This window comes from Lutjanus erythropterus, chromosome 1, assembly GCF_056507025.1.
Source record: "Lutjanus erythropterus isolate fLutEry1 chromosome 1, fLutEry1.hap2, whole genome shotgun sequence".
In the NCBI taxonomy this organism is placed as follows: domain Eukaryota; kingdom Metazoa; phylum Chordata; class Actinopteri; order Lutjaniformes; family Lutjanidae; genus Lutjanus; species Lutjanus erythropterus.
Window position 1 is genome coordinate 16,926,183 of NC_139317.1, and position 144,179 is coordinate 17,070,361.

Consider the following 144,179-nt stretch of genomic DNA (forward strand, 5'->3'; position numbering starts at 1 on the left):
CACAGTGTTTAAATCTTGTGTCTCCAAAATTTGAACACTTCACGGGCAATGAACAACACTTTTGTTTTCAGCTTTGCGACAATAAATTTCTTATCTAATTCTAGGGTTTTTTTTTTAAATTGTTTATTTAGCATACGAACCAGGAGAATAAAAGAAACAGTAATGCCTTTGCTCTTCTGAAAAATTCTCAAAATTGAAATACATTTTCTTTGGATACTGTTTTTTTCACAGTAGCAAATACTGGCACTCCGCATTATAATCAGCACTCCGAGCTGACCGGATGGACAATGTTTCCCAAATGTTTAACTTTTTATGTGAGGATGTCGACCATATTATCATCATTGTCTTGATGCTACTGCTTAAAAATGCACTACAGAATAATTCTCTGAGTGCATTAAGTATTTATGTACATATGCATTAATTTTGTTTTATATTTTTTACTGTGGACCACTGTGAATCTAATTAATTATCTGTACATCTGTTGTATTTTGTGTGTATTGTGAAGGAACTACAATTTCTACTGCTTATTTCATTGCACAACCCAGTGTTGTGTAATAATAATGCATTTCCTTGCATCTGTGGTAGGAGCTGCATTCAAACTCACATAATCTGCACCACACACCCAAAATGTATATCATTCAACATATTTTTGTGTAAATAAACAGTAGTGTGTATGTTTTTGGAAGCACTGATCAGCATGTATCACGTTACTTCCTGAGAGCCTCTTTGCTGGTTGGAGACGAGTAACCATGGTACCCGACCCAACACTCAACTAATTTAAAAAAGGAAAATTAGCAAAGTGAAACCTGATTTTTAAAATGAAGCATTACTGATATTGCGTCAGAGCTGCTTGCTGTCCACCTTTGCCTGTTGTGTTGTTGCTGTCATTACTACTACATTGCATTGTGGGATACTTGTGCCAGCATAGTATCCAAATAACTGCCTCAAAAACTTTTTAAGGAAGTTTTCTTTTTGCCTTTTTGTGTCTTTCAGAAAAGCCCTATACTAAAATGGCATCAGAAAGCTTACTTCATGTGTCTCTGGGCCTCCACACCAACTTGGATGATTAAATGATCTTACTGCACATCTGCAGAAATGATTATAGCTACGTCGTGTAAACAAATGGCTCGGCCTGGTGCTCTGACTGTTGAAAAACGAAGCAAAGCAATAATGAAAAAAGGAGGAAGCAGGGGGATACTAAGAGACAATATCCACCCCAGTCACAGCTGGTTCAGCCTGCTGTCATCTGGCAAGAGATACAGAGGTATCTGCTGCCATACCTGTAGACTACAGAATAGAACAGAACCTTTCCTAAGGTTGTGACTCCTTAATTCATCCTCTGCACTCCACCATAAATGGAGGTTTATTTTTATGACTTAATCATACAAGGATTAAGAGTGAAAAACTAGGGCCTCACGCCTGTGTTTGCCTGAGGCCTCAAAATTACTAAACCTGCCGCTGACACCTCGCGTACTATTGGCTTCATAGTTTTTTGACATGCTAAAAAAAAATTTTGCATACCATTTTAGCTGGTTAAATGGCATGTTAGTATGGAGTTACAGACACAGCACGAATCTATGGATCTCTGTTTGATGTTGTGATACAGGTAAATGTATCTCTACCACTCTGGTGTTGATGAGAAATACCAATCAGACAGAACTCCTGGCGCTGAATCGCATGATTTCTTGTAAATGCCATTTATGTTCTTACTTTAAGAAAGAAAATCAGTATGGCAGAGAAGAGCGCAAGCTATTAAGGTAATTATAATTTAATTATCTGCCCCACTAATTTATTTTTTCCTAACATGAGATTTATCATGCAGCAAAAGTAATTGGTGGTGGGGGTGTATGTCTGTGCTTGTGTGTGGATGTGTTCACATTTCTGTATATGAGTGAAATTTAAAACAACACTGTACATATTATTTATTCATTTACCTCAGTCAGTGGAGCGGATTTGAGAAATTACGTCATGTTAACTTTTCTACCTTTGCTTCAGCTCTAGCAAACATCTTTTCCTCAAACTCTCGTTTTCAAAGAATGTTTACAGGTAGAATAAACGAAATGAATATATCATAAAGAACATTGTCAAAATGACATTGTGGTAAAGCCCACTTAATGATGGCATAGCTAATTGATATTAGAGCAAAGGATCAATGCTGCAGCTCTGCCAAAGGAGAACGCCTTCAATAGTAAGACGTTTGTCCCCAAGGTCATATTCTGTTACCGTAATATTGACCTTCCTGTTCCTTCCTGACATTCTGTCCAAATCACATCCTGTTGTTATTGTACAGCCATTTAGGTATCTATCTTCTCTTTCATCCAATACATCCTCCCTGTGATGGCCTCTGTGGCAAGTTATCAAAGTCTAACAATAAAATCTCTTGAGTATTGACGATTAAAATAACTGATCCAAATATATTATACTTGGGAGTGGAAAAACTCATTATGTGAACAGATTTACAAATTATAAGCAATAATTTACTGCTGGTGTTCAGCAGGGTCTTTGGTGTTTTGCTTTAATGTTTAATCTTTTTCTTTAATTTACACATTTCACAACCAACAATAATATGACCCTGTTACAGGGTAATTGAACTTTGCATTAAAGCCATTTTGTTTTTACACATTTTACAACTAGAGGCAAAACATTTCAGCCTCTTAATTTTTGTTTTATAAAACCTTATTTAACATTACATCTATCAGTGTTATGTTTCCAGCTTTGTTGATATGGCTCGCAGGGTCAATGATTAATTTAAAGAGCGAGTTTGCAAGGAGGAGAATTATGACTGTGGTGAAAGTAACGTTAAACATCTGATTATTATGACAGTTTGTCATACCTGAAAGTGGTGCAAGTGTAGTTAATCTGGGAAACTTTTTTCTTTCTTTTTAAGAAACTGAACGTGGTTGGAATGCAAAACAAACAATACTCACCTGTTTTGAGCAGCCAAAAAGGAAGCCACCATCCAAGAAAATCCATTGAAAGAAAGAAAGACCCTCTTGTTTTAGGAGAAGTGTTGCTCTTTAAGAGACAAGGCAGTCAGTGTATGTGTATGTGTGAGTGCATGTATGGAGTAAATAAACGAGCTAGAGAGAGCAAGCAGGGATTGTGAGTGACAGTGAATGCAACAGAGCAGAGAAACAGGTCTGCAGCAAACGGAAAGTGTGCAGTTTTAGCAGTAAATGTGCAGTGTAGGTTACAGTTGCAGTTACAGTTAAAGCCTGCAGCCTCTGAAGACCAAGTGGAGCTCTTGTGTGTTGCTTTCTCATTGCTGGTAAAAGTGAAGGGGGTTAACCCTGAAGTGAGCATCAGCTTTGGCCCTGGAGGTACAGAACCCGTGCTTTCTGACTACAGTCAGGTAGCTGAAGCAGGAATGGTTAACGCTCGGTGGTAGTTTTAGCAGCACCTTTTCCAGCACTACGCAGATTATGATACAGCACCACGTTGCCACCACGTCAGCGCAATGCCACAGTCACTGTTTGAAATGACAGAAATCCACCGAGAGCAACGCATGCTAGTGTTCTCTGTGAAGACACACGTCTCGAAAGCTGGAGGCGGTACAAAATTTGACGGAGGTGGACGCCTCATTATTCTCTATACAGGAAACACTGTGGTCTCAGTTTTTGTTAAAAATGCATAGAATAGTGTAAGGGCATTCCAGAGTATCCTAGATTCACCTAACTTTTAACTTAATAAGGAGAAATAAAAAGTACCAGTGGCGTAATGAGTCAACGCAGAGCCTCAATGCAAGATTATCAAGTTATATCACACCTTCACGTATAAAAACTATCTGACATAGATGGCAGGTGACAGCACACCTGCACGTAGATGAAAACACAGTAGGTCATAATTTGCTTGTTTGCTGTCTTGTCACTTCACCTGCTAACTTTTGTGTTTATTTTCCTCTGCAGTACCATTGCACATGTCCGTAATTGCAATTTCCCAGAATTCCACGCAGGCACACTCTGTACATTTTTTAACATCAAATCATCCATTAAAAAAACAGTGTGAAAAGATATATGTGTACATAAAACTTATTTTGTGTAATTGTAACGTTATTTATTTTGTGAATGACATCAAGTGTGTGACACCATGAAAGTGCCTTGACTGATAAAGCAGTATAAATATCTGATCGGTCAGTATTTTTTGTGCAGTGGTATAACCTGCTTATGTGATAATTATGCTGCTGACAATCAATTAAATACATTTTCAAGATTTTTTCAAAAATTGTAAATCACCTCCCTTGAGCATCCATGCACCAAAATATTATGTTAATGAGTCCAGCAGTGGGCAAGATTAGCTGTAGACACAGTAGCTTCAGCCCTGTTGGTCACTCACACATGCACACAACTTATTGCATGATCTCTCCCGGGCTTATGCCCGCTGGAGATAATGAACCAGCTATGCCTATATAAATATAATAAAAAATCATGACTCTAATAGCCTGAAACATGTAAGGATGTAACCTCACTGAAGCGCTACAATGGTAAAAGAAAATCTCAGAATCATCCAGTTTGACTAGAAACACCAAAGTGAAAAATTTAAAGGCAACAGGAGACAAAATAGGTGAATAGAATTGGTTTAATAGTCCAGGTGGCATTTAGTGAAAGCTCCTCTTAGCTCTGGAGTGTCACACACTAGACACTGGGAATTTCTGAATTGATTCGGCAGTGTCAGTCAGTCCTGCACTTTGCCAGGGGCACTAATCCATGTGATGGAATTCATATGTCTACTTCATATTAAGTTCCCCGTGTTGCTTATTGACCTTTTCATCTAGCATTTTCCCCCACTGATGTGAGCTGGCCCCTTCACAAAAGCTGTCTAGGGCCATTATTTCGCCGCTTTCTATTCTGCTTCCGGTGAGAAACACTTGAACGCTTAACACACTGCTTCTCTCCGAGGTGACTGGGGACGAAGGCTTGAATGGGAAAGAGAACTGGCAGTCTGAGGTGTTTGGGTGCAAGAAATTTAATTGAATGGCTGAATGTTAAAAAAAAAAAAAAAAAAAAAAGAACAACAACAACTAAAAAAAAAGCACATTAATTGCTGTTTGTGGTTTTGTCTTAATTTTGTATTCAGGCATCTATTTTTGTACCCTTTACTTTACACAAATAAGAGGTAAAAAGTTGTATGTATGAAATTAGATAAAAGCCAGGAAAAATATGTTCTTTATTAGACAGTATTAGACCCTTTATTAGACGCTTATTACACTTTCTTAAAGGGTAATTAGGGACACATTACAATTGAAATGCACTGTAAACTAAAGTGTGTTATTTATCACCGTTAGACCTTCATTAGACTTTATGAGAGGATATTTAGTGAGACATTACAACAGAACTGTATTGTAAACTAAAGCGCATTATTTCCCAGTGTTAGACCCTTTATTATACTTAATTAGAAGGTAATTTGGGACATGATGACAGAACTGTACTGTAAACTGAGGTAAAATGCTTCTCTAATTACCCTCTAAAAAGTTTTAAGAATGGTCTAATACTGTCTAATAAGGAACATATTATTTCTAGTTCTTATTTGATAAAAAGTACAGGTTGTTGCGTCTTATTACTGTATGGTGTATGAAATCTAATTAGGTTGTAGCTCTGTTTATTGATAAAGAACATTTTGTCTAATTCCATGCAACGTACAGCTTGTTACATCTTATTCATGTACAGTAAAATAAAGTGTGACCATTATGTCTTCATCTGTATTCAGGCATCAATTTTTATAAAGAAAAAAAAAATGCTGTTAGATTGGTATGCTTTTGAGAACATACAAGCAGTTTCCGGCTAATACAGGCTGAATGACGGCTCTCTTTCAGACAAGGAGGAATTTCAATAGAGTCTGGATGCACATTTACATATTGTCACGAAAACTCTTATCACCATGGCACATTCATAGTGCCACGCATTGTTATTTAGGCATCTGACGTTGTTTGCCATGATTGCGTGTGCCATCATTTCTTCTTCTGTTTGATGAAAAGTGATTCTCTTAAACACCCACTCAGGCACTGTGGCCATAGATACCTATTGTGTTTCTGTGTTTTTTGTCAGCGGCATCAAATCAAAGTCGACATGCATGACTGTTCCTGTTGTGAGACGTACATTGCAAACCTCTCTTTTTACGCAACCACACACACACACACACACACTCTCTCTCTCTCTCTCTCTCTCTCTCCCCCTTTCACACAGCTTTACACGCACACAGACACATTTTTCAATTTGCCTACTTTAGCGAACACTACCACAAATGAAAGGAGAACCCTTGTCCTTTAACTCGAATATGATGAATGCCTTCTCTTCTTCACTTTGAAAAGATCTTCTCTCCATTTGCCCTTTTAGCCAGCTCAATACAGAACAGTACTTGATTAAATCCCATTAGCACAGTTATTTGGATCAAGGACCTTGATTAAAATGCAAAAATATAATTTTCCTGTAGCAATAGCCACCAGAAATGTATGCTATTGTCTTGCTCTATGCTTTAATCTACTATACATATATGAACTTGCCATGATAATTATGACATTTGCCTCTATTTAATGCTGTTGCTGAAACAAATCTTTATTACGATCAGGTTGTGTTTTAGGTCAGAATTTGTCACATTATCAACTTGCTGCTCTTTAACAGCCACATGCTTTGCCACCTATAAGATTTCACACTGCGTCACAGTTATGTGAACTGAAATGCTCTGAGAAACTATGATTGAAGGTGAGTGGCATGTACAAGTTATGTTTTGAATGTATGCCGTAGGTTTAAAGAAAACTCTCACCACTGGGGCCAAATGAGGCGGTGCTGCATGCAGCCGCTGCAGTCCTAGAAATGGTGTTTTTAAGAGAGTACCTCTGCTATCTTTTTAATTAATATCTGCCTTGAGGCGACTAGTTAGATACAAACAGAAAAAAAGCCTTGGTGCATACCAATGGTCTGCAAAAAAATCCAGTATTGGGTAAAACATTCCCTCTGTGGTCAAAATGAAAATTAATTTGATCAAGTCCTCGTCAAATGATAAATAATTCCACGAATAATTTATCTTGATATATTTGAATGAGTTCGTTTTTTGCACTTACACACACAAAGAACTAATTTCACCATTCCAGTTCATTTAAAAAATCCAACCGTATGAAGATTTATCTGGAGACAACTACAAACACTCAGTCATGATTATTTTAGTTTTATATTTGAATTTTTTAAAAAGTTTCCTAATATTTAATCTCTTCTGCACCATGAAAATATCCACTGGCACGTTTTGGGGAAGTTTTTGTGCAATTAGGATGTGATCGTCCTGAACGAGCGTTTAGAAAAAGAGCAGTCTGGGAAACTTTAATCCTTAGACAGCAGTCTGCCAATCGATGTGCAGAGTCACAAAAGCATAAAACCATATGTACTTCTGCAATTAAACAGTAATGATGAAATAGTTTCCTCAGATAAATGTAATGGTCTATCATTAGCTTGCATGCTCTGTCATTTTGTATTGAAAACACTGAAAAGGACATTAAAAAGCCATTCCAAAGCACTAATACTTTAAGCACCAGTCAGCTCTAAAAAAAAAAGTTTGTTTACTATTCTTCTTGGGGAACTAAACAACATGAGGGAGGTCACATCTGCCACTGCCAGTGCATGTCCCACTCTGAGCATCAAACACCTAATAGACATTAATTACAAATTAGGGAAACCAGATTTGACTGAGCAAATGGGAAGCATGTGAATATACATCTCTAACACAGGCTAGCATTGAAGAGACTTCAAATTGGCCTCTGAATTCAAAACTAGCTGAAGGGCAGAGTCCGACATCTTATCTGAGGAGCATTGGTACACATGATTTCAAGCATCTGGGCAATTAAAGAAAAAGAAAAGAAAAAAAATAGGAACACATTACAGCTGAAATGTACCATAAAGTGTATTATTTCCCATTGTGAAACCCTTACTAGACTTTTTTAAAGGGTAATTAGAGGCACATTACAACAGAACTGTTCTGTAAACTAGTGTATTGTTTCCCACTGTTACTGGTTGATTCCACAAGGCATGGCGTGTCTGCACCACAGCTTTGATCCGTCCTCCACCTGCAGCCTCCATCAGTAGCGTTTCAAAAGCGTTTCAGCGGTGGAGCATTTTGCCTGCCTGATTATGTTTACTTGCACAGATTTTGTTGATTTGATCCTCTTTCCTTGCTCTTTGTGCTTCTACCATGGATAAGTACACTACATTGTTAAACAGTTTCTTTTCTGTCCGTCTTTATGATTGTGAGTCTGCATGGGGTCTTTTATTTTGAAAATTGACTGGATTCTCTCTGCTTTCTTTTTGTCTGATTTCTTGGCCACTTGAACAGCTCTGTGCTTATTAACGTGCCATCCGTCAAAAATAAGACTCATGTAAATTAGGGACACATTACAACAGAAATGAACTGTAAACTAAATTGAAATGTGTCCCTAAATATTCACAAAAGGACACAACCACATGTACTGCAGTTAAACAGTGATGATGAAATAGTTTCCTCAGATAAATGTAATGATCTATCATTAAACTGCATGCTATTATTTTGTAATCAGAGTCACTGAAACCCATCTGAAGCACTAATACTTTAAGCACCAGTCAGCTTTAAAAAACAAAACAAAAACGTTTGTTTAGTATTCTTCTTGGGGGAACTAAACACCACGAGGGAGGTCACATCTGCCACTGCCAGCGCACGTCCCACTCTGAGCATCAAACGCCTAATAGACATTAATTACAAATTAGGAAAAGTAGATTTGACTGGGCAAATCGGAAGCATGTGAGTATATTTCTCTAACCACAGGCCAGCGTTGAAGAGACTTCAAATTGGCCTCTGAATTTGATTCTAGCTGAAGGGTGGAGTGCTACATCTTATCTGAGGAGCATTAGTACACATAATTTCAAGCACCAATTTATTTGCCTCTGAGCAATTAGAAAAAAAAAACAGAGCATGAGCAGTAATCTTTTGTGTGGCGAAAATGTGAACTAATGTAATGAATGAAGAATTATTTGCCCTAAGAAAAATTTTAACTCGGCGTGGGTGTGTGTGTGTGGGTGGGAGGTGGGGGTGGGGGTGGCGGGGGTTCGAGGTACATGCATATGTGCATTCGAAACCAGACAACACAATTGAAAGAGAAATCTAAAAAAAAAAAAAATCTTTCCAAAGTGAGCTGGCTCTGTGAGAGTAAACAGTGCAATCCTATTTGACAAGGCAAAATTGGCTGCGTGGATGCTTGAAGGAACAAAAAATATCATCTGCGTGAGGTTATCTCTTGAGAGAGAAAAAAATTAAATCAAAGCCATGACTATCCATTCCTCAACCAACTCATACAAGGACAAGAGCAAACATTTATTAGTAATTACTTTTTTATTTGATCTTTTCATCTTTTTTTTCAGATAGATCACAATGAACACAGCCTTTAGACAATAGCAGTTGAAATAATCCATACAAATGAATGTCTCTGGTCTTTTTCACCAGTTGGCCATTGTAGCGTGGAGCCCTATGCTATCAGTGTGGGCTTGGGGGGGTGAGGGGACGACACTGACAAACATCGGGTGCTTGTTTTAACTAACCAAAATGGCATGTTGTCTCTATGTGTGTGTTCGCGTGTGTGAAGCAGTGGCTGTCTTGAGTCTGTGTGCACCTGCAGCAGTCAGTGAGTCAGAGACCAGAGGCGGTTAGCCACATTCACCGAGGCCCTGTCCTAATCACTTGGTAAAACCAACAGTCTCAAGTGGGCAAAAAATAGCCCACAGATTTGAGTAATGCACTGCCAACAGTGTGTGATGCCAACAGTGTGTAATTAGACAATGAGAGGCCTTACATTAGGCTCAATCTCCAACATTGTGTTGACCTCAAGCAGCAGCCTCTGCTCTATTAGACAGCAAATAGCCTGAGAGGAGGGGGGGGGCATGGCTTTAAAGAGTTCCTTCATTCCACTGGACCCAGCTCATCTCCTGCCCACAGCGTGTGAGTGTACAGACGTGGGGGCCCGGCCAGGGGAACACCATTAGAGGGGACAGCACTTTAAAGGGATGGTTTGGATTATTTAATGTCGGGTTGTATGAGGTGCTAAGGCTAAGCAATGAACTGCTGTGGACAGGGTCAGCGACAAGAGGTATTTTAGGCACTTAAAAAAAAAGTACCACAGAAAAAACAATATTTAGAATATTATCATCAATTTACTTTGCTATCAAGCAGCCTTTTCTAATGGGAAACCACTGTTAGATAAACCAAACATCGCTCTCTCTGACTCACCCAAACTCCAAAGGCAAAGTCAGTAATTTTACCTCGCAGGACATGGGAGATGCTGGTCTTCCACTACCTCAATCTGTTGTTTGTGTTGTTGTGTGACTTCAGTGAATCTGAACTATTTGTTTAAAACACAAAAGTCACTCAACAACACAAACAAACTAACGGATCGAGGCAGACCAGTAATTCCTGTGTTCTGTGAGGTAAAATGACTGATTTTGCCTGTGGAGTTTGGTTGGTTTCAACAGGCTCATATATGGCAGTTTCCCATCAGAATAGGCTAAACGACAGCAAAGCGGTGAAAATATTGTGAATATAGCCTATGCCTAAATTGTTATTGATTTTTTTGTTTAGGTAGCCCTTTTTTAAGTAACCAAAACACATTTTTGTTGACCTGTCCACAGCAGGACATTGCTCAGCTTCCATGTTGGCAGTCCCCTCTGCTTCTCCGAACTGCAGGCGTGTTGAAAGCCACCTACTGTAGCTAATACACAGCTGATAAGTACCTCAAACAACCCCACTTCAAACAATCCAAACTATCCTTTTAAATGTGCCTGAAGTGTGACAGTGACTCTTTGTGGCAGCCAAACTGAGTAAAAAACAGAATCCTGGGGTGACCTCTGCGCTCCATTTTAATTAATGCCCAAATAAAACAGAGACCACAGCTGTAGAGGTTTAATGTGAGTTGGAATTAAATCTATAGTACACAGGTAACACAAATTAAATACGAAGAAAGGAATTGTTTTGTCAGACAATGAGGGCATGAAAGCGAATCAAGCACACACACAGTGTAGAGAATGCTTGATCCGGCATGTAGACTGAGCACAATGAGATAAAACGAAAATAAACCATGAAGACAAGTGTGGAAGTGTCACATTTGTCGGGTAGTGTTTTGCCCTCTCTTTCAGCCCTCACTTTACCTTTAAGGGGCTATGCATTTAAACGAAAGGCAGTGTGCTGCTGAAGTGCCTGTGTGTTTGTGTGTGCGTGTGTGTGCGTGCGTGCAAAACAGCATTTTTGCTTGGATCACAGTTGCAGAGTGCACTTTGAACAGCACATTTTAACCGTTTGTGCCGTTTGTACGATGTGAATGTCAGGCTTGCTTGATTTATCCAGATATTTGAGAGATAAGAAAAAAAAAACCTCATTTTAAAAATAACCATAAATATTTTTCCTCTGCCGTCAAATCTTCCAAGCTCTCGCTAAAAACAGCCTCTGCCATCTCCCAGGAAAAGAGCAAGGGTAAACCGAAACCAAATACTTTACAGACGAAAGAGAGGAGAAAAGCTAACAGTTGCTTTGCTCCTCAGAGGCGAGAAAGCAAACAGCTGAAGAGGAGAAAAAGTAAGCAAATGAATAGTGAAATAAAAAAAAGAAGATGGCAAGCAGGCAATGGCAGAATGACAGGAGAATGTCCAAACATGTACCTCGATTAAGAAAAAGACGCAAGAACAGAAATAGCAAAATACTTAGATGTGACACGTCTGAAGGGTAGAAAATTATATTTGCTGTCACGATTCCAACTCAGCTCAGATACACTTAAACACACCGGGAGCCATATGAATGTAAGTCACTGTTCCCTCTCATGGCTGCATCTTACATAGATTTGGTGATTGTGGACATTATTTTCCAGAACACATCTAATCAAATAGCCTACTGTTCTGCTTATTTTACTGTCAGTTATTAGAAAAAGCACCTCCCTTTCTTATTTCAGAGAGAGTGGCCGAAATGTGCCAAAATTTTCAAAAATAAATGTCTGTATCATTATTATTTTTTTTTTTTAAGAAAGCCTGAATGTGAAGACACTTGGTTGTATAAACCGTGTACCTAAACAGCTAAGACATCAAATCCAAAAGTAACTTCAGATAGAATTTCAGATGTCAAGTTTCTCTGCAAAGTATGAGAATTCGAACATGTATAGAGAAGGAGTACATACATAAACAACACAGACTGCTGAAAAAGAACCTCTTTTGGTCCTTTATAGAAAATGCACATTCTGGTGGACCAGGGCTTTTATAAGCAGTCACAAGCTCCACAGATACAACAAGCTCTCCGCAGAGACAGTAAGGCAGTTTTATGATCACCAAGGAAACCACTCCACTTTCCATATGGCAGGTTTCTTTTTTGGAAAGAAAAGTAAAAACATAATGAAACACAAGATTTACGCATACTAGTTATTGTTAAAGAAAATAGCTGCCCTGTAAAAATCTGCTCAGTAAAAATATTCAAACTGTTATCTTGTGGTTGTTGCTTTTTGTTGTTGGTTTTTTGAATTGTATTCTCGATCAGCTGGCTCATTTAGCTTTCAACAGTTATTGTATTTGATCCAGCTGGATCTCAGGGTAAAAAGAGGCGACATCTCAAAAGCACTGAAGCCAGCCTGCAAAGATGCAGAATAGAGAGGAAAAAAACACCAACAAAAACCCAAACTAAAGCAAACTCACAGAGTTCGACAGCTACTAAGGCAACTTTTGCCAAATACAATATAAGCCCATGTATATTGCAACACAACTATATATTAATTTAATAAAATACACAATATAGCTTTTGTACACATAACAATTTGGCTCAAATGCACAGAAATTGCAGTAAAATCAATAAAAATATGTCAATTTTTTGATGTAAACACATCTAAATTGGATACATTTACACATATAATGATATTATGTATAGTGATAATGTGAAGGGACATTTTCTTGTTTGTTTATATTTTTGGGATAATCATCTTCGAAACAATGGCAGTGTCCTTTGCAGTTCTTTGAGTTAACACCCCCGCTCTTGACCTTTAACTCGAGGACACTTTTTTGCTGAGATTCCTCATTTCTTTTTTTTTTCTTATAAAATGTATAAATATTTTGTTAATATTTGGACACTATACATGGATTCATACATATAATCATCTATATCGTCATATAGATATTATCTTTTCACATTTGAGGAAAAATGTCCCTTTTTATACAACTTGTGATTGCCTTAAGGCGTCGTCACACACATGATAATTCACTGTACACAAGGGACTGAAAGCTGATGATGTTCATGTAGAAGACAATTACACAGATGGCCAGTTGTGTGTAAGCTTTAGTGTGTATGTATGTGTGTGTGTGTGTGTGTGTGTGTGTGTAGGGGCATCAGTGCATGTGAGTGCATAAGCATGTGTTTGCGCAGAGTGTAGTGCACATGTGTAAAATTGGTGCGTGCAGCTACACCGGCCAGCAACATGAATGTTTAAATAGAGGCGTGAGACAGACACAACTTACACATGTGGCTACAAATGACAGGTGAAACATGGTTACACTGTTAATAATTCTCCTTCAGCCTGGCATTTAAGCCCCTCCGAACACGAGTCCATAGCCAACCCCTGCGATTACACCCCTGATTAACCAATCTCTTCATGTTCAGATACAGAATCCGTCACACCTTTATTAAAATCAGAAAAGATAAGGTGTATCGTGATCTTTCACTGTCCCAAACAGATCAGAATCTGCTTCTCTGCTTCCTTGTCGATTGTCGTGTCTGACCACATGTAGTCCTTTTTCGTTCAGTTTCTATGGTCATCACACATAACAGAAATCCACCTACACAAATTTAGATATGTAGGATTTCACGAGAGACCATGAACAACACACTTATGAGCTGGTGGGCACTTAGATAATAGCTTGCGAGGTGCCAGAGGCATAAGCCTCTGCAATTTGCTTAAGAATCCAAAACAAAGAGTTTATAAATTCAGCAGAATTCAGATGTTTGTTACCCAGTTTCTTTTTGTTAGGAGGGATCTTAGCACCGAAACTGGTGCTAAATAATAAATGTTCCCATTGTCCGTCCAGTGTCGGTACTTTTCAACAACAAATACAGTGAAAAGAACTCCTATCATAAGAGCCATTTTTGATTTGGTGACAGTGACAGTTTTGGCATGAGAGTTTTTGGAATAGCCTCATATTCCTCTCTCTACCTCCCCACTTCTCCTCGTTGCAGTCCTCTGTGTCACTTCCTGAGTGTGCCGGTGGCCTCACTTCCTCTGCAGTCCTGCAATAATTTGTCGATGTCTCTCACCACCTGGTCAGCGTCCATTCTGTCACGGTTGGTGTCAGGCTCCACCTGCTCCAGGACACACTCCATTTCACCTGTTGCCTCCTGGCTGATCCTGGAGCGGGCCTCCGCGAGCACCTTGGCCACTGGATCTGAGGGAGGCAAAGGCGGGTAGCCCCCCTGGTCTCTGCTTTGTTTAGTTGGCGACAGGTACTGACCGTCAGGAGGCCCGTAGTGGCCGGAGCAGGTGGCGGGAGGAGGTTTGCCTTCAGCCCCATCGGCCGGGCTTTTGACTGAGGAGCAGGGAGACATGGTGGAGCAGCCCTTGGTGGGACTGCTGGATGCTGAGGGGACCTCTTGGAGCAGTGGACTAAGGGCTCGTTTCGCCTTCAAGTAGGGCTTAACATTGGCGACCAGGATGGTGTGGTCACGCCGCTCTTTTCCGAAAGTACAGAATGTCTTCTTGCCATTGGGGTTGACAGTCTCGTAGGTCTCTGTCTCGGGCACGGTCTCCATCCCCGCCGGCACAAACATATTGTTGCGGTAGTCGACGCCCTCCGCCTGGTTTCCTCCAGCAGGGAACTGGGGCATCCAGCAGCGGTCAGAATGACCCAGCACTCGGCACTCCTCTGTACAATTCACACAATCCTCATCTGCAGAGAGAGACAAAGGAATGGGGAGGATGGAGGGAGAAGAAAGTGATATTTATGTCAGTAGTGTGCATAGAATGGAGTGAAACCACACAGGAAGAAGGTAATAGAATCACAGTGCTGTTATGAAATTGAACTGTACAAAGAGTTTGAGCCCAAAGTTAGAGAAGTAGAGCCAAGCCTAATGAAATTATGTAAAAAAGAGGAAGAGCCAGCTAAGGATGTCCCATTCCAAGTAGTGTAGATGCATGCATGCATGCATGCACACACACACACACACACACCTTTCCAAGGGACTGGGGGACACCTGCTAGCATTTTCCAAAGCTCTGATCAAGGGGATGGCAGAGCATACAGAAGGGATGGGGAGGGAGCGGGAGAAAAACAACAACAGTTGAGGTTTGGCAAAGGCATAGTGCCGTTATCATAAATTCATGTCAGTGGGCTTTGAAGCCCTCCCTAGACAGAGACACTGTGCCAAATGGCTTGTGCTTCTTCCCTGTGTGTTTGTGCCTGTTTATTTGTGTGCCCCTTGTTGTTGTTGTTGTGTGTGCGTGCATGTGTGTATAAGTGCGAGTGTTTGTTCCCCTCTTTCATCTCTATTCAGAAGGATGCACACTCTGGCTGATTATGGGAGTGTTCATGCCTGTGTCAAACAGATCCAGAACTTGGTTAAAAAAATATTAATAAAATAAAAAAAGAGGAGCACATTTTTTTTTCTCCTCTTGGGCGTGAAAGCGAAAAATAGAGAAAAAAAACAAACCGAGCATCTGTTGTCCCATAAATGGAATTTTTCCATTGGCCGGGTGGGATGAAACCAACAGAAGACACAGGCAGAATCCTAACAGTAGAGACTATACAAATGAAATTGGTACAACTAATCCCTCGTTTCTCATCCTCATCCACACGCTGTAATATACCGTAAGTTGAAACATCTCTGTTTGCTGCCTTGACAGGCCTCCACCACTCATTTCATTAGTTGAACAGGTGTAAATTTTTACATGACATTTTTTACATGAAGCTGAAACTGAACATCAGCCTGGAAAGCTTGTGCAGTTTGTGTAATGTAAGTGTAATTTAAGTGTTCACATGCAACTGACAGGCTGAGAGATGGACCTCATTTGTGTGATTTGCCATTATATGTTCCAAAATGCCAATGTTACTGTTTGTTAGTGTTTGTTCTGGTGGTTTATGGTTGATTATGTTGTTTGCTTTGCATAGGATTTACAAATAGAAAATAGGTAGTAGACATGCGGCATTGTGGAATTTATAATGGAATGCAGATCAGTTTTGCAAATCCAATACCTGAAGAAAGCTTTATTTCAATACTGAACCCCAATAACAATATTGGATTGGTCCCATCTCTAGCTGCTACAAATAACCATTTTCATTGTTAATTAATCTGTTATATTACTTTCTCAATTTCTAAATTTGTTGTTTGGTCTATGAAATGTCCAAAAATGGTGAAAAATGTTGTTCAAAGCCCAGGATGACATCCTCAAATATCTTGTTTTGTCCCAAACCCAAAGATATTCACTTTACTGTCGTAAAGGAGTAAAGAAACAAGAAAACATTAACATCTAAGAAACTGGAATCGGAGAATTCTGTCTTATTTTCATAGAAAATTAATCAAATTGATTTAATATGTAATAGCTGACAACTAATTATAATTAATAGATGAATTGTTGCTGCTCTAAACAACACAACAGCATTTAGCACAGCTCTCCAGTACAATCTAAAAGGTTGTCTGTACAGGGTTCTAAACAAATGCAGCTCAGGGCAATTTGCATATTGGTTTAGAGATATGCAATGCATCTCTGGCTGTTTGTGGAGCCAAACACTGCAGACAAACACCACACTTCTATTTTTTTACAGCAGTGCAACATTTGCTTGTTTGCTAAAATGCACTTTTTGGAACAAAAACAACAAGCTGCAACAGAACTGAGGCGGCTCGCTTTGTCAAGAGGAATTAGGCAAATCTATTCATAGGAGCTTAATTTTTGTATTGTTTATATTTGTATAGCCAAGTGAAAGTGTCAGAAGCACAAGTGGCAGACAGCAATATTTGAACTAAAACACAGTCATAGACTTGGCAAATTCATGCTTTTAGAATTAACAGAAAACAGCTCCTTGTCTTATTTCTCTTCGTCTGCTCAATGAAAATATTTAAACCTTGATTCCTTGTGATGAATCTTTGTCCTCGTGTCTTGAATGTGGGACCAAAACGACAATTTAAATCAGTGAAATTTGTCTTCTTTTAATAAACCTTGTGGCTTAAAGTCTGAAAGCTAAATCAGTAGGTGAAATTTGAGAGATATGTTAAAGAGATACTTTGGATATGTGAAGTTGGGTTGAATTAGGTAGATAGATGACAGATGCCGGTCGGCACAGCCCCAGTCAGGAGATGCAGAGAGGGGCACCAGCATGGAAGCGTCTCTGCTATATTTAGAGTATTTTCACTGTTTTACTTTGCTGTGAAACAGCTTCGTCTGATGGGAAATCACTGTTATACCATAGTTACTCCATAGTTGAAATCAGTAATTTTACTTCTCAGAATGTGGTAATTTTTGGTCTACCAATGCCTCGATCTTTTAGCAAGTTTGTGTGTTACTGTGTGGCTTTTATGTTTTAAAAAGACAATTAGGATTCACTCTATTTGTTTATCCTCCGTGCTGGTGCCCCTCTCTGCTTCTCCAAACTAGGGGCGTACTGACTAACATCTACTGCAGATAATAAAGTGACAATCACTAAGTACCTGATACAGTTCTTTAAATTTAATACCATCCTTTTAGCACATGGATTAAAAAATGTTCTTTCAAGCTGTGTTTTAAAGGTAACATTTAAAGGGGTCAGAATGAGGCTGTACAGCATTTCCACTGTTATCCTCAAGTAAATGTGAGAAGACAACATTACTGCTAGAAGCTGTAAAGCCACCCCGTCAATTCCATTACGTGATGCATGGACCTTTACAGCATGGTGAGAGTGCATGCTTAAAAGACCACAAACTTAGGACTAATACAATCTTTTCGTGGATGCAAATGAGCGGGCAGAGTGGATGTGCTTGAGTGCACTTGGCTGGGGCTGTCTTTGCCATGTTGCGGGTCAGCAGCCTTGATTCCTGAGAGACTGCCCTCCTAAGCTGTAGAGATGAGCTTAACACTTCACAAATGTTTGAAGAAGCCAAACAGCGCTGGCAAAGAGAGCCTGACATTTCCCATGTTGAGGCAGTCATCTGAAGAGGAAATAAGGTGAGCTGGAAAGCGTGGGCCAGACCAGTTTGAGATGGACTACATTTAAATGGTGTAGGGGTGAGCGAATGCATCTGCACGCACCAGAAGAGAAGCATTTGTGTGTGTGTGTGCGTGCGCGCATGTGTTTGTGCAAGAGTGACTTGAGATTTGAGCAAGAAAATATAAACAACGTGTCAAAAGCACAAAGATCGATGATATGGTCGAAAGCTTGTACATATATAATACAAACCTGAATACACTTTCCAACCAGAACACGCTATTACTGTAATCCATCATCGAGCCACAGAATACAGAGCCTACGTGTAGCCAAGCTTAACAGCTGGACAACCACTGCCAGTCACACACCAGGCTCGCATGCATTCCAGACACACACAATTAACTTAGCCCCTACGACGTCTTCATGCTCTCAGAGGTGATTGTCCATTCACCGTGTGCATATTAAAGCATAAATAATCCATGCAGACATATTTCCCTCTATTTAGTTGGAGGAAACCTCTGATAGATTATTCATGTCTCAGCTGCACGTTCAACCTTGAGGCGTTCTCCTCATATCTATGGCTAACAATATGACATATGAGAGCAGGGGTGACATTCATCTCCCTCCCTCCCCCCCTCTCCCTCTTCACCATGGCTGTACCAGCTCTCTGCGATGGGCAACAGAAGCCTCCACCAAGGACACATTTGCCTGTGATGATTTGGCTACCAGGGGCGTGCTCAATCGCTGCCTCTCCAGTTTCCCTCTCAGCGCTGCGTACGGTCCAAGATAAATTACACTGATAGATACGGTGAATCATGCAATCATTTGTCACAATTTGATTCACCTCTCAGTCACTGATTTGATACGGTGCAATGATGAAACACACTAATCTGCTTTACTCATTATTTTTGAACATACAGTAAATCTTGAAGAAGAAGACTCATATTATGACATTATTATTAGAGGTGTCACAATTTCAATATTAAATTGAAAATCGATCAAAATGAGCTTTCAGTTTCTATAATCGAAATCAAAGGCAGAATCGGCTACTCTCCCAAAGATGACACAGTGTATCTTAACAGCCATTAAATTTACATCACACTTGATACTTTCTAGATTATCTTTTTAAAAAATTTGAAAATGTAATTGACAGTTGAAGTAAAAAAAAATCAAACACTTCATCTATGCACACAAACGATGTAATTCTTTCAAATCTGTGATAGTGAGTGCTTGTCTTTACCCTGTAAAACAAGAAAGTTGATAAAACTCAAAATTTCAAGGCAACCAACTACGATCATTTACTCTTCTTCTTTGGATTATCTTGAATGTTTTCAGTTTTATTTAATTGTTGTTGACAAATCTCATTCACGGCGCACAAAATTTAAAGATTCAAGTTTATAGAAAGAAGAAATTAAGTAAGTAAAAGTAAATTACCTCATCAAAAGACTGAGTCCGATTCAAACTCAACCTTTTGCTTTCTTTTGTTTTTTTTTCGTTTTTTTACAGTGTACCAGTATTTTTCACAAGAGGGCAAAGTAATCCTTACTCCGCCTTTCACTGGCTTACCCTTAATTTCTTACCCTAACCCTGACCAATCACTCCTCATGTCTAAACCATTCAAACAATGAAGCAAAACGAGCCAATCAGATGAAGGGCCGTTAATGACTTTGCCCCAAAAAAAAATGGTACCTGTAGCCTTTTTACAAGAGAAAAGTGCACACTTTTGAGTGGCCCTGGTGGATTATCTCGGCAAAGAGGAAGTGCTCACCAACACAGATTTAACAAATTTCTGAACAAAATATGAGAGAATAAACCTTTTGTGTGCACAGAAAAAGTCTTTCACTTCAACTCATGAAAAATGGGAGCAAACACAAAAGTGTTCATATTTTTGTTGAGTGTATGTTTTGTGTGGATGTCCTCAATCCATCATAGCATTACCTTTTTCTTTTTTGCCCCGTCACTGCTTTCATTTTTCTGCTGAATTCCTAAGTATTTGTTGTAAAATCAAAACCTCAAGATAGCTCGGACCTCAAGATATCAATCTATGTTTACAACAACAAAACAGTATTCTTTATCTTTCAGTGTTCACTCTTTTATCAGGTTTGTAATCTTGGACACTGATATTGTATGGCTTAAAAAGAAAAATGCGTCCTTAAATCTCATCTTATACACAGCCTTGAGAAAGGCCGGTACATCTTGTAACCACTCTGGCCCTGAACCAAATGGGAACAAATGAAAATGACAGGGCATGCTGCACTGATATGCAGCAAGAATTTTAGATTACTCAGTATAAAGCACGGCCAAAACAACTTAGACATCAGAAAGAAGAGATTAGGTAAAATTCAGCATAATTTACAAGGAAAGTGTCAGTGACACTCTGATTGAAGGCACGGTTGATGTTTGTATCTTTGCAGCCCTATTGTAGACACTTGACCCGATTCTCTGATTGAAATCAGATATTTATTACACCTCTAGTGCCAACAAAAAGTTTAATTAACTCTGCACACTCTTTTGTACTTGTGGATGCTTTTTTTTTTAACAGCGAGCAGCCGGAGCTATCTTACTACCTCTGGCAGGGTTAATTGCCTTGCTTTAGGGCAGAATAGCAAGACTGGGTAACAATGAGTTAGATAGGACAGCTATGTAGCTGCCAGTTATCTTTACCGCTAAGAGCACATGAAACAGATATAAAAGTAGCAAAGCTGCTCTGAGGAATCTTTGAGCAAAAGCGAAAGGACACACAGTGTCAGAGAAACCGTTAACCAATTCAGGAGTCCCTTAATTTCAGCAACACTGCAGAGAAAACGGGGGGGGGGGGGGGGGGAGTAAATGATCCCGGTTCACTGTGTTATTTGTCAACATCAGATATCGCCGTGCCTCCGAACAGCATCTGGGGTGAGATAGGCCAGTGGAACTGAAGGATAGATGAATGACGGATTTGTTAATTACTTTCAGAGCCAGTGAGGTGCCTTATCTAAAATGTAAAAATCAGTCCCTACATGTATCTCTTTAAAGTGACTGGGACATTTTTACAGGCAGTTCTTGCTGAATAAATTATGAATAATTTGAATGAATAATTTCAATAACGAATTCCATTTAAAAAGAGGGTAGAGCATCTAAAACGTGTGTAATGACTGCTCGATGTATTCAGACGAAGGCATGGAGGGAACAACAGAGAACTACATCTATTGTTTATTGAAGCTGCATGTGTATGTCTGTACGCATGAAAGTGAATGTGCATACATGAATAAATGTATACATAAAGGCGATAGTTCTTTAATGTGCGGTTGTTTGAGGTACTTATTGAGTGTCAGTTTATTACCTACTTTAGATGGTGTCAGCATGACCCCTGTTTGGAGAAGCAGAGAGGAGCACCAGCAAGGAAGCTAAGCAATGTACTGGTGTGGATAAGGTCAGCAACAAAAGGTATTTTAGCAACGAAAGGTCAACATTTAGAATATTTTCACTGCTTTATTTGCAATCCAAACAGTCTTTTCTGAGGGGAAACCACTGTTACATAAACCAAATATCGCTCCCTCCATAGCAACCAAACTCCATGGACGAAATGAGTAATTTTGCCTTGCGGACCAAGAGAGTTGCTGGTCTATCGCTGCCTCAATCTCTTAGCTGGTTTGTGTTACTGTGTGACTTTGGTGAATCCAAAATATCCTTTTAGAGCACAAAATTCACAACAACACAAACTAACTACCAGGTCGAGGCAGCGGTATACAAAAAACTCCCCTGTTCTGCGAGGTATAAAATTGTTGTTTCTGCCAGTGGAGTTCTGTAGCGGTGAGCGAGTGGTAAAATGAGGGATATAAATTGAGTTTCCCATTAGAAAAGGCTGCCTGCTGGGAAGGTAAGCGGTAAGACACTGTTTGTCGATAAGTATCTCTCACAACCCCATAAATAATCTAAAGTATGCTTTTCTAACAGAGACCAGACCAAAAGAAAAAATTGCCTTCAATTCATCTGTGACAAAAGAATGCAATAAATAGAGAAAAAATGAACAATTTGCTATTGTTCTTCATAATTTTAAGAGTAATGTTTTTTTTCTTTTGTTAAAAAAGTCTTATTTTGAATGTTGTCCTTCTCTGCTTTGTGTTAGTTGTGTGCCCTGATCTTTCTAGAGCAATGAGCCTCTACTGTGCAGTTATAGTGGATTTACAAGAACAGGAAACTATTATTGGTATCTCATTTTTCAGCCTACCCTTTTCTAATACTCCTTGAGGAGCACCACACAAGTACAGAGGCAACAGAAAGTACACAACAAAGAATTAAAGGATGGTGAGGCACACCCATACAAACATAAACACCCACCCACACCCACACAATATCCACGATCACAGCTCCACTTGATATGATTCACAACACTATGTTCACTGTAAAATGTCAAGATGGAATGAGGTCGATATTAAAAAACCTCAATAACCCAAAAGGGGTCAGAAATAAATGGTGAAGAAAAAAAAAACTTAATACAGTGTTAAACCCAGAGGACTCCTAAATTGTGTGTTCTGCAGTCATTTAGCTGGTAGTCATATATAAACAGGCACATTTTATCACCATTTCATATCATAAGAGTTATCAGTATCATGAACGCCTCCCGCAGCCGTTTCAGCATCACAGCAACAGTGAAGGTGCTTCATCTACTGAGCCATAAAACGCCTCTCATCTCTTTCCAAATGATAAAAAAGCCCCTCTATTTTCCTCCCAGAAAAAAAGTCTTTTACGAAATTAACACTTAATTAACGAGGGCTACAGGCCACGCAAAATCACACACAGGTATGCAAGAACACACAGAGCTCTCCCTCAGCACAGACTAAAAGAAAGTGACTGGTCACCATCCCGACAATGTTTTTTTTTTTTTCTCCTCTCCTCCGTTTAATTTTTCAAACTTTCGGGGTGGAAGCTTTCAGTATGGTGCGTGAAGGATGTGCACCTAAACCTGTGATTGTAAAAGTGTGGCTTGTGTATCAGTGTGTGTCATAAAGCAGGGTGTGATTTCCCTAAACACCCTTTTCTCCCTCCAGACGCCTGCCCCCCTGGCCCTACATGCCCATCCCTCCTCGCTTTATTACCCAGCCCTGTGATTAATGTCCCTCTGTCACGCTGTGGTTCCCGAGGAAAGAGGGAGGGAGGAACCGAGAGAGAGCAGTACATGCAGGCTATTGCTAGCAAAACAGCAGCAAGCTGAATACAGGACAAGCTCATAGACTGGGTTGGACCAGCAAAGATTAATTTAATCTAAGTTTTGCCAAAAAAAACTAGATTTAAAATCAGTAAGAGTTCAAATCAAAGAGAGCTCTGCTGCACAATTAAAAACTAAATTCAATTTAGTTTTGGTAAATCCAAGTTTACTGATGATGCCATTAACTTTCAGCTGCTCTGTATTCATTGACAAAACATTACATTGTTTGTTAGCTATCTACATTGTTTGCTTCCTAGCTAAATGTTAGCACTACCTAGCTAAAAAAAATAGCAAAACATTGCATTGTTTGCTAGCTAGGTAAGTGGTTAAAAAAAGTTACACTGTTTGCTAGCTAGCATTTGCTAGTTAGCTAAAAACCTAACTTAGCATATATCACTAGCTAAAATGTTAGCTAGCCTACTCATGATAGCTTGGCAAAGAATCTCTCATTTATCTTCCTTTGAGAAAAACTTGTTGGCTGAATTGTCAACTGGACTGAAATAAATAAGAGACACATTATACATTTCAATTGGGTAACTTTCTTGAAGGAACTTGAATATTTTTCTCAGTCCATTTAAAAATGCAGCCATTTCAAAAGTTGAACCTCTCAAGTAAAAGTTTAACGATCACATATTAAATTTAAACTTTTAACAGAATTAAATTTACTCTATGTTTGACTGAAAACTGAACTGAACTTTAAAAGGTTTAAATTTAACTTTTCTTGATTTAAAGCTTGTTTTAAAGTTTGGTACAACACAGTTTTAAGTTAAACCATGATTTAATTAGATATAAAAAGGAATCCTTGTCAATGTAACCCACCCATAGTGTGGCAGAGTTTCCCTAAGTTCAAAAACAGTGAAAAGTTACAAACACATAAGAAATTAGCATCCATCACAGCTGTGGTGAATCATTTTAGCGTCATGCACACCTGGGTAGTCATTAGACAACTCTATGAGCTTCCAAAGCAGCCTGTGAGGATGGAGAATGATCCGAGATAATGCGCGTGTGTGTATTTGTTTGTTGAGGTTGTGTTGTGGTGAATATCCCCCAACCCACCCAAGGTGGACAGGAGGAATGGCAGCTGACGAATTGCGCGGAGCATCTGTGACAGACCATGACTGCACCTGTTCACCTGAGGGAGCTCACAGTGTGTGTTTACGTGTGCATGTGTGTGTGTGTTATTGTGTTTTTAATCTCCTCGCCGACTGCTATCTGGCCCAGCTGATCCATGCAAACCCCCCCCACCCTTTCCCGCATTCTCAGCCAATCAGGGTGACTAAATATTTGAACTGCACAGATGAGAGAGTCTCCACTCTGACTGAGTCTAATGTTTAGTAAATATCTTATGACTTCTCAGGTCGCCTGTCTACCAAACAACAGCAGGTAAAAAAAAGAGGATTTCAAACCTTCGGTCTGGGTGAACAGAATGTGCTTTTGTTTTCTAAGAAATTAGAAAGAAGGCCAACTGCAGGAGCGGTTTTTCCTAGGGCTGTATACAAAAAACTCCCAAGGAATATGGTATTCACTGTTAAATCGTTGTTGAAGTTTTGAAAATGACTCACTATATAAAAGGACTGCTGTTTCCTTATGAAACGGCCATTGTCAATTTTTCTGCTGTGAATTTGCTTTTATCATGACCCAGACTCACAAAAATCAAAACGGTCTCTTTCTCATCATTTCAGATGTACAGTAGAACAAGCTGGTTTATATTCCTTTCTCCTTACACAGTATTGTTTTGGTGGAAACGAGAACATTACTCAGGTGGATTACTGCATCTGATGTTGTTATGATTCTAAAGCAGAGCTGTGCTGGGAGAACAGGTTGCTCTCACTACAGTTGGCCAGTTTGTTTTGTCAACATTACTTTAAGAGGCTGCAATGCAATAGTATTTCCATCAAACTGCTGTTTGGGTGTATTCAATATTTTTTGCTGTGGGACCTGCATTTCACACTAGCCGACTGCTCTGCTTCAAAAGACATCAACAACAGTAATGTTGATTGTTGATTTAAAATGGTAATTTGGAATAAACTGCTGTTTTAAATACACTTATCCCCCTTTTTTTTCTAGTGAGCCTCTCCATCCATGGTATCAGAGTTTATGATGAATGTAATGTACAGTATTTATAGGAATAGTCTGGATTATGTGATGTGTAGTTGAAATAGGTGCCACAGAAGATTCCAGTTGGCATTTCCCATAGAGAACACATGCAGCAATAAAAGATATTTTAGCCCCTTAAAAAGGGCCACTGAATAACTTAAAATATAAGCTATATTTAGAATATTTTCACTGCTTTTTTCCTTGCTGTCAGACAGCCTTTTCTGACAGGAAACAGCAGTTATATGAGCCAAATATCACTCTCTCCAAATCAACCAAACTCCATAGACAAAATTAATAAATTAATCATGCAGAATAAGGGATGTGCTGGTCCACTGCTGCCTCGATCTGTTAGGTAGTTTGTGTTGTTGTATGACTTTGATAATTCCAAACTAACCTTTTATAGCACAGACGTCACACTAAAACACAAACTAACTAACCGATCGAGTTTTAGGTAGACCAGCAAATCCCACTTTCTGCCAGGTAAAATGACTGATTTCACCTGTGGAGTTTGGTTGGTTTGGAGAGAGCAATATAACGGTGGTTTCCCATCAGAAAAGTCTGTCTGATCGCACAGTAAATTGGTGAAAATATTTTAAATATTGTGTAGACTTAAACCGATATTGCTGTTGTTTTTTTCATGGACCCTTTTCAAGTGGCTGGAATGCCTTTTATTGGTGACTCTGTCCACAGCAGTTTATTGTTTAGCCTCTGTGCTGGTGGCCCCTCTCAGCGTCTCCTAACTCCGAGGACATGCCAGTTGGGATCTCTTGTAATTAATACACTATGGATAAATATGTTATCCCACTTGAAATAACCCAAACCATCCCTTAAGTAATGTAGCTCTATATCTAAATTAAAACAATTTTGTGATATTACATGATAAATTGCTAGCATCCTTTTAATTTAAAGTTCTGCTGAGGGAGGGTTATGTGTTGAGGGAATAGGTCCAGATTGTTTTGTGGCAGTGGGTGGCTTAGCACAATGAGAAGGATACTTCTCTCCAGTGTAATAGCTTTTATCACAGTGGGAGGTGAGAGAATACTGATGCATAGCAGGAAATGCTTGGCAGCAGCGGTGGGGGTGCCCGGTGGCTTGCGATGCCGAGACTGAATCAAGGACATATATCTCAGGATCAAACACGTCCTCTCTTCAGGCATTCCCTCACAAACTGCAGGCCCCTCCGTCAGCTAATGCCTGGCTAAGTTGTTCAAAGAACACCCCGAGGAGAGAGTATTTATGCATAGGAGAGAGAGGGATAAAAAAACCCGAGAAGAGGAGGAGGAGGAAGAGGAGCATAAGCTCATATTCAAACAAAAACAAACACACAAAGCCTAATCAATGATGAGCAAGCAGGGCTGTGTGCTGTGGGTGGCGAGAAAGGTCTGTGGGTTGTCAAGATGAGGGGCATGTGGACAGCCTGATTGATGTTCTCAAACAGTGCTTTCCCTTTAACACAAAGCAGCAATGAGGGCCCTAAAATGCATGATGTGGTCCTTATAAACACAAATTCGTTTGCAAGTGACCTACCTAGTTATGTAAAAGCTGCCTGTTGTGTGTGCATGTGTGTGTGTTTGCCTATTTGTCTGAACACACTCTTAGAAAACAAGTGTTCCAAAAGGGCTCTTCCTGAAGGTCTTCGGTTCTATCTAGAACCGTTTGCTTCTGAAGAAAGGGATTATCAAGAGTTCTTTATAAGACTAATGGTTCCATTAAGAGTCCTTTTTTGAAGAAATGGTTAGCTGAGCGTTCTTTGTAAGATGAGGGGTCTCATTAATAACATTTTTCAGCCAAAGAACCTATTTTGGATGCAGGAGGTCTTCAAGGTTTGTTGAAATCCTTGAGGAACTCTTTTGTCACGAGTTCATTGCAACATAATATAAAATGGTTCTTGGTAAAAAAAAAAAAAAAAACACTGCATGGTTTCTGTAAAATCCTTGGAATATAAAAAGGTTCTCAGTAGTGTGTTCTAGATAAAACTCTTGGGATATTAACAGATTCTTGTTAGGACCCCCTGAGTGTGTTCTTGTTACTACAGAGTGGAAAGGTTCTGGTTGGAACCTCTTATAAGGGTTTGGGATGGAGCCTTTCACAAATGGCTCTAGGTATGACACTTCATATCAGGCTCTACATAGAACTCTCACAAAGGGGTCCAAATTGGACCTGTAATGATAAAAAATGTTCAATCAGTAAACAAAACGGGTTCTCCTATGGGAATAAGCTGAAGAACCCTTAATGGTTTTATTCAGCGCCTTATTTCTAAGAGTGTAGAGCACAATGGACCGTGCACTTAGACTCTGCCAGTGTCAGTGTGTCTATAACTTGAGATCATACTGTTTTATAATGAAGCTCATTTACATATACTCCATTCAAATATGAATAGCTTTCTCACGCATTTCTGTATGTTTTTACTACATGCTTCAGACTTGTCATTCACAACTGAGCCGCATGCTATCTGCTATAATCTCAATTATCAAAGGTTTCTGCTAGCTTTAATTGGTGGTGAAGGTCGGCCTTGGGACAACTGTGTGGAAAAATAAGTGTCTCACCGTTTCTGTTATCTGCTGACAATCAGACCTCAGACTAGAGGAAAAAAAAAGCGAACAACCTCAACAAACAGGTTTTCAACAGTAATGAACGGCCATGGGAACCTTTCCAAGGCCAGAAAGCGCTGAGAAGAGGCAAACTTATCTGTAACCACATCTGTGACGTGTGGCAACGCTCTTCAGAAAATTCCCATTGCTGTGTTTGAGCAACACATTCAACCAAGTTGTTGTTCGTCATTGAGTTGCTTTCATTGATAGATACATCTTATATTGTATATATCTTGTGTACAGATACACAAAAGTGACGAACGAAACTACCACAGAGAATAAGCTATTTTTTGCATCCTTTCTTTCTTTCGCTGTGTGCGTACAGCAGCTCGGACCCTTCACTGCTCGCAGTGGTCAAAAGCATCCAATAAATATTGCACGGTCAGTCAAGGAAGATCCTTGCTTCAGCCAGTCAAAAAAAAAAGCCGAGCCTCTTTTCCAACTTGTGACTGAAGTTGTTGTATAATTCACATTTCCTCTGGCTATAGCTCACTCTTCAACTCCTCTTTCTCTCACTCCTTAAGTGTTCTAATGGTGGAGCAATTGCAGTAGAGCAGCCAAAGGGAAGCTATTAGATATAGATGTCTGAAAGGAACAACTCATCATCCTTCCTGCTGTCATCAAGCTATTTATACCTATCAAACAGTTATCATGGAAAGGCTATAAGTTGAAAAAAACAAAACAAAACATATCAATAATTTAGCAATCTGGTGATACACTGTAATCTATTTATATATGACAATCTATATATTAAGGTTAGGCATAAATTGACTATCGGAGACTGGGAGTTATTTCTGGGTTATTCTGCCATTTTATTGTTCTTATTTAACGAGTAAGAGCCGCCGCTGGGGCTGGGTGTCTTTAAAAGACTTTTGATACCGTTATCGATACAGATACCTTGTCTTCGATACGGGTTTGTGAATGATTGATTGATTGATGAAAATTACATTACATGTTACAATACAATTACTTACACTAAAGAAAGAAGCTGTTCAAAGACCTGGAGTTAAAAAAAAAAAACAAAGCAATGACCCCCGTCTGTTGGCATAACATAGTGTTTCTCCTGCATACTACAATCAGCCAATCATCAGTATTAGTAGATCTTTGTACAGGCATGGTGCAAGCTGAATGACTCACTGACATGGATGAGATTTACTCCTTAGGTATTGAAAATTTAGTGCTGAACGACAAGGCATACTCAATAGTCATGAAGGGATTCGGTCGGTGCCATACAAGTATTCAAGTTCAATACCCAGCCCTACATTCAGCGAGCTAATGCAGTAGCACAAAGTCCTGAACTTACCCCGCACATTGTGTCAGGTTCATTTCTGTCAAACTTTTGTAGAGCAGTTCAATTTGTTTTTGTGCCTTTTGCGCTGAAACAGTCATTTTAAATTAAAACTTTTCTTCTCTCTACATGATATAGAAATAGCTATTTTGCTAAAAACAAAGAAAAAAATGTATTTACCCTAAAATAGGCACATACAAATCCACAAATTCACAAAAATGTAATCACACGTATTACTAATGTGACAACTGTCCTATATGTCCAAATGTTGAAGATAAACTGGGGAGAACAGCCAACAAAACAAGTCTGCTGCACAGCCTACTTTTAAAATGGGATTAGGTGTTTTCCCCTGTTAGCTGTTGTCTGAGGCAGACGTGTTAGCGAGGAGGAACAAAGCGAGAAAAGAAAGCCACAGGTCAATAGTATCTTGCTACCTTTACCTGGAGAGAGACATGGAGGGTGGCACAAAGGGTGGCAAGGAGACAAGAAGGGGACTTATTAGAAGATGAGGCGAGAAGCGTGGTGAATCAGTAGCTAATCCTCCGTTTCCTCTAAGCCTGTGTAATTAGGACATGGGGGATTGCACCGTGACAGGGGATGCTTCTGGACCGCCTTGCTTTTTTTTCCTTCTCTTTTGTTTATTTCTTCCCTCTTTAGCTTGAGTTTATGGCAGTTTGTCATCTAAATATAGCGCGCTCGTGTGTGTCTTGTCTTTATTGTGTGTGCATTGCGGCATGTTCACTCATAAGCAACGTAAACAGACACAGCATGCCGGCTCCATGTTTTATTTCCACAATAGTCACTACTACTTACTGTTTTCAGATGTGAACAAGAGTGCACTCTTTTTTTTTTGCTGCTTTGGTCGCTGCATGACACCCTTAGATTATATTTGGGCACATTTGTGGGAATCAAATGGGCTGTTTCAATCAAACAACAATGCTTCCTCCACCACACGCACAAACACACACACACACACACTGAACAAACAAACAAACACACCATGTTCAAAGGGTGCCTGTAACTGAAGAGCCTGAGGAGAGGGCGCACAGTGTGGACCAGACACGAGACCAGAGACCAGAAAGGCTGATCAGCATCCTTCTGCCTGTTAATAGCCTTAATCTACTTCCTTCCCCCAGTAGAGGGTAAGGAAAGTTGCCTTGGCCCATTTAGAGAGATAGCGAGCGCAAGAAATAAAGAGAGGAAGAGAAAGACAGAGAAGGAGAGAAGGGGGGAGGCAGGGAATTAAAAAAAATTAAGCCGAGAGAATCTATGACTCACCAGCTCATTACAGAAATCCTGTTTCTATCCAAGGAGAAAACAGGTTTAAAACACCCTATTAAAGAAAGAATGAAGGGAAACCTTTTGTTGCTAATTCACAGAGGGTCGTCTTTTGAAGTACTTCACTCCGACAAATTTTTTATATTCTAACCAAGCTGCTATAATGATGCTATTTCCAACACTCTAGATTTGAGGGATCTTTTCTTAAACTGATTGGATTGAGTCCCTAAAAATGAGGCGCCATGCCCCTGTCCTGACAACTGGCCTGAAACAACAAGGATAAAACCCATTTAGTATTCTGGAGGCTTCATTCAGACAATCTATACAATAAGAAGATATAGCAGACATCATACAATCCTGTCACATTTGCTGGATTAAATCACTTTCTTTTATTGTCTCCGTCTCTGTCTCTGTCTCTGTCTGCTTCTCTGTTTGTCGCTCTCTTTTGAACAAAGGGATTTGAACAACTCAGGGTGTCATGGCTTTGTGCAAGTAATCATTCCCATGTGTACTGCTTTAGCAGGATTAGGGAAAGTGCTTCTGATTCTCTCTCACTCTCAGCAGAACCATCACTGTAATACAAAAACACATACAGTACAGTGTGCTGTAGCATAGAGTAGTCCTTACTGCTGCATTAGGGTCCTGTGGTATCAAATGACCTTGATCATTTCCAGCGTCAGGTTTTGAACAAAAAATGAAGAGACAAAAGTTGCGATGGTAACAAAAAAAAAAAAATCATATAAAAATAGTTAAGTTCTGTAACTCTTATGCTTATCTGACAGCTCTTGCCACTGGCATTATCTTCCTTTTATACTGTTTTTTTTTACACCAGAATTAGTGCATATATGCAGGGTTAGGCTTAGAGAGAGAAAAGTGTTTTTAAAAGTCCCTTAGTTCAGCTCTCAGTCCTTTTGTAGCTTCTAACTGAATCTCTGTGGTGTGAAGTTTAGTTTCTCTCCTGCACTGCTGTTTGTACTATTAGACATATGCCTTATTTTACCATGTCATGTTCTCTTTCAGCTGTGTACGAGTTGTGTTTAGTTGCTGCAGATGAAAACCCAACATTTTCTTTCCATTTTTATTATGTCTCCATCTGTGCTAATTGGAGCTGGAGCCCATAAACACCCGTGACTACTGCAGAGCCATTTGAGAGTGAACGCAGATTAGACCCTTTCGTATTGAAGACAAAAGCCAGATGTAAGTGCATGTTTTTTTGTTTTTTTCTTCCTGTGTAAAAGGGTCTTTAGTTACTGAAACAAACTCAACAAATACAGAGTGTTGAGAGGCTTAACACTCAAATCCTAATGCAATCCAAGAAGGCACCAAAACCTCAAAGAATGAATTGGTCTTGGCCAGTGCTGACTTGGGATTATGAAAAATGTTTCAGACATTTAAAAACGTAACAGAAAAAAATATCAGAATTCATGTTTTCAACACAATTACAAACACTACTTAATCCAAGTTTGGGAGTTCTGTGCTGCAGTAGCAAACAAAGCCTGAATGAAAAGCCAGATGTGCAGATGATCTGCAGCGTTACCTTTCAGATTCAGCTGTGCAGACTGAGATACCGCCTCTAAAAATTTCAAGTATTTCTATGGAGAACAGCTGTGACACTTGTGAAGATTTGTTGTGTACTTCTCTTACATTAATTCAGCTAAACTAACAGCATCTACAGCTGTGTAAAAATACTTTAAGCACATACCTGATCTGACACCAATCAGACAGTTTCACACAGCCAAATCTGACAGACCAAGCCTGCTTACTAGTGTGGGCAAATATTGTTTATTTTCTTCCCACTTTGACTCAGTAGAAAACATACAGTCAGGCATTTCTACTGTGCTTACTGTTTGTGTTATTACAGAGTGCACTATATCATATGTAAATATGCACTAATTCCATGCCATTTGGCAGCTATAGGGGAAAATCAATGCTGAAACAAGTTTTGGGGTGAATTAATCAAGGTTGCCCACTAATAGTCGACTAAACCATTGGACAATAAGAAGAGAAAAAAGTTTTCATTTATCCATTAGTCACAGAAAAAACAAACAAACAACAGCACAAAAAAAAAAACCCAAAAAAACAAAAATATGAGAATACCTAAAACTCCATGCGCGAGTTGCACTTTGCAGTTTGGCCCAGGACAAAAGTATCAAGATACTGTTGTAACATGGACGGTTTCTCTTGTAACAGTGCAGTCACCACTGCGCTACTGCTAACTTTGCTGTAGCTGTCATTAGCTAGTAAGCTGAGTTCGCAGTCCTATTAGACTAGCACACCGCCTCCGGGACTGACGCAGGCCAGTTTGACGACAGGGAATGCAGTACCACGGTGATCTGCAGCAACTCCGACCAGAACTCTGACTCCAGGGACTATGAAGGCCCGGCACATTCATGCAGGAACAGGAAGCGTAAAGTGGTTGAGCAGAAGGTTTGTAACGTATTATTATTTTTTATTTTTTTTGACAACCTCAGTCTACATCGCCCAGCCCTAGTATACAGTAAAGTTCAAATCACTACTTTTTCTTTGATACTGATGTGTGGAGTATCAAACCATCAAATAATAATATCATTACCAACAGTAATGAAATGGGACTGTGCTTAGTCTGACTGCCTGCTCAAACAGGGTAATACATCTGCCAAAAGAGGGAAAGAAGTGTGAAGACCTCTGAAGCTAGCTGCCATGCCGCATAGCAGCACACAACTCTGGATTCATCCTCCAGCGCATGTACTCATGAGACTAATATGTGCAATAAGAAAACTGTACACTTTAGCATGTAGGCATTTGATCAATTGTGCCAATGAACAGCAGTGTAGCTCCCCTAAGGATATTGGCGGGTGTTGAACAGAGGCTAAGTGGAAAGGTGGAGAGAGGTAGGTTGAGTCGATGGTGTTGGCTTTCTCAGCCCCGGGGCCTAACACATTTAGAGAGCTAACTGACACACTTTGGATATATTAGCCACAGTGAGCTCTGCCAACCTCTCCTCTATTTCTGCTGCACCTCCTCCTCCTCCTCCTCCTCCTCCTCCTCCTCCTATCGCCGTCTGTCTGTCACTACAATCCCCCCTCCGTGCAAGACTGAGGAACATGCCTAGTGTTTCAGCAACATTGCTTTAGCATTGATGTTCCTCTCGTGCCCCAGCCAAATTGGTGTTTGCCAGTCTAGACACTGGTTGCTTGTGTCTCTGTGTGGATAAACACACACACACACACACACACACACTAACACTCTCTCTCTCGTCTGTTTATAAGTATGATTAGATTAAAAGAAACTGACGGAAATGCAATAACGGTCTATTAGTCTCCCCGTCAGGGGGGATAATCATTTCAAATAGAAATGCGTTTTCCATCTCACTATCTAATTTATACTTTCTTTGCCTCTCCATATGTTTGACTCCTGAGACTGGTGGGTTATGAGCACAAGGCTTTAAAACAGCCTGGGTTCAAGTTCAGGCCACTGCAATAAAACACAAATAAATAGAAATATATAGCAATAAGTACCTCTCAGTCGTGGCTCGTGAGAAAGAAAACCCAAAGGCTAGAGGACGTCAGCTCTCACTGAAAAATGTATGCATGAATTTGAAGGTGAGAAAAACAACTCTCCTCAGTCTGCGCTGCCCCGTTCTGTGGCGGTTTAAGATTAGGGTCAAAGATTAGAAGGCTTACAGAAGATAAGAATGGGATTAAAAGAGCTCAGAGATGTAAAATTACAGATCAGAGAACTGGTGGAAACACACCTGAATTGTAAACAAACTCATAACACAGCAGCCACCTGTCCTGCCGGACAATCCTGGCATCGTGGGGGGGCGAAAACAAAACAATGCATTCCTGACGAGAGAATAGGAAGTGAATATTATGGAGGCAGCATCCAATATTCCAGAGAGGGATTCAGCACACATCAAAGGCTGCCTCTGCAGTAAGTCTGTTAGATTTGGGATTAATGGACTCCAGAGGGGCCTGGACACACACACGCAGGCACACACACACACACACACATACACACAAACACATACACAGACACACACAAAATCCACTGCCACAACTCCGCCTGATAAGATTCACAACCCAGGCTAGCAAAGCACTGCAGTGCAGAGTATATCTATTCTAGTAGCTCTCCACAGTAGACTCTCTCCTGCTGCATGATAGCGTGTTACAGCATGTTGGACGTCAATGAAGGCAGTTAGTGTTATTTCTTACAAGAGAAATCTGTAATATATTTATTTAATACATCTTAAAATGATGATCATTTATCACCAGAGATAAAGAAAACATGCTAAGTTGACATTCTCATTTCTCTGACAACAACGTTACAGCTGTGGTATCCTCCTTTAAATTTTTTATTCTGTCCCATTTTTGTTTGAGTAAAATTTATGCCAAATATCAGCCAAATTGGTAAGTGTTTATAAATGAATTGCAACAAACTATTAATAATATTTTAGAAGGAGCAGATGTTCAGAATGGTTAAATTGAGCAATTTGTTAATAGAGTTTGGCAGGCAGAGTGTACAACTCTTCACCCATTAACCATACATTAAATAGGATTTCAGCATGTTTAATATACTGTCTGTGGCTCCAATTCACTATTTGCACTTCATTACTAATTTATAGACAAGCAGTTGCTACATATTGTTCCTTTAACATTCTAGAAATTTTTGGAGAGCAAATGCTTCAGTCATCCAGGTGGTTTGAGTGCAAATATTTCCATGAATGCAGTGCAGCCTCTTTCCAGTCATGTCTATGGGATTGTTTGGACAAGTTCTTTATTTTGCTTGTCAAATTACAAAGCACATGCCCAGACACACACACGCATGCATGCATACGTGCACACAAACCCGTAAGTTGCCTCCAAGCTCCAATGAGTTCATGCAAATTACAAAAATGCAAATTTTGGGTGGTGAGGCTCAGCTGTCCTCTGATGCATTTTGAGGAAAACACGACAAAATGGGAGGGAAACTCGACAATGAATCTATTTCGTTTAATCTCGACAGACAGAAAGACAGCCTAATCCCAACCCTGGCTGCCTTTCCACCCCGATGCCCAGCCTCTCCCCCTGTACTGCCACCCCCCTCCTGCATCCCCTGCCCTCTGGGCTAAAACCACAGGTGCAGGCAAATGCAAACCACTGGGTGGAAAATGCTCGTTGACAGCATTCTGGTGTGTTTGCGATTGGTCAGTGAACAATGAGGGAGTTTCCTGAACCACTTGTCGTGCTGATGGAACAGCTGGACACCAACACCAGACACGGATCAGGGTGGGGAGAGACGATGCGGAACAACAGGGAACTTAAAACTAAAATGAGATTCACCAGAGCTTAAGCTCACTGTCATTTCACAAACTGTTTGTGAGTTGCAGAGAAAAGGAAAAAAATCACAAACAAACCTAAGCCAGTTATTGCCCAGAAATTCTCTGCATTTAAATGTTTTGATTATTTTTCACACTGCCATTGTGTGAGAAATAAGCACCTGTTTTCTAATTAGGCTTTCAACTTAAATTATTGTATATTAATTCATATTTTAGAAGAAGGCAAAATTTAGCAGCTCAGACCTCAAAAAGGAAGATGGTGGCAATCACCTGTTGTTCGATATGTCTTCAATTCTGATGTGGTTGCCTGGATACAGCCACAGCAAGAGTGTGTGTTTTCCATCAGTCAGTGTGTACTAATTCACTGGCTCGCTCTCCTATTGTCTGCCTCTTCTCTTTGAGCACCACCACCCAGGCACACAAGTACACGCAGGCAAGAACCCACAGCCATGTGCGCACCCAAACCCAGCGCTCTCATCCACATGATCATCCTGAGCAGCATTATCACAATCTAGGGAACTAGATTATCCCAGGCTCAAAACTTCATCCTCTTTGATCCCCACTTGGGAGGGGATGAGAGGAAGCACAGGGGACCATCACCCAGATTTTCCCCACTTCTTAATCAAGACAGATTTTGATCACCTTCAGGGACAGATGGACAACTGTTCAAAACATCACCGCACAATGGACATTGTCCTATTGAGGATACTTCCTCCAGCAGCAACACTGCACGACTGTGTCTAAGGTCCCATAATAGTCTGGATAACGCCTTTTTTCTAAAACTATTTCAAACACAGCTGCAAAAGAGGATAGTTCAGATTATTTTAAGTGGGGCTGTATGAGGTACTTACTGATAGTCAGTGTGATATCTACAGTAAATGTCTACAGTGTGTTAGCACATCCCTAGTTTGGATAAGCAAAGAAGGGCACCAGCACAGAAGCTAAGCAACATACTGCTGTGGACAGAGTCAGCAACAAAAAGGTACTTCAGCCACTTAAAAAAGTAGAAAAGTAGAAATCAGTATCAGTTTAAGTGCACGCTATATTTAGAATATTTTCACTGCTTTACAGCCTTTTTTGATGGAAAACTGTTGTTACGTAAGCCAAATATTGCTCTCTCAAAACCAACCGAACTCCACAGGTGAAATTAGTAATTTTTACCTTGCAGAGTACAGGAGTTGCTGGTTTGTGTGATTGTGTGCCTATTGAGTTTGGATGGTTTGAGACAGCAATAACTGGCTTGTACAACTGAAGTTTCCTGTCAGAGAACACTATCTGATACCAAGGTAAAGTGGTGAAAATATTCTACATATAGTATTTACTTAAACTAGCATAGATATTTTTAGGTGGACCTTTTTTTAAGTGGCAAAATGCCTTTTGTTGCTGATGATGTCCAAAGCAGCACATTGTTTAGCTTCTGTGCTAGAGGCCCTCTCTGCTTCTCCAAACAGAGAGCATGCTGATCAGCATCTACTCAAAGTACTACACTATCTATAAGTATCTCATAAAACCACACTTCAAATAATAATAATAATAATATAACTTTCTCTTTCATATAATACATTGTGTGGTGCCTCAGAAAATTGTGCTCAATTGCTGCATTTCACTTAAAACATACTTACATTCAGCTGTATAATATATTGCTACATTCTAGTGCACCTTAATGAATATTTTTAACCTGCTGCAACTAATTCCAACAATAATAACTGTAAACACTAGTGACTTTGTGGGATGTATAGGTTGGTCAGCTGAGGGTTGCTCTCTCTCAAAAACCCTACACATCTGTAACCCACCTGACCGTCTGCCTCTCCGTGGTCTGAATTTCAATTAAGTGCGTGTGGACGGAAAGAGGAGGCGCAAACACCCATAAGCACTGTATGAAGATCCATCACACTTAGTTGTTTACACTGCAAGCCTTCTAAATCTCCATAATAGATCTTTGTTGTGGTTTGAGGTGGGATGGCGAGGTCAGCTGTTAATTGGCTGCTGGTAATTACAGATGCATCTTAAGCTTGCTGACACTGTCCATGGGGCTTTGGAGACTCGCAACTAATGCACCGCAGAGATTACCGCAATGTACAGAAAATTACTTAACTCACATTCATTCATGCATACTGAAGTAGCAATTAAAACTCCTTAACTTAAGTCTAACCTGGTTCTCATCCTGTCATAGAGCCATTGATAGCACTTTATTTTACAGTACACTTATAAGTAATGTAACAAGCTGTACTCTGTATCAAATTAGACAAAAACTAGAAATAAGTATTCTTTGTTAGACATTATTAGACCTTTTATTAGAACCCTATTAGACTTTACTAGAGGGAAATTTGGGACATATTATAACAGAGCTGTACTGTAAGGTAAAGAGTATTATTTCCCAGTGTTAGACCCCTATTAGACAATTGATACAAAGCCATTCCAACCAAATTGTACTGTAGACTAAACTTCCCTAATTACCCTCTAATAAAGTTTAATAAGGGTCTAATAAAGAGTCTAATAGTAAGAACGCAATTTTTCAAACTGTTGTCTAATTTGATGAAAAATACAGCTTGTTACATCTTATTAGTATGCTGTAAAATAAACTGACCAGCCATTATTATTATATTATTATATAATAATTATATTATATTTAGGTTGTATTCTTTACAGGTTTCAGATCAAATCACCCCGTCTTTGCTCCATGCCTGTTCATTAACGTTCAGGCTCGTCATTTTCTTCAACTCTTCCATCCTTTGCCAGTAGCCATGCGGGTGTTTTTTCCCCTCTGTGGGGCTGCTTCCCCGGGAAGGGAGGTAGCGCGGGGACAATAGCAGCCACCCAATTAAAGCTGTGTTGGCCTCGCAATTCCTCAAGGTATTGCCATGTGACAGTTTAATTAACCAAGTCCCTTATCTTAATTTAGCAGGATCAAAAAGTAACAAACTGAGGTTATCGGAGAAAAACACTCCCAGTCGCCATCCTCACATACTCACCAAGACTCAGGCGTGCACACATTCTCTCCCTCAATCTCTGTCAGTTTGAGAAGTACAGTTGCTGCACGAGTATCAAGAGATATTTGATGAAATTCTGCTGTTGCTTGTATTGCCAGACAGCACAAAGCAATATATATGGTGCAAATGCTTTAATGCATATTCATTACAGCTGTAGGGGTCGGACTAATAACAGTCTTTTTATGTGTGTGGAAGTACGTCTCTGAGACTGTGCACATGTGACTGGTTCCTGGCATGTCTTAGCAGGGTATGCGTTTACGTTGACAGGTTTTTCTTCTGAATTTGAACTGGTGGCTCAGTGACAGCGGGGAGCCAGGCACCATGCTACTTAAGCCAATCTCCCATGGAGCCCGCCTGCTGTCCCGCCCCTCTTCATCCATCCGTCCATCCATCCACCCATGAGCTCTTTCTTCTCATCATTTGATGGCTTATCAACTGGCTGCCGTGTCTCTTCCTCCTGTCACGATGGCTCCTTTAATGCACCAGTTTGAGTTTGTCTTTACTCATACACTTAAAGGAGAAATATGTAATAAATGTACTGTAATAAATCATAAAATTACCATGATATTCCATCAGAGACTAAGGAAATATTGCTTCTCTGACAACAATGCTACAGCATTTGTGTTCTCCTTTGAAATTTCTATTTCTGGCTGGAATAACTGTTTTAGTTTGCCCATTTCCTGTTAATTAGAGTTCAAATTAATGCTGACAGTTTGCCAAAGAAGTTAGTGTGTTTAAAAAAAAACAAAGAAAGAAATAATCAATAACCTTTTAGAAGGAGTAGATGTTTATAATGGTTAATTTGAGCAATATGTTAATAGAGTCTGGCAGGCAGTAGGCAGGCAGACTCCAGAGTGTGTATTTTCGGAGCAGTGGGCTTTTGTTTTCAGGGTAACTTTACATTGACAGACACGTGGCACTCATAAACAGCTTACAGTGTAGGACTCATCGTGACTTGTTCCTGTCAATTTACAATGAAGTGTTCGTCTTGCGCTCCTGCAGACCGTCTCAGCTTTTATGGCTCCGACTCGTTATTTGGACCACGGTGCTCATTTTTGGATGCGCAATTGCTACATTTGCTCCGTTAAACCCTACTACTATTTCTCCACACACCCTATCATACATCCCATTTTTCTTCTTTTCTGACAGCTCTGATCATCCCATCCACTGTCATCGCATAAACCACATCCCCTCTCTTTGTTTTAGCCTCCCCTCTTCTTCAACTACTCCATTATCTATAGCACTGCAGGCAGTGGATGAAAGGACATTACTAGTTATGGTTGAACAGAGAAGAAGTCCTGATGCCTTGGACAGGCCAGGCCCATTTATCTCTCTGGTTCCTGATGCAGTGTAACATGGGGAAACAATGCCCCAGGGCACCACAAATATTCATTCACATCAGCCCAGGAAGCAGCTCGGACAAAAGAGGCCCCTTCACTCGGATCTTACTGATTCAGTGGAAGTTGTGCTGAATTCACTGTCTCAGGAAATTTTTTACCAGGCGTTTCATTTCCACAGAATAAAAGCTGAACAATTCCCCGAGTTTGTAACTGCCCACGTAGAATTGATCAAACAATCTGTCACTTGGTGTTTTTGTAATTAATTATGTTGCTGCAACCAATATAGCATTCCTGTGCACAATGTAAGTGAAACCGCTGCATTGTGTGATCCAGACCTCAGCTGATTGTGTCTGTCCCACCGAATCCATATAAAAACACATTCATATAACTGCACGCTTACAGACTTCTCTGGATAGAGACTGGCAGGTAGGCAGCTATTGAGTTAGACAAATCCTGAAAATTGTTCCAACCAGTTTTATGACTCAAAGTGTTCCAGTATTGAAAGATGACAGTAAACTGCAAAGATACTGTAACACACACATATGAGACAAGAACTCATTAAGCGAACAGTGGAACTCCAACTGAAATTCTTCTGCTTATGAGATCAGAGACAGAGTTGAGTGAGAAAAGGAACCGTGCCACTCGTGACTTCACCTACCACAGTATTGTTGCCAGCTGACAAGAGAATTAACTCCTCTAATTGTGAGAACATTCAGGCGTAAATTTGTGATAAGAAACACGTCATGTTTAAAAAGTCAAGGTCTTGTCTCTTCATCCGTCTCTCGACAACAAAGTATAATGTTGTATAATGTCAGAGTAAGGTTAGAGAAACTGGGGGTGGGCGAAGAAGAAGCAAAAATCTTCTATTACAGTATATGTAACTTTATGTCATGGTAACAGTATATAGCGCGATACAGACGTTGTTCTGAAAAGAAACTGTTTAAAATAACCATACTGTACTGTACTTCATCACATTTAGTTACTATGTTCTTCTATTTGGTACTTCCATACAAACAAATTTATTGCCTCACATGAAACAACGCGAGCTAAAAACAAATGCCTCAAAAGAAAAATTAGATATTATTCATAAGTCATATCGCCAAGCCTTATGTGGCAGATGGATGCATGAGATGGCGAGATCATGTGGGAACAGATTTCGTGGTGGAAATGGTTTTGCCATATCTCTCCTGGTGGACACATTTCTGTTGTTGCACGTTATATATTATGACATATCATCCAACCCTAAGTATAATTCAGAGAACCTTAATCTTATTTCAGCCCTAGAACATAAAACAAAACTGTTAAATGTCAGTAAATGTCTTGTAGACCTGCAACAATTAGTCGATTTATTGTTTAGCTGCCAACAATTTTGTTAATTGATTAATGATTTTGAGTCATTTTTTAAGGGAAAAGGTGTCTCAATTCTCTGATTTAGGCTTCTGAAATCTGAATATTTCCTGGTTTCTTTAGTCCTCTGTGTCAGTAAACTGAATATATTTAGGTTTGGACAAAACAAGACATTTGAGGACCTCACCTTGGGCTTTTTACCATTTCCTGACCATTTATGGACCAAACACCTAATCAATTAATTGACAAAATGATCAACAGATTAATCAGTAATATAAACAATCATTAGTTGCAGCCCAGCTGTCTAATATATAATTAATTTCATGATATGCGCTCTTGAAAGATTAATTCCTTGTGGCCTGACAGAAATCAAACTTGAGAGATAAAAACTACTGATGGCAGCACTGCTATGAAACAGAAACAGAAATATATTGACAGTGAGCTGCAACTACTAATTGGTTATCAATATTTTTTTCCTACCATTAATCAACTAACTGCCTCTAAAACATGGCAAATTATGACAAATACCAATTAACCAACTAATTTAATGTAAAGTGGTGAAGAAAAGAGTGAAGCAAGCAGCTTGTTGCGTTTTATTTCACCTTTTATATCTCATAAACAGTAACTGTTTGGTATTTATACTTGATAAATTGCTTAAACAATCATCAAATGAAGATTTTAAGGCATGTTAGTGAACGCTGAAAGAGATGAGAATGATAATGTTTCTGAGTGTAAAATGATCGGGTGGAAGTAAAAAAGGCGATCACAGCATATGTAAAAGAGTGTGGCTAATGTCTAGAATTACATCTGACACACACCCCCACACACCCACACACACACACGCACGTACACACACTTACACTTAAACACACATACAAATGCACCAGCGCCCGGCTGTGCATGGACAGAGGACAGATGGTCGCGGAGTGGCTCTGGTCCAGGAAGTGACGACGTTCTGTATCATTATAATCTGCTCCGTAGTGTCCTCCCTACTGCTGTGCTGGACAACATGTTTCACCCACAGAGAGCAGATACTGGAACAGCTCTTCTGCTGCTCTGTCACACATACTCTTAAAGAGGTGCTGTGACAACAAACTAACTTTCCTATTATTGTGAGTGCTCTTTCATTTAACCCTTAGCAAGCTGGAAAAAATGGTCATTTATAGCCCACACATCTCACAATGATTTTCTGAATGCAGCAAGGAAATGTACACAAGGACAGTGCAAATTTACAGCAACAGCATGTTCCAAAACACTCAGTCCTTTACAAATCATCTAGGACTGCTCACAGGAGTCATTTCTGTCAGTATGTGTACTTAACAGACACACAGACACAAGCACAAGGCTGCAAAGCAGTGATTCTGATTCATCGTTCAGCCTGTTTTTAGTTAAAGCTCACTTGGTAGCACCCATAAGCTCCAAAACATCTCAGAATCCACTGCTAGAGCTTCTATCTTAAAATATCTCGGCATCAAAAGTTATGATAACATCCTAATTGTGTGTGCTGTTATCACAAATTTAACTAAGCTTTTCAATTAGAGGTTAATGCCTGAAAGAAAAAAAAAAAAAAGACGTAGGCTGCACTGCCATGGGGCTCTGCCACACAATGTTAATTAATTTCATTTATAGCACAGACACTACAAGGTTGTTGTTCGTGTGATTACAAAGAGAACAACTGGGAGCAGAAACATGTCTGTCGTGATGATGGAGGAGATAAATACACTGGATTTTCCCTGTTGCTGCTGCTGCTCTCAGTGAATATATCTTGTGTGTGTGTGTGTGTGTGTGTGTGCACATGCGCGTGTGTGTGGTAGAACACGTTTGGCAAGGATGGTTTTGTTCACTCTCAGCAGTATGAAAACATACACTCCAGATGATAATGTAGGTTACTAGTGTGTTTACAGCAAGCAAGTCTGTGTGCATGTATAAACTGTCAACATGAAATATGCAAACTAATCAAACCACCTGGATGCACTTTCTGAGTTCTATTACACACAAATGAGACATTTAAACAAACAAATTCAAATTCATATTGCAGGTGAGGCTTCTGACAAGAGCAATGACAAAAACATCTCCAGCTAGACCTACAGTTCAGCATAAGCAAGCGTGTGTGTGTGTGTGTGTGTGTGTGTGTGTGTTTTCCAGAGAGCTGACTCACAAAACCCCCCAAAACAACAAGAATAACCACCTTGCAGATGTTCCAGCAAACGGTGAAGTTATTGACATGTATGATTTCAGTGAAATTTCATGTGAGAGGCATGTTGTCTTCACTAAACCTTTTTTACAGAGGAGTACAGAGGACTGATAGTTAGCATATGAAATCTTAATTTAAGGCCAAAGAAGTGTTTTTGTGAGGTCACGGTGGCATTGACCTGTGACCATCTTCACCTTGCTTACAGTATCACAATATATCAAAATATGCTGAATCGAAACCCCCGTATCATGATACATATTGTAACGCCACAGGTCTTGCCAACACACAGCCCACGTAACAGTGACCTTGACCTTCAACCACCGAACTCTAATCAATCCATCCATGCGTTCAGGTGGACATTTGAATAACTTTGAAAAAATTCCACTGAGGCATTCTTGAGATATCACGTTCACAAGAACGGGACGGACGGACAGAGTGATGGACAACCCACAACCATAATGCCTCCAGCCACAGCTGTGCCCAGCACAGAAGCATAAAACCAAACAAATAATACTATCACTGAAGTTTCACTGGACCTGACAGTGGATAAAACTTTAACAATATGGTTGAAAAGTGATTAACTTTAAATCTCCATGACTCTGGACTAATCCTCATACTCAGAGCGCCTACATTTTTTAATGGGCCTTGAATAACATTCCCACAGCATTTAATGGCTTTGTGTGTTTTTTCAGTGTCTAATATGAGTGAGCGCACACTTGGATTAATACCCTCTAATGTTCTCATTACAGAGTGGTGTGAGGAGAGAGGGCTGGGCAACCATAAGCTTTTAGGGGCAGCAGCTCTTATTGGAAGGTACAGCAGAAAAGCACTCTCAGTGGGATCTAAAGCAGACTTTTTTTAAAAGATGAGAAGTCCCATCATGCTATGATAAGAGGTTGTAATGGTACTTAGAGTGAAATAAGACATATTTTTACTCATTGCTTCCATAAACATGCCATAATTATTCACAGTGGCTTACAGGGTGAAGGGATAATGTCAGAGATTTATAGCCCGAGTGGTAAGAGTCCGAGATATTCATCAATCCTCTCCAGTGCTGTGGTGCCACAGTGCTCGAGATAGGCTTCACTGGCTGAATGAGGATCAGGGGGTGAGCCGCCATGCAGGCGGGCTGAGGTTTAGAGGTGGAAATCACACCCCACAGCCAGCCCAGCCAAATATCACACACATACACACCCGCTCAGCACAAGAAGGACACAAGAATGGACATTACCCTTCATGAACCACAATCATAACAATGGAATTTAATAAAACTTCATGTATTAAAGAAAATAGACTAATCCCTTCAAATCTTCCATAATGAGAGAGAAGAAATCCTAAGACTGTGATATTTCCCCTCCCTTCACCCCACAAGATTTTAGGCTTTCCGCAGGATTCCACTAGCTTAGCCGCAAATCGCCTCACTGCTGTGCGATACCGCCACATCCGCTAAGAATGGGGTGAGCACACGATCTGGCACATGTGTATGGGCACATAAACAGACACACGGACACGGACACACACAGACTCGCAAGTCTTATTTGACTTTGAGTGATGTCCAGATTGCTGATGGTTCTCATTTTCCGCACCGGGAAAGTAGCTGGTGATCTCGCCATGAATCAGGCTATCAGCCCAGCCAGGGACAGGCAACGGAGAGTCGAGAAGATGAGGAGAAGGAAAAGATGAAAGGCTCAGAGACAAATCCTCTCCGTCCAACGTCTCCCACAAACACTACGAAGAAACATGAGCGTCTGGCTGCTGTTTTTTCAGATGTTGCTTGTTTTTCTAATCTACTCCCCGAGGCCATGCTGCAGACTTTTAGATGGATTCTTTAAGGTCTGATACTATAACACGACAGACAGAAAGAGAGGCTAAAAAGAATCCTAATTCCTAATGATTCCGGATGAAAAGCGCTCACATGCGGTCGGTCAGATGTTAGGCAAAGAGGAGCTCTGTAACACATCAAGTCCGGCTTGTGTTGCTGTGAGAGAGTTTACTGGAATGACGCACGCACATGTCTCCCCTGGAACAACGGGTGTAAACACACTCCGATGGCCTCAATTAATCATGTTTAAACAGACAGATGTGATAGCATCACATGAAACCATGACTCCTCCATATGCTACCTGTTTAGAGCAATGTTTGTAAACTAACTAATTACAATGCTCTCAAATGAAGCTTCTCTCTCAGCAGATGTTTGTCCATTAACCTGTGGAACAATTGCTTTAACATCGTGTGAAGAATCGCGCGTTAACAATGGCCTCCCTGCACTGGAGAGCGCACCCCGAGAAAGACTTCAAGTCTGTTTATTATGCTAACTTGCTAAGAGGAGATGTTTGGATAAATTATAAAGCTTGTGCTTTTAGCTTTGAAAAAAAAGTTCTTATTGTACTGATTTATGGAAGAATAAAAATGTACATATTTTTAAACCACTCCAAGAGTAAATCAGTGAGAAATTATTGTGACAGATTTGTTGTTGTCAGTGAAAATATATGCATTTACTTAGGACTGGGAGTTATTTATGCAGAATCACAAAAGGGAATGAAAGGTATGAATATTATATATTGTAATATCACACATACTGCCTATGAATATCAGATAGGTAAGAAACAACCTGTTAATGGTGGTAAGAAATGACAACACTTTTCACCCACGCAACTGCAGTAAGTGATGAATAAATGTCTTAAAGTAAGTTTCCACAAGATATGACTAAGTCGCATTCTAGCTGTGACGTGGCTCCATCACATCTCCACTTTGGATCTGATGCCCACTGGAAACGTTTCAGAAGAAGTGTGTCTTCAAGCAGCCTGTCTTTCAGCAGCCAGATTTTGTGTTGCTTTGTTCATTTGTTTTTGGAATTCAATTGTGCTGTGTCTGAACTGCGTCTTTGTCCCAGTGTTTCTCTTTCTGTCAGTGCCTGTCTTTCTCTTGCTTCAACTGAAAACTTTACACTGAAAACAATAATTTACCCCTTAAAAGGGAAGCCACGTCAAAATGACTATTTCAACACAAATACAGATATAAACTAATCCTCGCCTGGGTCCAGACCTTTGAATACACCCACCAGAACCAAGGAGAAGTAATAACAACAATAGTGACCACCGGGGTGGGAATGTGCCCCCTCAGTTTGGCCTTACGCCTCTCAAAAATTATATGCCCTCCAGCTACAGTGGCCTCGATGCCTTACCAGCACTGCCCCAGCTGATTTCACAGATTTCTTCGACCATGAAGCATAATGTTACTTTACGCTATTGTGGTTTACACTGCAGACTGGAGTCTCTGTTAAACAATGACAAACACAATAGACCTGTGTTACATACTTATGTGTTTCAACATCTGTCTTTTCATTGCCCTACTGTCTGTGTGCTGTCTCTGTCTGGTTAACAGAAGCCCATCACTGCCAATGTGATGAAAAAAAGTTCCTGTAAGTCATTATAATGAGAGACTTTCTTATAATAAAAATGAGTAAACTAGGGAAAAGAATAAAAATAGATAAGAATCAAAATAAAATGCTTGCTGCCCTGGCATTTGGCCTTTATGCCCTAAAAAAAAATTGACAACACCAAGTCCAAGGCCAAGTTGCCTTGCCCCCAAAATAATGAAAGTTCCAGCCTGGCGATCACTATAGACAAAATAGACGCTGCTACCAAGGCTGATCTAAATCAATTAAAAGTACCAGTATCAGTATCAGTCTTGACTTAAAATGACACTTGATCCATGCAGATACATTACTGATTGGTTGGGGAAAATTGAAACCCCTTCCCCCATTGTTTGAGTGGAGGCAATGTTAGATTGAGGATGGAAACAGAGTGTAACAGGTTGACAATTTATCTGATATCAGGCAAAACTCATCCATCACAGCGATAAGCCATCACTGGCACTTTTTGTGGATGTCTTTCAACAATTTTAGAAACAGTGACCTTCATGCATTAATAACAAACTAAATTATCTTGGTCACATGGGTGCACAGCTTTGCTCATAAAGGTACAACTGATGATGATAATAAAATCACTTGATTTCATAGATTTTTATGGCAAGTATAGATAGGAATATCTCTAAATGACATATTCATGCATTAATAATTGGAACCATAATTGTAATATATATTGATTGGACTGGCCTAAGTGAACTATTTGTAAAAAGAAATGACATACACGTCAATAATAAATCCATAAGTGGCTGACTGTGTTGCATTTTTAATACAAAGTCACAAACATTGAAATTACAGATGTAATACACATCTAGCCAGCCCATGAAAAACGTGTCTGCATTTATCTGTCCATGAAATATGAATGATGTTGAATGGAATGCCCTTTTCCAACAGTCAGATAAAGGTTTATTGAAGGCCAGAGTGAGGCAGATAGAGGTTGCCATGGCTACAAGTGTGAAAAGGGCATCTGATCTGACTTCTGACCAGTCAATTAATCTTGGAATTGCATTTTTTTTTTAATCAAAGGTTCACTCATGATTCAAATTAATTGCTGCGAACAAAAACGAAAAAAAAAGGAAAGGGTGAAATTGCAGGGACTTGAAACAGTTTGGAAAAGTACAGTAATGCTAGAGTCTTAAGATTAAGACTGCCACAAGGGAAGCTGGGTGAATATTTAAGATGGATTAAAGTCTGAATATTTAGTTTGTTTGGTCTCAGTGTGAAGAGGGAGAGAAAACCTATTATTCAACAAAACAACACATGAAGACCTCATTTTCTCATGATTTTACAGATGAATAATTGTCAGCAAGAGTGACACTATTTGTTTTGTTTGGAAGTGCACAATGCCACAGTGAGGACTCAAAAACCCATTTAGCGAAATTGCATTTTAAAATATATCTTATGCTTATTGTTTTACCTCCTTTATTTAATTGAAAATGTTAATGATAAAGAGTAATAAGAGTGGCAAAATTCATCAACACAATGTGCAAAGTAATAAACTGGCACTCACTCTTGTTCCTAAAGGCATATTCACATGAAATACTTGTTATGTCAACAGGACTTTCATATTTAACATGACATGTTACTGTAGGATAATGAATGACAATACAATCTTACACCTAATGGCTACAATGTCAACTTGGGCTGCAGACCAAATGGACCAAATTAAATATGTGATATATATTTACTGTGTTAAATCATAAAATGATCTTGATATGTGATCAGAGACTAAGGAAACCTGCAAAGCTGAAAGTTTCTGGTGTGGAACAACTGTTTTGTTTGCCTGTTTCACCTTTAAAAGAAATGCTCCCCAAATGAGGAATTGTCTGTTTATGAGCTGTTAGAAATCATTAATAATCTTTTAGAAGAAGTGGATGTTTGTAACGGTTAAATTGAACAATATGTGAATGGAGTTTGGCAGGCAGTAAAACAAGTAGTCACTGAACTCATACTTCAGAGTGTGTATTTTTGGAGCAGTGGGCTTTTGTTTTTGGGATAACGGGCTTAACTTTATATGAACAGACAACTGACAGTTTCAGACAGATTCAACATAATAATATACAGTCTATGGCTCCACCTCGCTATTTGGACTGAAATACAAATTTTTTAACCCCAGGGTCTTACATATTGGGAAAAGTTATGCGGAATCAAGGTCTGTTTTCACTTTTCTTTCATTTAATCTTTTTATTCTTTCATTTAATCCTTTAATTTGAGATTGTGTAAAATATAAAGTAAAATAAAAAGGTAGAGAGCAAAAAGACAGAGATAAATAGACAACATCTCATTGAAACCACAAATGTTATATATAAACTGTACATGCATCCACATTTAGAGGACGCACTGACATCCTCAGCACCATAAATAATTTAACACCTACAGAGAAGACAAGCATCATATAAATATAAGGTTTGGTGGGTAATAATTAAATATAATGTTCTGCCAACATCATCATTTATTTGTGTTTAGTATATACGTCTGTGTGCGCTTTTACAACATTGGTTGGATGTGTGTGCGCCTCAAGATTTTGCATGTGTGAAAGCAATTGACAAAGCATGACATTTCCCTTATTTGAGCTATTCACAAGCTGAGGGATGATGTGGGGGTGGGGATTTCTATCACCTCGCCACAAATAACAAGGAAAAGTCAATTTCATCGTCTTTTACCGCGCTGTCATAGGAATGCAATCTCTTGCCGCCTCTCCTCACTGTATCCACACTGTCCTTGTAGTATCACATCCTCCCCCCTCCTCCTCCTCCTCCGTCCCACTCATGCCTCTCCTTTTAAAACAAGGCAGGAGGCAGCTTGATTATCACACTCCAATCGCAGCTAATTAGGATAGGTCAGCTGGTACAGTCAAACAGCATCCCTGTCAAACAGCGTCCCTCCACGCTCTTCCTCCGCCTCTTCCATCATCCCTCTCTCTCCATTTCCTCGGACAGCCCTATCAGTGGGTAACATCTCCCTACACCACTGCCGCCTGTCTGTTCGTGATAGCGACTATGGCAGTCATCTCCACAGAGGCGAGCGATGTGCTGCCAGCCACTCCGCCGGAGCCAGACGAGCCCGTATCAACGTCTGCTGCAGACGCATTGGAGCATCAATTAATCGCCGTTTAAAACTGGCAAAAAAAATGCATTTGATATACTTAAGCTTAATTAATACATTGCTACCAATTTTGCAGGGCTAATTAATCAATTTGAGGCTGGTCCCTGGTGCAAAGATGTCCAGATTATGTTGTCTGGAAGGAAAGCACACCGAACATCAGAGAAGAAGATGAATTACAAGCCTGGAAACAGGGAGTTGTGTGTTTGTTCTACCAATTCCTGTTGCCAGAGGAGGCAATAAATAGTGAAATTGAGGGGAAATGAAGTATGATGAGAGAGGAAAAAAAGAGCAAAAAGGATAAAACAAAAGCAGGGAGACACATGATTGTTTGTAGCCTACAACCTAGTGTCTATAAAGGCTAAGGACTGAGACAGGGCTGGGGATTGATTGGGACTTGAACTACATGCTTTGTGCGCTTGTAGTTCTGTTTATACTGAGCCAGTGAATGAGGCCGCAGTGTCCTGGCAGGCAAGCAGAGAGAGCTACAGAGAGTAATTGGGAGGGCTCTGCTCGGAGAGAAACAGAGGACTTAAGATGGGATGAAGGAGGAAAGGAGGGGGGATGGAGAGAGACCTATGAAGTAGATGCTAAGTGCTGAGATGTGAAGAAAATACGCTTGCAGGAAAACGACCCCAGGGACAGTGACCGATGACAAGCTCCCCTTCCCTTGTTTTTTTCCTTCCATCTGATTATAGACATATAGTACCTGTGTGCACCCATGTGTGTGCGCACAGGGAGCCTTATTTAAAACACAGAAAGTGACACCTGAATGCAGAGCAGCACATTACGCTGTGTTTTCCTCTAACAGCTCATGTTTCAGTTCAGTTTTTCTAAGCCCCATTAATTACCCATAAAATTACTATAATGAATTACACGTACATGAGTGGGTCTGGTTAAGAAAAAGTAGCATATGGGGCTATTCTTGAAAGGATGGTTCAGATTGCTTTAAGTGGGGTTGTATGAGGTACAGTGTATTACAATAGATGACGCTTGACATGTCCACAGTTTGCAGAAGCAGCAGGAGTACTGGTGGAGGAAGCTGAGTAACGTACTGCTGCAGACAGGGTCAGCAGTAAAATATATTGTAGTTACATAAAGAAAATAATATCAGTTTAAGTGTGCGCTATATTTAAAATACTTTTCACCGATTTACTTCTTACTTCTCCAAGGCAACCAGACTCCTTTATCAAAAATGATGATCTGTCTGGTCAGTTTGTTTGTGTTTTTGGGTTAGTTTGTGTAACTCGCCATTTAAAATACTGAACGATAACACAAACCTACTCAACTGATTGAGGCAGCATAGATTAGTAACTCCTATGTTCTGTGAGGTAAAACTATTGATTAATGCCAATAGTCTGGTTGAGCAAGAGAGAGTGGGGGCATTTCCATCAGGAAAAGGCTATCTGAAGCAAGGTAAAATGGTGAAAATATTCCAAATATAGCGTACACCTGAGTGACTAAAATGCATTTTACTGCTGGCCTTGTTCATAGCAGTACAGTAGGCAGCACACTGGCTATGGATAAATGCTTCATATAACCCCACATCAAAAAATCCCAACTATCCCTTTAAGCTTAGCAGGCAATACATGAAAATCTTTTAATAGGCCTGCATTATATGGTAAAAAATCATATTGCCATTATTTTTGCCAGATATTATGATTGTGATAGTAGTGGGGATGATCAATTTTCTGACACAAATTTCATTTTCATTAAAAAAAAGGATTAAAATGATCATGATATGATATTTACTTGTTGCAAAAAATCATGTTTCCTTACATCCGGAGAACAAGGCATCTCTGCAGCACTGTAATACTTCATTACAATTTTGTCAGACAGTATTCCTTCAAAAAATTTCAGCTTCTGTGATTTTGATATTACACTTGGACAATGAAATTAATCGCCAACTATCGTGATAATAAATTAACCATTTTGAGTAATTTCTTCTAAGGAATAATGTCCACATTATCTGATTTCAGCTTTTCTGGTTTGTTCAGTCCTATAAAAACAAATAAACTGAGTATCTGTGGCTTGTGGACAAAAGAAGACACACAAGGATGTAACCTTGGGCTTCATCAATGTTTTTCATTAAACATTTTTCTCACATTTTATGGGCAAAACAACAAAAAATAATAAGTTAGCTGCAGCCCTGAAAGAACAGATCTTTCTCAGCAGACGACATTGTAATTTGAAAGGCAGAGCATCACACTATAATATTGTTTTGTCATGTAAAATATTAACTCAAAGTGAGGTGTAATTCACTGGTTTGAGCACTTAATAAAGATGCACTGGAACACTGCCAGAGTGATGTTCACCATCCCTCACTCATCATCACTGTTCTCGCACAATGCCTTGGCCTCCTGCCCCTGCCCTCCCCCACAGCCTGGCTAAGCCCACATGTTATTGGCTAAACACAGCCAGCTGCAGCCAGTTAACTGTCTAATCTCACATCAATCGATTTCCCCAAACAAGGAGAGGTGGAGAAGTGGAACGAAAGTCGCGGAGCGGGGGTGAAAACGCCACGGAGGGTGAGAGTAAATGGGAGGGCAGCGATGAGTGAGAAACAGGCAAAGGCAGGTAACAGCCTTTCACTGAGTTTCTAGCACCTGGTGTGTGTGTGTGTGCGAGTGTGTTTGTGTTCGGGTGCGACAATCTCTTGTTGGAGGCCGTCAAAAGGATACTGATCGAAGGCAACACACAGAAAAAAAGGTAGATGGACAGGCTGAGGTTGGCACCAACAACAATGCTGTATTCACTCTAAAAAGTGTCCCGGCTGCCCTAAAATTTTAAGTCGACTGAAAGGTTGAGGTATTTTTTTAACGATTCAAAACAAATAAACTTTTCTTGTCGAATAGACCTGATATTAATTGACTTGAGAAACTCGAGAAAATATGTTGAACAAGCTTAATATATTAAGTTGAACCAACAACTCCTCAGTCACACCAACAGAAATCACAAACAAATTTGATTTCCTTTTACATTTTCTCAGCCATGACTTATCTTAAAGTGTATTAAGAGACACACATATGCATTTTCTTCAAATTGTAAAAAGGAGGGTCTCAATATTGTTTTAACTCTCAAAAAATGCATGCTGAGAATATCTTGATCTTGTTATTTAATGAGAAGTTAATTTAGTATGTTCATTGAACACATGACTTCAACTGAAAAGACTTAAAGTTAGAAGAACTCATGTTTATAAGTTTCTAAGTGTCCTGAAAAGAAAATTCTAGACATTTTAAGTTTAATTAACTTGAACAAATACAACTTGTGTATTTACAGAGTTAATTAGAAAAATATTAGTTGGTTTCAGTGTATTCCTGTATGATATTTTTTTACAGTGTTAGGGTTAGAATGACTACTGCCCAACTCTGTACTTCCTCTGTCATGTGTTTTGTGTGTATAAATGTGATTCTTTCAGTCCCTCACGGACAATTAAATGGGAACATTTTCAAAATGAGAAACATATGGAGCTTTTTAATTGGCCAATTTCTCTTGCCAACGTGTGTGGCTTTTTTTCATTCTAAAAACCAATGAAAGGGAAAAAAATGCTATCTAGTCAGACATGCATATTGCAGCACAGAGTGTTGCACAAATTGTCATTGTCCTTCCGCAAGGAGTAAAACAGCCCTTCTGTTCCCTGGATTAATAGCACCATTACAGCGGATCCATGTTCAGTATACAGCACTGTACTTCTACATCCAGCCGGTGAGATACATACTTGTTCGCAAACACTCTTCAAAATAAAGGTTCCAAAAGGGTTCTTCCTTAAGCGCTGAGTTCTGAGTTCTACCCATAATCATTTACTTCTGAAGAATTCTTTTTTGAATAATGGGTTTGTCAAGAGTTCCATTAAGAACCCATTTAGTCCAAAGAACCCTTTTTGATGTTAAAATCCTTCAAGGGTTCCTTGTACTATAAAAGGCTTCTCTGTAGAATCCCCTCTGTGTGTTCTAAATGAAACCTTTGGACTCTAGATAGATTCTCTGTAGAGCCCACAGGGCAGGTTCTAGGTAAAATTCTTGGAATAAAAAAAGGTTCCTAGTAGAACACTCACTGAGTATGTTCAAGATAAAAACTCTTAAGAACCCCTGGGTGCTTCTAGTCAAAACCCTTGAAATGCAAAAGGATTCTTGGTAGAACTCTCTGCTGGGTTCTAGATAAAAACCCTTGGATCCGGGTAGAATCCTCTGAGGTTCCATACCCTTAGTTAAGGGTTCTTTGTATGACTAGGGGTTCCAGTAAAAACTTTCTTTGAGGAAAAGGTTAGTCAAACGTTCTTGTAAAACTAGGGGTTCCAGTAAGAACCCTTTTCATTCAAAAAACTTTTTTATAAGAAAGAGTTCTTCAAGGATTGTTGAAATCCTTATCTCACTAGATAAAACCTTTGGTATATAAAAAAGTTCTTGGCAGAACCCCCTGGGTGGGTTCATGTTAGCACCCTTAGAAGGTGGAATGTGTCTATTTGGAACTCCCAGATAGGGTTCTGTGTGGAACCATTACACCACTGAAAGGTTCTCTGTCAAACCTCTCCTAGAGGATTCTGGGTGAAACCTTTCACAAACAGTTCTCGGCATAACCCTTTATGTTGGGTTCAAGGTAGAACTTTCTCAAAGGGTTACAAGTGGAATCTTTATAAAAGGTTCTTGGAACCAAAAAAAAGTCTAAGCCGAAGAACCCTTTATGGCTCTATTTAGCACTTTTATTTCTAAGAGTGTAGAAACTTCAGTGAATTTGTATTTCTGTGGGAATATCTGTTTTGCCGAGCAGGTAATGGCCCACACCGAGCTACATGACCGGCTGAAGCTGCAGTGAGGAATGTACCATTCCTCCGGTCCCATTCCTTCTCTCCAGACCTATGTATAATCTTGGTTTCTTGCCTCCCCTGACCCCGCACTAATCATGTGAGGTGGCTGGGGTGAGGAGGACTGCAACAACTCATATCTGGGGAGTTATTGTTCTACACATGTCATGTGTAATCTGCCCGACCCACAGCGCTTAGAATAATTATTCATATTTAATCACCACACTACGAAGCTACATCGCCTGCCGCTCACTAAGTCATTTTCCATGTTCCATTATCAAAGTTTCAGAGACGGGTGCTCAGGGAAGGGGGACTAAATTGAGAGGCTGAAGTAGTTGGGCTTATAAAAACATAATGGGCTTGTCTGCTTTGATAAACTGAGGACGTGTATAGAATGCACACTCGCTCACACCCTCAAATACACACACAGACCTACACACACACATTAAATGAGAAAAGTGCAGAGAACAAAGTAGGGGGAGAATAAAGTAGCCAAGTATAAGTTCAGATTGTGAGCGTTCAGGCAAGTCAGGAGCTCAATCGTTAATACAAATAACTGCAGCAGAGAAAAAAAAACAAGAAAAAAAAAAAAACGGATTGATAGTCATTTGGTTTGAGTGTGTTTGGCTCGCGCGGCAGCTTTCATTTCTCATGCAGTCAAATTTGCAGATGAGGGGCTCACCTTGCTCCAGAGGCGGTGGTTTCACGCCTGTAGCCTTCAACTTGAGGGCTTCTTTCGCAGACATGTCGCAGCAGGAGCCTTTGTTGGTGTCCTGGTCGCTGTCGGCCTGGTCACTGTCACCGTGACCGCTGTCTCTGAGGCTTGCTCGTTCAGGGTCTTTGAATGTCGAACTACTAAACAAAACACAACAAAATAAAAAAGGAGTATTAATAGACAGCGTATGGTGAAAATTTGTTAGGCTTTTTATTTTTCCCCTCAGTGGAATTTAGAGGCAGAATGAAACATTGATGAGGACCCCTGAATGATTAAACAAAACAAGAAAAAAATATAATAATAGGATTTAGGATGTAATAAAATGCTTCTAAAAATACTGCACCAGCAGTACAGTCTGCTAAGAGAATACTCTACACTCTTAGAAATACTGGTTCCAACAGGGTTCTTCCTGAAGGGCTGAGGTTCTACCCAGAACCATTTGCTTCTGAAGAACCCTTTTCTGAAGAAAGAGTTTGTCAAGGATTCTTTGTATGATGACAGCTTACATTAAGGATGGAATTGAAGAATGGGTTAGTTGAGTGTTCTGTTTAAGACTAATTGTTCCATTAAGTTAGTTCACCCAGAAATTAAAATTTCACTCAATATCTACTCACCCCTGTGCTGATGTGAGGATGGGTGTCTGTAAGCCGCAACATTAAAATTTTAATGTTATGGACACTTGGATTACACCACACAAGCAGTATGGAGACTGTTTGGTTTTTTTTGTGTAATTTCTTTTACCATTCACTTCAACTGTACTGGATTTGGCTGCAACGCTGTTTTCCACTGAAGCTCCAGGAGAGTTCTGTGAACTGGAGATCTTCACCCATCCTCACATCAGCACAGGGGTGAGCAGATACTGAGTGAAATTTCATTTTTGGGCAAACTATCGCTTTAAGAACCCTTTTCATCCACAGAGCCTTTTCGAAAGAAAGTGTTCTCCGAGGATTGCTGAAATCCTTGAAGAACTCTTTCATCAAGGATTCTTTGTACCGTGATGTTAAAGGGCAGAACCCATTGGGTGGGTTCTAGATGGAATAAAAAAAAAAAAAAAAAACAGTTGGATAGAACTGGGGTGGATTTTAGGTAAAACCCTTAGAATATTAAAGGATCCTAACATTCTTGGTAAATGCCCTGGGTGGGTTCCCGACAAAAAAAAAAGGACCCATGGACGGGTTGCTGATAATGTCCTTAGAATAGAAAAATGTTCTCCCTAGAAACCCCTGGGTGGGTTCTTGCTAGCACCCCCAGAAGGTATAAAGGTTCTAGATAGAACTCCCAGACAGGGTTCTGGGTGGAACCATTACACCATGGAAGGGTTCTCCTTTAGAACGTCTAATTGGGGGTTCTAGGTGAAATGTTTCACAGATGGGTCTTGGTATAACCCTTTATGTTGGGTTCTAAGTAGCACTGTCTGAGAGGGTTTCAGGTGGAACCTTTATAAAAGGTTCTACCAAAAACCAAAAAGGAGTTCTACTACAGGGTCGAGGTGAAGAACCTTTTATGGTTCCACTTGGCACGTTTATTTCTGTGCAGATGAAGCAATGAAGAGAGGCTCCTGTGTGTGATTATATTCAATGTATTGTAGAGAATATTATCACTAATTAGACGTACATGCCCTTCCTCTGCCTGCTATGACTCAGTACAATTCATTGTCAGTTTAGTTACTGATGGGAAACTACTGTGCTGGGACTATTGGAGAAAAGAAAACAAAGGTCTGAGATGTAGTGATGGTTATAGATCCCAACTCTTACCTTTGAACAAACTGTTGTCTGCTACCCATATAATTAGGCTCAGTGGGGAAATTGTCCGTCTGTTGAGAAAAAAGGGAGAGAGAGAAAAGGTATGTAGTGGGTTCTACAGAGTCCTGCTGTGAAACAAGATCTCCTGGTGACATATGATTAATTATGCAGAAAAAAAGGAGGACAGAGTATATAAGGGCAAATAAAATCGAGGGAATATGAGCTCTCTCATTTAGGTTGGAGCATTTCATTAACCACATGAAACAGGCTAATTAGCCATTCGAGAGTAAACCGCACAGCTGAACATCAAGTCTGGCAGACATAATATAATCAATAACTGCTAGGACAATAGTCCTGATGAGTGTAGAAAACTTTGCAGCTACTGTGCTGAAGTGTCAGCTAAACATCTAAATTACAGCACCATTTGTGCGGAAATTAAAATGCAATTTGCAATTTTTTCCTTAACAACATTTCTGTGAGAAACTGTGGACTCTCTGAGCCTCAACACTTTTTTCTTCTCCTTTCCTCCAGAACTTGAGAAATTGTTTGTGAGGAGGAACCGAGGGCTTGTACGTGCTGAACCATCTGGAGTTTATTCGATATAGGGCTACCTGATCATACACAAGGGGCTTCATGCCATGTGGATCAATAAGAGAAAGCACACTTAACATGCCTGTGCACACATGTAGAAGCAAGGACGCACTGGGGTTTGCATTCTTTTCTGAAGGCTATTTTCTAGCACATTTTCTGTGACGACAGAGCTGAGTGGAAGTCAGAGTTACAAGATGTGCAATCTATGGCTATAATTTATCTATAACCATCTTAGAAATGCTTAAAAATATGACACACTGATCACAGAATAATGCAAACACACCTGCAGATCTACAAAAACCTCACTTCAAATGTCTTAATATCACTACTTTTACTACTATCTCCTCTTACTATTGTTTCTATTTTTATTTCCTCTTTTCTTACCTGTTTTATTGCTGTTTTAATACTGTTAGCCGTATTTAGGGGTCCAACAATTTCAAATTGAAAATCAAAGGAAATGAACGTTCAATTTCAAAGATCAAAATCAAAGTCAGAATCAGTTCTCCCAGTATTTTGTTCTCCCCACCCACCTACTTCCACTCTTCAAACAACACTTCAAAGACGACACAGCGTTGCTTACCAGCCATTATATCACACTTCATACCATAAAGGAAATCTTTTTAACGTTTTTAAGAGAATGTAAATAACAGTTTTTAGGCCATAAAAACAATGATTGGTTGATCTTACAAATCAAGGCTCCTTGGTCTCACAATGGCACAGCCTAAAATCAAGGTTAAAAAATGTTCAAGTTAAAAAAAAAAGTGAATTGAAACTTTAAAAATTGAAAGTCAAATTGAATCATTAATTTGGAGAATGGTGACGCCTCTATCTCTATCCCACCCTTTGCTTCTTTTGGAAAGCCCTCTGTGCTCTATGCTTGGCAGATGGCATGTAAATAAAATGTATCATTATCATTATTATTAATTTATAACCTTAAAATACCTTTTTTCTCATGAATAAATTATATTTATCATTGCTGCCTGAGCACCAAAAACCAAAGCTCTATTAGACAGTAGTTCATTCTCAACTAAATGAAAATAAAAGAATGTTGAAATAATTTTCCAGGACATTTTACTTTTTCTGTCATGTTTCATGTGTTTTCCACAGCTGGAAAATTGCTCAACTGACACACTAACACAGTAAAGTCTTATGTACAGTCACAACAAACAAACAGTATGACCATAACCAGGATTTTAGAAATACTGTGGTCATGAGTTTCCACCTGTTTTGAGTGGAACCATTGTGATAAAGGATGTCATCAACAGTCGGCGCTGCAATACTCAACGACCTGTAGAATATGGCACGCTCACTTTGGTTCCCAAGAAAATCCTGCTATTTTTTGGTTCCAGCTGGGAACCAACTTTGGTGGAAATCCTGAGATTTTTAGAGAGTCATCTTTGCTATTGTCAATTTACAATGTGGAGCTCCAACAGCCTGCAGAGCTTCCTTGAGTCTCGGGAGGAGGGGAGGGGGGGAAACAACTCCCTTCGACCATCGATCATATATTAAATAAGATTTCAACCTATTTAATATACAGTCTGTGGCTCCAACATGCCATTTGGACTGCTTTACTCATTTTGAAATGTAAGCAATTACTACATATTGCTCCTTTAATTTAACACTGTGTGTGTGTATGTGTATGAAAAACATAGAAAAATACAAAAATAGTAAGGACACAGCCTCAGTGTCCTCAGTGGTAGTTATGGGCCTGAGTACGGCATGTATGACAAAATACAACAGCATAATGGGATACAGGTACAAACCCTATATGGCGTAAACTGCACAAACACTCAGCAGTGTATGCAGCAGTGCATTACAGACTGGATCAATCACATTGGCAGTGGAAAGTACTCTTTCTTTCTGCCGGTCTGTCTCTCTCTTTTTAATTATATCAAAGTACGGTATGTGAGGGTTTTTAATCATGTCAATTGACATAAAAGGTCACAAAGATCATTGTTTCTTTCTGGCCTTTACAAAAGTACCAGCCAACCTTACTAAAAAAATGGAAAAACGATCAGATGCATAGACTTCAGTGTACGCCACAAAGAACACATGGAGACAGAAACTAATGTGTTTCTATTTTGTTAAAATTATTACAGGAATATCTCAAAGTCTCTGTTGGGTAGAGGTAGGAATGGTGGAAACAAATGCCTCGAAGAGAAATGGCTTTCATACCGTTGTAGCGGTATTCATCACAGCAACACAAATAATTACGCTATGTAGTGCACAACTCTCTGTCTTGAATTGATAGCAGTAAAATGTCATGTTTAGTGAGTAATGTCTCCTTGCGCCAGGCTTTTTCACATGCACAGCTTGACTCACAGTCGATAGAGTATTTCAATGTCATCCGTGCTCTGCGGTGGCTCAGTATGAAAAAGGGTGTGTGAAGGTCAGACAGGCCACCTCAGTTCTTTGACCTTCCATGCTTTTGCCAACACCTTTATCTCTACCTAAACACTCCATTCCACCTCAGCCTTCACCAAGATTAAAAGAAAACACCCACAAAATATATCAAAGGCTGGAATCTGACCACGAAGTGAGAGAAGAATGAATGTTTGAAATAGTTCGGCATTGAAATGATAACAGTCTGAGTTTTTCAAAAAAAAGGGGAGATGGCTGTCTTTATATTGATGTGCCCCTTCTGTACTTTCATGACTAGGGACTCGTCCTTGGACATACTTTTCAATCAACTCAGCTCTGTTGGCACTAAATCTGATCAGGATGAAAGGACGTTGTTATATTGTTATATGTATGTTTAATTTACTTACTGCACCTGCACACATAGGACAAAAAATCTAAATCAAATCCCTGTGCACAGAACGTATTTTTCTTAATCACAATGAATTGAAAAGTTACCCACTGTAGTATTACCATTGATTAAATAAACTTCAAGGGATACTTTTGAAGTTGGGGTTGTATGAGGTACTTTTCAATAGTCCTTGTATTACCTACTGTAAATGTTTTTTGTTGTGGCGAGTTTGGAGAAGCAGCAAGAGTGCTGGTGTAGATAACATATTTTAGGCACCAAAAAACATGAACATCAGCTTATGCGTATGCTATAATTTGCTGTCAGACAGCCTTTTCTGATGGGAAACCGCTGTTATATAATTAAAATATCGCTCTCTCTAAAGCCACCAGAGTCCTTCAGCAAAAACTGTAATTTTATCTCGCAGAATGTGAGAATTTGCTGGTCTACCATCGTCTCTTTTAAAAAGTTAGTGTGGATTCACCAAAGTCACACAATAACACAAATGAAAAGAGATCAAGCCAGTGGTAGACCGGCAACTCCTGTGCTCCGCTGGGTGAGCAAGAGAAAGCAATGTTTGGCTTATATAACTCCTGTTTCCCATCAGAAAGGGCCGTCCGACAGCAAGGCACAGCGATGAAAAGATTCTAAATAGTGGGCCATTTTTGAAGTAGCTAAAATAAATCTTGCTGCTGACCCCATCCACAGCAGTTCATTGCTAAGCTATTGTGCTGGTACTCCTCTCTGCATCTCCAAATTGGGGGTGCGTCTACCGCCATCTACTGTAGGTCATACACTGACTGTCTACATGTACCTCATAAAACTCCACTTCAAATAATCCAAACGATCCCTTTAAAATGGCAGTCTCCTGTACTTGACCATTAAAATTGCTTTCATGAGTTTGTTAAATAGAAATACGCCATTGAATCCCACAGCATGGTATTTGTGATTGTAGTTTTTTCTTGTCGCACTTAAAGTAGCATGCGCTCCTCATCCCTCTACCACCTCCTCCCCCCTCCAAGCCAATAAAAAGCACATTACGCCACTTCATAGAAACCTCTTTCCTGCCAATTAGAGTCCAGGCTGATCTTAAGCCTCCATCTCTTCCTGTCTGTCCATACTGCCCAGCCCTTTCACTACAATGGGCCACTTTCCAATTAATGGATCGATAACAGCCAGTATGGGCTGCTTTGTACTTAGCCAGTCAGAGCCCACAATGAATACAAGATAATTTGAGGGGGGCAAATGATACATACTGGCTAGATGTCCACTTGTTTTATTATCATTATTAGACACTGTATTATACAGTACATAAATTCATTTAGCATTGCAAGTATCATTAAGTATTTTATGTTGCATGCCCACACTTCTTGCCTTCTAATTTCCCCTTGTGGGACTTCTTGAAATGAACTGAACTGAACCGAATTGAGCTGAACTAAACTGACCTACTGTAAATTGAACTGACCCGAACTGTGGCATCTGTATGTTTGGCCTTCAAGGTCTCGAAATTTGACTTGCTTATTGACCTGAAATATGAGTCTTTGACCTCAAAGGTTCAGAGAAGCACTGAACCTATGCGATACACAATGCATCCATGCAGCTTTGGGTCAGTGCACTTTGTGTAGACATCGGCAAAGGTTAGTTTCGGCGGTAGTGTGGATGAGAATTGCAAAAGCTTGTTGTTGAATCGCACTGAATGACGTGTTGTATCTAGTCCATGCAGCAAGGCCACAAAGGTCAGCGAGATACTGAGTACAGTGAGGCTGAGTAAGTGTAAAAAGCTGCACTCTATTCTGTATTCCCGTTGAGACCCTAAGACTGACCGAGCAGACAGCCGGCCGATTGAGACAAATGGGACGAGCATACTGGAGTGCTATTCTACTCTCAGGCCTTGTTGGTGCATTTTGGGGCAGTGTTCATTTCTATGGGGCTATGTTTGTGTGCATCTACCTGTGTGTGCGCATTTGATATCTTAGGTAGGGGTGGTGAAAGAGGACAAATTGCAGCTTCTCTTTCACACATCATTGGACAGCTCTCTTTTATTCACAGGAACGAGAGTGCACCCCCTCCTTCTACCTACCCTGCTAGGTATGATACATGTATTTGTCCTTTACTGTCTTCCGAAAACACACATAGTACTCACTCTGTGTGTATGCGTGTGATGCATGTGTTACTTAGTGTCAGAGGGTGTGAGCAGATCCAAATCCACCATAACCTTGCCAGTGAGCCAAAAGGATCTGGACTGCAGTTTTTAATTTGATAAACTACACTGTTAGAAATAAGCGTTCTACAAGGGTTCTTCCTTGAAGGGCTGTGCTTCTATCCAGACTCATTTGCTTCTGAAGAACCCTTTAGTTTCTTAAGAACTCTTTTTGGAAGAAAGAGAGGGATTTAAGAAATAATATATAGTGGTTTTCAGAAGTACCCCCTGGGTGGGTTGTAGAGAAAGCCCTTTTGATGGGTTCCAAATAAAACCCTTGGAATATAAATAGATTCTTGGTAGTACCTCGCCAGTTACAAGGTGAAAACATTCTGGACAGAAACCCCAGAGAGGGTTCTGGGTGGAACCATTACACCAGAGAACGGTTCTTGGTAGAACCTCCTCTTTGTGAGGCTCTGGGTGAAACCTTTCACAGATGTTTCAACGTATAACCCTTTCATGTTGGGTTCTAGGTAGAACTCTTTGAAAGCGTTCCAAATGGAATCGTCGTAAAAGATTCTAACGGGAACCAAAAAGGGTGCTCAAATGGGGACAAGCTGAAGAACCCTATGTGGTTCTAGTTAGCACTTTTATTTCTAAGAGTGTGTGCGTCTCCATTGTGTGATGTTAACACCAAAGGATCTGAAGTTTACTCCTCTTGGAAAAGTGTCAAACTAGCTCAGCAACAGCCAAACGTGAAGAATGGGTAAAGGATAAAACAGAGAGAAACTGAGCTGAGAGGAAAGAAAACACAAGGATGTATGAAAGACGAAAACAGAAAAAAAAGGAAAGCAAAGCAGCAAAGTGAGAGGATGATAAAGGAAGTAAGGGAAAAGGGGCGGAGAAACTAGACAATAATTAGACTGCATTGATTACCTAGTGGCTGAGGAGCAATTGTAAGTGATCAAATCTAATTAGCTGGTCCTATACATCTTCCTGGAGATAACACACCAATCAATCAGGGGGCTTAAGTGAACTTAAAGCCATCACAGTCTACTGCCTGCTAAATATCTCCTACTATCTTCCGAATAACTTACAAGAGGTCCGGTTCAAATGACTTTCAGACAAGTAAGAAAGTGCCGCCGATGCCGCTTAATGGAGACCAGACAGATTTCAACCTCGCTGAGATCTTATCGGTCCAGATGGACACCTTGCTAATGATTGTGGGCAGTACTTAATCATAAAGAAGACTTTGAAAGAAGACATCTTACACCTTTGAAGGCAAGTTTAGATTTCAAGGTGACATATGATTTTCTTGGACGTTGTTCATGCAGTGCTGGCAAGTTATATGCAGCAATAGTACTTTAGAATGCGTGTGAAGATTCTCAGTTATTCAGGTTATGGTATCTTTAGGAGCTACACAAAAGCAACTGGACTTGCTTGAAGCTCTTGAGGCATTACACCTCTCTAAAGGGTTCTTCAGTTTAGTTCTTGAAATGAAGAAGGTAAAATGTCTTATGCAATCTGAAGCAAGTCGTGTTGCCTTCATATATCTGCTAGAGATATTTTAGACTGCCTTCTCCATATTCATATTGGAAGGAAAGTGATTTCTCACCATTCTTTCTGTCATTTGGTTGATGTGCAGCATATGAACTTACGAAGCGTGTATTTGCATCTGGATGAGAATAGGCACACTATAGTTGCCTCTGTTGCCAAGGTGAGGCAACACAACCATTTTGTTAGGATTAGGAAAAGAGGTGTCTCTGCTGGTACAAATCAAATTGTTCTTCTCTCTGCCATGCTAGACTATACACACCTGGGTGTAAATAGTGACATTGACTATCCCACCCGGGTGCAAATAGCCACATTAGTCATTTACATGCCAAGTGCAAATACCACCGATGGTTGTGGACACCTGGGTGCTTGTTTCTGCCATGCTAGGCTATATACACCTGGGTACCAATAGCCACATTGGCTAGTCCACCCTGGATGCAAATAGCATCTGTCATAAAATACTTTTAACAAAAGGCCAATGGTTTCAGTTATTCTGTATTTTATTTAGAGGATAAACATGCATATGAGGCTATTTTTGTATCATTTGTATTTCAGACACATTATTTGCACACTATTTGCAAATTATCCTGCCAAGAAAAATGAGGTTAAAAGGGAATGCTACTTTTTCACCAGCTGATGCTTCTGAAGTATGTGTACCTCAGAATAACAAACTAAAAAGAGGCTCTGTGATTTTCTGCCACATGTCAGCGACACTCATACACAACCTCCAGTATAGTTCCAGGGTGCCCCGGTGAGCTGCGCTGTGAAGAAAGGTACAAATTGGTAGTTTAACTGGCATCTTCCAAGTGTGAACGAGTGCAGCTGTGTGAATGACTTGAGGCACAGCTGAAATTGAGCATGCACACTCAGCAAACCTCTGGATGAAGTTAAGAAAAAGACTAAAGAAAGGTTTCTTCATGCAGTGCAGAGAATCTCCAGTAAGGGAGCATTCGCACCTAGTGTGTTGGGTTATTCATTTGAACCACACAGCTTCTAGTGTACTCCTTTATTTCTGCTAGTTTCAGCTGGGGATCTTACAGTCTATCCATTGTTTTTTACATTTTGACTGCAGGATTTATGGCCCACGAGGCAATGTTTACGGTTAGTGTTTTTCCAAAATAAATTAAAAGAAACTCTCTGGCTTGTTTCCCCTACTGTACAGAAAACACACAGAACTCTGAGCCCAAAAGCACGGTGAGTATTCAACTGTGTATTCTGTGTAGAGTTACAGTCCTCATTATCCAGATATGTTGAGATGCGGGATGCATCATCTTGTGTTGCTTGGTATCTATGAGGTATAAGGTCCACTTGTCTTGACTGGCTTCATGTGCTCTTTGCTGGTCAGACCACAACAGAAGACAAATAAGCTCCTGGAGCTGCAGAGTTTTCTGCAGAATGATCTGCTCCAGTGAGCCACCTGCATAAACTGTGTTGATTTCCCTCTATACCGCAATGTTTATCACAGGATGGCAGGTTGCTATAACTGCCACATGAATGCGTGAGCTGGCACCGCATGTGACTTATGTTTAAAGCTCAGGGTTTGTTTGATATAAGGCAGTGTAAACCATAAACGGACTTGGTGCACGTACAATGATACATTATGAAACATTATGGACAGCTGAAATTGAACGCTGTGTACCAAGCAGGGATATTTCAGACATGTCTGCTGGAAAGGAAGAAAAATACCTCAGTAAAGCAGGAGAACATGCTGTGAAATTAGTGCCAGTGTGACGATAACATATCACTAGAGTGTATCAGAATATATCGATTATTTGTCCCACTCCTAGTGATCAGTCATTTAAAGTATCTCTCTTACTGACAGTCTCTCCTCTCCTCCCCGTCTTTAATTGTACGAAGCTCGATTTCAGCGCCACAAATCTAATACAACTCAAGCTGAATAAAGTCGCCCACATCTACATGCATTAGACTTGCCACTGCCATGAAATATTGTGACTGTGACTCTTTATAGAACCACGAAGGGGCTTTTTTGTAGAATTGCTGGTTTACTACACTGTGAAAAAAAAAATTGTAGAAAAGTGGGATCAAGCTATTTCAGCTTAAAACTTCTAATATTTATTTAACACTTGAGAACTTACAAACACGAGTTCTTCTAGCTTTAAGTCTTCTGACTCAAAATGAGCTGAATAAATGCATAATGACCTCATTAAATTAAGTTTCTAAAGAACAATGATTAGCATACACTGTAAAAATGAAAAAGTTGAGAACTCAAAATTTCAAGCAACTTACTGCAATAGATTTTTGACTTTTGAACCCAACTCAAATTTGTAGGTTTTGAACTACTAATCTTTTCTTTAGAGAAATGTACTTTTCTTCTTTAGATAAACTTTAATCTTTGAGCTTTACAACCTCCCAAAAATGACTGAGTAAACTCATTGAGATGAAAGTATATAATGATTAGTATTTTATTATTTTCCATTTAAACAAATTTAATTTTCAGGCACAGCTCACTGTGACCGATTTTTGAAGACACATTTTTTGAGTTTATTTAAAGAAGAAAAGTAAATTATCTCAACTAAAGATCATAGGTCAGCAAAAGTCTTTTTGTTGTCTCAACTTTATAGCATATTAGTAAACTTTCCAGTATGCATTGCTTGCTTACTCTCCAGAGACCCTTCTTTTTGCAGATTGAAGAAAACATTTGATGAAAACTTGCTGTGTCTCTAATACACTTTGAGAAAGGTGATGATTTCTTGTTTTTCACAGTAATGAAAACAGAGTAAACTACAGCATGATGAAAGTTAAAATTGAATACAGTCCCTATCCCCCTTGCACTTTAAATTTAATACATTTAAGCTCTTTGCCTGAAATGAAGAACTGACTTCTCAAACTGAGAGAATGTAAAAGGAAATTTTGTGTGACTGAACAGTATTAAGTATCAAGTCAGCATTTGGGCTGCTATAAAAATTGAAAAACCAAGCTAACATTTTAAGTTAATATAAATACTTTATTTTTACAGTGTGTGAAGCTGGTGACTCAGGCAGCCCTAATCCAACTCAATAGTCTCATTTTGTTAATAATGGTTTGCTGTAATTCATAATTCATAACATAACTGCATTCCTTTTTATTTTTTTGTGTTTGTGTTCATTTGGTGGGGAACAGGGCTTTTTCCTTCATTAAATAGGGCTAAGTAGCACTTTGGAGGCTTTTATATACAGTTGCATGAACAGCATGACCTCTCCCATGCATATTCACTGCTCACCAGCAAAGACACAATATTCATAATTAATATGCAACCACTCACATTGATTGCCTATTATTTTGGTTGACCATACAGTGTCATTAGAGATGCCTATTAGGAGCACAGCAGAAAGCATAATTTTAGTGCCACAACTTTTCTTTTTTTTTTTCTAATCATACTCATATCCACTTCATATATTGAGAAAATGGCGTGCAAATGAAAGAACTGACTTGTTATTCTCACCACACGCTGAGCAGGGGACCGGAATCATTGATAGGTGAAAGGCAGAAAGCAACGACAGAGAAGAAGGGGCGCGACGGGGCAGACAGAGGGCTGAGGTGGTCGTGCTTGCGTCTCCCTCATCAAGCGAAGACGAGACAAAAACACTACTTCAAAGCTGATTTCCTCCAACCTGTGCGGTTACTGCTACTTTATTATTCCTTTTGAGGAAGAGCCCGAGCAAGCACGGATATCATTTTCCCTTCTGTCGACAAATGACTACTTTGGTCTCATTTGTGAAGCAGTTTCCTTATGTACAAGTGGGATAGCTGCATTTGCCTTTAAGAGTAACAGTTCTGAAAGAGTCCATCACTGTGCTTTCTCGCTTTTCTAAGAACTGCTTTTGTAGAGCACATTCGTCCTTTGTAATAATGTTTTTCATTTAATTTTGGAGACTAAATTACCTTTAAAGAGCATGAAAAGAAAACTTGAAGGGATAAACAGACCCCCCGAGTCTGAGAGATGGTCAACAAAGCGTTGTTAAACTCTATTCTTAAGCCTGTCATTATCATCTTGAGAATCAACTCACGTAGAAAATAATAAAATGCAAACCTCCTGAGAGAGTGCATATCCTTGAACTTGTTTTTCTCTCTTCCTCTCACTTACACAGACACAGACACAGACACACACACACACAAACACACACACACACACTTACCATTACAGGTGGTGGAGATCTTACAGTCGAACCTATTTTATGATGCATGAAAAATCAAATGATGGGCTAAACTAAATCCCACATAAACAAAATGGCTCAGAAGGCTTGTCTTAATAGGCATACAGTAATACAGAATAATCTGTTTACCACAAATTACAAAAAAAATATATAATAATCTGTTTCTTAACTCCTGTGCATGTAATTGATTTATTAATGGGCTGATTAAGCCATTATTGAATGAATCACCCTTATCTAACTAAAAGGGACATTGCATATAAACTGTTTATGATGTTGACCAACATCCCCTCGGGCGAAGATTACAATAAGCTGCCGCACTGGAAACATGCAACTGAGGCTCCATACTACGGCAAACTGTCAACAGCTATTTTTTTTTTTTTGCTAAAATGTAAGTAAATAAAACCAGTTTGACTGTGACCCATTTTACAATGCACCTCTAGTCTGAAAGCAAACTGAATTCAGGATGAGTGATTTTTAGTCAAGGAACTCAAGCATACCTTTGTGACAGAATATAAGACAACTGTTATACAACAGTTCTGTACCTCCAACAAGTAGTGACCTTGCGAGCTTCACTTCGCCACTCCACCATCTCCACTGTAACAAACACATAGCTGGTTGAAGTGGTGACAGTGGATAACAATGCTGCCATATCTCCTGACCTTCCTGAGGAGTTTTTGTGCTGTCGAACAATTGGATCGCAAATATCAGCCGTCACAAAGTGGCTATTACAAGTTGGTTTTGGGGGGGCAATTTTTTTTCTTTCTTTTAAAATGTTTTGCTAATTTAACAGTCTGAGAGCTGCTGCTCAGTGACAGACTCTCATACGGCGGGAGCACACACCCACTGAGCTGAAGGATGACTGGTGCGCCGTAAACTAAGGATTAATTACAACTAAACCAGAGCTGGTGATTGCTGGCACAGTGGAAAGACTTATATAGATGATAGGGTTAGTTTTACTTTGTTTTTAATGAAGTGTGTTTTATGATTAGTTAACAAGGCAATAAAGCTAATTTTGAGTATTCATTTATTGTAGTGAACGTACATCTGAAACTGGGGAGGAGGTGCGGGGTGTCAACCCAACTGCAAACAATATCTGAAGTCTGAATTTTACTCTTTTTTTCATAACTTTTCACATGTTGTTTCTATCAAAAATATTTATAAAACAGTTTCAATAAAAAAACAAAAATGAGGAGACCAAAAACATCAGTGGAACATCAAACTAGACTGGGCATCATTTTGATGATTTTAATTCCAATTATCGATTTCAATTCTTAATGATTCCCGATTCTGAATCTTTGAAGGACGGGGTCAAAACATTCTTATTTCACTTTAATTGGCAACTAATTTAATAGTAATCTTTCAAGGTAAAACTCTGAGGCTACTGTAAACAAAAAAAAAAAAAAGCAGAAGGATATGTGGGCTCTCTTACATTCAGAGGTGGGTAGAGTAGCCAAAAACTGTACTCAAGTAAAAGTACTGCTACTTTGCAAAAACAAGTGCTCAGGCAGAGGGTAAAATAAGTACTTGAGTTAAAGTACAAAAATATTTACTGGAAAAAAAAAAACTTGAGTAGCAAGCAACCTAAAAAAAAGAAAAGACGTACATGATTATTTCAATCATAGATGGTTTCTTCAGGTAAAGGTATAGAAGTGAACATATATCTATATTTATTTGTAATGAAAATTAATCATCTCCTGATTAGATAACTTGCCACATAAACACCAAGACAATATTCACAGTCTGTAACTCCCAGGTCTCTCAAGAGTGATCACTGTTTAATTTGAAACTAGTGTGAGTGAAATTTGTGTAGGAGCTGATAAGCAGCATCAAAATTAAAATTTCATATCGATTCCTTCAGAATTGTAATTTTGGAACCAGTTCTAATTTAGAACCGGCTGCCAACACAAAATCCAACACAGCACACGTGTATATTTAAAGACATGCAACGACAACATACATGAATAAATTGGTGTCAGAGATTGTGTGTGTATTTTTTGTTAGCCATTATTATGAGGTGAACTTGCACCTGTGTGCAGTGAAATATAATGAGGCCGTCTGTTCAGGTGCTGGCAGTCAACACTTCACCAGACAAATAAAATCATTAAATAGGACCTGGGCATTAAATGAAAAAAAAAAAAAAAAACATTCTAAATCACAGTCCACTAGACAAAAAGAGTCTGACTGGAACAGGTTGCGACCCCATGTCTATTTTCCCCAAAAAAAGGAAAATGTTTTTTGGTCTCCAGTTGAAAAGGGCAAGAAAAACTCCTCAGTCTAATCTTGCTTGAGAACTACAGGCACTCTTATATTTGCAATTATCTTCTGTATGTCTGCAGTTCCTCCCAGCATCATCTTTTACAAATACAACAACACCGACAACAACTCAGCAGCCAGTTCAGTCTCAGCTGCCATGTCTGAGGAAACTTTGTCTGCTCCGAAGAGGAGGGGCGACACAAGACGGCGTGTTTGTACTCCCATCAACACAATCCACATCTGTGGCAGTTTAGCCTCAGGAGTAAATGATAAATGTAGCTTTTGGCATAGATATTTATTCCAACACTCAAAAAGCCCTACCACAGCAGTTTGCCAGCTCTCCTTAAATAGCAGTATTGTTTTCCCTCACTACTTGAACTTACTTTGTGGAGACACATTTAACCACCTAGTGTGGGTACTGTAGCTTACAGCTGGGATCGCTCTTATGATTATTGAGAAAGGAGAACTTTGTGGGAATAAAGTGAACGTGGAGTTGGAGACACAGGACTTTACTTGATGTTGAATTATTTATAGACAGTTGAAAGTGAGGAGAGCAGTAAAAAAAAAAAAAAAAAAAGTGAGGAGAGCAGTAAAAAAAAAAAAAAAAAAAAAAAAGGAAAGGGTGCAGTCTGTGATCTTGGTGTGTAAGCTACTAATCATTCAGTACTTGCTCATCAATAGTTACAACAGCTTTGCCGTCAAGTGAAATCTTGAGTCAGCAATGACCTTGCTTCACCCTCATTAATCCAAAGCCAACTCAGCCCAAAAATCCAAAGCTGATACAGGGACCTATATCGTACCATACATTTAAAGACGTGCATGAATAGATGTAACTGTGTCTAACTTTTGTAAATTACTAAATAGTTTTTATAATTATGTTATGGTGACATCAATACATTATATAATACGATGGCTACGCAAAGACGTGGCTGGGGTGGGAGGCAGGAGTTTAACACCACAGTGCATGACAGTCCACAGTCCAGACTCCTCAAACATAAGCGCTTTAGTCAAGGTAACGAATAATTATGGGTAGGTTTAGGCAATTAAAGGACTGGAAAATATCATTCTTTTCAGTAGATTTTAATTAAGGTTAGAAAATGTAATTTTGGGTAGGTTCAGGGCAATAAAAAAGCTTTGGTTGGCTTTAGTCATTATTTTTGTTCAAATTAATAAAAACATAATAATTTTAAAATAATGCTATAGACAGTATTGCAAGATTGTGTCAGAAAACAATATATACTTTTAATATACACTTTTACTGTAGTTAGTGCCGACTCCAATCCATAGGTATGTCTGAGCTACGATCCCAAGGTTTTCTGGGAGTCAGCACCCCAACATCTGGTAATCATGGGTTTTGGGTGTCCATTTAAGGCTTTGTGTTATTGCATAACTGTACTGACTGATATCTTATCTCGTACACTGCCTGGGGGCCTCAAATCACAGAAACAACACATACACAGACACTGATACACAAGTACCTTTAGGGTTATTGCGACAGACCCAGCTTCATAATTTCCAAATGGATTTCTGCAGACAGCAACACATATGCCCTTGCCCATATGAAAAGAGTAAGAATTATTTTGTTCGCCACACATTCTCAGCAGTTGTACTCAGTGCACTCTGATTCAGTCCACATGTGTAAACTAAGAATCGACTTGTAGCCTGACTGATTTCAACTTCCTTGGACTCCTGACTCAAGAAATGTTCCTTTCACATTCGTAAGAAAGAGCACAGTTGTAGACTTATTGAGCAAGAAACCTATAAACAATACTTTAAAGCAATAGTTTTGACTGTTTGGAAAAGAGGATCAATACTGCTCTCATGGCTGTGGACTAAATATGAACCTCATGGTGATGACAAATCTCCAAGAAATCACTGCTTCCAGCAACGAAATAATTGTTTGCATTGTCTCATAGAAAACCACAATGGGTCATTTTTACATGCTGTGGTTAAAGAGTCAGTGTGTAGGATTAAGTGTCAATTATCAGTGAATGCATATTGCAAACGTTGTCTCACATTCCCCTTCTAACCGTGCAGAAGATAGTGGCCGCAAAACACAAAAGGCCATATAGAGCCAGTGTTTGGTTTTTCTGTTCTGGACTACTGTAGAAACATGGCAGAGCAACACGGCAGCTTCTGTGGAAGAGGACCTCCACCCTCTGTTGTTATAAATGTCTCTTTAAGGTAACAAAAACACAAATGTTCTTATTTTCATGTGATTATAGACCTGAAAACTTATGAATATTATGTTCCATTTGCCGTACCCTGCCCCAAAAAATCTCACATACTTGACCTTTAAACAAACAAGTTAAAACAAATTGATTAGTTAGATTTTTGTTACAGTTAGACAGAGCCAGGCTAGCTGTTTCCCCCTGGTTTCTAGTCTTAATGCTAAGATAATAAGCTGCCAGCTATGAGGTTGGTATCAATCATCTCATCAAACTGTCAACAAGAAAGGAAATAGCATATTTCCCAAAGTTTAAAGAGAAAAATTCTTTATCTATATAATTTTTCAGATAGGATTGATACACTGAACACACAAATGTTTGTATCCTTCAATAAGCATGCTCGTCATTTACAGTAGGCCAGCACTGCACTTTAAGTTCTTTAGGAAATCTGAGTGTTTGCACAGTAGCCTTGCAATCTAAAACTGAAACATGGTCAAACTGTTTTCAAGCTGCTAAAAGCACGCGTTTACTACACTTTTAAACTGATATCATTAAGCCCTCTTATCCAGGATTAGCATCAAATTTGACTAAAGAAACAAGTGTTTTATCATTTAGTTTTTGAAACAAAATGTGGGCTACAAGACACAAGCTGGGAGCTTGTGAACAAAAACATTAAAAGAAGCAAATTATTCCATTTGAATTGATGGAGGAAGAGCCGTTCCGTGGATGAAAGGATTTTAGATATTTCCCCAAAGCCCAGAACTGAGGCCAGACGCAGATAAATAAACACACAGACAGACACACAGATTGTAGGCACACATATGCCTAATATCAATACATGCACAAGTGCACCCACACACACACCTGCGTTCCCCCTCTATGCACACACACACACACACACACAGCAGATGGACTATGTCTAGCTTCAATTCAAGGTGACCTATCTACTGTATATGCATTGGGTCAGAGGTATCTGCACAGAGGAGGGAAGGCGGGGGGGAAAGTGTCCATACACCTGGGTAAAAACTGACAGAAAAGGCTTTGGGATAATGCTCCGCTGTCAAAGTGTTGGACGTCGGTGCCTCTCAGTCTCTTTTAAGTGCGTCTATGGTGCATTAAGAATGTGTCAGACCAGCTTTAGCATTAATCAGCCAGACCACAGAAGAAACAATCACACATAATCTCGAGCTCTAAACCCTGCTGACCTTCTCTTCAAATGCACAGATAAACTCCCCTTGAAACCTCAGTCGTTTAAAGACACACACACACACACACACACACACACACACACACACACACACACACACACACACACACACACACACACACACACACACAGGCCCCTGGCCTGGGAGCTGCTGGTAATTTTTTCCTCCCCCCCTGCGCTCTTGCCTCCCCTGTAGTCTATCTGATTGGTTCCTCCCACAGCAGCACCCATGTCTCTCCACCTGGGAGTACATCGACTCAGCGTGTCAACGTGACCTCAAAGAGGACGCATCTCAGACAATGTGTGCGGGGGAGAGGGGCTGTTTTACCCCATCAATCTGGAAATAAGAGAGGAGAGGAGATGAGAGGAGAAGGGAAGAGGGAAAGAGAGGAGAAGGGCAAAATACACGAGTTCCATTCATCATCTCAGCGGCGTTGAGGGCGTATAAATAGCAAGATCTGTTCAGAGTTATCATTGAGCCAACGCTTCCATCGCGGTACTTCATTTATTAAGACTGTGCGTGGATCAATACGGCAGACATATACACTCTGTACTGTTGACAAGATAATCTCATCATTATGAATTTGGCTTGGGTCGTCAGTAACATGAGCAATTGCAACGCTTATCTGAGATGACAAGAGCAGAGAGAAAGAAAGGGAATCTGAAAAAGGAAGAAGAGTCAGAGCGAGAAGAAGCAAGGAAGGGAAACAGAAACCACTGGTTCTTCGTCTATTCTTTTTTTTTTTTTTTCAAACTAAGCAATGCTCAGAGCGATAGATAATGAAATACAGTATTTCGGTACCAAACACAGCAAAAATCAATAGGAAACAGAGCAAACCAGCCATTGATCTGAATGCTAAAGGCCCCAAAAAGATTTCTCTCTAAGACATAAACCCAGTGAGGGGCCAATTGAGTACATCTGTGTCGCACAATAGAAGAAGATGGAACCGGCCAAATATACCATTTTCAATACGCCATTAGCACTCAGCGTCACCACTGCTACCCTGAAGAGTAGACACAGTCAAACATTTGATGACAAATCTTGTGTGCCCACCACTTAGTGGGCCTTTTGTTTAGGCAATAACATCTGAGAGCGCCGACTCATTCGCCTCTGTTGCCACAAACACATAACAGCCACTGCAAAACACAGTGGCTGTCAATTCCCCTCAGACACACACAGGGCTTTAGACATGGGAGTCAGATTTCAAACTGTGCTACGGATATAAGCAGGAACAGAGGAGACAGTGGGATATCTCCTATTAGAGTGTCGGACCTCCTCAGACACACACAAACATACGCTGGCAGGATTACACTGTTTAGGAAAAAATACGCCTCAAATTGCAAAGCAAACTGTCATTCGCAGAATGAGTGGCTGTAATGTACTCCAGTGGTTGTAACGCTCTAAAAACAAGTGTTTTAGCTCAACGAAAATGATTACTGCAAGTTTGCATCGACCGATGAATTGCACTGAATTGGGAGAATGAGCCTTTACTCTAGAATCAAAGATTATTTTTAGTTTTTAAGTTGATTACTCAAATTGTGAACACAAGATGACAACAGTTATGAATATTATATTCCAATTCTGACATTTTCTGCCCTACAAGTCTCACAAACTAGACCTTTAAATAAACATAACAAATTAATTGGGCATTGGTGGCATTTTTGTTACCTTTAGACAAAGCCAGACTAGCTGCTTCCCCCTAATTACTAGTCTTTATTCTGAGCTAATCTGCTGCTGCCTATGAGGTTGGTATCAATTTTCTCATCAAACCCTCAGCAAGAAAGAAAATAAGCATAAAAACATGGCAGGATTACACTGCACACATTGCAAAGCAAAGTGTTGTTTCCGGATTGAGCGGATGTACTATATTCTACTGTTTGCATTAATCTTATTTAATTATGAAAACTTCTAACAAAATTAAGTTCAGCCAGCTAATTACAGCGAGTTTGGGGAATTAGCTTTTCCTATATAATCAAAAGTATTTTCAGTCTAAGCTGATTACTCATAAAAATTAAGTTGTCCAACTAGTCTTTCTATATTATTTGAAATTATTATTAAAAATGACAACCATTTAAAATATATAGCTTTTAAAAGAGGAATGTGTAATATGTTTACTGTACTAAATCAAAAATTAACATGTTTTACACAGAAATTAAAGACACATGCAAAGTTGAAATACTGGCTACTGAGACAACAACACTACCGCCGCAGTGATGTCTGAAATTTCCATTACAAGCCAGAATGATTGTTATTGTTTCACATTAGTTATAGTTCAAATTAATGCTGAATGTTTGCAGAATGTAGAAGGAGTAGATGCCTATAAACTTTTGTTTTCAGGATAACGGGCTTAGCTTCACATCGAAAGACAACGGACAGTTATAAACAGGTGATCGACTTGCAGTGTTGGACTCATGTTGTCCTCCTGCAGTGTTCCTGCAGCCTGTCTGAGCTTCCTCAAGTCTAGGGAGCAGCTGACGGGGGGGAAGAACTCGCTTCAACCACTGTATGTTAAATAGGATTTTAGTCTATTTAATATGCTGTCTATGGCTCCCTCTTACGTCTTAGCTCCCCTTATGTAAACATCAAAGTAATGTTTGCAACTTAACAGTTTTTTTTCTAAATCAGTACATTAGATTTTTTTCTTATCTTGAAACCATGCATTTAATTAAGTGGCAATAAGTCCCCTGAATTACTTTTTAGAGTGGAAAGAGAAGGAACCCATTTTAAAGTGGCTTGTTTTGACACATAGTTAGGTGGAATTAGAGCAAATGAGATGGTATTCATGGTATGTCCCTCCAATCAATTAATCACATTACTGATGAAGCTGAAGAAGTGCTGAACTGTAGAAGGCAAGGACAAGGAGAGAGAGATTCGGGGAGAAGAGGGATAAATCATTTCTCTTATACTAATGAGATAGAAGGTGAGAACAGATTCACATAACTCATTCTTTGAGCTGCGTGTTGTTTCTACAGCACATGCCTAGGGGGCAGAGTGAAGGAAGATGTGGCAGAAATAAAAGCTCTCTCAGGTTGGACTCACGCCAAGACACAGCAGAGCGAGTTCCACTTTGTTTGACTTTGAAAGTGTTTGATTTACAGCAAGGAGACCCAGCTGCTGGCACTTCAAAGAATACATCGCCACGCCATGTACGCCTATAGAGCCCTCTGCGCGCTGTGCATCTCAGTGCGCATTACTGTGAGGTCACTCGTATATATCTCTTCATCATCATCTGTTGCTGCAGCCTGGGCACCCCGCTGCTCAAAACGTTAAGTCTAAAGACCCCAGGAGGGATCTAAGAGCCCTCAGGGGGCAGGCAGCCACTACAGGGAAGCCCATTCCAATCTGAGGGAACCAGCAAGACTGGTGCTTCAGAGCACAGCTGGTGGTAGGACAGGTGCATGCGTAAGTGCGCACGAACAGACACACACACGCTGACACATGGTAGCTGAATCTTAGATTCCTCCACTGTGAAGGTTATGTTTTGTTCTCTTGTTTTTGTGACCTCAGTTGATGCTAGGTTGGCTCCTTGTGCCTGAGTTGTTTGAGCACAATGCCAGCAACACCAAGGTAAATGTTTCAGAATCTACCAGGGGCATGCACAGATCTCTCCTTTTTCTTCTTGAAAATGGCATGTATTGAAGAGGTTTATATTAAAAAAGAAAATGCAATACAGTGAAAGGACTGTCAGGAACAAAAACACACAGATCCATCTGAGATGTGCTTTTGTAATGCAACAGACATTCGGGCAGCTCACAGTATCAGCAGGGTCAGGAAAACAAGAAACACTCAAACACAAACTGGAAAAAAAAAAACAACTCATGCTCTCTGTAGCCATGTGATAACAGAATAGAAAACTAATTACTAAATCTGATAGGACTTCTTCCGATGCCACTTAAAGTGCCTGTCTGCGTATGGAGGGTAAATCATGCTAAACAATTTAACTTGCTACTAGAGCCTGGACGATAAGGACTTTTCGGGAATGATACCGATATTATGGAGTAAAAGAAACAATATTGACATACTGTCTGATATTGTTTATGTAATGCAAAATGATGTGAGGGCACTGCAAAAGTTACTGGTATTTTTAAAAAGTAAGTGAAAACAAATTAAAACAACATGAATAAAGAAAAATGATCAATAACAATAACTATCAGCCTATATGGGTCCATCTAGCTGTGCTCGGCCAATGTTAGAGGTGGGAGACAAAAAAAAACAGTCCTCTTAGTAAAATAATTATTATTACAATTCCTGAGTTGATTTTTTGATTGATGAATTGATTTTATACATGCCAAATAACTGGCACTCAGTCAATTTGTTAGTTAATGAAAATTGGCATCACGGTCGTGTTAATTGCATATTTTGACCTGACCTGATCTTTTTCTTTTGGCACTAGCTTCCTGATCAAGAACAGCAAAATGTATCAATTTACTTGAAAAAAAGTATTGTATTTACTACCTGTATATGTGGTATAATAATGATGCTGCTGAAAAAAAAGTCAGAAAGACTGACATGTGGTGTGTTTTGTTGTTGTGATATTATACAGTCTAAAAGTGCATGATTCAACTATTTCCCAAGAGCTAGTGTTTAAAAAACAAACAAATACGCTATGAATCATAATATAAAATTACAATATTTTTAGAATTGCAGTATATATTGAATTGGCGGCCAAGTATCACGATAGCATGCAATTGGGAGAAATGTCGGTGAAATAGGCAGACGAGTCTTGATCATCCACTTCCTCTCGATCACAAACACTCACGCACACACAAAAACACAATAACTGTGGAGTGAATGTCCACTGACAGTCCACAGTCTTATTATCATGGCTATGTCATCTCCAATAGGCTGCTTCCTATTGAACCAAGCAAATTGGTTTAATGTGTCCGGCCAGTGTGGCTATCACAGAGGTCAAATTGTGTTCTCATATCCTGTCTCTTTCTCTACACTTGGGGGAAAAAAAACACAAATTCCTTTGTTGCCCTGCATCGCCAAGTCGGAAGGTCCGTTTAAATAATGAAATTATACAGCACAGATAAGTGCTGTGTCCACATGAATGCACAGCAGTTGGCTGAAAGGATTTCTGGTGGCTGACCAATAAGACAAATATACTGTATTGAGTTGTCACGATACCAGAATTTAAAACTTTGTAATCCGCAATATATTTACATTAATAAATCATAAAATGACGATGATGTGTTATCACAGAGTAAGGAAAGATGCTAAGTTGGAATTCTTGCTTCTCTAACACTTCTGTTCTGGCCTGCATCTTGTATTATTGTTTACCCATTTCACGTTAATTAGAATTCAAATTAATGCCAAATGTTTGCCAAATGAGTGAGTGTCTGTTTATGCATTGTAAGAAATGATTAATAGTCTTTAAGAAGGAGTAGATCTTCATAACAGTTAAATTGAGGAATATGTTAATGGAGTCTGCAAGGCAGCAAAGCAGACAGTCAGTGAACTCCAGAGTGTGTATTTTCAGAGCAGAGGGCTTTTATTTTCTGGATAACAGGCTTAGCTTTAGCTCAACAGACAACTGACAGTTATAAACAGCTGATCAACTTACAGTGTAAGACTTGTCGTCTCTTGTTATTGTCAAATTACAATGTGGCATTTGTCTTACACTCATGCAGTGTTCCTGCAGCCTGCCAGATCCTCCTCGAGTCTGGGGAGGAGGGGACGGGGGGGAAACAACTGGCTTCAACCATAGATCATATTAAATAGGATTTCAACCCATTTAATATGACATCTGTACCTCCAGATATTTGGACTGCAGTACTCGTTTTTGGATATGCAATTGTTATATATTGCTCTTTTAAAAAAAATAATACTGAACATGGCAGAAAGAAAAGTCCTAGGCAAACAAATTTCTGGCAGAAGAAAAAAAGACTGAACTGAACTGAGGTCTTGAAAAAGCACTTAGAATAGCTGGGGTGTTTTATTTTTATATTTGGCTGTAATTAACAGATACTGTATCATTTTAAACATGTAGTATTAAAAAAGTAACAATACTTTTGACAGCCTTAATACTTCTGTCATGCATCTCTCTATCTGTGTCTGCAGTTTGACTCTATTTGAGTTTATTTGTCAGTTTTAGCAGGAAATTGTGTCTAGTGTTGGGCATAGTCAGGGGCCTACATTTATGTTCAATTATTTAGCAGGGTTACTTGGATTTTGGAGAACTTGCAATAAATAAAACATTTACTTCTGCAGCTCCCTCCAATCTCAAACAACTTTTTGGGGTGCTACTAATATGTATCTGCAAATGAACTATTGTGTGAATCTTCAGAGAATTTTCAGCAGCCTGAGTCTGTTTTTCGTGGAAGTAGTGGCCAAAGAAAACATTAAAAGTGGGGCTAAGAGAAAAAGATATTGATGGTATTTATCGCTAGAGCAGATTCCTTCAGTCTGTCTTTCTAACACTTGAAAATTTCATCACTGCTGGGCTACTTCAGAGATGATCATCATCTCCGTTTTCTCGCATGCTCCCTCACACTGCTAACACATCCAGGAAAAGTAAATTAAGGCTCTTTCTGCTCATATCAGAAAGTAAGTAGCTTCTATTTTACACTAACCCTCTGCTCTGCGCCCCCCCCCCCCCAATCTTCACAAACAGCGCATGTAGCCACAGACCTCTGATGTTTATCGTGACATCTTCCGCTTCCCTCTGATTTGTTAAACATTATGATTTATTAATGAAAGAGGATGCAAATATAGCTGCTGTTTTGTGCTGTACGTTACACTTCTGCCACAGCCCCCAAACACACTAACTGCAATCTGAAATACACTAATAAAGGAGCTACTCAGTGATGATTTCTATATTTTGGTTATACAGAGGTAACATATTTACTGTTGTTCCCAGGAGCTACATTCTGTGGTTTGAACGCACTGCCTCTCACTTGTATCTATCATATGAGCTTGGGGGAGATGAAAAAAAATAAAACTGCCTATTAATAATTCAGAATTTCAGCGTGTAGTGTTATGTACAGTAGCAGCAGGTTTATTTGAGGAAATATGAAGATACACCCCAAGGCAAGCTGATAATTTTTTTTATGTACTGGCAAGCTCAAATAAAACAAATGTGGCCTGGTGGCCCAGAAGAGCTCAACTGAGGGACAAAAGTACACAAATTACGAATGGCTTCTTGAACTGTCTCTCATTCCTGCAAAAAATGACTGTTTGTGCATCTGGTTGCTGAGCTGCTCAATCCTGTCTACAAGCGGGCTTCAGTACGTACAGGTTTACCAAACTCATTCCATGGAAAGCTCCAGAGGAAAGCAGTTATCTAAAGATGAAGGGAGAGGGAGAGAAATGAAATAAAGAGCGCTTTTCTATTCATTGCCTCAGTGGCCACTGAAGTGTGGGAGCAATTTCAATACAATATACAGCGGAGGCTTTGATAAGACTTTTCGGTAGAATCCTTTAAAACAGCCTGAGCCCGGTTACATGTGCATCTATCTGTGTGTTAGTGCGTACGGGCATGTGTGTGTGTGAGTGTGTTTCTTGGAGGAAGGGTGTTTCAAGGTTCAGACAAATGCAAGATTGTCCTGCTCATAAAAGAGAGGGGCTCTGTCATGGAGCCTGCCAGCTAAAGGCTTAAATCACATGCCTGGAATACACAATGACGTATACGCCCACACACACACCCAAATACACACACACAAACACACACACACACACACACACACACACACACACACACACACACACACACACACACACAATATCCTTAAATTATGCAGAGTAAGACCATTCCTGGAAGCATTCATTTCCAACATCTGCTCCAGCTACACTGTTTGCATGCACATGCTCAACCTAAACAGATCAGAGAATTGAAAATTTTATCTCCTATATTGTATACACATTACTTTAAGGAGCAATATGTGACAATTGTGCATGCAAAAAGACCTGAGAAAGCTCAGACAGGCTGTTATCCTGAAAGCAAAAAAGCCCACTGCTCTGAAAATACACAGTGCAGAGTTAGACTTCAGTGATTTCCTGTCTTGCTGCTTGCCAGACTTCATTAACATGTTGCTCAATTTAACCGTTATAAACACCTACTTTTTCTAAAAGATTTTTAATCAGTTATTAATCAATCAATCTCGCATAAGACTCATAAACAGACACTATGTCATTCGGTGAATTTACAGCATTAGTTTCAAATCTAATAAATGTGAAACAGGCAAACAATAACACCAGCTACGGACTGAAATAGAAATTTCAAAGTGCATTGCAGCTGTGGAATTGTTGCCACAAAAGCGAGTATTTCAACTTAACATTTTTCCTTCATCTCTGATGACATATCATGGTCGTTTTATGATTTATTACAGTAAATAAATTACAGCTTTCTCCTTTAAATTATCTCAGTCGTACCTCTTCACTGTTTTTTGCAGCTTGCTTTAAAATCACTCAATATGTTTATAGCTGACAGTCATTTTGAGAATCCATACAAAGACCTTGATTTATTATAAATAATTACTTTGCTTTTCTAATTTATATGCAGTAAAACAGTGAGCCAGTTCTAAATATCACAGATTCAGTGTCTGCTTGTTCAGTTCTGTTCAGTGACTGTCATTCAAAACAATTCTAACAAAACACTGACATGCAAGCAATTCCAAAAAACATATTCTATATTCCATGTGTCTCTTACGTATTCATGTCTGACATTTTTCATTAGAGCCGCAGGCGCCTCCTTACCAAGTGACAAGTGACAATGTCAAGTCAGCAGAGGCAAGAGCCCCTTTTCTCCTTGACACCCTCATCTCAATGCCAACCTACACAAGGCAGAATGCCGCCACCTAAAGGCAGCTTTAATAGCCTTCCAGACTCCCCCATTGCCTCCGTACCACCTGCACCTTATTAACATGGATGGTCTCCCACCGAGACAGGATTCTGTTTAATTAGAGTTTCATGGTGAATCAAATTACAACACTCAAAACTTATCAAAACAAATCAATATGATAAATTATGGGCCAATTAAAAGTAATGACACAGGAGTCTTGGAATGTTTGGTAACAATGAGGGCAAGCTTGTGGAAAAAGGTGGCAAGAAAGCAGCAGACAAACTCGTGAACCAGTCAGTCGGCCACCGCCTGGCACTGAAGCCAGTGGAGCCAAACATGATGTGGGACAAAATCCTAAAACATATTCAAGACAGAGTGGGCACAGGCTCACTCTTTGGAGCGAATTACTGAAATCCCTTCTTCCTGAGCATTGAGGAATTTTGCAGCAGATTGGTTTTAACCTTGATTCCACACTAAGTAATTCCCTTCAACGCCTTAAGCGGAATTAGGCATCATTACGTATCATCCATCTCCTTATCCCAGGAATTCTCTTTAGAAATGAAATGAAGCTCTCCACTGGGCCGGGTGCTGGCACGGTGGTGACAATGATAAGGCCAGCAGAGCTCTGCTGATATGTTCATATTATTCCTCTCTCCCAGCTAGAGACCAAGCCCAGCCAGTCTGCCAGTGCACCACTATAAAACATCATTAGAGGCCAGCAGCAGTGTGGAGAGAGACTGGGAGTTGCAGGCAGTTACAGTAGCCCTACTAGGTGCAGATGAAGACAACAGCACTAAGGTGCCCTTGTGAAACTGACTGAGCAGGCGATATGCTCCCCTGCTTTATCCATCTCTTTATTTATTTTTCCTATTTAGCCTCTCCTCCCGTGGCAACTGTAGTGACAGATGGGCTGAGAGGCCTTGGGATCGATGGAAGGGGAATTCTGTCTTTGTTTCCTGACATTTTTCCCATAGCCACTCTCCTCTGACTCAGGTTACTTACTGTCCACACGAACGGAGAGGGAGGGCAGAAGCAGAGAGGAGGAAGGAAAGTGATACGCTTCTGTACAGCTTCTGAAGAAACTTAATGCCTCAGGCCATCTCCCTCTACACAGGTTTCTGTTGAATAATACAATAGAGCACCCTGCGCGTCTGATGCGTCGAGGGGACCCTCTGTAAACAAGACACTAAGGAATGTGTTGTTGCTGCTCCAGCCTGTTTTCCCTTTGACAATCTGAACGGGGGAGAGAAAAGTGCACAAATTGGGTGTGCAACCAGCCCCGCACCAGTCTAATTCATCATCACTACATTAGCAGAGAAACAGCCTGCAGAATGGACCAGCAATTATTCTGTCCTTCTGATTAGGAAGCCTTAACGGTCTTTGTGCTGACCCCTGCCCTATGCAGCTGGCTCATAATAGAAGCAAGGCTGAGACTGAGAGTGGGAACAACAGACAGTGGCCGTCCTCCCTGGTGGGAACACGTCACATCTGATCACAGTCATCGTCACATCCACGTCCAGCACAAATAGCGGGATGGAAAGGACAGCAGAAAGCCTAATCGAGAGACTAATGGTTACAATCCGTCAGGATGTAACTGGAAAGAATGTAATTTCTACAGTCTTGCCAAATTGTATACGGCCATAGGCGGAACATAACAATAAAACGAATTGAGGACTCCTATCAAATTATATTGGGAACATAACATTTTTATTTGTTAACAATAGGTAAACATCTGAAAAGGGGTTTATTTTGCTACAGATGCCCATTATCCCGAGCATTACATACCACTGTCTTAAGCAGGCCTTAATCCTTGTCTGACACGACAGACTTTTAATGGGCTTAAGGCCAAAGACAGAGAGAAGTTATCACGTTAGAGGCTTATACACCAAAGTACTCCACACAAAGACGTATAAAGTAGCTGTGAAAATAAGCACAATCTGCTAATCTCTAGGAATTAAAATCGCTAGGATTAACTACAGAGAGGTATAGAATTTTATGATTAATATGATGTTAACAGAAAACAAGAATCTGTCACTGTTTAGAACAACTTGACTGTCATATGACATTATAGCAGCTACTATTAATGTGTGCCGGTATATTAACAGAATTTATAGGCAAGAATAGATTTGAAAAAATCTTGTATTAGAATATGCAATTGTCTAAGATATAATTGGACAGTTTAAAATGGAATTGGCCCTAAAAGTCCCCACATACCTGCTTATAGCTCAGCCACAGGCTAAACTCTTTATTCCCCAGGAAGGAAATTACAGCGATTGAGTGATTAATGAAAGATTTCTACATGAAAACTGATTTCAAAAGCCTGCCGTGACATATTTCAAGCACAACTGATTTGTGTTGATGTCACTGGCTCTGTTCTATGAGAGCACCAGAATGACTGTTTAATCCTTCTAATGCTCACCCCTCCCTCCCCTCTTTCTCTCTGTGCTTCTGGGCCTCTCTGCATCTGCCTGTCCTTATCTTCTTTTTCTTTCATTTTACAAAACAAGGGGGCAAACGTTGATACAGGAAATGGGAGCTTTCTGAGAGGGCAGTGACGTGAAAATGGTGGCATAACAGTGAAGGAGGAGAGTGTGATTTGCCTTACCTGTATGATGGACATGCGGTTAGTAGGTGTGTCTGTAGTGCTGGTGACTGGGCCTGTGAAGCTGGTGTGGCATCCCACGTGGCCTTGGGGCACGCTGAGGTTATTGGCAGTGGGCTTGAGGTACATGACCTCTGACCTTGGTGAGCTGAGTGGCAGGCGTGTCTGGTAGTCAAAGTACATGGGAGAGGTGGCCAAGGAAGGGCTGCTTACCACATTCATCACATTCATGGCATCCCGCTCCTCCACCTCGCTCTGCACCAGCATGATGTCGTTCTTGTTAATCTTCTTCTTCTTGCCTTTTCCCAGCTGAGGGTGCGAGTACTCTGCAATGCGACAATTATAGGTACGGATTTCCTTGTTTTCCCGCTTGCACTTGATCGCTATGGTCACCATGGCAGCCAGAAGCATGATAGATATGATGCTTAAAGTCACAATAAGAGGCAGGGACATGTCCCAGTTCTGATTGTCCTTTGTGCGTGGCAGTCCATCAGGAGGACGTCCATCGGAGGCCTTGATGATGAGCCTGGCGGCGGCAGTGAGTGTTGGCTTGCCGTGGTCCGATACCCGGATGATCAGCTCCACTATGGGGCTCACATCATCCCAGAATGGGTGGGTTGTGCGCACCTCCCCAGTCACCGGATCAATCTCAAAGAGGTGCTCCTCGTTGCCATCTGAGATCTCATAGGTGAGTCTCCCACTTTCCCCATAGTCATTATCCACCGCCCTCACTGTGGTTACAATGTAGCCAACACCAACATTACGCGGCACGTGGATTTCCGCTGTGTCGTTTAGCAGCAGAGGCAGAACTATGACAGGGATGTTGTCATTGACATCCAGAACACTGATACGCACTGTAGCGTTGCTCTCCAGGTGAGGAGATCCCGCATCTTTCGCCAGAACCTTAAAGTCAAAATACTTTATTTGCTCATAGTTAAAAGATCGCACAGCGTATATGGCTCCATTAGCAGCATTCACATTAACATAGGTGTTGACATCACCTCCGCTCACATTGGAGTTGATTATGCTGTAATACACTGTGCCATTCTGACCAAGGTCTGGGTCATGTGCCAGAACTGAGCCTAGGTACTCCCCTGGGATGTTATTCTCAGGTATCTGAAGAAGGTAAACTGACTTGGTAAAGCGAGGAACATTGTCATTCTCGTCCAGAATCTTTACGGTGAAGGATTTTGTGGAGTTCAGAGGAGGAATGCCATTGTCTTTGGCCACAATGGTGACATTATACTCATCCTGCATCTCTCTGTCCAAGGGTCTGTTTGTCACCACTGTATAGAAGTTATCATAGTTCTCCTCAAGTTCAAAAGGGACATTACCCAGCACTCTGCACTGAAGCTGCCCATTCCTGCCTGAGTCCTTGTCTGTGGCACGGACCAGAGCAATGACAGTGCCTGGAGGTGCTGCCTCGCTGATGGCTCCCTGTCGCACAGACACAAAGCCTATAGACGGCCAGTTATCATTCCTGTCAAGTACTTTAACAGTGACTTTACAATGGCCTGGTATTGGATTGGGACCTAGATCCTTTGCCTGCACGTCAATCTCTATAACAGGGCTCTCTTCATAGTCAATTTCGCCCTGAATCTTTATGACCCCTGTTCTTGAATCTATGGAGAAGAGCTCCCGGATTCTCTCTGGGGCATAGCCACTAAAAGAATAGACCACTTGTCCATTGTTGCCCTCATCAGGATCAGTAGCGTTTAGATCGATCAGGACTTTACCAGGAGGTGAATTTTCAGGAATTTCCACAACATACGAGGGCTGATCAAACACGGGACTGTTATCATTTGAATCAATAACTTTAACATTTATTTGCATGGTACCTGATCTAGGGTATTCCCCTCCATCAGTGGCCGACAAAATAAGGGTGTGATGGCTTCGTTCTTCTCGGTCCAGTGGTCGTTGAATAACTAATTCTGGGAATTTTGTCCCGTCCCCGCGGGACTTTACTTCCAAGGAAAAGAGATTGTAGTCATCGCGTGTTATTTGATAGGTTTTCAGGCCGTTTTCCCCTGCATCTGGGTCATGCGCGCTGGTCAGGGGAAAACGTGTCCCTGGTACTGCGTTTTCCGAAATGTCAATATCAATCTGATCTGAGGGGAAAGTGGGTGAGTTGTCATTAATGTCCTGAATATCTATTTTGATCATGCAGATCTCCTTGTCATTGGCAAACACCTCCATGGAGAGCTGGCACTTGGGGTTTCTCTTGCACAAGGTTTCCCTGTCAATGCGCTGCTTTGTGTACAACAGTCCGCTTTGGGGGTCCACGTCGATGAGATGCGGAGCTGAGTTCTCCAGCACCCTGAAGTTGGCTTTCTTACCCTGTCCACCCTGTCCAATCTGTTCGAGTCCGAGTCTGGCATCTTTGGCAATGTTCCCAATCACTGTCCCCGGACCCTGTTCCTCTGGGACAGAGTAATTCAAGTTTTTCAATGTCAGGGCTTGAGCCCATAGAAGGAGGAAAAAGAAAATAGAAAGATACATCCCCACTCTATAAAAGCTGCTATAATCTGTGTCCTGTTTATGCCTCCTTTGACCTGTTGATATTTTGTTCAAATTTGGTATTTCTATTATTGGGGATCAAATAAAGAGTTCTGTTCATCATGTGAGGCCTTGGCATTTGTCTTTTATGGATTGTCTTTTGCTCCGTCTCTCTCTTCCTCTGCCTCTTCCAGCAATCTGTGGTGCCGAACACCTAATTTATATTCAGCTGAGCGCCCAGACTCATCTGAGCAATAATCGCGATCCAGTCTCCAAACAGAATAGTCATTGTAAGTGTTCACTCATACCACCTAAGAAGAAAAACAGAAAAAAAAAGAGATATCCATTATAATGTATATGTGGCAATTAGTCACCCAAATAAAAATAGACCAAGCCACATTATAGCCATTCTGCCAGTAAGACATCAGATCTACCACTGAGCCAAAAATGAAACAGGGCTCATGTGTAATTCATCTCCACAATTATGGGGGAAGCTTGTCAATTAGTTAACCTTGGGAAGACACTCGGCGCAGCCCTGATACACAGGGACAGAATGATTCCCCTTGTAGCTTATTTACTACACATATTATTGCGAACACAAGACTGAGGATGCAGATTTTAATCTATCTCTAACGTGCAATGCAACGACCTGACCCGAGCGAAATAATGGCCCATTCACACATTATGAGGATGCTGACTGAAACTGTAATAGGGCAACTTTAATAATATGGTAACACGGCAGGCGTACAACTGAAGATGGCCCATTGTGGCGGCTATTTGAATAAGTGTGTATAAAATGAGCCTCTTACACGCATTAACAAATCCGCATAATCCGGATATTCACAATGAGCCTTATAAAAATTCGGAAATGAGCTGCCAACATCTCAGCACAGCCGTGTAATTCTCTCCACTGATGCTCCCCCTCTTTCTCTCTCTCTCTGCAAGATTCAACGGGTCCTTGGAAGAAGCTGTTGCATCCGCATGCACAGGGATAAGGATGGATGTGAAATAACAATCGTTTGGAAATGAGCAACTGACAGGGCTTCCTTCCAGAGGGAAATCACACACTAAAAGAGACCTAAAGAGTATTTAAAAAAAAGGGCAAAACTTACCAAAAGAAATTGCTGTAATAGTCCCCAAAAATGTTATAAAAAATCAAAACAGTCAGTTCCAGCAGGGCTCGGGGAGAGTTTCATCCCCGAAAGCCACTTCAGTAGGTACCACCCGTATCCTCTTTCCCCCCTTCTCTGTGCAAGGGGAAAAAAAGCCACAAGCCTCCGATGCACACGCAGGCTACAGTGCAGCGCAGTGGAAATAAAAAAAGAAAAAAAAGTGCTCCAGAAAAGTATGACTGTAATGTCAATGAGCTGAAGTCCTCTCCGCTGTCTGATTAGGATGCAGCGGCTCGCCTTCTGCCTGCAGTGAGTCACCGTTCTTTAGGAAAACAGGAAAACTGTTCGGAGAAATACTCTATGAGGAGGAGAAGAGGAAAAAAAAAACATCCAGGTGTCGAGTGAAGGTAGATCCAAAGTGGATGAATTTAAACGGCGATCAGTGTTTTTTTCCCTGGTCCGAAACAGCGCGGAGTGACTGATTCCCGTTGTGGCATTTTTGTCCTTGTCCGCCGTCCCCCCGTCAAAAGTCCACAGAGACAGAGAGACAGCTGCTGAGGAGGTGGTCAGCAACAACCCCGCATTCTGGCACAAGTCTCTCTGTAGCAGTCAGAAAAAAAGGGGTGTCGAATATATATACGCACAGTCGTTATTTAGTATTTTCCGCACGTAAAACAGCCCTAAGCACATTGAACGCTTCCTCTCACTGACTGAACTCCGGACACCGCATGGTGCATTAAACATTGTCGCTACTCCTCTGGCAGCCAATGAATTTGAAGAGGTGGGAAGAGAGGGAGGGATTCAAAAGCCGCTGTGGGTACAGACTACAAATGATTGGTGGCTCGTAGTTCACCGGTGGCGCATCTGTTTTTTTCAAATATCACACTTCATTGTTGTTTACAATAAAGGAAACCGTGCGTTGGACAGCCGTGCCAGGAGACGTGTGTGTGTGTGTGTGTGTGGGGGGGGGGGGGGCAGGCTAGAGTGGTTTGAAATTTCAGTTGAGCCATCTATCAAATAAACGGACGAGGCTTAAAGTCAGTGAAAATCAACTTATTCGAATCAGCTGATTTCTCAACCTTTTATTTTGAAATTTAGTTAAATACATTCAGAGCAGCTATGAGTCCAGTGGTAAAAAAAGCACATTAATATTTCTATACATAATAGTAGTTAAGAGAGTTAAGATTATGACCGATTGGACAGTGTGTGTTTTTACAGCGGCGGAAACTAAATAGAGCTGAAACAAATTAATTCCCAGCTATATTGATTATTGATTAGCAATTTTGAGGGGTTTTTTTATCAAATAAAAACTGTCCAAATTCTCTGATTTCAGCCTGCAAATGTGAATATTTTCTGGTGTCTTTTGTCTTTTGTGACAGTAAACTGAAATCCTTTGGGTTGTGAACAAAGCATTTGATGATGTCATCATTGGCTTTTGAAAACAATGTTCAACATTTTTTTTTTTTTTTTTTTTTTTTACCATTATCTGACATTTTATGGACCAAATCAAATTAATCAAGAAGCTTCAACACATGAAGACAATACTTGTTAACTGCAGCCCTAAAAGTAACTAATTACATTTACTAAAGTACTGTACTTGCAGTGCAGTTTTGAGGTAGGGGAGACTGCGGCCAATTGTAACATTTTTAAAATGAAATTTCCTTTATAATGTACAGACTACTTGAAATGCCCTAGTAACTAATAATACCATTGATATATTTCCACCAGTAAGGACTATAGACTATATCATAATATTATAATACAAAAAGTAAGTCATTTTAATCCACTGTTTTTCCAGTAAAAGCACACCTCAAAGTAATCACATTACTGCTGTAGTAATTTAATAATAAGTAATTTAATTTAATTGTGTTTTAATTTAAATTTAGTGAAAAATGTTCATTTCCATACAGAAACACAAGTTTTACAATTTCCACTCATTTTGCAGCCATGATGACACCTGTATCAGCATAATTTATTCATGTTAACCATGTTAACAATGACCCAGGAGATGACATTGATGGAAATTTAAATTTGTATTTATCTAAACTTTAGACAGCAGAAGAAAAATACCTCAAATTCGACAAAGTTACTTTGATACCATAAAATCTTTTTTTTTTCTTGAATAAAGGTCTGCCGAGGTATAATGATCCTGTCCCCTTTCCACATCAAGACAAAGAATCCCACTGAGCACGTGCAGAATAAATGTCATCACTGTAGCTTGTTTCTAATTGTTGAAGTTGTGTTCCAATTGCCCCCTATAAAAATGTCCCTGGTCTCCCCTACTTGTACTTTACGTGTTTATACTTCTACTCCACTACATTTCTATAATAACTTTAGCAACTTTGCAGATTCAGATTATTATTACTAAATACAGCCAACACATAAATGATGATATGTGGACGTTGTTTTAGATAAAGAGAATTCAGAGATGGGTGAAAGAAAGATAAGATTAAAAAAAGATAAAACTTTATTGACAGGCTACTCAGGAGTACATAAAGTATTTAAAATAAACCTCACCTTTACCAACTGCATAATAAGTACTTTAACTTTTGGTACTTTGAGTATGTTTTTATGTTAGTACTTTTGTACTTTTATTTAGAATGCAGGACCTTTACTTGTAACTGAGTGTTTGTGGTATTCATGCTTTTACTTCAGTAAAGGATCTGAATACTTCTGGTTTTTATGTAGCACACATCACTCCCATTATCAGTTTCTTTCTACATTTAGAGTTTGGTATATTTTAGCCAACTATCTTCTTTAAAGATGTATGTTTGAATCCAGATGTAAAGTTTTAATAGTCAAAAGTAGTTTTAAAAAATCCCTGTTCCCGTGCCTAGTATCTGTGAAACTATCCCACATTATTATGCTGGTCTGTTATGCCACCTGAGAAGCGGCAGTAATTGCGTTAAACATTTTTGTATGTAATTAAAAGTGTTGAAGACCTGGGAAATTATATGATGGAAAATGATGAGAGATTTGGAGTTGATGATTGCAGCGGGTATTTGAAGTGACAACCGCGCCGTCTTATTCAGTAGGCCTATTATATTTTCACAATTAGCTTGAAAACTTCATTTCATTTTTTCTCTGTCTCTCTATTACACTTCCTCTTTAAAAAAAGAACAAAAAAGCAACAATAACTGTCAATGAGAGTTTTTAAAAGTTTTTTTTTTTTTCCAGCACTGGAAGCAGAGCTGAAATGATTAGTTGATCGATGGAAAAATTAATTGGTAACTATCTTGGTAATCAATCAATTGTTTTTTTTTTTTGTTGTTGTTTTTCCACCAAAAAAGACAATCATTACAGATTTCTAGCCTCTAAGCACTGAGGATTTGCTATTTTCTCTCTGTCTTTTTTGATGACAAATTCAATATCTTTTTGTTTTGAATTGTTTGATAGACAAAACAAGCAATTTGAAGAAATTTTGGGAAATTGCAACGGGCATTTTTTAGACCACACCACAATTGCTTTGTAAGAATACTGCTAATCACTGAGCTACTATCCCACTCAGAGTTGGATTATTTACCATTTTAAAACATATTATAACTTGTTACATATCCATGTCAGATCACTGCACTGAGGACATACAATCATCTTTTGACTCGACTGCTGTCATTTTGCTGCAGTTTTGTCACAGTTTAACCATGCCCTTCATTTGGTATTGCTATTTCAACATGTCAGCTTTGTTCAGTATAATCTTGTAGTCGATCCATGTATAAACATGGGTCTCAACCTCTTTGACTTTCTCACTGACCTTTCTCTCTGACAGGAAGGAATGACAAGGGTGTCAGAACCATTCGTTAGTCTGATGGCGACCAAAGCTCATTATTAAACAGCAGGTTTGATGTACTAATGTCAAGATGTTGATAACTGATGAAGGTAAATGTCACGTCACTGTCTCTATCTGCATACTGTGTGTGTGTGTGTGTCTGTTGGCTGTGTGTCTATTCAAATGCAATTCATAATTTGTTCATTAGGTGAACCATATTTCTGAAATCATCAGGTCGTGTGGGTTTTGCCAGAGTTGTACACTGTTAAAAAATACTGTTCGATTTTACTTTAAAAAACTTAGGGGCCAGGCTGCCTTAAAATTCTAATTTGACTGAATTTGAAGAGACAAGTTGAGTTTTGTTATGAAAACAAATAAACTTTCCTAGTTGTAAGCTGTACTTGAGAAAATATGTTCAATAAGCTTAAGATGTTAAATTGAACCACAACATTACAAACAAATTTGATTTCCTTTTTTTTTCAGTTCCTGTTTGAGCTCCTTTCCACAGTAAAAACTTCAGTTACACCATAACCAAGACTCTGTTCTCATTCACTTCTACAAGCACAATCGGCAAACATGTCATTTACTCAGTAACGTCATTAATTAACCTGTGATGAAGTGTTTGCCACAGACATAAACTGCTGACTGGCCCAGCACTACAGCGCTCGTTTCCAGCTGATGGAAATGATGTATGTGGTTCATTAGCAAGATAGCTAGGGGGCTACATAAACAAAACTTTTTTTTAAAAAGTGTTGTGTTTCTTTATGAGTGAATTATTTTAAAAGTGGAATCATATGTTTATAATTTCTGAAGTGTTCAAATTTAATTAATTGGATCAAACAAAACTTGTATATTTATATTTAGTGACTTGAGGAAAGTTTAGTCAATTCAACTAAATTCCTATGTATGATTTTCTGCAGTGCGGAGCCCAAGACAAAATGCTGAGTAACAGTGAATCAGCTGTTTTTAGGAAAAACATGATTATCTGCACGTGTGGAAAATAATTAGAAAATAATTCAATGTGAATTCAACTGAATTGTCCACTTTCCTTAAAACTACTTCAGGCTTCATTCACCAGTGACGTCGTAATTTTTTTCCTAAATTTGTTCTAAAGAGAGGTCCTACAAAAATCTAACCCAGATTCACAAAGTTGTCCTGAAACTGCAGAAGTGTTCTTGTCTGTGTTCTCAAAATCGTGAACGTCACTGTCTTTTTAAGTGCCAGTTGTTCTTAGGGAACCACCCCACTGATGCCCATATAAGGACATGAAGACTGCAGGGCAGTGTGCACACAGAAAATACACACAGACAAGCTGAGAGAAAAATGAAGAATTCCCAAACAAAAATGTAAAGATGGCAGAATGTTGTCAATGGTTTTATCTTCTCAAGCATCAAACAAGCCGTTTTTTCACAATCAACACAATTTGACGGTACATTTTATCTAAAAGCTGTAAGACCATGAAACATTATTTTAGTGGAGTCTTTTCTTCAACATGTGTTTAAAACTTTTTTTAAAACTTTTAATGTATAGACCAAAGCTTGCATAATTCAAAACACCAAAAAGGTCACTACAATGGTTCTATTTTTATTATTCACCTCCGGGTCCCATTTAACTACCCCACATCTGATCTCAGATGATGTCTGAACAACCACAGACACTCACACAGATAGTCTCAATACTGTCCAAGATCTCCAAGACACTTAAAAAAATGAATACATGTTAAAAAATAAAAAAAATGCAATTAAAATTTATTTTGATAAAGTATGTCAGCAGTCAGATGTGCGTACGTGTTCAGACTCTGTTCTTACCTAAGAACAAATCTAACACAAGAAAACATTGGTGGATGCCAGAATCTTTGTGAAAATCACTACAAGTGGGTTTCAAGAAGAAGTTTCTTTGGGTAGTAACAATGGGTGTCATTCACCAACCAGACAGCACGCATACATCCGGCCGATGTCGGCCTCAGATCGTGCATCAGCATTCTACTCCTAAAGTCTGTAAACGCATCTGAGAAGCATCGGCCCATAGCACGGACATGGTTTGCCACAGGGCGGCAATGGATCAATACATTGCACATTATCCAATTGGTGCCAATGGAACTGAGAGCAGGCGCTGGAGACGGAGAGGCTACTTCATGTCAGCCAAGACTGGTCTTCAGGTAAGATCACTTTAAGCAAATATATAAAAAAAATAGCTATTTTATAAATATGACATACAGGGTTAGCAACATAAGTCGGGATTTAGTAACATAAGTTGTTAAGCCCTGACCGGGTATGCTAGCACAGGTGAAGAGCCCAGATGCTGACAGGCTAGCTAGCTAACTAGCTTAGCAAACATTAGTTGCTTGTAAGTCACAGACCTGACCAGCAAATGTATCAACTAACTTAATTTAGCCATTGCTAGGTAGCCATGTTTCTTTCCAGCACATAAACAATCTCCGTCTGGACAACAAATCAGTGTCGAATTTGGGAAAGGGTCAGGTAACGTTAATTAGCGTTAGCCGTTAACTGGCAGCTAACGAAGGGAAGCTCTGGCTCTGCTCCATTTGTAAATATGGCTTGGTGTAACAATTTCTCATAGTTCGGTACTGGTTATGGGCTATTGTTGGTGTGTTTGCACGGTAAGTGAAGTTAACGTCCACCTCACGTGTGAGGTGTGTCTGAGTTTAGTGCAGCGTTTCTGGAAAACACAAGAGACTCCAGTTGTTTCTGTCATGTCCCTCCCACAAAATTAAGAAACTATTTTGATAGTCAAGCATATTGTTTTTTTGTTGTCATATTGCCATATTCCTATCACATTTTAAGAAAATACGTGCTAATTTGGACCATAGATAGTGAGATATTTGCTGATAGAATGATCCGACCTGAATAAATAAAGGTCATAGAAGCTGTAGAGAGGCCGCGCTCTGCAGCTTTGATACATCGGCCAAACATCATCTGGAGAGCATTTTTGACCAAATGCCGATATCTCGGTGACATCTTCCCAATGAGCAAACGCTCTCCATATGACGTCTCGGCGATGCAACTTTATTCATCGTGCCAACGTCGGTAAGACGTGCGTGTGCTATCTGGGTACAAGCTTTGTAAAAATTCGCCCAAATAACATGTTTACTTTTTCCCTCTCACCTCATCTCCAAAATGCTGCACACTGAGCTTAAACAATGCCGGGAAAATCACCTGCCTTGATGAAATGTCACTAGTGCTGCCGGAGATAAACCCAGCCATTAGCAGCTTTCTTCATTAGCCCAATTAAATGGCCCTCAGGAAATGCACTGACAGAAAGCGTATTTGGAATGGGCTGCTGGTGAACAGCTGCATTAAAACACTATTTCGTAAATTAAATTTCAATCTAATGGCAATGGCCTTTCTTCAGGTGGTAATAAGAGAGCGAAGGCCTCTTCCTGCCTACACGATTTAACCCATCTCTGAATTCTCTTTTCCTCTTTCTTCTTACACTCTCTGATTTCACTTCTTCCTCTTCCCTCGAGCAATAAAAGATGCGTTACCCTCTTCCACCATAAAGAAATTTAAACCATAAAGATGGACCGTGTGGAGTCTGAGTGCAAGCTTTTTCTCTGCTTCCTCTGTCAGGAAGAAAAAGGAAAAAAAAAAAAAAAAAAATCAGAGCTGACTTTTACACATGGAGAGTTTTTCCAGCAGCAAACTGTCACCTCTTTCACCGCTACTTTTTACTTGGCTGTTGTTTGTCTCCCACATAAATTTTTCCGTGTTGCTGTCTGAATCTGTGCCTCTCTTCTTCTTTACACCATTCAACGGTTGGCTGTGTTAGAGGGAGGGGGATGGGGGGGGGTATCACCTTATTGTTTGCTTCACTTTGCTGTGGTTCAGCAGCAGAGAAAAGCTTTCCAACACAGTTTGAGTCGTGATAGTATGAAAGCTGAGACAGTAGCACTGATGATATTTTTCAGGATATGTGTCTCTTTCATTTTCAAAGACATGAGTCTTCAGTACTGTACATTCGTTACAGCAACCATGTATAATGCAGTCTGACTGCACTGAGCTATTAATATTAATCTCTTCCCTACAGGTGACTCGCATATGACACACTTTACTGAAAGTTAGTTCAACCTCCACTTGACCCCATATGCTGTATATTTCACAGGTTAATCCTTGAGCAATAAAAGATACTGTAGAAGCTGCACTTCGCTAACCTTTGAATTAAACTGAATTGAAAATAATGACATTACATAAAATAACACCCCCAAAAAAGTTCACTTTCAGTTTAACTTTCACACATTTGCTCATTAGCATGCCTTTTCTTGCTTCTCCAGTGGTAAGAACAAGTTTTATATATGCTATTATTATTAGTATTATGTATACTTCAGATGAACTAGTTTGTCCAAATGCTTCTCTAAAAGCAAAAGTAAGGTGAAAAGCCTGCCATCACAGAAAAGGCTCCATGAATCTAGAAATGTGGATAATGGTACATCCATACAACGGCTTTTCTTCAAAGGCATTCAAGGTGTGACACTTGGTTGTACGCGTGAAAAGCCACAGAAGTTGTTCTGTGAAGAATGAAAAAAGAAAGACTGAGACACAAGTACTTTGAGGCCTAGTGATGCCTTAAACCTTCATGGATATCATTTAAACCTTAATAAGAGTAACATACCTTTGACCACATATTCTGCATATTTTACAGGTTAATCCCTAAACATTAAAAGACACATTTGATGCTGGAAAATAATGATATTTCACAGAATGAGACTAAATAAATTTAACTTTTAATTTCTCTTTCTCCCACTTGGTTATTAGGATAATATCTTACTGTCTTTCTTTCTCTCTTCATGAAATTTCTTTTTCACTTGTATGGTAGAAAGTAAAGATCTCAGTATGCTTCAAATGAGCTAGTTTGTATAAAGTGTTTTTCAAACACCTGTCGAAGGGCAAAAGTGTTTATACTTTAGAACTATATGTACTTAAAGGCCACGCATCAAAGGAAGGCGAAAGGTTTGCTGTCACAGAAAAGGACACAAATCTAGAAACGGTGCACAATTTTGGACAGCCTCTCCTCAAAGGCATTCGAGATGTTGCACTTGATTGTAGACATCAAAAGCCATGCAAGTCATTAGCTGCTTTTACAAGGACACTAATAATCAGAATACTAACCAAATTAGAATAAAAATATCTCACCATGAAATGGGAAGAGACTGATCTGCTGCAGCCCGATTGGAAGGAGTTTTCACCTTGTTGAGAGGGCTTGTGTTAACTTTTCTTAATCTGTTCAATGGAAAATATTAGTGCCTAATAACCATGTAAACACTTAATCTGATTGTTTCTCTCTGGTGGGAATAGACATATTCTTCTCGCGTATGTTTGCCCCATGTGGGGGTAATACGGGTGAGTCCATCAGTCCAGAAACAGACAGAAACATCTTAAACTGTGTATAAAAGTTGAAATTTCATTCAAATAATTGTTGTTGTTGCTTTTTTTTCAGGGTTTGAGTATTAGGGTCACAGATCTGTAACACCAGCATATTAGATGCAGGTGGCAGCACTCTGTGCATGTCAAAAAAGTTCAGATTAAATGCTCTAAACGCACATCTTATTGGATCACTTTTATATAGTTTCCATGCAAACGGTTAAGTAGAAATCTCTAATAATTTTGGGTTAAATAAATTTTGTCCATGTAACTGCAGCTGTTGTGTAAAGAAATGAAAAAAAAGAGAGCTTGGGACACAAGCACTTTGTTTGAGGCACACTTAAGGCCTTAAATCTTCATGAAAAGCAAATAAAATGGTAATTCCTTATAGAGGTGTTTGTGTCCAACTGGCATTTAAACAACAAGGTCAGACGGATGGCTGGAAAACAAAGTTGGATGTCAATACATTTATGCATTCAGATAGACTGCCAAGGTAGGTTCACTGTGTCACATTGTCTGTCTGTGAGAGGTGTGATAGATTCCTGTGTCTTAAACTGAGCATGCTCATCAGTATTTTCTTCTATATGTTTTCTATATGCAGACTTTGTTTCTTTTCCTCCAGCTCTGTCGCTGTCTTTGTAACAGAGCAGCTTAAATCCCTGACCTGGCTTAGCAGTATCATTAAGCCTCAAGAAAAACAATGGTTTATTTAAAGAGGCTGACAAACAAAATCCCCTCCTACGTATCCTATGTATTGTGTGTGTGTGTGTGTGTGTGTGTGTGTGTGTGTGTGTGTGTGTGTGTGTGTGTGTGTGTGTGTGTGTGTGAACATTTTGTCTTTTCAACAGTGTCTTTATGTTGATTTCTAACATGGGCTGCAGGTAATACATGCTCATTGTACAAAGTTTATTGGACAGGATGAACGTGTTTAATGATCAAGCACAACCTGCATCTGCTAGTGTGCCTGTTTCTGTTCGTTTGCCTGCGTCTGTGTGTGTTTGTGTCAACCAAATGTTCACAGTTTGCACGATCCAAGAAATATTTCCTGATCAATGCTCGCTGTGTAACTGATTCTGCCTCATCACGATCCTCACTGTTGGATTGTGAGCCATAATGGGCTTCAGCAGGTGGACGGCAGGATCATGGATTTTCACAGTGAAAAGGCTTTTATGTATTTTTGTGAAATCTTCAATGGCACGTCTCTGAAATGATCTGCTTTGTACAGTTATACTATAATTCATTTTCATTGGTTTTTCATAAGCAAATTGCTGGACAACTTGTTCTTTGACAATGATGCCTCAGATGCATACATTAATACTCTCAGCATGCTGTTAGTGGAATAACACTCTTCTCCTTGAACAGAACATGAGTGAGAGATGAAATATGATCATCTCCTATAGCTTTTTAGCATCGCCTGGTGCGCCTAAAGAGCCAAATTGTGTTTGGCCAGCTGAGACTGGACACAGGAAATTGGTGCAGTAATGAGAGGCAGACACATGGGTATGCCAACAGTATGTCTTTTATTCACCCTGATGTGCAAATAATTACCTCTCCTCTCACCTGCAGAGGCAGGTATCATGCTGAGACAAGGAGATGAGACCAACAGCTCCCTTTGGCATAAGCTGGCTTTTAAGCGTTAGCCTGACATCAAATACACCAACACACATAACACCATTTTGATCATTATCCACTGCATTAAAAATGTCCATCAACCGTCTGCTCTCTTCAGTCTCGCTTCAGTCAGAAACACTCCGACAAAGTGCTGCATCTTTATCTCTCAAGTTTTCAGCATCACTTTTTACTTGATCAGATGATTTGGAAAGCTTAGAATTATTGGAGAAATCTGAAGCACTCAAAGAGTCAATTTAAAATCCCTTTATTAATTTAAGGGTATAGTAGCAGTTAAAATGTGTTTCAGCCAATAAGGCCCCCAACAGGGCATGTACAAGACGGTTACCTTTGGACTGTTACATACAGTAAGCATACATTTGTAGACACCACACTGGCTTTTGGATTGTACGTCAGCATTGCCACTATATTGCTCCCATCAAGACTGGCCTGGGAACAAATACACGTAAATGGAGGAAGCTGCTGTTCCTCTGGATAAAAAAAAACCCATAATGTTTACATTTCTCAATCAATTTCAGTCATTTTATTAAGGTTTCATGATCTATGTGGAAAGGTGTACTGTGTTCAGCAGAGGGCCAATCTCACACAATATCAACAGTAAACAAATAGGAAAAAACATACAGAACATACAAAGAAATCTGTGATATATTTTCTGTAATAAATCATAAAATGACCACGATATGTCAAGGAAACGTGGTAAGTTGAAGTATTCATTTCTCTGACAACAGTACTACAGCTGTGCCGTCCTCCATTTAAATTTCTATTTTAAAAATTCAGAGTTCAAAATTTTCAGAGTTCACATTATTATAGAATTTTGGCAGAATGAGTAAATGTCTGTTTCTGAGATATAAGAAATCATTAATATTCTTGTAGAAGGTGTAGATGTTTAGAGTGGTTAAGCTGAGCAATATGGTAATGAGGTCTGACAGGCAATGGGACAGGCAGCCCTTTAAGTCCAAGTCCAGAGTGTGTATTTTCAGAGCAGTGGACTTTTTTTTTCCAGGATAATAGGATTAGCTTAACATTGACAGAGAAATAACAGTTATAAACAGCTAATCAACAAGTCAAATTCCCTATTAAAACCAGGGCATTGTGTCAAAGGAAACAGCTAAAATGATTCTCTTTGTAACAACCTTTTTAATCTGTCTTCACCCCTTATCGAATTTTCGGTGTGTTTTACACTTGATGTCGAGTTTTAAAGTTCCAAAACACTTCATATTTCACACAGCAGTTTCAAAATCTGTGGAAGACATCGAGCCAGCTGGGCAGTCACTGGTATTACTGCCAATCATTTACACTTCTCCCTGCAATGCTTTTGTTTTGCTTATTAATATCGGAGAGAGATTAATTAAAGCAACAAACAGGGGTGTTTATTAGACTGCATAAATGACAGAGAAGCCCCCCTGACAAACAACACACAAACAATAGCTTTTCATCAGCACTTATTAGCAGGATATTATTTCTTTTCTTTCTATCAGCCTGACAATGTAAAACCACTCGGTCTAATAAAGGTTTATTTTCCCATGTTCATTTAGCAATTTGAGTTATGCAAACCAAAGCATTGCTTTACACAATCTCATGAGAATGACACTAAGGATGATAGAGATATTAAGATGATTGATTCAAGTGTTTGCACTCATGTTCCATTGGATGAAAATTGGTAATGTGTGAAATACTCCAAAGTAGTGCCTTGTGAATGGGATACTGGCGTAAACTAGTCTGAAGTCAAAGCTGTTGACTCAAATCAATTTTGAGTACACATCTGAAATATGTGATATCAAATATATTCAGGCTCTAATCTCTCTACTCCACCCTGTTTTTTTTCTTGCAAATCAATGTTTTTGACCGCAATTTCAATTTATTTTGTACGTTCAAATTCATCACAGTTAATATAAAAGACACATTTATTTATGGTTTTATGACTACAGCTACATAAAAGTCAAAAGATGTTGATTAGCACTGAAAACCTTTCAATGGGATGATGAGCAATGCAATGTGTAGGCAGCAGTGATGGAGGAAATATTCAGATTATTTACTTAAGTAAATAATCCACAAATACCACATTAAAAATACTCCAAGTCCTGCGTTCAAAACCTTACTTAAGTGAAAGCATGTAAGTACTATCAGCAAATTGTTCTTAAAGTATCAAAAGTAAAAGTACCCATTATGCTGAAAAATGTTCCAGTGTGGTTTTGGATCAGTATTACTGCTGCATTAATAAATGCTGCATTTTTCTGTATTAGATATTAAAGGCTGAGCTAATTTTAACTACTTTATATGCTGTGGGGTAGTTTAAGCAACAGCCTGTTTTCAGCTATGTGACAATGCATTTTCCAGTTAATCCCAAAAAATATTTAAATTGTTTAACTTGAGAACTAGGAGAATTTTCTCATTTAGTAAAGGGCCACTAAATCCACCAGTTCATTAGAAACATTCAAACTATGAGTATGAACTAGCATAAAATGAAAATACTCAAAGTACAAGTACGTGAGATTTGTACCTAAGCACAGTAGACAGGAGCCCATTCAAAAACGATTTTTATTAACAAAAACAATGAATTTCAAAAAGTTTCAAGTTCAACAAAGAAGATGTCACGCTGAAATAAAATCCACCAATGAAACTCAAAGGCTCACAGTAAACCACCACCTTTTCCCTCAGTACAGACAACGACTGGTATTGTTTTCTCTATCTGGAACCTACCATCTGCTCAGGTGAGCACAGGGGTGAGCTCAACAAGTGCCAGGATTTTAAGAATACTGAATAAAAAGCACAATATTAATTTAAGATACGCTTGGGATGGATATTGTCAACATCTAAATTCAGCTGTCTGCACACACCCCAGCTCACATGAGCTATTTTAATAAATTGTCATCTGCTGTAGAACAGTTTTACCCTCTCACTTCAACCTTTTGTGAGTGTCCTGTGTACACCTGTTTTCTGTATATTTAAATAAATCTGCAACAATAGCACCAACACATCTGAAAAAGTCTTGTGTTGTTTGTACAATTTAACTGATAAACTGTACTGAAACAAGAGCGAAATATGTGATTTAACACTTTATTAAACCTGGTAATGTTGAAGAACAGAGCAAAGGAAGCTGCCTTTTCACATCTGAAGTTGCAACATAACTTTATCATCATCACCATCGAATCAGCAAATCCTGTCCTTTTAATATAACTGTTTTTTTTATAACTGTTTATTCCTCCAATCCAAATTTCTCAGATCCCATCCGGCCTTTGCATATGCTGTTTGTTACTTTCGAATCCTTTATTTTGAAATCCTACTGTGACCTGCTGTCACCCAGACCAGTACCACACAAAGCGTCTAATCTAACAGAAATACAACAGAAGAAGAAAAACAGTTATACTAACGTTTGCATCATGCCCGAGGGTAAATCTCCACAGAAGTTTGACATTAGCATGCTAATAACGTACCTAGCTAGCTAGCTCGCTTGTCATTCGTGTTTCACGCTGCAGTTGGTGCAGTCCACACAGTGCAGACCGTGTTTACAAGTCTCCATGTATTGATGACCAAGATATACAGTAGAAATCAATACTTGCATTTGTTTTTAACATATGACTGTTTTCATTAGCAACTACCACACAGTTCACAATGTGATTATGCATGTGAAGTCTAACCCTTTGTTGTCCACTTACAGTTTAAGTCTGTGTGGTAGCCTATATAACCATTTTGTGTCATTATCAGTGTGTTGACTCTATTAATCCATGGTGACACCCCACTGGTTGTCTTATTTCACACAACCATCTGACTTTTCAGCTATGCGCCATGAGGACAATCACCAGAGAGTGGGCTTTTCGCGCCATTGGCGCTGCCAGGGGCCAATAAATTACTCATTATTATCCCATGCATGCATGATGTCCACTACTGGTATATCTGGAATGGAGAATGTAAAATGAACAGGTCATATGCTGTGTTCACTTGTAATTACGGCGCAGAAGTTGTGCACAGAACATGGTGAACTTGGAGATAATGGAAAGCTCCTCCAGAGTCTATGATCAGAACTATGTTCATAGCAACAGTCTGTGTTTTAATAATAATCAGAATAGAGAATTTAAACCACGTAAAGAAGAAGAAAAAGAAAAGCTACATTCTTACTTACATTTTATGTGGTCACATACTGAAAAATCTACTTTTTTTGTGGTGGAGGAGGCTCATAGAACATCTGTTTTGTGTTTATGGGCAGCGTTTGTGTGTTTTCGTTGTGGGATATTTCCTTGAATGACATTTAACAGAGATTATATTTTACGTTTTAATGATTATGTATATGTTTGGATGATGCTGTTGTATTGTGATGGCGATGGGTTCACATGCCAGAATGTTTTGTTTGTAGTTAATGTGTCTGAATAATCCCATGAGGGATGGGTCATGACACAAAAATAAAATATTCATTAAGTCATTCATGTTGATGTGGCGCACATTTAAACACAGGATCCGGGAAGCTGTTCCAACAATTTATCGCGGGCAAGACCAGGTTGAATGGTCAACAGTTGGTCGATGATTTTTTTCTATATAAAGAACTATTTAAAGAAAATATTACTGTTCTGAATAATATCAAACAAATAATATTGAATTACATTACTCTTTTAATTTACTTCATTAATGCATTCACAATCTGGCATTCCACTTATTAAAGTAACACAATAACACTCAGCAATCTAGTCTTACCTAATGCATAACAGTAATAATGCTTTAGGATACATGTCTGTCCGTTCACCAGACTCTTTCAGGGAGATGAATAATATCTGTGTTGTACAGGCATGTCTAAACTTGTTCCTCTGTTTCATTCAACTCATTCGTTTATATAATAAAAGGCAGAAATAAGAACATGGACTACTTTACATCAAAATAGGTCAAAGTGATTTTCTACAGAGGAGATAGAATCATATGGGTCACTGCATTATTTCTGGAAATTCAGAAAGAACAAGTGTTGTAGGATTGTTGAAAATTATACCAACCAATTTTATATAGGTGACCTCGTAGAGTGTCTATATTTGGGTTTCACTGGGCTTACTGTATGTGGAGGGAGTGGATTTGTCTCTTTCCCTCCCTCTATTTCACATCTCATCTCACTTTATCTGGACTTTATTATCTTCTTTTTCTCTCTACGTGACTGCCTGTCTGTTACAGCTGCCCACATCCGTCAAGGCTTCGGACTACTACAAAACTACTGTAAATTTGCATTTTGAAAGCTGCTCACTTGTCTCATATTTTGGGCATAATATCACAAGGTATTGTTTTAGAGAACTGGGTGTAATGAGCCTCAATTGTGCCTAGGCTTAAAAAAATAATCCCAAAATGAGCTCTTAATTGTTGGATTTTACTCAACAACACGAAGAGGCAGTGGTGGACTGTCTGAGGGGCAGGACTGATTAGGGTTAAACAGTTAATCCCTGGTTTAGATTAAAATTGTTTCATTATGGTACTTAAAGTACAAAAACTACAACACCTCTGCAATAAAAAATACACAGGGAGCTATTTATTAATTATTTGCAGGAATAGGACAACTAATTGTGTAGTGCCATGTAGGGCAGCCTACATACATGCACTGCATTGCATTTTATCCATTGGGGAGGCACCATGTCCACTGGAAGGACAGCTTATAAGGCACTTTATCATGATTTATCCACTGAAGGGTGCTTACTTGTTTTTACTTACATACACAAATCTAAAAGAAAACTGATTGATTCCAAAGTTTCATTATAATAAAAATAAAAGTCTACTATATAGTCTACAATTTTATGTGAGGACAAAAAAAATTGATATTTCTTTTTAAACAGTTTTGTATGCAGACTTCTGTATAAATTGTGATTTTAATTAACATGTGCAAAGCTGTGGTGGATTATATATTAACACCTCATGACTGCCTACAGTCTAATTTTGACAGCATTAAAGCAGACAAAGCTTTGGGGACCTTAAAGCGATAGTTCACCCAAAAATGAAATTTCACTCAATATATACTCACCCCTGTGCTGATGTGAGGATGGGTGAAGGTCGCGGTGTGCATGCGGCTCAGGTCTGAGAGGCTAAAGTTGGCATTTAGGCTAAAAACATGGCGTAAATGGCATCTGTTTGGGTCAAATTTTAATGTCGTGGCTTAAGGACACTTTACACCACATGAGCAGTATGGAGACATTTTTTGTATTCTTTTTTAACATTTTAAAACTGGTCACCATTCACTTCAATTGCACTGGATTTGGCTGCAGTGCTGTTTTCTGCTGAAACTCCGGGAGGCGTTTTGTGAACTTTACCACATTTTGTCCACTGAAGGGCACTCTAGAGGCCACTTTATCATGTTTTATCCACCTCAGGGGCAACCAAGAGGGAACTTTTGCAGTGTTTTTTAAAGTCAGAGGGCCACCAGTGACAGCACCCTCCCCCCTCACTAGAAGAGAAGCATTGTCATTTTGATTTCAAGAGATTGTGGATTTGAAAACAGGATTTTAGATTTCCTCTTTGATGTTTGGCTTGACTTGGACTCAACTAGGCCAGCTCTGTTTGTCTTGTCTAAGGCGATTTTGACTCTGGGGATGGTCACAGTCTCACCCTCTTTATCTCCCTCTTTCCCACCCTCCTCAGCTGCTATCTCCAATTTCTGTCTGTGGACTATACCAACCTCTCCCCCGTCCTCAGCTATCTCCTCTTTCTGTCCGTGCACAATACCAGCCTCTCTCCTTCTTCGGCTTCTATCTCCTCTCTCTGTCTGCGCACTACACCAACCGCTCCTCCTACTATCTTGCTTGTCTCCTTCCTGCTCGGTGCCCTCTGTCTCAGTCACCCTGTAGCGAACAGGTGTATCTGTCTCTCTCCTGATGAGTTTATTACTCTGAAGTGTCTCCATAGTCCCCGTGGACCCCCTGCCTCCTAATACGCTTAGCCCTCACAGCTTATGTCAGCCAGAGTGGGTGGTCTGATAACGCTCCACTTGATCAAGCCATCCACATCAGGGTCCATCTGGTCGGCAGTCACTTCGGTCAGCTTGTATGTCAGGGAGTAGACACACACAGACAGACAGACACCCACACGGAGTCACCTCCCCCCCAACCCATTAAAGGTGATGGGAGTGACACTGCACTGTGGTACCACAGTGACCAGCTTCTCAGACTTGGGGAACATTTCCAGACATTTTTCTTTTCTCGGTGAACAGGTATGGAGATTAATGCAGAGTGACTCAGCTTGGTTCCTTCAACACATCAAGCTGCTGTGCTCTCAAGAGGAATCAGGGAGAAGTCCATTATGTATACAGCAGCTAAACGACTGAATTCTCACTTCACTTTCAGAAAATATGAACCATTATATTTCAGGTTTAAATAGGAATAAGACTGAAAACTTAAACATGTCTCCACAAAAACCTGATCAATAGAGCACGGTACAGTGGAAACCTCATGTCTGTCCTGATAAAATTGATAATTTATTAGCAGGTGATTATTTTTTAAAAATTTTTCTTTATTTGTCATGTAGATTACAATTTAATTGACTCTTTTATATTCACTACATGAATATAAAGTCATGAAACAGACAACTTTGACTAAATACAGTGCAGCTGTTTCAAACACTTTTCAAATTATTGCAAAAAATTAAATTACTGCATACTGTATAATTAAAATATAGTACAATGCAATGCAGTACGGTATAGCTTATAGTTTTACCTCTGCAACTCGCTGGCTCTTTTTTTGGCAGCTTGTCATAAGCTTTGAGGACAAGACATTTTTCATTGAGGGAAAATGACTGTGCACACAGCAGCAGCCTCAGGTAGCAGCCAGAAGCAGATGGATTATGGGAGTAAAATTCAAAAAATAGAATTGTCATATATTTTTTATTTATTTATTTTATTTTTCCATATGTTTGCATGTATGAGAGGACTGAACACTGTAACCAAACTACTTCATTATAAGCTAATTATTTCAACAGCATTTGGATTTTTATCCATATAAGCAACCCTCTGTAGCAGAATAAGCAGTAATGGTTTATGAAAGCTTTTTCTGCTTATCAAATCAGTAAGGCAAATTTATGATTTCAATTTAATATTTAATTTTTTGGCTACTAGGGGCAGTGCAAACAAGTTAAGTGAATTCATAAAGCAAACTTGTTACCATTCTTGACTCATCAGGCTAATATGGAACACGAGTAGCATTCATTTGGTGTGTTTCTGGCCATCTGACAAATATATATCCAATATTCACTCTCTTTTTAGCCAGGCAGGCCATTAAAAATCATGGACAGGGGGACAAAATTATTAAAATTGAGCAGACTGCAATATATACCCTTATGAGGGCAGTGCCACAGTGTTTTTTGAGGGGGTTAAATCTAGTTAAGTGAATGTGCTAACATTATTTAATTGCTCAAGTTTTATTTGCCAGTCTGCCTAGCTCCTCAGATTTTCCACATTCAGTTTTGCCTTCTGGCCATTTCCTTTGCCATCGCCTGTCTGCTCATTTAATTTTCTTGTTCTCTCCGTACCCTGGATTTTCTCCTCTGAGCCCAGCGTTTTGACTTACCTAGTCCGTTCACATCAACAGCACATGGGTGTTTTGCATATTTGACAGGTTAAATGTTCAAACCATACAATTTTCACAATAACAGTGGGGCTGGGATATCAAATGATGATGAGTTGGAATATATCTTAATGTAAATGCATATAAATACATATAATGTATTGTCAGTGACATAAGCACCTCTACAACTCACTCAAGGACCCCTGTTGGTCCCTGATCCCCAGTTTGAAAACCACTACAATAAGTAAATAAATTGCTGCACTTGATTCCATTTAAGGGTCAACCATAGACCCCGGGCCTATGACACTATGTAAGTCCCACGAACCGACATGTGAAGGATACCGCCTCCCCCTCCCCTTTCCAATGGTCAGTTACAAATGTACCCTCACCAGCTCTCTCAGTCTGAATCAGCCCAGCAGTTCAACAATCCGACACAGATGAAAATAAAATACCATCCTGTCACTGTTCTCTGGCTCTGGTGGCTCAAACATGTCTGAACAAGTACAATGAAGCTGACTGACATGGTAGTTGATGACAGCTGGTGATAGTTTTTGAAGTGTTTCCGTGTTTCAGGTTGTAGTGGTGCCCCCAGTGTTTCAGAGCAGAGAAAACTGCACTTTTTAATGATTTTGATACCTAATTTTATACACTTGCTATTTACTGTAGAGCGATTTGTTTAATCATTTGAATTTGGCTGGTTAATAAACATTTATGTGGTGTGGCACTACCTTTAATTTAAAAAAATGTTGATTATAGCAGCTTTAAAGCCATATATAACATCAGGACGTCATTGAAGCAAAGAAACACAGCCATACGGTTCACAGTATGGAGCGAAACTCACTACTGTGATACATGGATCAGGATCACATGTCACAAGATGCTATTACAAGGTCTGCAGGTTCATAGTGTGGTTTCAGTGGTGGAGTTAAATGTTATATATTTACAGTAACAGGGAAACGCGAGACTGTTTCCTCTTTTCATTCATATGACGTTATCCTCCATCGTTTCTTCACAGTACAGTATATAAATAACAGCATGCCAACATGTGTACTGAGTAATCCACGGCGGCTGCGTGCTCTGATCCTGGGCAGCGCAGAACAGGAGGCAATGTTTTGCTTCCCATCAACGGAGGAATGATCCCACCCTCCACCCACCCACCTTGTCTCCTTCGCTCTCTCACTCCAGCAATTTTTTTTTTCCCTCTGTCTTCTACATGCAAACCGCCTGCCCCTCATCCACCGCCCTCCCCCACCCTCCCACCAGGAGATATCAAAGGGGTTGAAAGGAAGACAAAGACTCCAACCCATCCCCACAGAGCGGTGCAGTGCTTGCGCTTAGATGTGCATCATGCTGAAGTGAGAGTGCAGCACCTGATTCCCTGAGAGCTGCTGGCAAGCCTTTGTAGACTCTCAAGGCCTTGAAGTATGCATATGGGTTGTGTTCATCATCAGTTGGAGTACACAACAGCAGGAGACAACCTGATAACACTGTGACGCACCTACAGGTGTTACTCACAATGATGTTTCACACGGAGAATAAACTTGGGCGGTGGCGCTTACATTAGGTTCATTTCCCACAAGCATCAGAGTTATTTACTGTGTGTTATTTGTCAGAGCCAAAGCTGCTTTGCACTCCCATAAGATGAATGGGCTGAGAAGTAATAGCTTACTTACAGTGATATGTTGTATTCAATTTACACTGTTTCCATTATCCATTCCCAGTGTTTTCTACATCCCCACAGTCCTCATCAATTGTAAAAAGAAAAAAAAAGTACACTCTATACTTTACACCATACTTTAATGTCTGGTTGTCCCTGGCAACCACACACTTTTTTCTCCTTCTGTGGTTTGAGAAGATAAACCCAGCTCTTGCAAAGCCAAACTTTTGAAATCTTTTTTTTTTTCAGTGGAAAATGCATCTACTTTTTTTTTTTTTTTTTTAAGTAAATATGTTTAATTAATGTGTTTAACCGTACATGGTTCAAGTATTTAAAAAGGAACATCCATCTGCTGATAGGAATGGGGTGGGAAACACATTAGCACCATCTAGTGGTGAGTTTAGAAGAGCCTTTCTGTTCTAGTACATAATCCCACATGTTTTTTTCTTTTTTAATGTATAGACCCTGAAATTGTTATCAGCAAAATGAGCATATCACACCACTGTATGTTGGCATGAACTGAATGAATCTCTCTCTCTCTCTGTGTGTGTGTGTGTGCAGTAGAAATTAAAACATCAAGAAACATGAATATAGCTGAAGGATATTTTTATATCTTCATATCTTTACAATGGAAAAACCGAATCTTTTGATTCACAAAACAGTTTTCTCAGTCTCTGATTGTTCAGTGTCCTGAAGTCAAAGGGTGGGGGTGAAGGGTGGTTCATAAAGAGGGAGAGAGATGAAAAGTACAATAAGAGGATGTGGAAATATATTTCAGAATTAATTAGACGCCAGTATTAAAGCAACTTGATGCTTGGGAGCACAACAATTGAAAAAACAATATTTTCAATTTTCAATTAACACTGCACCCACTTCCATTCACATCCTAATACAGATACAGAGACAGATAATTTTGATGGTTAAACAGATACAGATATAGATAATGACATCCCTTTGCACCTCATCCATCTATCCATCCATCCATCCATCCATCCATCCATCCATCCATCCCAGGAAAATTCAGTAAATTGTATATTCTGACACACTGTCATCGTGCCTCGCAGATCAAGTGCTCTGATTAAGAGAAATCTCAAACTAGAGCTAATTAACCAGATAATAAAGAATTCTGAATGTCAACTAAATTATGAATTCACTTCCAGCGTGTTCGTGTAATTATCTCCAAATGTGTCCTTTTTAAAATCCCCCTTTACCTCTTTGAAAGTGCCAGTGCTTCATGTTGTATATAATAGATCAGCCCATTTGCAGGGGCATTTACAGACTGCTAATAAGCCTTGCTCATGAATCTCCAAGCCATCTAAATCAAAAACATCAATGCACATAACCAGCCTGTCTGCGCACATGCCACAGTATTCTCGCCATGTGATTTGTAGGGATTTTCTGATTTGTGTCACTCATAATGGTGTGGATGTTTGTTTCCACGTCTAAAGCTGAAGTCTAATTTCAGTAAAGCTTCTTTCTTGTGAAGTTTTTATTTGTCTTTGGTTATAGAGCGGTGGCAGTAGAATGCAAGTTAAACAAGGTAAATTTTGAGTCAGTCTGGGTTAATGTAGAGCCACTGTTTCTCTCCCTCTGGGATGTATTTAGTTTTGTAGCATCCATATTTAATCACACATTTGTTGTTTAAAGAATTAACCCAGCCAAATATGTTCTAGGGAGGCACCTGAATCCAAATACGTTATTCAGGAAAGCATAAATAACACAATGAAAACTATTCAATTATATCTCTTCTAGCCAAAGTTACTCATTTGAAAAGAGTCAACTCTATGATTATTGAGTATAATTAAAAAAGGTCACATCGACCTCCAAGATGGTTCAACTGAAAATATTTTTTTTCTGTTTCAGTGTTCCCCAGTTATAGGGGAGGTGGTGGTGGGAATCAGACAGTTCATAAAACCTACTTTAGCTTAAAAATAAAAACAGAAAAGGGGAGGTGAAAAGTACAGTATGGGGATATTTCATATAAAAATTCCTAAAATAAAACATTTGTCCAATTTAATGGGCCTGTTGTGTAGAAATGTTCCTACTGTGCACACAAAATAATAATAATAATAATAATAATAATAATAATAATAATAATAATAATAATAATAATAATAATAATTTTATTTATATAGCACTTTTCAAGTTTACGTGCAAAGTTCTTTCCATATTAAAAAATTTACAGAATAAAAAGGGAAAAAAGTCAGACCATTTAAGTACAGAGTCAGAAGCATAAAAGATCATATTGAAACAATGAAAAAAGCATTTATAGCAGATAGATAAACATTTTCTTAAAGACAATAAAACACTAAAACATTAATAATGGTAGGCCATTCTATAGAAGTGAGATTTAAGAAGTCGCTTGAAAGCTTCAGTGGAGTCTGCTGATCTCACATTAAGGGGAAGGCTGTTCCAGAGCCTAAGGGCCACAGCTGAAAATGCACAGTCACCCTTAGTTTTAAGTCTAGTCTGAGGAACAGCCAAGAGATTTTGATCGGCTGATCTCAAGGGCCTGGCTGGACTGTTCAGGGTTAAAAGCTCCTTGATATATTCTGGAGCAAGACCATGGGTTGCCTCATATGTAATTAACACAATTTTAAAATGTATTCTAAAATGAACTGGTAACCAGTGCAGGGATGCTGAAATTGAGGTGATATGACAGGACTTTCTAGATTTCTAGATAGATCTAGAAGTGTGAGTTTAAACAGGTAAAAAAGAGAGTTACAATAGTCCAGGTGTGACGATATAAAAGCATGTATGACTTTTTCTGTGTCATTAAAACTGAGCATGTGTCTAATCTTGTTTCTTGGCTGGTAAAAAAACAAGACTGACAGTGAACTATCCTTTGAACAGCACACCAGGAAGATCACACAAAGGTTACTCCAAGGTTCTTTGCCACAGATTTTACAGTGGTGGTGAGTGGACCTGGAGAGGATTGTATCTGTAATTTGTGACGTTCTGGACCAAAGATCAAAACCTCTGTTTTATTGCTGTTGAACTGTAGAAAATTCATTGCCATCCAGTCCTTGACACTGAATAAACAGGAATGGAGTATGCCGAGTCTGTTTAGTTCATGAGGTTTAAGTGAAAGGTGTAACTGTTTCAACGAAGTCAGCATCATGAAGCATGCTTCATGAACGGCCAAGTTTGTTCTTACCACCGTGTGTATGTTAATGAATCAGAATCATTCTAAACTGACAGGCTCATACCTGCTGACTGCAACCTGCATACTGACACACCCCCTTTTTCTCTATTTAAGGAAATATGTTTGCATAGAAAAGTATCAGAGAAAGTGGTGAAGTCATTGTACCTGACATTCATGCCAAATCACATGTTGCTGTGGTGCGCGGAGGTGTTTATTTGTGTTCAGAGTTTAACCACTGTGAAAGAATCGGGAAATAACGTTTTATTTGTCTGATTCGGTTTCGACCAGTGCTGAGCGCCGCCTCTCCTGTACCACGGACACACTGCTGCACTGCCCGTGTCCGAGGAGGAGGACAGAGAAGACACACTGCGACTCATAATAATAACTCCTTGGGCTGCAATAACCAAAGTGGTACATGTTGTGTCCCAGGAGAAACAGACTGTGTCTCAGATGAAAAAAGAATGGTTTGACATTAAAGTTTATGTGTTAAAAAGAATAACAGGCCAGAAGAAAAATAAGGAAGCAGGTGGAGAACAAGGAGCACCTGATCTGTCAGCCCAAGATAAAGGAGTTACAGCAATTATTGGAAATATCTATAAGTGCAGTTTTAAAAAATGAAGGTGAAAGGGATGATACCCAACAGGGGCTTTCACCCAATGATCATAACCATAATTAATAATCTAGCACAATACATTAATAAATTGGAACTCAAAGTGCTTAACATAAACACAGATAATCATGACATTTATGATAAAATCCTAAAAACAAGGAGACTTAAGAAAAAAGATAACTCAATCATAAAACACTTCCAAGACTTCTATTAAAGCCTTTTTAATGAATGTGGTTTTAATATGCTTTATATTTGGTTAAATGTGAGTTTCAACATGTTCTCAACATTTTCTAAGACAGCCAGGCTGCGTACGCATAGACTGAGGTAGTTCTACATTTGTTCATAGAGTAGGAACACATTCAGGTAAGACAATATTTTTGAATCCCAAATTAGTGCCTAAAATGTTTGTACGCATGGTTTAAGCACAAAGTTTGTTTGTTAATGAAGGCCCAGTGTGCCTTCCGGTATAAACCACGCCCACTTCATTCAGGAATGTAGAAGAATTCATGTCAAATCTAAATTCTTAGAAGTCCATATTGCAAGAAGAATGTGTTATTTATCTGCACAGGAAAGTACAGGGTACGGATGGTTCTAACTCAGGTACAGTACAATCTATCTGATGAGAAATTTACATTTCTTACTCATATAGTAGACCATAAGAGGCTGTTTTTTTTTTTTTTTTTTTTTTTTTTTTATAGTGATTTTAGAACAGCTAAGGTGCATTGTTAGGCACGACATTTCCATGTTTCTTGACTTCTCCAGCCCTTCGGTTTCAGCACGTCTCCTTTCTCTCTTCTTACTCTTACTCTCAAGCAGCTGTAGACCCACATATTAAAACGTCCAACTTTACAGCAGAAATAAACATGTTTATAGCCGGGTACAAAAGTGGTTTTGGTGTCTGTCGTTCCCCAGTCATGACAACTGTATGGGTGTGAATTTTACAACTCACCTCTTTACATGATGTTCTGGCTTGAAGTTATGCATAATTAAGGGAACGCCTTTGACTGAAAGATGGGTGCCATGTTTTATATAGTCTGTGCTTCCTCTTCTATCCTGTACATCTCTTCCCACTGCTTTTTTAGTAAATCAAAATTACTTGGCTGAGCCAATCATAATCAAGGACCAGAACTATCTTTTCTATAATGATATGTATGATGCTACAGGTTTGATTTTAGCTTTGAGTGCCAGATTTGTATACAAGGAAAGGTCAATGTTCCTATATTCAATATTTCAGGTAAATAATACATGTATAATAATCATATTACAGGCCCTTGTACAGAACTAAAATGTTTCATTGTTAAAAGTCTTGTAAGGTTAATTTCCATGGTGCTCCACTTTTGTAAAATGTTCAATGTTACAATCTTATTTTGACATTTCAATTTAGAGCTTTTGGAATATCTATTGAAGAACAGATTATTGTGCTAAAAGGAGTTGTCCAGTTTTTTTGTCAGATGAAAGCAAAGGCCACCAAATGTCAGCCATGTACAGAGGTGTGTTGGTATTTGTAGAAGCGGGAGAGTAACTGGGGTCTTTTTCCAGCAGTTTTCACATCAGCGTCCCAGTGCTGCTGCAGACAGATGAATCGGACTTCGACGTAAACTCAATTATAGTGTAATTTTCTTATCTAAACATGTCGTAAATTAATGTAATGAGCGCATCTGCATATATCAAAGTTTGTACTTAATTTACCCGTTTTTGCTCCTCCATACCAGTGTATTCTGAAGGAGCGATCAGCCAAAGCAAAAGAAAACCTCTTTTGGTGGGTGCGGTATGAGACAAATTTGAATTCCAAAGATCCTGAGGCTAATTCTGTTGAGAGTTTATTTGTAACACTAGCCTGTAACTGTAAATTAATTGCTAAAACAATCTATTGCAGTCGTAGCATTAATGTGTTCTGGTGTAAATTAATGACATTATCATCAACACTTTTGTGGTTCTTACTCACATGAAACGCATGAGGTGATGTTGTCATGGTGTTTTCCAGAAAAAATGCTACAAATTAAATAATGCATTATCACATTATTATTATTGTTGTTCTATTTTGAGGCAGGATATGTTAACATGTGCTATGTGCCAGTGTCATTTTAGGATGAGGGAGAAGTGGAAGGCAGCTCCAGTAGACTAGTGGACTGAGTGACTGACTGTGTTCATGGAACCAGTTGATGATCTCTCTATTTCTCCGTCTCTGCTGCCGTCTGAGGAAGAAGTCTTTCTTTCATGCCAAGCCTTTCATGTCTGCATGACTTCAATGACAATTTCTAGACTGTGTTATATGAAACATGGGAATGATTCCAAATCCCAACATGCACCAGAAATGGTTTTGTCGTTGGACGGTGAGTCATGTTAAGCTATAAGAAAAAGATATAACCACTCACTTATAAGGCTGACACTTTTGGGTCGGTTGGAGAAAAAAAATTGGGCACTCTTATGTTTGAGGGTGGGAAGGATACATGCAAGTCTGATGTATTTTATTGTTCAATGACAGGTTTTATACTGAACATTCACTTGGCACTTTGAAAACTATGTGACACCATATCGAGTTCCAGCAACTTTGTGAATCTTAAGCCTCATTTGAAGCCAACTAAATACTAACAGTGGTAGGTCAGTCACCAGTAACTGCTAACTTTTTTTTTCACGTTGCTTTTTGTACTGCAATATATACTGCAGTATGAGCTGCATTAGTGACTAGCTTTGTTGTTACATGGAAGTCAGTTTTGCTCTGTAAATCTAAGCTAATGTTATAGCTACGTCTGAAAAATTAACTGTCAAACTGCAGGAATTCACCAATTTAAGCTGTAAGTTAGTGTCACCCGGTGTTGCAAGATTGGTTTGATGTTTTCCATCCCAATAATTGCCTAAACTGACTTAAACAAACAAGCAAACAAACAAATATTATCTAAAAAGAAGACTAAAAATAAAATAGCAACAGTATTATGGTCCATCAAATTTTTTGTGACATATAGCAACAATTCAGGTTTTCACTAGTGTGCTAGAATCCAGTGCACTGCAACTTTAAATCTAATTTTCCCTTCTACCTTCAAAAAAAAATAAATAAATAAAGGGAATGCTCAATAAATAGAAATAACAGACATTATCTAACTTGGTAAACTGCCTTGACAGTATGTCAACTTGAAAGTGGAACCAATTACATCAATTGTGAGATAATGCGTGGTTTTTCTTCCTCAGTGATCAATCGATTGGTTGAATAGCAGGTAGAATTTCAGTCGACCCAGTTTTTCTTTGGTTGACTATGGCTCTGCTAATTTCACTGTTATTATAAATAACAAAAGGCAGAACAACAGCTGATAACTGCATTCACTTGCACTGAAAATTGCCACTGATTAATACATTAATACAGAATAGCTGAACGCAAATGAATATGTAATTCATATGAAAATGAATTGAAGATGCTGTTGAGTTGGCATTTCTTTGATACACTTTGTTCTGTAACTGGATAAACACTTGTGTTATAAATTGAATTAATTATTATAAAGTCTTTTTCTTCATTGTCTGTTTTTTATTCTCCCCTTTTTTCCATCCTCAGCGCACTAATACCTGTGGTGAACACCATGGTTGAAGCATGAGTAAACATAGTCATTTATGGACTCTCTGTGTAATTGTAGTCTTCTGCTAGAACACAAGGAAGGAGGAGGCATGAAATCACGGCATGATATTTTTTGGGGTCTTATTATGGACACATGCAGAGACAGTAGGAGACAAAAAGAAGCAGAGAGGGAGAAAAACATGTAAACCAGGGAAACAGTGAATTTGTCATGCTGACAATGAATATATTCTTTAAACAGTTTTTTTTTTTCCTGTGCATGTTGACTAAATCTTGTTTTCTTATTTAAATCATCCAAGTGCCGAGGTCGAGATTAATCATTAGTCCATTTTATGTAATTCTTCTTGAGGACGTGTGGTGTAAATCGAGGAAAATTAATTATACTGTAGCTTCTGCCTGTATTTTATTTTTTTATATTTTAGGTTCAGCTTCTCGCACAGCCTGAGCAACATGAAGCAGGGAGAAGAAATCACATGTTCTGCTGGATTAGAAACAAAAACAACCTTCAAAAACAACCTTCAAATACATTTTTGCAACTGCATCAAAAATGTGACAGAAAAGGAAAAAAAAAACACCACTTTGAAGTAGCTCCAAGTGCATTTAAAGTCAGTTTTAGACATCATATCCACACAATACACAGAGGTAAGTCCAATTCAAGGTCTGTCATCTTCAATGAATCAAGGGGAATTCACCTGAAACAAGGAAATACATGACTTCATATGTGACATACCTGCATTTCATAAACCAAATTGTATGATTCACTTTGATTATTTGTTCAGTTGAATCTGCCATCTTAATATTACGCCATTGTCTCTGTTTGGTTTTACAGCTTAACAGTTGGTTCACAAAGATGACATGTGAAGACTGTAGCTCTCTCCATGGTGCTGATCTTGCAGCTGGGACCGGCTGGGGGCACATCCTGTCTGCTCCCTCTACCCTGCTCCCACCAGTGGGAAGGTTGCCACCAGAAGAAAGTCCCAGCCAAACTACCCATGTGTAATCATTCAGGCTTCACCTCTTGCCTAACATAGATGCACCCGGTTTGTGTTTCCTGGTTGCTGAGTCTTGATTTCACCTCATGCATGTAAATTAAATTTATCTGAATATCTTTTGTTAAAGTGACAACAAGGAACTTTAATAAACTTGTTGATTTTGGAGCCCCGTCTGTTAGTGTTTCCACCACCGTAACCACTGACATACTACTCACTGTAACTTGAAAATGTATACACAGACTCGTTTCATCTTATTTTGTAGAGAACCTGACCCTGTGCTAGGCACTGCAGTTTTTCTAAAGTTTTCTCATGTTTCTCTCATGGAACCTTGTTGCATTTTTGCAAAAGGGAGTGACTCATCCAAAACATTTCATTCATATTTCAAAACCTAATTTTTGCCACCAAAATGAAGTTGTTTTATCATTGTGTGAGCCGAGAGCCGATGTTAAGCTGTTTTTCACCATGACAGTCGACCCTGCAAATGTTTCTTCTATACAAATCACTTTTTTGTTGACACCGATTGCTAACTATACTACACAAGAACTTCTGTCAGTCAGTTTTGTCTGGCTGAATGCTTTTGCACTGAGGTTTAGATTCAGAATTCAACAGTAGGTAAAAGCTTACAGTTAAAGGTCAATAATGTACAATACTATACTACACAGAAAAAGGATAATATACAGTAAATTTTTGTTACAGCAGCAGAGGTGTCGTGGTAAATGTAGAGGTGGATAAACTGTAGTTTATCCACCTCTGCTATTCCAATCTATTGTGACCAACATACTAGTTGTCCAGAAATTTGAACTTGTTTTGACTTGAATGTTTTGAAAAATGCAATTTTCATTCGAGAATCGAACCAGAGCGAGTGAGAAAAACTGTGAGAATGATTTTATAGAAATAGCTAATCTTCTCGTGGATGGACTCATTAACTTATGTAGGTCATATAGAGGCATCGGTATTAAAATAGAGACTGTTTCATTACCAGTTAAAAATTATTTGTAGTAGCTTTAAACGTGTCTTCAGTCTCCTGTCTCTATGTGAAGTTGGGTCCTTGCGTGATTGATGTTATAAAACAGTTGCAGTTTAGGTTTAGGCAACAAAACATCATGGTTAGGTTTAGGAAGAGATTGTGCTTTGAGGTAAAATAAATCTGCTACATGAAGTACATCATGCAACATAAGTGAAACAAATTGAAAAACTGAAGCCACATGATGCAGGTGTTATGGACTAGTCAAGTCTAGGGGTTTTATTCACAAGTTTCAGATACCAGCCCTAACCTGTAGTGTGTGGAAGGGGAAACAGGTCTCTCTGATGGGACAGGAGGAGCAGCAAGCTCCATCTTGTTTCTTCGGTTCAGTTTAGGTTGGTGATGGATGATGGTGCTGGTTCTCACACAAAAGTCCTTGAACTAAAAGGTGGTGACACTGTAATGTCCTCAGTGGAGCTTTCCAGGAGGTGGAATCTCACTAACACTCATTCGGTCACCGTGCGCTCCCCCCACATATCTGAGCTTCGTCACATAATTAACACCTCACAGTGACATAATTTCCACATCACACAGCTTTAGCACACCTCTTTTTTTTTTTTTATTATTTCTCAATGAAAACATGCCCAAAAGGTTTGAGGACAGGGAAAAGGAACTCTAATAATTTACTTTAAAACTTTAGAAAACACTTTTTTTTTTTTTTACATGTTTTACATGGGAGAACCTGGATTCCTGATTAAAAGTCCTGTGTTTGCTTGACCCAGTCATCCAGCCCACCTTCTCCATAAGTAGACTTCCTCGCTCATTATACTATATCACCTGAAGTGGATGGGTTTGCATTGAAGTAACTTGAAAGCCTGGTGCATCTCATACAGAGGCTGAAAGGTACCTTGTTTGTTTGTATCAGAGGGCATGACGACTTAGGAAAGAACATTCTGTATCAAATAAAGGATGAATAACAGGAGTCAGTGTTTGTTTCTTTTAATTATGACCTTAAACAGTTTTAGTTGCCTTAATTTAGCCTAATGTTAACCATACAGATGAGAGATCCTAAAGCGTTTTATGTTATTTTGGAAAGAACGAAGAAATAGTATTTCAGGTGTGAGACGTCCTGCTGAAAGGAGCACAAACAATCTTTTCTGCCTTTTGGTATGAGGACTTGTTTTAGTCAACAAGTCCCGGTTGACCATTAGCCGTGCTGTGGTTTTACATGTGGGCTCCCTTTGTGTTTGTTCTCATGCAGTTGCACAAGGACACAAATTCATGCCCACGTGCGTGCGAGTGAAGGAATTCTCACTCCCAGCAACGGCTTCACACCATCCCACTGTTATGCAGGTGATGGTAACAGACCAGCAAAATGGATGAGAACAATGTAAGTCTACGTTTGAAGGGAAATTCACTTTATGAGGAAGAAAACATTTAACGTGTTAGTCCTCGAGGATAGAGAATGTATTTTCTGAAGGTGAACAAAATTGTTTGTTTACAAGGAAACTCAGCAGGGCACCTTTAAATTCATAAGCTGTAGTTTATATGTCTAAGTAATTAGCCCCTAAAAGGAGAAGGAGTTTTGGTTTAAGTAAATTAAAATGTTTTATGTTCCCACACACCAAAACTTATTCTGTTTCCAGGAGTAACACGACTGTTCCTTGAAGTTTATTTGGAAAACATATAGTAGGGCGCTCTTAATAAGCACAGCTGCAAATAAACAAAATTTTATTCATAGATCTGTTTTAAATTTTCAATAAACATCCATTGAAAACATAAAAAGACTACTGCATTCATTATATTTTCTGTTCCCTGGCTGTTCAATAAAGCTTGGAGTCATGATGAATATTGATAGGATAAAATTACAGTAATAAGGTAAGCTGTTAATTGATATTGTACCAGCTGCACAGAGGAAGAATGAGAACTGGAGGGAGAAAAAAAAGAGACAAGAAGGATTTGTGGTTTTTTAAATGGCTCAGTGCTGTAAGACCTAAATTTAAGAATGAGCCCAAGTCCTGAAGGTTTAACCTCTCATTATCAACATGAACCCACAACAAAGACTCTCACACAAGCTTAAGCACTACACTGTAGCATACTGTATTAACGGCATAGCTTTGAGTTCTAAAAGACTAAAATTCACCCTTTTTATGAAAACTGGGATTGTGTGTGTTCTTTGTAGCCGTTAGCCCCTCACACATGATGGCAGAAACGAGGGGGGCACAAATATCAACATCCTCTGCACAACAGAAGGTATATTTATGAGATATTCCGGCCTCTTCTCACTCCCAACACATCAAATATCAAATACGACTGCTTGGTAAGTGCTCCTGTGCTTCAAACTGTGATGATGAAGGTGAACCTGTAGCATCATTTATGGAAGCGTACCTCAAGCGTTACGCTTTAATGTGCTGTAGATGTCAGGTGACATACAGTAAGGCTGTTCCAAATGCCATATTTTGGGCTTTGAAGCTTCAGTATTAATCAACAGTAAGTACTTTAAGTTTTCGTCCAGGCGTTCTTTTCACTGCTGTGAGTACGAGGGATATGAGACGCCCAGATATTTCCACTTCCATTTTAACAGTGGAAACAGTGTTTACATTAGTGTTAACAATTTACAGTGCAATTGTTCGACTTTATCACAGGAAAATATTGTGAATTCAGCCAGGCGAGTCAAGTGATAAAGCAACATTTGTGCCTTTACTTGAAAGATCTGCCCAGACACTGCATATTTATTAGAATTATTAATCAGTAACTTGACTGCTGAGCCCTTGAATGTGCAAAACTGATGTTGGAGGGGTTCCTGCAGTGTCATAGTTTGAAGCACAGGGCCAAGCTCTCTCTAATAGGCAGTGAGAACCTGTTGGAAATCAGTCCTGATAATTAGTAGTCGACAATATTCCTGGAGATATGGTGCAAATGTATTTGAAAACCTTGTCATTTTTTGGCAAATGCACCGTATTCATAAGTTAGAGACATTATAAATTAGGTCTAAACACATGTTGCATTGTGACTGTACTGTATGGCTGTAGAATTACTGATAATATATGAATGTAAATAGTCATTTATGGACAATCTGCTCATAATTTTAGTCTTCCAGCCTGCTTGAAGAGGAGGTGACCATGATATTACAGTAGAAGAAGTTACTGTATGGCATGTATACAGTCTGCACAACGTGTTTGATGAACATAGCCAGTGTGCTACAGCATCAAAATAAATAAATAAATGAACAGATCAGATAGATAAATAAAAACACTGAAAATTTTAGATAAAGAAAAAATAGAAAAAGAAAAAAAAGAGTCCTGTTCAAACTGAATACATTGGCATTATTTTGTAAATTTTGGGGTGTTAAATCAAAAGACTAAGAGAATACATTCTCACTGCCTTCAACTTTATTCTTTTGTAAAGAGTTTCAAGAATCCTTTTTGACTTTGCAAAAATCCTAAATGTTTTTTTTTTTTTTCCAGTGTTGATCTTTCTCTCTGCTTCTGTCTGTTCTGATGGTCTGCCAGACAGTTCCTTAGCAACCAAAAACACACATTATCCCTCGACAGCAACAACAACATCCCCTCACACTCCTATCCCAGTCCTCACATAAACATGAGCATGCAACTCTTCAGCATCTCTGTTTCCCTGGGTCGTCTGCTGAAGGGGCAGAAAATGAGTCTCCCCTTTGATGTCGGAGTGTAATGCAAGCAGCGGCGTGAACACTGTATACCTCTGCGGTAAGAGAGAACAAAGCCCAAGGAGGTGAGCGGGTGTGACCCCTGACTTTTCAATCCTCCTTTGCCTCTCTTAATACCACCACCTACAATCACTAGCACTTCTCATTAAAGGGCACTTCCCATTAGAGTGAGTCAGTTCTTCAGAGTCTGTGGTTACAAGGCTTGGGTTATTTCTCATCAGGCCCACGCTGCTTTCATTATGTGTTCTCCTTTCCTTTGCTTATTTTAATATTCCTGAGACAAGAGTAGCAAACCTGAACATAACAGGAAAGCGGTTTCACCTCTAAAACAGCATCTACATATAGAGAAGAATTTTGTTCATAATCAAAGCGAAAGTCTGTCTAAGAAATGCTACTACAGTTTATTGATTTAGGTGAAAATCTGGATTAAAAACAAGAATCTACGGTGCCTTTTTGTGTGAGAGTCTCCTGCTGGTTGAATCAGAGATACCACAGATGCATTTGAGCACAAATCCAGGAATATTCTGCACAGATGGCCTCAAAAGCAATCACAGGAAACCTTCAGGTTGCTGCCAAAGAAATTATTATGATTATATAGTGCAAAGCAGAGGCGGATTTAGGGGGTGGCTACTGAGGCTCAAGCCCCGGATGTTTTCTCAAAAGCCCCACATTTTTATGTTTTGAAAATTACATTGTTCAAGTAATTTCTCTCAGACTCCAGTACTGCACATTGACACACACACACACACACACACACACACACACACACACACACACACACACACACACACACACACACACACACAGCACGGTCGGAGAGAGGCAGTAATACGCCACCAAAGGGCACGTAGCCTCTGTAGCCTGTCCTGAAGAAGTATTTCATTCTCATGGACATCCACAATTAAAAAAAAAAAAAAAAAAAAAAAAAAAAAAAAAAAAAAAAATCCACTGGCGGCACCATCCACAGAAAGCTGTACATCAGCAGCAGCCAGGAGATACTTCAGGTGAAACTGCAGGTGTAACACATAATCAGAGCCGGTCGGCCCTGTGAGGTCCGCAAGGGCTCCGCCTCCCCCTCGTGTCAAAGCATGTGTCAGCGTTTACACCTTTAATGAGAGGATGAAGCAGAACTAAAGACGAAATAACATCCCGAGAGTGAACAGAGTGAACAGTAATCAGGTAGACTTGTGTTTCCTCCTCTATAAGTTTGATATTAGTCATTCACAGTGATGTTAAGTTGATGCTCCTCCTTCTGTCTGTTTGATGTAAGCTGTGCTCCAGTCTGTCTGTGTCCTGCTTACAGACACATCCAGCTCTGTAACTTTGTGTCTGACACAAGGAGTGTCAGAGACAAAGATCAGTGCCAACGTGCAACAGCGTTTATAATCTGTAACTCAGAAAAGATAACCACATCGCGTGTGAACATGTGTTCATATGCGTGTGCACACTTTCCTACAGCAGCCTCTGTGGAGACCAGTCTGTCTGTCTGTACGTCATATGGACGTGATGTTACTCCTCTGACGTGACCAGGAGTGTAAAAAGTATTCAAATGTTTTACTGAACCAAAAGTACTAATATCACACTGAAAAAATACTTCACTACAAGTAAAAGTCCTGCATTCGCAAAACCTTACTGAAGTAAAAGTATGGAAATATAATTAGATAAATGTACTTAAAGTAAAAGTTCATCTTACAGTAAAACGTTCTCTGTCAGTGTTATTATGCCTGATATTTCTGGAATAATATTATTGCATTAATGTTACTGTTGTTTACTGCTGTAGATGTTTAAGGTTTATTTAATTCTAGCAACTTCGGGCCACTGTGGCTAGCTTAGTCCACAGCAATGCATCATGGTCTATAAGACTATTTAATGTCTAGCATCACTGTCCTGTGAGAAAAGTCAGAAAACAGCCTTTTTTCAGCTTTGTGGATTAAAAAGATCATTATTTGCCTCTGGGATGTAGTATAGAAACATAATGTTGGGATAATCTGGGATGAAATTACAAAATAAGAACAGTGCTTGATGTAAATGTACTTAGTTTGCATTACTAACAGGTGTGAATTTATGTGCGATAATGTGTGTTCTCCAGTGTCTTCTGTCCACTTCAGCAGGGGTGCAAAAACATTTTGGTAGGTGCTGAAGCAAAAGGAAAAAAAAAAAAAAAAGTTATTTCGCTGCACATGGATGCAAAAAAAAAAAAAAGTTGCAGTCCCATGGTCTTAGCAGATAGAAATATGTAATATATTTACTGTAATAAATCAAAATGACCATGGTATTTCATCAGAGATTAAGGAAACACGTAGTGTAAAAACAATTCTCCAGTCTAAATGCAACCCTCATTTCCCATCAGGCCTTATGCTTGACTGAGTAGTTTGTGAAGTTTACTATTTTACGTTCTAAAATGCAAATTTTACTTTCTTTGTTTGTGTCGTTTCAGAACATGGTGGTTTATGTTGGTGTCTGTGTTGGTTTATAGTTTTAACCATTAGTGAGGCCAGCTGTATTTTACATATTTTTATTGCTTGTCGCTTGTGTTGAATGTAATTAAGGGGCTGATGTCGCAGAGGGTTTCTTTCTGGCTCTCATTCCGTGCTGCTTGCTGTTATTCTTTACAACCATCTGGCAACCTCGAGAAATTATCTCATGATCCCCTTGGGGGTCCCAACCCCAAGGTTGAGAACCAGTACTCAGGAGCAGAGGATCATAGCTTGGTGGTCGAGACCTCCATAGTGTCAAAAGATAAATCTGAGGGGTCTCGAGACAGTTGATAGACTGGGAAACCAGAGGAAACACTTGAATTTAAAGTGATCTAAATCAGGATCCAGTTTGAGTTCTACAGGTAAAGAATTCCACATGTTAATTCTATGGACAGAAAAAGCAGTTTGTCCAAATGAGGATTTACACAGGGGAACCTGACAATTCCCACTGGATGCTCCACGTGTTACTGAGCCTGAAGCACAAAGTGGAACCACGAGGTCACTGAGCACCCGAGGAGCCTGATTATGTAGGTATTTGTGGATGAGTTTGAGCTTGGCTAGATTAATGAAATTATCAAAACTTAACATATTTAGTTTCAGAAGAACATGGCAATGATGTGATCTTATTGGTTTCCTTTCCAAAATTTTAATTGCTTGATCGTATATCATCATGAGACGTTTGATTATTGTAGATGCTGCTTGTGACCAAGATGTTACACAATAACTCAAATGTGAAAAAGTCTAAACAAATGTAAGTTTGCTTTTGCATCCCCACTCACCATCCTGACATGTTTGTTGAATCTAATATGAGGCCGAGGTATTTTACCTTGGAGACCTGTTTGATATGCTGTCACATTAGCTTCTGCTGATGACCGAGCCCTGGAAGAAAAGCAAACTGACACCGTTTTCTTAAAATTAAGTCTGAGATGTGGTTTTTTCAAACCATGCTGCGATGGACTCTAAGTGGGATGACAACTGTATGGAAGCTGCCAGAGCAGTTTTATCAGATATGTGTATAACTGTATCGTCCGCATACATCTGAAAACCTGCTCCAGCACATGACTGTGGTAAATCATTAGTGTAAGCTAAAAAGAAGTGGACCATGAACAGAACCCTGAGGTACACCTGTTTTAGTATTTAAAAAAAGAAGATTTCTCATTAATAATAACACACTGCTCTCTGTCAGACAGATAAGATTTAAACCACTGTAATGTTTTGTTGGTGAAATTAATTTTGGAGAGAGTTTATGAATGACGATATCATGATTGAAGGTATCAAAAGCTTTTTTTTAGGTCCAGAAATACTCCCCCATCTACCTCACCTTTATCTAACAATAATTTAAGTTGTTCTATAAAAAAAGCAATTAGCAGTCTCTGTGGAATAATTTGAACGGAAGCCAAACTGTAGGGGATGTAGATAATTATTTGATTCTACATAATTGAACAACTGATGAGCGACGACCTTTCCGGGACCTTAGAAAATGTGGATAATAAACTAATGAGCCTATAGTTACATGCCTGATCAACTGTTCCTGATTTGAAAATGGGTATGACTGGCTATTTTCCATTTACTAGGAAAGACCCCACTAGTAAAGGAAAGGTTGATTAGATGAGTTAGAGGTGTTACCAAAGTGTTCTTGTGTTTTCTTTTAGAAAGGCAGTATCCAGGTAAAAGAGATAAGAGTGACTATTGGTGAGTTTTTTATTGCGGTCTGATTTGTTTGTTGTAACGTAAAGATGTTGGCAAATGCATTATTTGGGACAGATAGCTCCACACTGGGATCTTTAAAGGTGCTGGCAAGCTCCTCGACAACAACAACAACAACAACAACAACAACAACAACAACAACAAAAAAGTTAAATGCATGAGTAATTTGTTTTCTGTCAGAAACTAACTAGTTCTCAATTTTGAGTTCCCACGTTGTTGATTTGCCCAGTGGCTTTATTAAAATATTTATTTGATTCCATATTGCAGAACAATTCCCCCTGGCCTCTGTGATTACTGAGATGTAATATTCAGCTTTTGCATTTCTTAATTCTTTACAAACACGATTTCTTAGACCTGTATATATAGCCATATTATTATTTAAAGGAGAAGTGTGTGATTTCCAGTAGCATCTAGCGTTCAAACCTTAGATTAAGAGGATTTACCCCGACACCGCCCCTCTCTCACCAAGAGTATGGTGGCCGTCAGCGGACAAAATGGCGAGCAAAAGCTATCTCACAACAAACTACTATTATGTGTGTAGGATGAATTATCTGTCCAGCAGAAAACAGGCAACCTCAGCGTCACTGTGAAAACGTTTGTCCTCCATCAGCGATTTCCATCGTGTAAACGCTATGCCGATGTTGATTCGTGTTTTTGCCGTTTCCTGTCATGCTTGCGTTTACTTTCTTTGCGTCTCCGCTTCTTGGATGACGGGGATTCACTGTCCGCTGCTTTTTGTTCTGGTACAGTGTATGTATGATCCTCCATTTGTCAAAACTGTGCCAGTCAAGGTTCACAACGCTAAATGGTCTGCCAGCAATCACCCGCGTCTATCCTCCCCGTCTACTTCCGTGTTTACGCTGCGGCGTCTACGTAAGGTTGCCGTGGGCTTCCCAGTTAGTGCAGTTTGTCCGCTCTGCGCTGCCGTAGACGGCACAGGATGATGATCTCCGTAAGTCGACCCGACAGTATGTAACTATAAATGGCTATTTCTAAAGTAACGGGAACATATAGATTATGAGTTTACGTTGATTCATAATGATAATAATAATAATAATAATAATAATAATAATAATAATAAATAACAACATACTAATATAATATCTCATTTATGTACATAAATTCCTGTAATTATTACACACTGGTCCTTTAAGCAGCTTGTCATTACAGTTTGTATAGCCAGATCCCATTGTTCCATTAGTTTTCGAATGGACTCGTTTACCCAAGGTAAAGAGGATTTTCTGTTTGAGTTCTTTGGCTATTTTTTTTTTTTTTAGAAACTTGCCAACAATCCCTTCAACTGTATTCATTACAATTAAAAGACTTAAAATACTTAAAAGCATGAAAGACCATTCAAAAATATGGAGTAGTTCTACCAAATCAAGGTTTTGCAGCAGGCGATTCCAGACATTTGAACTGTAACTCCAAGACTCAAACCGGCAGTCTGCCAGTTGCCAAAAGGCCTTTTGGGTCCTTTGTGTGAAGATTTTAGCCACACTCTTTTGCTGCTTATTTGTTGTTTTATTTATTTCCATATTTCTTTTTTTTTTTGTTCATGCAACAGGGATGTTACAAATAAACACTGTTACATGCAGACAGTCGATGCAAAACATTTGATGACAGTCGATGAAAGGTAAAAAGTAAAAGAACATGCATATATATATATATATATATATATATATATATATATATATATATATATATATATATATATATATATATATATATATATAATACATGAAGGTGCGATAATGGTTATATATAACTTTAAGTCAGGAATACCAGTATGAAATCAGATTTGGCAAGTGAATCCAATAATCTAATCAAAAGTTGTTCAGTATTCACATCCTAGTCGTTGTTAAATCTACTGTTTTACTTGTGCAGTGAAAACTTTAAGTTCTGATTGTGATTTAAAAACAGATGTTCATGTGTTTATGATGATTACAGGCCTTTTACTGACAAAGATGACTGTTCTGAAATGTTGCCATTCATCAGCCTCATGGTCTTATCCACCAAAAACAGGTTAAATTTGTTTTGACACCCGGATATTTCACACTTCCTCACTTTCACTTTGGTCAATATGGATTATAAATCTATCCAGCACTTTTCTCTTTGATGAAAAGCACAGTGAGTCTGTTTTGGTATGATTCAGTGTAAAGCAGTTCTGCTGGGAAACGCTGACCAGCTGGTAACGGCTCTGCAGCCTGATGAGGCAAAGCTGCTGTTATATAAATGATTGTGTCATCTGCATACGTTTGACTCGCAGTCCCTTAACAGCTCTCAGGTAATTCAATTACATATACACAGAAGAGCAATGGGACAAATATTGATGCTTGCGGTATGCCCATTTTACAATTTTGAAGTGATGATGTCACAAATAATTAGCTGCCATGATGCAATTCTAATGAAAATGATCTATACCATCCTACATTTCTGGAAAAAAATAACTTATTCTTGTGGATCTTTCCTTTTATTGGAGATGCCCCTTAAAATTTGATGATTTGAGTTGTCATATGTGTATGTAACACAGGGGCCACTCTGATTGGCTACAAGCGACACAGCGGGATTTTCAACCACTGCGCATGTGAACTTCTGGATTACACTTACAGGCGTGTATTCATTTTAATGATAAACTTGACAATTTATATTCTTCAACTCATTTTCAAACCCAGGCATTTTGTACTTGGTGATTCCTGTTCACTGATTATTGACTATAGATCCGTGAAGACATCTCTGTGAAGGGTTTCCTAAAAACCTTAACTCTAATGTCTGTGTTTATGGTGTGTAAATATTTATTATGCACCACAGTTTTTGAGCATGTAGCGGCTCCACAACAGAAGAAACTGGAACACACAGACACACACGCTCTGCAGTTCCAGTCCATACTTAACACGTTCAATACAAGTGCAAACTCAATACACCAATCTAAACTGAATGGGTGTATATGACAGGGATGAAAACAAGAGAGCAGGCTAAATGGAGACCTCAACTGATTTATAGCTTCTCTTCTCACAGTGAGAGGCCAGGTGTTTGGATGGCAGTAATCCTTGTCTCGCTGTCTCTCTATCAGCAAAAAGCAGAGGAGCTCTGCTGCAAAGATGGCCTCTTAACCCACCTAGGCCATTATTGGATTACCTTTGCTTTTAAAAAGAATTACTGGTGTTACCGAGTTTTGTGTCCGTGTGGGTTCTTGAGTTGTTTTCTTGTACTTGTGACAACTTTGGTTTAATCTATTATCCGACCAGAAAATGAAATTGACTTGCTTCACAGAATCCAGTTTTATCAAAGTGTGGGTTGACACGTAAAATAAACTCCCATGAGATTTTCAGAATAGAATAAAGTCAATAGAAGACTTATTGAGAATTTCTTCACAAGTTATCCATCATTCTGACAATATTGCTGGTGCTCATGTTGGGTAAGCCTGTCTGGACATTGTTTCAGGAAATGGAACACATACAATGAATCAAGAAAGCATCACTTTTGTTTTTTTGTAAGCTTTCACCACAAAATATCCAGATTCTGTCAAAGGAGAGGTTTGTTTCAAGCTGACTTTCATCCTGGTGTTGTGTTACCTCACATTGTTTCTGTGTTACCTGCTGAAAAAGGACTGTAGTTTAGAGTAAACAAGGTTGTCCTGTGGCTGGGGAAACTCAGAATATTTCTCCAGTAATAAAGAGCATGGTGAGGAAATGTGGCTGCTCTGCCGTTTGTGCTGTTTTTCAGACAAAATCCGGCAAAGAAGAAAAATAATAATAAAAAGATGAAAAAAGATTGTTATTGGGAATTTTCTAGTATTGATTCTTAAGCCAATTAAAGTCAGAGACTTAAAAATAACAAACAAACAGAAAATCATGATTTGAGGTCACACAAGCATGTAAGTGAATAGTAGCATCAGTAGAAATTGATGTAATGAAGTAGTTATTGTGGCCTACCATCTCCATGGATTAACTACTTGTTCACTACTGGAGTAAAAAAAAAAAAAAAAAAAAAAAAAAAAAATGCGGCATCAATGGAGCACAGTGGGTCACCACCAGCTTCTGCAGTGGTGTAGCAGCTTTTTTTAGAACTGCATTGAGAGATCTTAGAGCACACCTGATTTTGCAACACACACGACCTCATATGAACGAATTGTGATTGCCAGCGACTCCCAAAATGACACACATGACCGGTGGCGAGTATAAACAGCGGGGCATACTGGAAGAGACTGTGGTCTGTGTTAAAACAAGTATATTAGCAATGTCAAGTAATGGAGATGACGCACGTAACATAACGTATGTAAATTTAAAAAAAAACAAGTGTTAACTTAACCCCAGTCTCCTCAGATCATAATCCACAGCCTGTAGAGGTCCAGCAATTAAGGCAAGGCAAATTTATTTATACAGCACCATTCAGACACAAGGCAATTCAAAGTGCAATGCAAATATGGATATGAAAAGCAGATGATTTATAAGCCCATTTATCTAGTGACGATCGGCTATGCTTTATGAACATCTTATTTATATAGATATCTGAGTGAGCAAATGCCTGAGTGAAATGAAATAAATGAAAAAAAGTTTGTGCCTGGCTGAGGTGGAAAAAGTTGGTATACTGATCGAAAAGGAGTAAGAAATGGAAACAGACTCACGGTGTTCATGAAGGATGTCACACGTGGCATTTTTGTTAGTTTGTGGTCGACTGGCACTCTCTTCATAATATCATCATGTTGCGTTGCTAAAACTTTTTGCTAAATTTGGGTGGAAACATGACTTTAGACTGTGGTATATGGTGAGATGTGGATGGAGCCCTCTTACTGTATTTGTCACCCCTCTTCCACACAATGGCAATTTGTACCATCTGCATTAGTCTGGAACCACAGATACCGTACCATAACATAAACTTGCAAGCAGACAAAACAGAGATTTCATCATTTACACCTTTGTTTTATTGCTATTGTGATATGCTCATAAATGCCCATTCAGAGTAAGTTTTATGGAAATTTACCAACATTGATTTACACCAGCTGCGGGTTGTGGCAGAAAACTCAATCCTCAAGTGTTATAATTATCTTTAATAGTCAATAAACAAAATCAAAAATCATTTTAGCTTGGTCTCAGTCCAACATTGAATCTTTAGACCAAAAGCTAGAAAAATAGGATTTGATTTGAAAAGTAAAAGCATTGTCATGTCTGACTAGCAGCTTGCAGTACAGTCACACATGTAATATGACTCACTGTGGGTGGAGAGGTGTTTCTCAACACTGTGTCTGCTACATTTTCACGACATTTCATTTGAAAGAAATGATACTGAAAATTGAAGCACAAAAATTTCATCCCCGAGCGCATCAAATAGTAAAACATTAAGTCACAACACCAAAGAACGTAAAAAAAAAAAAAAAAAAAAAAAAAAATTGCACTAGTCTTTTTAACATGTACAACCTCAGTTCCAAAAAAAGCTGGGATGCTGTGTATATAAAAACAGAATGCAATGATTCACAAATCCTTTTCGATTCAATGGAATACAGCACAGATGCATGCAGCCCGTTCCAAAAAAGTGGTGAAAGGTCCAGGTTTACCACTGTGATATATTATCCTCTCTTTTAACAACACTCAGTAAGCATTAAGGAACCGAGGACACCAATTGTTGAAGTTCTAAAAGTAACGTTCTTCCTCATTCTTGCTTGATGTATGATTATAATTACCCAGCTGTCTAAGGTCTCATTGTTGTATTTTGTGCATTATAAAAGGCACCACACATTGTCTATGGAACACCTGTCTCGACTGCAGGGAGGCCAGAGCAGCACCCAAACTCTTTTACTACACAGACAGACTGTTAGCAGGGACATCAACAATGGCTTTCCAAAGTGTTCCCCAAGCCCATTTAGTATCCTTATACAATCATGTTGTTGCAATCCATTAGGAGAACCCAAATGCAGAACACAGACTCAAAAAGCAGAGTGACAAAAAGGGGTTTATTGCAAAATGAGAGTGTGGCTGCAGGGGGGAAATTCCAGGGGAAGGTGGCTGAAGGGAGTGGCTGATGGCAGGAGAGCAGACAAGGTTGGAGGGGTTTGGCTGTCTGAAAGCGTGGCAAAAAGATGGGCAGGCGGGCGGGCAGGTAGGCAGTGATCCTAAGGCAGCGGAAAAACAGGGCAAGTATCCACAAAATCTTCACTATCATAAATAAGGTGACTGGCCTGGAGCTTGACTGTACCACAGTACATGACACAACAATCTGGCAAGGACTGGAGAGGAGAGCCGCTGTTAAATACTGCAGTGTTGATTACTGGATGGATCACAGGTGAGCAGCAGGGAGCAGGTGAGATGAATGAATGTGATCAGGAATCCAGGAGAGTGAGGGAGTTGCCACGCCCACAGCACAGACACACAGAGGCAACAGGGAAACAGAGGACAAGGAAAAACTGCTGTGACACATGGGTTTTTACTGCAGTGTCTCCTGAGGGGTCAAAGGTCACAGGCATTCAATGTTGGCTCTTGGGATTTCTCCTTCGTGCAAATTTTCTCTGAATTCTATGAATCTTTTACTGATATTATGGATTGTAGATGATGAAATATATAAACTTCTGGACTATTTGCCCACACAGAGTTTACAAAAGGATGAACCTCACCCCATACATGCTTATGAATGGCTGAGCCTTTCAAGGATGCCCCTTTAATACCCAATAATGCTGCTGTCACCTGTTACCAATTAACCTGTTTACCTGTCTAATCTTCCAAACAGGTGTTTTCTGAACACACCGCACAGCTTTCCCAGTCTTTTGTTGTCCCTGTCCCAACTTTTTTGAAATTCAGAATGATTGTGTATTTACGAAACACAATGAAGTTTATCAGTTTGAACATTAAATATATTGTCTTTGTATTGTAATTGAATACAATCAAAAAGTATTTGCAAATCACTGCATTCTGTTTTTACTTTCCACACAGTGTCCCAACTTTTTTGGAATTGGAGTTGTAAGTCATCTTTATAATTTCACTTTTGAAAAAAGAGGTTTGTAAAATGTGGAATTGATAAAATGACAGACCTATTTATGAATATTTGGTTAATCAAGCAAGTAATGTGATTCAACAAAATGTTGTAATATTGCAGCTATTTACATACTATAACTGCAAACCATGTTTACTGAGCTATGTCAGGTATTTCTAATTCAAAACACACACCGCTCATTGAAGTTTTTTGCTTTTAGACTGAAGGAATGCAGTCGACAAAATATTCAGCCGGCATCTAAATCATGCAACCCATTGATGCAAACTGCAATGCAAAAAGGTTTTAAGACAATATGATTCGGGGCCTCGCTGAAAGAAAGCTACGTTTATGCAAACATATAATGAATACATATGAGTCATTTTTCAGGGTCGGATGACAACTGAGAAAATTGTGTTTTGTTTTTTGATTTTTTTCTTGAAGCTGCCTTCGACACAGAGGCCCTGACTTTGCAAGGGCAAAGTCGGTAATCCTGTCACATGCTGATTGGTTCGGATGCATTTGAATGACAGTGCTCACCTCATCAGGTATAAGTTCATGTTTGTGAGCGCTCCGCTCGCGTCTTTGCGAGTTGCATTCCAAAGAAAGCCCGGCACTCACATTAGCATCCCCCCCTGGAGCCAGGCACAGGCATCCTGGTCATTTGCATGCATCACTCACACTTGCCTCCCCATGCTCAAACTGACTGACAAATATAAACAGGAAGTTATTTTTTCATTGTCACAACACTATACTTCAAATCTCTCTGTCCATAGGTCGCCCACGGCACACAGCGCCATTAGCCAGAGCTGTTTAAGACTACTTTGTTCCCTGCATTGAGTCAAACATTTCACACAGTGCATATCTATTCATGTAAATGCCCAGCAAGGCCATGCTTTGTACAGAATTCTGACTTTCACAAACTCATTTATGAGGGCTTCTTATGTGTAACTGCTGCAGTGAAAACAAAGAAAATGATGGAATGAAATGGCCGTGAAGAAATGTGGTGGACTTTCTGTATTGCTGTGGTTAAATTTGTAAATAATGTGTATTTCTCTTTACAGAGATGTGTAGAATCAATTGCAAATAGGAACATGTACACATTATGGCTCAAGTTGCTCAAGCAAAGAGTGATTTACTTAGCAATTAAGACTGCTTTCCATACCCACATTGGCTACACCTGACAGTGACGGTATATGAATTATCATGCATGAAAAAGCATGAATACATAGTACTTCATGAACTATCAGGGATGTACAATAAATAATAGTATCTCATGCATGACCTAATGCAAGAACAATAAATTAATTAATGCAACAACTAAGTTATTTCAATCATTATGATTTCACAGTATTTAATGATTTCCATGTGTTTAAGTGTAAAAATGTAAATTATGCAGTAGTAATATGTGTAACAGAGTCAAATTTAGATTTGTAATATGTAGTAATATAATTGCACAAAATCTGTGTAAATAATCGGACATGTTTTGGCTTCCACAGTCAATATGTGGCTTGTGTACCCCTACATTCACTCTCCTGTAAAGGGGTTTCTCCTGCCTTTACCACTTGGCTGTTGTACTCCATAGGAGAGGTAAGCAACATTGTGATCGTAGTAATTTCCATGTTTTAGTGCTGTTAAACTTTATAATATCATAAGTTAGCTGGCCAACTTAAACTTATTTTATAATATGCTAACATACTGTGTGTCCTTTAATGCGTAGGGGCTCGAGTTATATGGTTGCAGTTGACAGAGGATTGTTGTTGTCAGAAATACATGGGAATCACACCCAAAGCCTTTTGACTTAAGGATTACTTCTCAATGAGGTCACAATGTTTGTGACTCTTTAATAAAATGGTGACCTGTGGTATAATTCTGAAATCACATGGAAACATTTGTTGCTTATGGATACAAGCATACATACAAATTTTATTATCCGAATTAAATAATTCATAACTGAAATAATGTATTTTTTCCAAATACACAATGCCTAAATAGACAGTACAAAAAGGCTTTTTTTATTTGAAGGGCCACAGACATGACAAAGTAATTCTTACTGAACCATAATTACAACACTTGCATGAGCACCCCTGTGTCCAGTCAGTTTTTTTTGCTCTTTTGTCACTTTAACTGCCGACTCACAAATGAAAAAGGCATGAACATCATTAATAATTCAGAAATCATGATGATTGAAATACTTTAGTTATCCGCATTAATTAATGCAGTGGCTCTCAAACTGTTTCATGATAATTCACATGCCATTTAACACTGTATTTGTGAAGTAGCACTCCTCTGCTAATCTACTGCCATTTGCTTTCTGTATATGAGGGTCAATGTTTTCCTGAAAGTAAAGTTTAGCTATATGGGTGATTCATATTTAATTGGCTCTCATTAATCAGCTTATTCGCCTCCAGTGCACAGCATGGTGGCTTTATGTGAGTCTGGTTTAGTGGTTAATGTTGTTGTTACTGTTAGCTTTAAACCGTTAATATATATTATGATTTGTGGAAAATTGTGCAGTTACTTTAAATGTAATCAGACAGACTCTTTATTACTAATTTGCTCTTGTTGCTTGATATATCTTGGAACTCATAGTTGCTGAACACTGTATGGATGGCTGTGTTTAGCTAAGGTTAATGTAGCTTCATGCTAAAGAAACACAGGGCAAGACTGAGCACGAAGAAATTATGAATAGGTTCAGCTGTTCAAGGCTTGAAATTATTTAGCCTGTTAATTCATATATGGAAACTGTTTTCACTCAACCACACTAGTGTGCTGCATGTTTATTCATTTATAAGTAAAGTGGCTCTTTGACCTGCTTATCTGACTGAAATCACATTCTTATCTATTGACACAAACATGTTACATCTCCAAAGGCTTGTAGGCCTTAATATAATTTCAACTGCATCAAATTAATGATCCCTTAAAATATGACAATATCTTGTTTTAAGACAATGACAGCTCTTGCAACTTGACACAGTTAATTGCTGGTAGGTGAGTTGTCGTCAGTAATTATATACAAAAAGGTGACAAATTAAAAGAAAAAAACAACATACTGTGTTTAGTAATGTGTGTAGTGATGTGTTTGGCCTTCACATGCTATCAGAAGAGCGTCGGTGTACCTTGGCATTATTTCTACAAGTCTCTACAACTGCACTGGATGGAACACCTTTCTTCCAAGATATGTTCCCTCATTTGGTGTTTTGATGATGGTGGTTGAGGTTGCTGTCTAACGCATCAGTCCAAAATCTAGACTGAAACGTGTTCAATTTACTTGTATCATTTTCATGCTTATCAAACCATTCAGCGACTGTTTCTTCCCTTTGAATGGGGGCGCTGTTGTCATCCTGGAACTGAGAACAGACTGTTTCCACCAGGACAGACCCTTACGCCCGTGAGCTGGTTCAGTCAGTCAGCTCGAGCTGCACCGCGATCACCTGTACACGCCTCACACTCTGTAGTACACACCAAATGCGCCCTTCCAATCTGGCGGTCTATTTAAACTGCTAAAACCGCCCATCTAACATCTCTCATTATGACAAGATGACACACTATTATCCTACATCATTTGGTTTGTGTGGCTATATGCATTTCTTTGTAAATACTTTTTTTAATTTATACTTTATTTGTATTTTTAGTATATTTGTAGCATTTAACAGCTCACACAGAGCTCCCATTTCTGTAAGCTTGCCATAATATAAGTAAGAAAATAATATTATTATGAGCAACATGTGGTTACTATTTAGTTCAAGCTAAAAGAATAGAAAAAGCTAAAGCTGTACTCATTTAAGATATTTTGGCAAAATGATTTTTGCAAGGATGGCAACAACAGATTGTCAAATACAAAAAATAAAGTAAATAAAATCAGTGAAATTAGAAAGAGCAAAACATAAAATGGGCGATTTGTTGTCTGGTGAATAATGTTGTGTTGTTAAATGTGTGTGGGCAGGTTGACTCTTGAGTCTAATCTAAATTGGGCTTAATTCAATACATCTAAAGGAATGAAACAGATGATGACACTACTGTAAATCAATGGTATGTTATGATCCCTGGGTTATAAAATAATTTAAAAAATAAATATAAAAAATAGAGCTAAAGTGATAAATTAATAACATAAATGTGAATCCTAACATCTAAATCTTTTATCTTTTTTACATTTCAGATCCCTTTATTTGATTCTTCATACATTTAAAAAAACAGAAATGGTAACACTTTATTTGAAGGGTGTACAGGGGTGTCAAGGAAAATATTCATGATATGCTTATAATTGTCTCGGCCGCTGTCAAAACCAGCCACATATGACAGTAAAATTTAATGTTAAAACATAAACTGAACAATTTCTTTAAGTTTGATGTCAAGTTGTCATAACAAAGACATCTCAAACTTAACAATAAAAATTATTTAATTGAATGACACTTACAGTTATGACACTGTAGTAACAGTTTTATGCTCACCCCTTTAAACATAGTGTTACCATATGAATTACTATAGCTGCCTTTTTTCAGATATTTTGTAGATCTTTTATATCCTATGCAAAATTATAGTGGAATCGATTTTTCTTTCCGAAAACTTCAGCACATTTGTGAACTTTTTTTTTTGCAAGGTTTTGGAAAGAGCTGGTATTGTTAATTGGAAAATGGGGTTGAGGTGGCAGATACCACAAAAATAGCCAGCACCAAGGTCCGTGGAGGTATTAAAGCTTAACACTGGCATAATTTTGTTTTTGGCTCAATGCCATAGTCAGCACAGCGGCTGAGAGAAGGCACCGGTAACTTTCACATACACACCTACATTCAACACCTCCTGCATGTGTTGCTCCTTGCCGAGACGCGATTCTTGCACGAGAAGCATAATCCTTTAAAGCAAAAAAGAAGCAAATTGTTGGCTTTATTCTAATGAAATAGACACTTTTTTATATTCACAACAGCTCATCTGTATGTTTTGGTGGGTCAAGACAATTGTAAATGTAACATGCAGAAGCAAATCATTTCATATACTGCGCTGTATTTATAATTTCACAGTTTAAGCCCATGTTGTCTTTAAAATGCATCTAATATCCCCTTGGGGTTCTATAAATTGAACAGAAGAGGGAGCGAGCCAGAGAGCATGCATGTACATTAGGAGTGCTCCAGTCTCATGTTGGGTCTGACTACCTAACATAATTGATGTACCTGTTTATGTGTAACTGCATTGACTTAGAACAACACACTGACACCAGTACCAGCCCCTCTGCTACAAACCACCCCCTCCTTAAATTAATCCACTGAGCTTGTGCATGACTTGAATCACAACATTGTACAAGGTGCCTTTATTAAACAGCTTGTTACTCAGTCAAAACAATTAGGACTGTGCATTATAGAAGTGGTATCCTGGCAACTGGGTATGGCAATGTAGAAATAGAAGGAGACAGAGCGAGAGATGCCCGTACACGCTGCCATAACTGATTTGTTAAATTTGACTTCATGATGGCTGATCTACTTATTTATTTTGTATCGATGGTGTCTGTATTGAGGCGAGGATGTTGTAAGTTTGTGGATGAGACTGAGCCTGGCGGTTTGTCCAAGTTGCAAGCAGAGCCACAACTGTGCGTCCAGCCCACAGGCTCTTGATAGAGCCAAGCAGCGCTACGGGGACCTGCTACAGAAGATAATTTTGACAGTGGCTGGAGGGCTTTTCACTACTGTTATTTAGTAGTCCCACCACATACACACAAAAGTGCATGTGCATGTGCATGTGCAGTCCCTCCCTCTATTTCTATTTCTCTCTCTCTCTCACACACACACACTCACATGCATGCACACACACGCAAATACTCACACTGACACACTGCCTATCATCTCTCTGTGCTTTCCAGGAGAAGAGATTGGTCTCTTTTTGATGTGGAGTGTGCCCCTGACAATGAAGTGCAATTAGGTTGCACACTTTACAATACCATTAGCATTTTGCTGTGCAGCTAGACGTTTAGAAAACACACATGTTTGCAGATTACAATTTAATATAGACACGTGCACAAACACTCATAAATTCTTATTTATATCTATGGTAACCTCTGAATTACAGGGTGAACCTCTTTCCGAAATACTTGGATAAACATACACGACCAGAACACATGAAAAAATGTACCTTTGCGTGTTTTACATTTAAAACAGAGGTTTGAGCCGTTGGAGAACATTTTCTGGAGGCGGACAGGTGTATAATAAATCCTGTGAAAAAATTAAAAATTTTGCTCATGTATAGAAATTTTGGAAAGATCCCCTTGCAGGTTTTGGTCCGGTCGGTGGAGCTAAATGTTACCCCCAGATCACGCTCCCACAACAGCTCTGGAGAATCATACACTGACGAGTCAGACTGACACAGCAGAGTATAAACTTTGAAATTACACACTTTGGAGGCCTGGCTAAAACCAATATGTCTTCCACCTCTGACAATTTCAAGAAAATCCTACACAGTAAATTCAGCAGAGTGAAATATGCAGTGATAAAGTTTAGATTGACAGTTATATTAACAATAATTAGAGTAAAATGCAGCCCAGTGTTGGTGAAAAATTTCACTGTTAAATACACAGTGTAAAAAAGTACTCCAGGAGGCTACAGTGTAAAATCAAAGTTACACCAGACAGCAGTGAAGTACTCTGGGAAGTCCTGCCAACCTTCTCCTCATGCTTCAAATTGACCAGGAGTCTCACATCTGCCATTTTCTTGTCGTCGACTGACTGAGGTAAGTCTCCCCTAATCACTTATTAAACTACCAATTTTTGATTTATATACAAGCAGCATTTAGAGTATCTCAATTACGTTTGTTAACTGTACATTTCATACGAGTTGTTTGTCATAGTGTGCCGAATTTTTTGATTAGGACAACCAGTTGGATGACTAGCTTAAATGTGCATGTGATATTTGACGAATATGTACTAACTCGTGCAAAATTCAACAGCAAGAGATAATATTTTTAAGGTGGAGGTTCTTTGTGTTCTAGCCAAAGTACAGTTAGTCACTTGAAGCTGCATGTTTGGGACTTGTCTTGACTTGTCCTGGGCAAGCTTGAGCAGTTACCCGCAGGTCTACCTCAAGCCCACGGTCAGTACACGGTAAAATCTGGTTTGAATGTTATGTTATAGAATTTGGGGAACCCTGAAACACGTTTCTCCGGTCGTGTCTGGGAGGGAATCCTTGAGTTGCGAAGCTCTCGCAATATTTTTGAATGTTGTTCCTTTATTGCGACATTAAAATGATCACCCTCGAGAGATATTCCGCGGGTCGGGAGTTCCCATTATGACTTGACCATCGGTTTTGTCCCACCTCTGCTTGTGCCACTTTCACACATCTGTGGTTTCCTCTCATCGTCACAAACAACTGCTATCTCATTGGTTGCGCTTTGAAAGGTCAGCGGCAAACGAGGTCAAAGTTCAAGTAATTTGAACGTTATTTATGATGTTTATGTTTGAAGTAGTCACCATGTATTATGTGCTACTTAATGCCATAATATTGTGAGTGATTTGTTTTATTTCACTCAGTTTTATTTGCAGCTACGGGGTTGATTTGTTTTGCTTGCAAGGCTCATTTTGTGAGCACCAACATGCTTATATGGCACATGCGACTGATTCATGGTTTCTGCCCTGGAAAATCACTACACCTGAAATGTTCAGGATGTTGTTGTGCTTTAGGCGTTTTTTTTGGGCTTCAGGCGACACCTAAACAAAAAGCATGCTGAGCAGATTGAGAGTGAAGTAAGAAACGATGTAGATAGTCACAGTGTTTCTGATAATAGTGATAGTGAAGATTTGCAGATTTGTCCTCTGGAAGGTATTGCTGGTTAAAAACTTAAAACCATGAGGTTAAAGTTTTATGTTTAATAAATTATTATTAAAATATGTATGTTGTGGTGTTTGTTATGTTTTCCACCATTAAAAGTATTTAAATGTGGATGGTTAAGGAGAAAATCACAATTTACTACTGTAATTCTATATTTAAGGTGTTGGGTAAGAAAACACTTACAGGGAGTAAATATATAGAGGGAAATTATTGAACACCAGTAGGAAAACTTTATATAAGAACACTATATAGAGTAATTTCTCAATCAACACTTGAAGTAAGTTTAACACTTGGAAAGAGTTAATAAATGAGAGTAATTTCTGATTTACACTTAAAACCACTTAGTGTTAAATGCAAGCAACACCCACAGTGCCGTTTTCTTTATAGAGTAAAACTCAGTTAAAACTTTAAAGTGTAATAAAGTGCAAAATATTAACTCTAACTAGAGTTAAATTGACATGGAAATTTACCTTTTTTTACCTTCAGTGCAACTTTTACACCATATATTCACAGACTCAGTGTTGAAATTGACTCTTTTAGTGTTAAATGTACACTGCTAATTTTACTGTGTATTCTTTAAAATCAATTCTGCAAAATGACAAATTTGGAGATACTTAAAAAAAATTCCTCTAAGGGATATTAAAATCTGTTCTAATTTGCTCAAAGGACTTCAGAGACTTGGAGATCAGCAGGCCTGTGAAGTCGAATAGGCCGTTGGACGACTCCGTCAAACCAACACTCCTGATCTGCACTGGGAGATCAAGGTTGAACGGAGACCCAAAAGAAATGACAGACGGGAGATTTAAGTGTTTTCACACATCCTTCAAGACTGCTTATTCTGATGGAAAACTATATTGTCATTTAACATTTTACTGATAGACTTAGCATCAACATCCCTGCGATTTGTTAATGAACAACATTTCCTCATTATGTTGATCGAAAGCATATTTGAGCTGTTATTAGGTTTCCCTAAAAATGTGTTTGCAGTTGCAGATTAGTTAAACATAATTTCTAGGAGACAAGGCTGGGAATTGAGAGTAATTACACCAATATTTCGACTCCTTAATTTACAATCAGAAGTAGCAGTGTCACAATATACTGGTTTTGAAAATAGTGATATTTATGAAGTAAAATATTGATATCAGTTTAATAATAAACATAATGATATTGTGTAATAATCCAGACATACTGCAGTCTCTTTAATCATTTTTGTATCTCTGTTTTCACTTTGTCTCCCTTCCCCGATATGCAGAATAAACCGAGTTCAGCTGAATTTGACTGTGTTGTGAATATATCTTTTTCTCAGAATTTCTACAGACTTTGTGATAATATTGTTCTTGTGAATTCTTTTCCCCAACATAATTGTGTAGCGAAAATATGATATCATGACAATTCTAATCAGAAGTTTTAAATATCTGACTAACTTTCCCTAAACATACACAAAACTTTACACAGTTCAGCATGAACATGTGCTCTAATATAATATATAAATATGTAGCATGCTTGTGAAATGAAAAAGAAATGTATGCTACACATTATTTGGCCATTATTTAGATTATTCTTGTGTTTTGACCTTTACCAAAGGGTTAAAATAGATTAAATTTATATTAGGAGGTTAATGGACAATGTCTTTATTGCTAAACTAAATGAAAACACATTAAAATCGACACCCACAGATGTAATGGTGCACAAGCACTCAACGTGTGCACGCACGCACACAAACACACTTGCGCGCACATGCCACTTTTAGATACACATCATTAGCCACAGCAGGTTTTAAAGTGGCAGTTTAGGATGACTTGTCACTCACTCTACTGCCTCCACCTTGCTACACTCAAGGCTGCCAGGCCAGTAACGACAGGAGCAGCAGCGCACGGCACTCTATGCTAACAGCTAAGCAGAACATAAGGTGACATTGACACAGTCATTGCACCAGCTCTGCTTCCACCCATGACGTCAGTGTCCTTCGACAGGGAGCACACAGGATGTGGGCTAGC

The 144,179-nt window shown here is 39.2% G+C and overlaps 1 protein-coding gene across 2 annotated transcripts; it reads right to left on the reverse strand.

Annotated features, from left to right (window-relative positions):
- Window positions 1-9,323: 9,323 nt before the first annotated feature.
- Window positions 9,324-90,028, reverse strand: pcdh17 (protocadherin 17). 2 transcript variants are annotated; one of them, XM_084715084.1, is made up of 5 exons: window positions 89,333-90,028; window positions 85,728-88,531; window positions 57,539-57,597; window positions 55,752-55,921; window positions 9,324-14,906 (listed from the first exon to the last, which is right to left on the reverse strand). In XM_084715084.1, the coding sequence occupies exons 2-5, from the start codon at window positions 88,221-88,223 to the stop codon at window positions 14,209-14,211; spliced, it is 3,423 nt and encodes a 1,140-aa protein (XP_084571210.1). In that variant the 5' UTR covers window positions 88,224-88,531; window positions 89,333-90,028; the 3' UTR covers window positions 9,324-14,208. The 2 variants fall into 2 exon arrangements, with proteins under 2 accessions (XP_084571210.1, XP_084571201.1); XM_084715075.1 differs by having other exon boundaries at window positions 55,752-55,924.
- Window positions 90,029-144,179: the final 54,151 nt, after the last annotated feature.

What these genes read in the sequence shown, in the direction of transcription:
- pcdh17 (XM_084715075.1), bottom strand. Translation starts at nt 88,223, where the DNA reads ATGTATCTTTCTATTTTCTTTTTCCTCCTTCTATGGGCTCAAGCCCTG. An exon ending in AGACAACAGTTTGTTCAAAG is followed by an intron (nt 55,925 to 57,538) that starts GTAAGAGTTGGG and finishes TGTTTTGTTTAG; the next exon opens with TAGTTCGACATTCAAAGACC. An exon ending in ACCACCGCCTCTGGAGCAAG is followed by an intron (nt 14,907 to 55,751) that starts GTGAGCCCCTCA and finishes CTCTCTCTGCAG; the next exon opens with ATGAGGATTGTGTGAATTGT.